This window comes from Trachinotus anak, unplaced genomic scaffold, assembly GCF_046630095.1.
Source record: "Trachinotus anak isolate AG129_WGS33_773 ecotype Australia unplaced genomic scaffold, CSIRO_AGI_Tana_v1 ptg000033l, whole genome shotgun sequence".
In the NCBI taxonomy this organism is placed as follows: domain Eukaryota; kingdom Metazoa; phylum Chordata; class Actinopteri; order Carangiformes; family Carangidae; genus Trachinotus; species Trachinotus anak.
Window position 1 is genome coordinate 1,140,597 of NW_027273884.1, and position 103,739 is coordinate 1,244,335.

General features: G+C 41.1%; 2 protein-coding genes across 12 annotated transcripts; both read right to left on the reverse strand.

Moving 5' to 3' along the window:
- Positions 1-4,760: 4,760 nt before the first annotated feature.
- kiaa1109 (KIAA1109 ortholog) lies at positions 4,761-76,385 on the reverse strand. 11 transcript variants are annotated; one of them, XM_071471203.1, is made up of 90 exons: positions 76,200-76,385; positions 73,250-73,385; positions 71,909-72,025; positions 70,353-70,431; positions 69,800-69,864; positions 68,979-69,153; positions 68,355-68,436; positions 67,979-68,172; positions 66,912-66,991; positions 66,618-66,768; positions 66,020-66,176; positions 65,511-65,589; positions 64,114-64,205; positions 63,875-63,992; positions 63,561-63,716; positions 62,319-62,416; positions 61,907-62,091; positions 61,027-61,133; positions 60,643-60,872; positions 60,184-60,402; positions 59,603-59,740; positions 58,784-58,960; positions 58,171-58,299; positions 57,441-57,560; positions 57,013-57,344; positions 55,770-56,020; positions 55,242-55,482; positions 54,556-55,047; positions 52,953-53,226; positions 52,418-52,555; positions 52,190-52,260; positions 51,857-52,030; positions 51,140-51,260; positions 50,832-50,981; positions 50,223-50,350; positions 49,703-49,905; positions 49,211-49,411; positions 48,852-49,063; positions 47,958-48,109; positions 47,260-47,410; positions 46,946-47,098; positions 46,443-46,683; positions 46,051-46,193; positions 44,720-44,951; positions 43,906-44,067; positions 41,314-41,498; positions 40,653-40,828; positions 39,909-40,503; positions 37,923-38,121; positions 36,739-37,002; positions 36,263-36,356; positions 34,121-34,327; positions 33,285-33,520; positions 32,839-33,083; positions 32,640-32,745; positions 31,938-32,035; positions 31,531-31,719; positions 31,238-31,406; positions 30,520-30,731; positions 29,339-29,422; positions 28,245-28,443; positions 27,870-27,929; positions 27,476-27,702; positions 26,342-26,518; positions 25,629-25,759; positions 25,394-25,517; positions 25,126-25,238; positions 24,603-24,693; positions 24,117-24,176; positions 21,284-21,552; positions 20,915-21,130; positions 20,431-20,611; positions 20,149-20,338; positions 19,665-19,826; positions 19,402-19,541; positions 18,272-18,467; positions 17,720-17,920; positions 17,258-17,434; positions 16,705-16,842; positions 15,863-16,108; positions 14,907-15,060; positions 13,233-13,390; positions 12,151-12,340; positions 11,320-11,537; positions 10,694-10,945; positions 10,334-10,537; positions 9,410-9,604; positions 7,865-7,999; positions 6,939-7,110; positions 4,761-5,728 (listed from the first exon to the last, which is right to left on the reverse strand). In XM_071471203.1, exons 2-90 carry the CDS (start codon positions 73,353-73,355, stop codon positions 5,512-5,514), a joined length of 15,528 nt encoding a protein of 5,175 aa, XP_071327304.1. In that variant the 5' UTR covers positions 73,356-73,385; positions 76,200-76,385; the 3' UTR covers positions 4,761-5,511. The 11 variants fall into 11 exon arrangements, with proteins under 11 accessions (XP_071327304.1, XP_071327309.1, XP_071327305.1 ...); XM_071471208.1 differs by having other exon boundaries at positions 20,242-20,338; positions 46,051-46,199; XM_071471204.1 differs by having other exon boundaries at positions 17,258-17,428; positions 46,051-46,199.
- Positions 76,386-79,906: 3,521 nt separating this feature from the next.
- On the reverse strand, positions 79,907-96,615 carry c9orf72 (C9orf72-SMCR8 complex subunit). The gene is made up of 10 exons (XM_071471221.1): positions 96,428-96,615; positions 94,926-95,419; positions 93,540-93,635; positions 92,905-92,969; positions 91,866-91,938; positions 90,958-91,074; positions 88,219-88,454; positions 88,030-88,087; positions 87,040-87,149; positions 79,907-81,201 (listed from the first exon to the last, which is right to left on the reverse strand). Exons 2-10 carry the CDS (start codon positions 95,370-95,372, stop codon positions 81,015-81,017), a joined length of 1,389 nt encoding a protein of 462 aa, XP_071327322.1. The 5' UTR covers positions 95,373-95,419; positions 96,428-96,615; the 3' UTR covers positions 79,907-81,014.
- Between the last annotated feature and the right edge of the window lie 7,124 nt (positions 96,616-103,739).

The following is a 103,739-nucleotide window of genomic DNA, read 5'->3' on the forward strand; positions in this document are numbered from 1 at the left end:
CTCCATAGAGCCGATGCAGAGTTGGCTGATAATTCTCTGTGGATTAAGTGGCACCTACACATGCATTAACTAATGTTGTGGCCACTAGGGGGGGCAGCGCAACGACCTGTAAACACAGCACTGACATATTTATCACTGTGTAAAGCTGTGGCAAAGAAAAAAAAAAAACATTCACCTATTTGAAGATTCAGCGAGCACACACAAACATTAGCATTCATTGTGAGTCACGTTTGCGGCAGCCTGATGAATGGAAGTCCAATATTCATTCTTCTTTTAGCTTTGATTGGATCTTCAATGTCTCTTGAGGGAATTATCTGCATCTTTAGCTGCTAAATGCTCCGATATGTTGGTAACTTTGTTTGTCTGTTAGTGCTGGAAGAGCACAGTGGGTTCATCATTGTTTTTCTGAAAACAGCTCCCTGCTGCTGATGAGAGGTCAGACTGAACCGAAACGGTAATTCCGAGATGACTCCATTGTTCATCCAAAATTATTAATTGGTACAGCTTTAAACCTGCATTTACCGACTCTCTTGGCCACTTGGAGCAGCGTGATAACAACAACACAACATTTATTATCACCTCATGCAGTTTGATATGATGAAGGTGGCAAAACACCTGAATACACATCTTGGTGTCACGCAGCAACATTAGCATTCACAGTCCTGTTTGTGTTATTGTCTGTGTTTGCTGCAGCAGGCGCTTGTTAAGAGGAGAGTGAATATTGGCGTTACGCTTGCCGGGTCACCAAAAAACATGACTCCAGATGATTGCTATCTGCGACATATCTGATGAAATCCACTCTTTGCAAACATGTTCACAATAGCAACGGAAAGGGTGATAATATGTCAGTGTTTACAGCTTGTTTCCATGTGCACAGCCTCCAAATGGCTAAAAATGTGTAAAGCTGATGCAACTTTAATTTGCAGGCCGTAAACAGTAAACAGTCAACTGAAAGACATTAAATGGCTTCATAGAGCTAAATGGAAATGCAGAGTTGGGCCATCAGTTTGTTACTACAAGCAGCACCAGCTTTTTCTCATTCAGTCTTTGCATCCATTGTTAATATAAGAATGCTGATAAGTGCTAAACTCTCACAAAGGTGAATAAAACTACTGCTCTCATTGAGAAAAGACTGACGATCTGCGTCTCCACAAGATGTGGCAGCCTTTACACTGCTGGCTACTTGGCCCACACAGAGATTGAACTTGCTACCTTGGCATCAGTACAGAAGCACCATATCCAGGCAAGCATACATAAAAGCGTCGCAGCAGCCATGGCAGATGTTCACAGCGCGGAGGTTCAGACAACATGGTGGTCAGGGAGGTCACCACCGAGTGAGCAAAGACGTAATCTATTCTGTGTGGCAGCGTTTCACAGCCCAACCAGAGAATTACTAACTGAGGCTTGAGAAACACAAACTACAAGCTTCTCCTTTCATCACTTCAACCATACTGATACACTGATTTATTAAACTGAGGTAACGCTGATGAAGAGGAACAAGCAGTTAGAAACTCAATCAAAAAGTAGCTCAAATCTCAGTTTGTTCATTTGTACTAAGACAGGTTAGTTGCTGCACATCATCACAGCGCTCCACGGTATTCAACTGAAGGAAGTTCAGTCTTTATTGTCCCACATGGGCACATTTGTTCTGTGGGGCAAGGCATGGAAGACAGCTCTGGAGAGATTTTAAGCACTCATAAAGATGTCTTTGTTCTTATCCATCATTAGGCTAATGAGGACTTTCATAACAGGGTGATAAGATGTGAAAAATATTGTTCCCTAAAAAGTAATTTCCTGGAACAACAGTAAAAAACAAAACCCTGAAATCATTAGGTTTGTTAAGATAACAGTTTTGGGAAAATCATAATCAATGTTTCATGCGTGGGTGTATTTTAATCTGGACAGTATGGTGGAAGGGATGAGTCAATTTCTTTCTTTTTTTAATGAATGGATTAAAGAGATAATGTAAATGTATTTTTTTATGCTTATCACTTCTGTATTAGGCTTGTATTCTCCATCCAACTTCAACTTAGAAGTTGACTTTCAAAATACAAAACACAATCTACTAAAATAGAATTAAAGGATATAGTACCACAATTAAGGCAAGATTTATAAGAGTTTTTAAATTGTAAGTTTATTAATGTTAATAAACCACTTATGAAGGTTTTATAAATTGGGTGCAAGCCATTAATATGTGCAGTTTTGGGTTATCAGATTGTGACGTATCCCTTTGGCTGGTGTTTATCCCTGTGGTTAGAAATGCTGGTAAAACATTAAATACTAATGGGTTTCTCAATCAAGCAATTAAGTCTGCAGTGAAATATTAGGCATTTTGGGAAATATGCTTCTTTGCTTTCTTGCAGAGAATGAAATGGTTAAATGAGAAGATTGAAACCACTTTAATATCTGTCCAAGCCAGTTAGCTGAGCTTAGCATAAAGCCTGGAAACAGAGGGAGACACCTAGCTTAGCTCTGTTTAAAGGTAACACAATCAATCAGTCAGCACCTGTGAAGCTCACCAATTAACATGTTATATTTTGTTGCTTAATGAATTTCTAGCAACAACAGGTTGGTGAGCCAATCAGAAGAGATGGTCAGAACCTCTCTGACCATCTCTTCTGATTGGCTCAGTTTTCTTAATAATCGAGAAAAAGTTTAGCAGATTTCAGGTAAACACTCAGTGACACCAAATCCTTCAAGGCTGGATAGTGCATCCGGGTGAGCCGGGCTTGGGGCATGGCTGAGGGCAGTGACTGTTTCATTGTGACATCACAAAGTTATGGAAGTCCTGACGTCATGACAGTTTCTGAATATGGGCTGTGTGCTTATCTCGGTGGACTTCCACAGTATTTATATAGCACCTAGACCTGAAAAGAACATGGACATGGAAATCTCACTTTATAAAATATGGGAGCTTTAAAAGGCCTTTTGGACCAGGTTGAAAACATTGTTAATGACATCCTGTCAGTTCAGTTTCTATTCACTATCGCCTGTCTGCTAATGAAGACATTTTCCTAAAACTGCATAAAAAAGCTCAACTAGTATCTGGTTCACTTCAAAGCTTAAAACCCCTTGAAATTTCTGAATTTTGCAGATCCTGTCCTTCTCGACTGTTTAAACACTACCTCTCCCACATTATTATTACACTTTCATGATGTTTTATTATCTGTACCCACAACTAATGGAGACTGTCTTTATCTATCACCGGTCACTTAATGCTATGTGTTGGTTTTCCTCGACTGGACTGCGCAGAGCTCAGCAGAGACTGTCCGAGCACAGTTTGATCCCAGGCCAGGAAGGACAGAGGGAGGCAACTTAAGATGTTCAACATCTCTGGCCACTTCATGACTTTTTAATGTTTTCTATTCTGCTTCTATTTTATAATTCAGTAGCAAGACAGTATACTGTAGGAAGCTGATTCATCATTAAAAAGGAATTCAGCATGTGGGACGACTGGCTTTTGACTCCATCTACTGGTCACTCACTTGGCTTTCATGTTAATGTGTTTACTGTAGCTCTATGAAGCGAAAGCAAGAAAAGAAATACTGCGTAGAGATATGTAAAGTAGAGATCACTTCAAAGGAATTCGTGTGCAGCAGGCAGAATAAAAATCAAAAATAATGTCCGGCCCAGGCAAGCGAGAGCAAAGACTTGAGTGTGCACTCACGCTGAGCTGTCTGGGTTTCCTCAGGTGACACTGCTGTAATCTCACAGCTAGACATCACAGAGGAAACCCGCAGTTCTCTTGCTCTCCACAGTGCCACCGTGCCCGCCAACGCACCATCAAAAATGCAAAACCGTGGCATGGAACCAAAAATGAAACATGGCTTGTGGTGAGGGGGGATATCACAGTGGAAGGGATTAGCACTGGTGGGGGGAGTCTTACAGTCAGAGTACTGTATTAACAAAACCCTGCGGTGAGCACAGCAGGCTTTTCATGGATCGGAAGGCAAGGTTTTCTGACAAACACTGGAGGAAACTAGTTGAAGTTAAAAATTACTGAGTGAATCTCGTAGACTTACACATGCTCTCATTAATTGACCTAAAAACCCAGAACAAAAGCAAATTACGGCATGAAGAAAGAAAATGAATTACTGCTGATGCCATTAAAGCTTTGATTCAAACAACATAAACCTTTTAAAAAAAACATAACCCATTCCCAGTTAATTGAAGTTTCATTTGAAGTCCTGAACACCTAGCACACAAAGTAATGCATTTCACGCACTGGAAGATGAGCAGGACAAGTCATGATGGGTTTTGGATAACAAAAGGTGCGCACCAGCTAAAGATACTAAACATCATTAAAGGGGTACTGTAGCTATTTAGAATTACACTTCCATACAGTTGAACGTATCATAAGAGATAGATCTAAAGAAGAATGGCTAAAATCAATGCTGCGGAGACTGAGATATCAGGATTTTTAGTCAGTGGTACGAGTCAAACTCCTAAAACATGGGATCCTACATTTCCCATCATGCAACCAAGAGCATTGTTTTGCTTGACCCTTCCTGTCTTATAAATGCCCACATCCTACAAACTCCATGGGTGGGTTTATAAGACATGGGTTAGTAACACCGACTCTGTCCAAGCCAAAGCCAGGATGACCCTGTTGACATCACTATGACATCATCAGGGTTATTTTCTTCACAAGATAAGTAAAAATCCTCATGATGAATAAACTGGCCTTTATCCGCAACTAGACCTGGTAAAAGTATTAAATATACCCAAGTGAACATCTAAAATAATAGACCTGAGCTTCATTTAAAATTGAATGGCAATATTTTTATTAAGTTAGGAAATCAACACATTTAAGAAATTTAATTATATACACTGGTTCTACTGTATGGATTAAAAAAAAAAGACAAAAATAAGCTTGACACACCAAGCTAATACATGTTATAGACTTTGCATTTCACTTACCCATAAATAATGATCTTGATTCAAATTATAATTACAAGTTTATGTCATCCTCATGACTGAATGGATGATGTGCCGAAAGCTCCCAGTATTTATTTGTTCACCTCAGAAAGAAAAAATAATAATCAAAAACACTGTCACTGAACTGTTCTTCTGGTCTTAAATATCGTAAAACTATTCTATAAAATACATTAAGCATATCTACCATGTGTTCCATGGGAAACAAAGAAAAGGCAATGGTATAAGAAATCATTTCTCATGAAATATCGGTAAGCCTTAAAATAAACTTTCAAGCGATTTCAGTAAGGTCATTTACAACAGGTAAAAGAGGCAGGGTTTTACCATTAAAGCAGTCAAATAATACTAACATTTGCTACTTTGTTCAAAATATACAGAAAATAATCGGTGCAAAACGCTTTAGTCAGAGCTGCTAGTGGCATGCACCACAGTAAACAACTATACTGAAATTCACAGGGGAACATGGGCATGTCTGAGTGTGTTGTTACAGCAGTAGCCACTGTAACACAGTAATCCAGTGTTTGTGACCTGTAGAGAATGAATGCACAGCTTTGATTACAGTGGCATGAGTCCTCCTCAGTGCTCCTCTTTGTCGCGGCCTTTCTTTATCTTCTCGTCCTGCAGGGCGGTGCCCAGCTTCTTGATCAGCACTGACAGTACCTTGTCCAGCGGGTCCATCACCCCCCTCTGCAGCCACTTGGGAATTGTAGTCCTGGCGTGGTGGAAGCCAAGTTTCTGCAGGATGTAGTCCACACCCACTGGGTCGATCTTGCGTCCTGTCCAGGAGATGAGCCTGGAGACAGAGGAAGCATTTCATTTGGTCAGTATTTAATGGATTTCAGGAAGCAGAAGATAATTATTTAAGGATTATTTCAACTAAGCTTGAGAAGGGTTTTAAAACTACAACACCTTTTCAACTTTTTCAAATTATTTCAGTCAAATTGTTCTCACTAACAGTAACTAAGCACATAGGGATTTATATTTTACGTGAGTATTTCCATTTTCTGTTACTTTATACCTTCACTCAACTACATCTTAGAGGAAACTACTGAAATTTTTATTTTGCAGCTGTAGTTATTAAATACAAAACCACTAATGTGCTTATAAAATACAGGACAGGACTCTCAGTTAATTTAACTAATGAGTATAAAACATTCAAATTTCCTCCGTATCAACCAGTTGTAATATAAAATGCAGGTCACACATTCATGCATTGCTGAAAATAATAATTCCATTATGCTATAACATGATACTGGCAGGAGCTGTTTTTCTGCATAACAAGTACTTTACTTTACTTTTGATACTTAAAGTATTAGTTTTACTGCTACTTAAGAAACATTTTGAATTCAGTTTTTACTTGTAATTTTTCAGATGTGGTATTTCTATTTTCACTTAAAAAAAAGGAAATATATCTTGCAGGAATACACACACAGCAGTATGTCGAAGCCTTAGTGAACCTCCACTAAAGTTTTGAAAGAAACATGAAAAAAAATCCACAAACACAACAAATATAATAAAAATAGTTTCAGATGGTATTTCACTGTGTCCTTTACATTCTACAGTTTCATTCTGTTTCTACAATGAATAGTATATTTAGGGATATGGGATAGCACTCTTTAAATGAAAAAGTTTTGTGATTGCTAAAATTTCTTAAAAAAAAAAAAAAAAAAATTTAAAACGTAAAAGTCGTACATAATAATGCATGACAGACGTGTATTTCTGGATTTGTATGTTTGGTCTGTGCATCATTGTACAATGTGGTGTGGCCATCAGGTCATGAAGAATGACGCTTTTCCAGTGTCACAAATGCTCTTTTCTATTTTCTCCTCTGTCGGTTTTGAATGAGAATTATTCATGAATGAGCACCATGACTCAATTTGACTCCGTCATATATAAGGGTGTGCGTCTGTTAACACAAAAAAAACCAAAACAAAACCCACACACACACGTACGCACACACGCACACACTCCACATGTCTGTGGTGTGGTGGAGCGGAGCTGACCTGAGAGTCGGCTCCAAGTGCCAGGTGTTGCACATGAACTCCCTCCAGTCCACCGTGGTGTAGTTGATCCCGTCGTCCTTGTCCTTGTCCTTGTCTGTGGAGCTTTCATCGTGCAGAGCTGTGGGGCTCTTCTGGCCTGGCCGAGCCGCGAACATCCGCGGGGCAAAAAGGGCTGAGGACACATGGGGAGGAAGAGAAGCAATAAGGCTGTCGCTTGGAACGCTCTGCTGCCCTCATGTTTTCTTTTTAACAAGACAAACACATTCTTCAACAACAACAACATCCTGAAGCAGAGCACAATAAACATTCATTAATATCCCTGAAAGCACCGTCGGCACCTTCACAGTATAGATCTAGCCTCTATTCACATTCAAATGCCCATCTGTCCTACTTCACTTAATCAGGATTAATCAAACACTGATGAAAATCTACACCGCTCGCCTCTTTCCTCTTTCTACTCAGCGGCAGAATCAACAGAACAAAGTCATGGCACTATTTTAATTGTCATGAAAAATGCGTGGTTGCTGGCATGAAGAGTGGTAATTTGTTCCCTTGTGACAATAGGAAACCCATTAAAATGCTGCCTGCACTGGGCTCCCTGACCTCCCCACTGTGTGTGAAAATAACACTCAGCTGCCTGCGTTTCATGCTGCTCACCAAAATGTGTCCAACAGCATACAAACAGCTTTACAGGTACAGAGGCAGGCAGATGTGGTCCATCTTGTTATTTTCCTTTGAATAGTTGGATGAGTCATTCTCTTGACGTGCAGCACAATACCTTGTGTGGGACTTTGAAGGCTATTTTCACTCTTGAATAATAGAGTTTTCGTTGCTACACCTGTTGTAGATGACTCACGAGCTTGAAATGACTAAACATTGTTTGCTTTCTCTCCGACTGAGTATGTGATTGAGTGAAAGACACAAACCTTTCTCCTTTTCCTTCAGGTAGGCCGACACCAGGTCATGGAGGAACATGATGAGCTCAGCGTCCATGGTGACACAGATGTGGTCGGTGAATTCTGTCACAACGCTGCACTCCACCTTGGGTTTGCTGTTGGAGTCTGGATCAAATAAAAAAACTAGAGTTACCGCCTCGCTGTTGACCAGTCTCCGCCAACCAGTCGGGTTGCACGAAATATGGTCACAGTCTCCCCTTCCTGAGTTACAGGGTTGAATAATGGCAGCAACAACAAAAAGTGTTTTTACAGAACATTATGATGTCACAGTGACCTTGACCATTGCCCTTTGCCCACCAAATTATAATCAGAAACCAAAACCAAAAAAACTTCATGAGAATGGGACTGATGATGTGAAAACATAATGCCTCTGGCCCTTTTAATCAGCAATTACATTTGAAAGGTTTGATTTTTTTTCTTATTTCACTGATTAACAACTATTTGTTTTGTATCTGTTAGAACATGTAATAAAACTTGAAATGTAAAAAAAAAAAAAGAAAAAAAAAAAGGAAAATCTTATATATGCATTTTGTCAAATTTCAGCAGTCAATATTTCAAAGTCATCCAGCTTCTGTTTGGCCATGCTGCAGGCTGTCATTTGCGACTGACATTATTTGAATATCAGCTCTTTAATGATAATTTGCAGTATTTCTTTTGAGGTATATTATGTAACTTAGTAAAACTGCATTAAAACGCCTATGAAGGACTAGACAGTTTTCAAAGCTAGAGAAATCTGTATTTTTAAACAGGGTAACAGTAAATTTCATTTGGTCACCTATAAATGGCATCACATCCACTGTGCACATGTCAGCATTGTGGTTCTCTGACAGCAGCAGGAAAATTGACTTTCTATCTAGTTTTAAGCCACATTTGTTACATTTTTGGGTCTTTTTTAACTATATATTTTATCAAGGTGAAGGATTTTAGTCATCAGATGTCTGGATCATAAGTTATCCGAGAAACAAGCTGAGCAGAAGTTAGCAGCTGCTCGTCTCACAGCCCCTCCAGGACGATTTTTAAGGTGAAAATGCTTTAATCAGTTTTTGCAGATTATAATCGCCTGGTGCGTTTGTTTTGGAGAGGAGGAGACGTCTGCGGATAATTCAGCTCCTGAGACAAACTCAGTGACACTGAAGAAATCCTAACAGGGAGAAGCTGACTGCAGAGATGGTAGTGACGACAACTCCCACACTACTTCCCTTTGCTAGTGTTTTGATTGAGAGAGCCCTAGTGGCAGAAAATTACAAGTTGTGTGTTTAACACCAGGAGGTGTGTGTTTTGAAAATGGTGGATACCTGACTTTCAACATTTCAACAAACTTTCTGTACAATATTACTGTGCAGTAAATTCAATATGACAATGCTGAGGTCGTGTTGGTGAAGGGCAACAATTTAAACCACATACACTGACTAAATACGATAAAAAGATTTAGTCTGACCTTAAAAACAGTGCATGAAAAGACTTGAGCAGGTGAGTCAATGGCTTGATGCACCATTACATTCCTGTGTGGAGTACCTGTTAGAGAAGGTTCATCTGGATCTTGTACGTGGATAGACTTGAAGTCCAGCTGCATTCTGGGAAGAGCAAAGATAGTCTCTGTTTCGTGGTTGTAGCTGGAGGAGCTGCGGAAGCTGCTCAGCAGACTGGAGCTTTTAGCAGCCACTCCACTCTCTTGGTTGTTGGCTTCCACGTTCCTGAGCAAGTTCAGCTCTGAAGCGGGAGATAAGACGTGTCAAAACTCTTTTGAGTTTAAGGTCATGTTCACACTTCTCTGCTTCGTTAAATACTATCTGCACCTATTTTACATTTAAGATAACAGGCAGCGGCAGCGGGGCAGACACAAAGTAGCTCTCTCGGAAAAAATGCTGTCTGTAGTCTTTTAGTCAGAGCTGTCTGAAGATGAGAAAAGTGTGAAGTTTGAAGGCAGACATTTACACTCAGGTGGCAGTTTATTAGGAACACCTGGCTAAAACTAATGCAGTCTAATACAGCACCCCTGCAATAAATCCAATAAAGTTCTTGTAGAGAACTGAACTTGTACTGTTGGAATGTGTTATGTTTTATTAAGAGGTGTTTCCAACACATCTTCCAGCACATTTATATGAATTAGGGTGGTGTATATACTCAACCATGTACAGGTTCAGTGTTTGCTCTTATATTCATGGTGCATGGAATCAGCCATGTGAGACTAATGCACGTCAGAAAAAATAGGTTCACAGTTTTTGGAGTCAGAGTGCTAACGCCTCATATTATCTAAACTTTTGAATGCATTTTATTTTGTCTTCCATTTTTTAATTTGTGTTAGTAAGGTTTCTCTGTTTATAGCACCATGGCAAAACCCCAACCTGAACCTGATCCCAGTGGGGTATTGGTACTGTATAACTCTGAGGGCAATGATATTAGGATACAATATAAATGATTTATAAAATAGTTGGTTACCTTCGTTCCTCATGGCAGTAACGTAGTTGAACCACTCTTTGACAGTAGCAACACCATGTGGAGGGTTTTCGTGCCGCCGGCGGGTTATTTTGGTTATGGTGGCCATTGGGCTTTCAAGTGCACCACATGGTTTTGTTACCATAGTGTTATGACCGAGGTGGAAATCCAGTGTCTGAACAATGTAGGTAGAATCATCTTTGGAGCCTGGATATAACAAAAACAAATGTCTGTTATTAAAAAGAGATTATATTGTAAACCACACTATCAGTTTATTTGGTGGCTATTTTTCCAGTTGTATATGTCATTTAAATAATACCCATAAAACAATGCAAGTGGCCGAAATAAACATTTTGTTCTCACCGTCCTCCCAGATCTTCTGAGCCTCTGTCCAGAAGGCGATGTTGGGCTCTTCCAGGTGGAACAAAGCCCATGATTTGGAGCGGAAGTTGGGCCCGTGGAAGCAGGCCAGGGTCATGTGATTGCCATGCAGGCTCATTGAACCGCCCAGCTGCACAGCATCCTCAGGCAGAGGCATCTGGAAGAGGGAGATGTGGCAGCCGGCGATTACCTTCAGCACCCCGGGCCAGTGACGGTGATGGGCCGCATCCATGTCTGCGTGACAGAGACAGTTCAGAGACACAAAATGAGAAGCGGGGAGGGTGTCAGCAAATAAATCGACTCTGACTGGAATGTGAGGCGTGTTGTTGGTACTACATTGTTTTTATCCTTATATAGCCTCCCATCTTTTTAAATCTCTGCCGCTTGAGCTTTTTGTTCTTTTTAATCATCTCATAAGCGCGTCTGATTGCATTCAGTTGTTGAACAACCTTGTCAACAGTTTGAAAAAGTGGCATACAAATTAAACTTATTAGAATTACAAATCATTTCACATCGTACAACCAGCGGGGCTGCCAAAGACACTCGCTGTGCATACCTCATTATTCATTAAATATTTCAGCCAGCAGTATAGAAAGAGGTGTGCTTACAAAGCTCAGCAGCTCCTTTCTCAGCGTTGATGACGGGGGTTTTGGGGGGCAGGTAGGGCCCGGGGCCCCAGGTGGATAGGGCGCGCTTGCTGGTGTCGAACTGCTGAGTGAAAAACTCCTGCAGCTTCATGCCGATCTTGATGAGGTCTGGTGTGGTGGAGCGTGAAATGATCACCTGGAAAATGTCCCACTGCAAGTCCCCGTGGACAAAGATCTCACTGGAAGGAGAAGGGAAGGGAGGGGAGGGGAGGGGAGTGGGAGGTGGAGGACAGGGAACCAGATGATTGAGTAGATGTAAAAATCATAGGAAAGCAAGGAGGGCAAATGAAGCAGGGAGACATTATGTGGATTAAATCAAACTGCATCTCAAATGGCCATAAACACTTCATCTAATCTGGTGTAATTCCACCAGTCTGGTGTTCACCAGGCATAAACACATGCACTCCAGTCAAGACATCATCTTGTTACACTGGCTGCCATGCATTCTGAATTACATTTGTCTTCTTCTCCTCATAAACTTTTTTTGTTTTTGTGTGTTTTGTTTGGTTTTTATTTCCACCCTAAAAAATCTGTGATGTAATTCTAATGGAGAGGACATACACCAGCACTTTCTAGTCCAATGCAGACATTTGGAGATATCTTGTTTCCAATGGCAATGGTTTTAGCAGAATAAAGGAGTAAATACACAGTTTAAACAGATGGGACTAAATATGGCTACTGTGAAATCACCATTCATGACAATCCACATAATAACTTACTTATATATTTGCTAATATAGTAAAGCACAGGGGTTGTGTTGTATGATGACCTTCTGCTGATGTCATTTCGTACCTTTTCTCTGATAGGCTGGTGTCAACAGTGCACAGGTTGACCTTCCATTCGTCCTGCAGCTGCAGGTCCGCGTTACTGAACACCCCCATCAGGATGCTGGAGCCCATGTAGTCCACCCGTGCCTCCGTGGAGCCCATGGTGATCTTGATCTTATGGCTCGGTTGTTGGTTTGGATGTTCAGAGATGTGGGCTGGAAAACAGATGGTAGGTGGTCAACACTGAAGCACTGAGTGACTGCTTGAACAGAAAAATCTCATCTGACTGGATGAAAGTGAAACTGACTTAGAGAATATATTATTCCAAATGAACGAGATTAAAGATTTTCTGTCAAAAATAGAGATAATCACATTTAATCACATTTTAATGAAACAAACATTCTCCAAAATGTTGTAAAGATATTAAAATGAAATAAACAAAACATTGTAAAATGTTTCTACTTTTTGTATTTGAAAAATACTATGTATTGTAGACTGAGTGGAGGTTTCGTGGTAAAATCAGTGTGAAAAAAGATAAACATATTCACACTCATGTCTTTTGTCATACAAATATGAGTCAATTTAAAATTAAGTGGTTATTTTATTTTTTCATTTTTAAAAATTTAATAAACCTAATTTTAAAGCTTTAGCTGACTTCTGTATCAAGGACTGTCTTATCCAGGGCAAAAATTCTAATATATATCGTAATACATAATATCAAGTAGTGGCTGTTAACAGAGTGGAGTCTGCTACATAAAGTAAAACACTATCAAAGAACAACATTATAAAAAATGGTAAGATGAACTCATACACACATGTATATGTCAAAAGAAATACTGACTTTTAAATATATTCTATTTACCAATGTATGCAACATATAAATATGCCCTGTATTAACTTATTTAAATACCAAATGTAAAATAAAAGTGTACAAAGTGAGAGTAAGTGTTTTTATGTCTCTGCTTTATCACTGTACGGCTCCCAGTGTTGTGCACTGAACTCTGGCTTGGTTCCATATCAACAGTTTTTACTCAGCTAGAACAAGAGCTGCTAACGAGTTGCAGGAAAACACCAGATGTCTGAGAAGTTGATGCTTTGTTTACTTACAGACCATCTCCAGGGTGTTTACGTCTATATTGCCACCCACCACCCCGCCCTTGGAGTCGAGCTTGGAGCGGCCGAGTCCGACAGACATGCTGATCTCTCGGTCCCGGTTGCTGCCGACAGACAGTCGGCCCTGACTCTTCAGCCCACTGGTTGTCCAGCTGCAGGGGCAAACACAACTGTGAGTGCTCCTGAAACGCTGCTGAATAATGTACAAGTGCTCTCTATGAAACATACATGACTCATTGCAGAGACTTGCCCGGAAATAAACACAAGTAACTGGAAAAGAAAAGAGCAGCCAACCTCAAGCACTGAGTGTCAATATGTCAATATGTGACTGTGTATTTCAGGCACTATGTCATTATCTATGTGTTATTGTTAGACCTTTTGCTAATGTCTAAGTACAGCTCTGTGGTTGACCTTTTCTCTTTCTTGTTTTTAGACAAAGACTCCACCAGCATAGATGTTTTTTTTGTCGGAAGAATATTCTGAAGTCATAAATAATGTAATTGGAGCTGAAAAGGCAGGAGATGTGTGTGTTGCTCAGAGAGCCACACATTTCCAGAGTGACACAGAGCTCATAAAAACAGTACAGCCTTAGTTACGAGGACGTTAAGAGTGTCACTGATTCAGCAGGATTTTCCACACCTCTGCCTTAACTGTAGAGATGAAAGTTGTAACGACTGCATATTGTGGTAACCAGTTCAATACAACAGTGTATAGGAGAGGAATTCAGCTCATAAGAGTGGGTGATAAATGGCCATAAGGGCTGAAATATCAGGCGGTGAATGGATGTTCAGCAGGAGATAAAAGCCAAAATTGCAGCTTGGAGAGGCTCCAGAGACATGTTTGTTCAGCCCTGTAGAAATGTAAATGTCAATGAAAGATGCTCATTATGTTGATGGTCACTACACGCTCTGATTTTCACCTGTACCTTCTCCACAGACTGCCATACACACCAGAGCACTGTTTTCTAGCCAGTCTTATAGCTACTGATTGAACAAACTGGAGTGATCTGTTGTCGGTGCGGGGGCATACTCTCTCCAAGACTCACTGACCAGTCTACAAGCCCTGAGGGTGGAAATGATGCAGATAGCTCTCTATGTATAAATATTTATCAACTATGGCATCATCTGTTCAGTGTTTGCAGAGAAGGTACTGAATATTTGTTTTCATTAGGGATAAACTGTGAGAGGCTAAATTTGTATCTTGAAGTAACAGTTTATCTTCCATAAATATAAAAAGTAATATTTTTGTAAATACTTATTCAAAAATAGTAAAAATTTAAAGAAATGTCTCTGGGCATATGAACAATACCTCTGGAAAAAATGCAAACTTATTATTATTATATTATTATTATTCACCTACTTTGAACAACTTATTTAACTCTTGGCAAAGCAGTAATTTAATCTGCCCAACTATAACTATCAGAATGAGAATTTCCTATTAATCATGTGATACATAAAGGGACAGTTTGACATTTTGGGAAAAACCTAAGCGAAGCGTCTCCTAGCCACAGCTGCACATTTATTATAGAGACATGAGCATGGTATCCACCTTCTTATCCAACGGCCAAATACCAAACTGTATGTTTAAAATCATTGCTGTTACATTTCTGACATTGGGGGGGGGGGGTGAAGAGTATCTACATGAAAAAGTGCTGAAACTGTTACTTACGTATTGTTTCCCATCACGTTGCTCATGTTCATTTGGACGGTGAGCTGTTTCAAGTTGATGGCAAACACCACCAACGTCTCCCACGGCGCCCCCTGCTGACCTGCTGCTTTACCATTTTTACTGAAGGAAGGCGTGGACGTTTTTGTCACCGAATCTGGACAAAAAAGAAGAGACAGTTGAGAGCATTTCGTAATTTTTTCACTATCCTCTATTTGTTTTGCTGATTATGAAGCAGGACTGGGTGCTGTATAAATACTGTGAAAATCTCAAAACGGTCAATTCATGTAGAAATGCGCACAGCCTATTTTCAGAGACTGCGCCTTAAAACAAGCTGTTAGGATGTTTGTTATTTTGTGACATAGCAACAAGACAGTCACCACCCCTGGCAACAAAACACCAAGCAGTCATTACATCACTGAGCTAGTAAGATACTAGACAGTAAAAAGTTGAGGAAACGCTGCACAATCATTAGATGTCAGGACACCAATATATCACTGCACAGTTTTCCCAAGAAGAGAAAAATTAGACCAGTGGCTGAAGCATCTGCTTGCCATCGCCATTTGCATTGACCGGTGAATTTTACCAAGTTAAAGTAAATGGCAAACCTGAGATTGGCCTGACCATGTGCTACTCAGAAAACAGTAAGCCAATCAGAGGAGAGATTCAGAGACAAATGCCCTGTTCTTGCTAAAGAGCAGAGGAAATCATAAGTGAGGGGATGTTAAATTATACTGAGATGGTTTCTGGTGCCTAAAACCACAAACGCATCTATTTGTGGTTATAAGGTCCTGATGTCTTATGGATATCGTAAAAAAAAGCACCAGTAAAGCAAGAAATATGGGACCTTTAACATCAGATTTGTGCTTCTGTATCAGGACTCACTCTGATTTTACAGCACAAGGCATTTTTACCACACAGTGCGTACACTGGTAAATATAAAGAGTGTTGGTAATCACCTCTCCTAGGAGCCGAAGAATCTGACACACTCCTGGTGCGACCAGGTGCAGGAGACTTGAGGTGGCCCAGACCCCCCGGGGACATGTTGCTTCCAGTGGAGTGCTCTGAAAAGACGTTGGGGGACTGGGGCATGTGCTGTGTCCCGGTGCTGCCATCCCATGTCCTCCAGTAAGCTTTCCTGCTGGACTCAGGGGACAGATGTTGGGTGACGTTTTCGGCTGAGTCGGGGGTGGCGGGGCCAGAGGCTGAAACAAGGTAAAGGTTGTAAGTAAGTAAAGGACAGCCCTGGAAATGTCAACATGGAGCAGGGGAAGGAAATGTTGGCCGAAGGAAGGTCAGCATGATGGGATATTAAAAATGAACAATATAAAGTGGCAGAGGTTTGTAAGCAGACAGAGGCTGGCATGTTTAAAAAATCATGAATTTACTTGCAGTAAAAACTTTTCCCTTTATCATGTTGTCAATATTTTACTCAATGCAATGTTGGCATCATTCAGTTTTTTACAAAGCTGTAGCAATACTTTGATACAAAAGTCAACAATGGACAGAAAACAGTCACTTTGGGGATATAAACAGCTATGATCAATTTAAGACAAAGGGTGCTCGGTCAGAAGCAGAAAAAAGATCCATTTTCATTGTGCCAGACGCCACATAAAAGCTGAAATTTACAGCTGAAGAGCTGGTCATGCAACTGCTGTTTTTATTTTGACACCAACTCAGAAAAGGTGGTTATTTTCTTAAAAAAAAAAAAAAAAAAAAAGGAAGAAAAAAACAAAACACAACAAAACACTTATGCAACACTCAACCAACCAACAGAGAACAGAGACCGCTGAGCAGTCACCTGGCAGGTTGATTGTCTGGTCTCCAAGGAAGAGGCGCCTGGCGATACTCCGCCGGTACCAGGCTCTGGGGAAGGCCAGGATCTCGCTCAGTCGTCTCATGTCGTACTTGAAGGAAGCTGAGCCAATGTCACACACAGCTAGGGGAGGAGAAGATTGCATCAGTTCATGTATGAAACAGCTGATGCAACTGAGCATCAGCTGACACACCTGCTGTTTATTTGCTGTTGTTTCCTGCTCCTGAAGATGATTTTAAAGTGAAACTGAAAACTTGATGTAACTCTACTCTTACACAAACCTAATAAAATAATTGAAATTTATGCTGTAATTCACACTGCAAGACACTCATTTGTGAATTTGCCCAGTATTAACGTCTTTTGCTGTGGTTTTATTAAATTCCCTCTCTACCCTTATGTGAAATAAACCTTTATAAACTCAATTCATATTATACAGAATGTCCTAACCCAGCAAGAACATGACACTTCCATAGATTGAACAGGAGTGGTAAAATAATCTAATGCATGAGGTCGTCTTCTCCCAGGGCTGACGATGTACCTGAGATGTTGATGAGGGTGGTGTCCATTTTTCCTCCTTTGGTTGGAATGAAGCTTTCAATGAATGTGGGGCCTCCACTTCGCCTCATCCTGGACAAGCTGACTTTCACAAACTCCAGGTTGATGCTCAGAGAGTCTTTTCTTCCTGTTACGGAGGACGCCTCCTCGTCTACTGTACCTTCCGAAAAAAGAATGATAATCATCATCATTAAACTTTAATCTAATTTCAATCTTGGCGTCCTTTCACACATTAATAACCAGTGGAATGAGGATATCAGAGGAGGATTAAATGGATATTTTATAGTAGGCTGTTATGGTTATTCCCATCTACACTAGACCTAGCATCTGTTTGTACATGTTTACTTTAAACAACTTGTATCCACAGAGTAAGAAGGCAGTAAGTCTTCATTGCTGTATCATTAGCACATAAGAAAATTACAGCAAGTTTTCCCTCTTCCCATACCTAATGGCCCTGGGCCTGGAGGCAACCCTGTGACAGCAGATTTCTGCTTTCCTGCGCCGTAGGGGTGGAAGACGTAGAGGGAGAAGTCAGACATGCAGGCAGTGAAGCTGAGGCCCGAGGAGTTACTTGGGGGGCCGGTGAGGTCGGACTGGCTGCTGCTGTGGCGGCTCCTGCCCAGAGGGCTCCCCAGCAACGGAGATGCTGGAAGGAGGCAGAGGAGAGAGGGAAAAAAATAAGGATGAGGTAAGATGGAGCAGTCGCATACAGTCGGAATAAATTAACTAAAGATGAAAATGACTGTCAACAACGGGAACAAGTCAGTAGCCTGTTTTTGACACAAATGATGAAGTCTGCAGCAAACTTAATGTATCACATACATATTAATGATATACTGTAATATTAATACACAGCCATTTCTCTTTTGTCTTTAGAGCAAACTGTAAATTTACTATACACGTGACTGGTCTAAATAAAAAATAAGACCTGAGACGCACTGAGGAAAAAAAACACACAGCACAAGTTGCATATTATAATATATTATAAGTTGCAGACCTTTGCTGGGAGGTGGTTTGGGGATGTGTTGCCCAGGCGGGGTGGAGGAGGGCGGGTGTGATCCATCAGTGGGGTGGCCTCCTGTTGGGGTCTCCAGTTCTCCACGGTTAGAGGAAAAGACCAGGTCTAAAGAGGGTAGTTTGAGCATACACTCCACCCTGGACATGGGCAGGCAGCTGAAGCGGATCTGAGAGGGCTGGAGACACATATCACAACACTGATGTTTTAGCCAGAAACAAACAGGGACTGAAGATATCAAATAAATATGATGAAAAATAACAACTTGAAATATAACATCCAGTTATTTGTAAATAGATTCAGATGTTAATAACCTGAAACTGTTTCACTCAAGGTCAAAAGGAGGCAATTACATAGCACATCACAGATGCTGGAGAGAGCTTGACTCATCTGATTTAACAGATTTTATGGAAATCCTTACTTATAAGGTCCCTACTTACTGTATGGACTCTGTAATTTCTCTGAAGAAGGTGTAATGGGAAGCAGCAAACATTTGAATAAACTACTATTAAAAGCATGTAAAAGAGCTATTTGGTTTGGCGGTAGCACCACCCTCACAGGACACATGTTGAAATTGATTGTGACACACATCTTGAAACACAAGAAGCATAAGCAGAAGAAAAATAAGAAAAATGTACATTATACAAGACGCAAATGAGTGACATTGAAAAATCCATCAATAAGACTACTACACATGTGTCACAAATATGTGACTCAATTTCCCAAATGTTTTTTTTCTTTGGTTACTGTTATTATTTTATTTCTTTAACCTCATATCATACAGTTACACACATTCACACCTGGAAGCTGCCCTGTACAGCCACAGTTTGACCTGCTGGCCACCAAGCTGGGGTTAATGGCCTTGCTCAAGGGCACCACAGTGGTGTTGATGAGGGTTTGGATAAGTGCTGTTTTTAGTTTTTTCCAGCCCAGATTTAGTCATGTCAGTTCAGGCATCGACCAGTGACTTTCAAGTCACAAGCTTGCTCCTCTAACCCTAAGGCCACCACTCCCCGTTAAATGCTGCAAATGTGCCAATTACGGTGTAAGTCGGGAAAAAAAGGTGCTCTGGAGAAAGTGAGCTGTAAGAATTACACTCAGGTTGTCAGTACCTGGACTCTGACATAGACGACCACGTCCACAGGGAAGGAGGAGTAGGCTGACGTGGAAGAGGAAACCAGGGAGGTGGTGGATTCCTCCAGCTGCTCCACTGTATCAAACTGACCCATGTCCTCCTCCTGGGAAGCTACAGCTGATTGGTGAACACAAATACACGGGTGAGGACATCCACACACAGTTTTCAATAAATGTCAGACAGGTAATTATGTGTTGTAAGAGCAGTATCCTTAAAGGTCAGTAGGTGCAGCAAACCAACCTGCGTAGTTCCTCTCCACAGGAGTGATAGGAATGGTCTCCAGTGCTTTTTCCAGGAAGTCCAGCAGACAGGGGCTGATGACCATCTCCTCTGGCAGAGTCTGGAGGGCCACCCAGGCATACAGCTTGGCCGTCTTTACCCCTCCACTGCCCTTACCTTTGGCTGCAGAGACACATGGGAGTTAAAAGTCATCTGTAGTTCATTTCGTAAACTTTAAATTAACTAGAATCATATCAACAGTAGTTTCTTAAAACTGTCTTTGGTGCCTTCTCCTCTGTGGTTACACATCAATATGCATGAGCCCATTTGATCAAAGTTGCCCTCTTGATTCATGCCTTAAAATAAAGGATGAAATCACATGCATTTGATTCGGTGATTCCACGTGTGGATGTAAATCATCAGATCGCAGAGACGTGGCACTCTAGTTTCGGTGATTACAGGTGGTGCTAGGGCATGCAATTAAAAACGAGGGAATGCTCAGTACCTGATGGAATAGGTGGGGGCGGGGGAGGTAGGAGCGAGTTAGTCTTGCTTTGGACTGCATTGGGAGGGTTGGGAGGGCCGCTATCTTTCATACCATACAGCTTCGACTCTTTGGAGAGAGTGCGGGGGAGAGAGGATCCACGTGAGGTGTTGGGCGACTCCGTCTTCAGGGTTTTGGAGTTGTAGTGAAGCTGGGGGAGAGAATTCATAATTTTAAGCATGAAAAATAAATAATATAGAGTAGAAACTTGGGGACAACATGGATGCTGAGGGAGAAGCTGACCTTAACGTCTACTCCTGGAATGTAGAAGACTGTGGTCTCCATGTCATTAGACTTGGTCTGCAGAGAGGAGGGACATTTCTTCCCAGCTAAGAGATGGGTGGTGGAGGTGTAGGTGGGCTGCAGCTTCTTCTTCTTGGGGGGAGACTCCTGGTCCAGGCTCCTGAGGCTGCGATCACAGCTCCTACAAAACCCACAGGGAGAAGAGTGTTGTCACACGAAGAAAGAATGTGTGCTTATGCCTTATTCTGTTTGGTTAGCTGAATATATAAAGTTGCACTTCTTGTATCCACTAAGAACAAGCTGTTACTCCTGTTCCAGGTCCCGCATAAAAATTTATCTTGCAAATCATTTGAGCAGATTCCATTTTCATTTAACTTTTTTATGAGTCATTATTTCAAAAATGACTCAGAGCAGGAAACGTGAAGCAGACGTTAAATTATATTGTGTAGTTTTCAGAATGGACAGCATGCATTTGCATTCGTACCTCCTCAAGGAGATTTCCTCGTGCTCAGGTTGTGGAGTGGTGGGGTGAAGGACACATTTCCCACTGTCGATCTCCACACGGATGTCCAGCTCAAAGTCAATGTTTCTTTCAGTCGCTGGGCCGCTGAAGCTGCGGTTGGCTGGCGTGCTCGGCCAGCGCTCGCTGAACAGCTGACTCACAGCAGAAAAGCCCGAGGACTTCCTGTGAGATGCTTGGCTGAGGAAAAAACAGTTAACAGGATTGTTTATTGATTTCTGAAGACATAAATCATAAACAAAAAGCTTTCAAGTAGTTGTTATGTGAGATTAATATTGCTTCCTTTCATCTAACATAATCACAATCATTCCTGAGTGGATAAAAACAACTCACAATGGCCGTCGATAGCTCTGCGGTCTCTCACGTTCGAACTCGTCCTCCTTTTCGGAGTCTTCGGAGGAGGAAGAGGACAGGTCGTCGCGCCTCATGTCGTCATGCTGGAAGGGAATTGTGGGTGAGAAGACAGCAGGGGTGCCGGGGGCACTGAAAGCTGAGTGCTGGCCCTCAGCGACAGATGGAGAATGAAGATGAAGGTGATGATGAGGATGGGATGGCTCGTCAATGGTGACAGACAACAGGTCCACCTCTGTCTCCTCAGGAAACTTCAGAGAAGGGCAGAAAGTCAAACTCACACAGGGGGACAGCTTTTATGTCTACATAAAGCTCTTCCTGCTTAGAGACATCAATCCAACAATATTGCTAATGTAGCTGATGTCTTAAGTAGGAAGGGAGCCAAGGAATCATAACTCTGAAGGAGATAGTGTTCTGTCGACTGGACCATCTTTTTCTTTTCTTTATTTATTGCCATTTAGTATTTACTTCAGTTTTATGAGCACAGGTCCAGGGGCAGAACCCTACCAGCCTGCAACTGTTCTCAGAGGAGCTGAGAGGTCATGCACTTTCTGTGAAAAGGAATGACAGAGAGACAGTGTGTGACAAAGAGGAAGACGAGGAAGACGAGGAAGACATGACATCCCGACAGGAAAAAAGGTGAAACACACTTCCAAGTGGGTGACCATGAAGAACAGCCAAAGAGAATCCACTAGCAGACAAGTCCACTGTCTTCAAAGCCCAGCCATCAATAGTACCAACAGATCCCAGAGACAGGTATTGACAGGAGCTGAAAGCTGCTTAACATTGATAAAAGTGAACGGTTGAAAATGTTTGTAAAAAGCAAACAGCTCAGCAACATTATGTGTCTTGATTTGTTGGGTTATTTCTGTGCTTTTTAGTGTTGAAAACCACTGGCACTTCATCAATCTAATCACAAGTTTGTTAATAAGCCAGTGGCCAAAGGAGGTAAGTGGGTGGTTAAGGCCAAATGACCACAGAGGGATTGACCAGTGAAGCAAACTCAGCAGGAAAATATTACTGCACAGAGAATCATTATTCAGTCTGGGCACAGGGCAAATAAAACCACTAGCAATTACATACTATGTTTACTATGTATACATTTGTGATATTGTTCAATTCTAATGAACAACTTAAATTGACTTGATGAGGGGAGTGGAATGGGGATTTTCTTGGTCTTGCTGTTTTGTTTTTTTTGGTTTATGTTTTTTTTTATTATTTTTTCTTGATCCTCTCATTATAATCATTATTATTATCATTATTTAGTAACTTTGTTTTGTAAATTTTTCTCATTTCTACTTCCTTATTTATACAATAAATAGTTAATCACGAAAAACTATAAATTTTGAATTACTTAATAAAAAGGTGGATTTTCACTAAAACTTAAATTTAAAATATGTTTTGTGTCGAGTCGGTCCAAAGGTCTGAAGTGCAGTCACATATAAGTTTGCAATATTTTAAACAAACAGTTTGAGTCTCCTGGAGCCTCTGCTTTGATTCTGGGTCTGTCCCAGTTCCCACACTTGCAGTGTTAGTGAGTAGTGCAGTGACTTGTGTGATGTATTTCCAGTAATTGGTATAGAGCCTAAGTGTCTGTTAAGACTGTAAGTGTATGGAGGTTTATCAGAACACACTGGGACATACTTGATTAATAAGGAAATCCCATCACTCTCTTCTTCTTCTCTCACCATGTGTATTTATATCACACTACTGCTTGTCATTAACTTTGTGTCCTCTAATTGCTGCTGTTATTGTTAATAACAACATGGTTATTGTCTGATCAAACTTAAAACAAATATCAAACCTATTTCTCAAAGTCTTTGATAAAACAATATGTCTTATGTTTTTGCGGACAGTGTCAGATATGCATTATTATCAGTCTCAGAAGAATAGCCTGGTACAGGTGGGATATCAGGTGGAATAAATGAGTTGCTTAACAACACAAAAAAGTAAAGGTGATACTGATTAAGTCTTCAGACTTTTAGGGATGAAAAGACTTCCAATTCTGCTTATTTTAATTATATGAAATATTCCTAATGATGATATTATGGTGATATTACTGATATTACACATGGCCCCTTTAAAGCAAAATTATGCCACCAGTAATAGTCATTGTATCAGCATAAAGTTTTTGGTGTTGTCAGGTATAAGAGAGGACCTATAGATGTGACAAACAACAGCTGACAGACTGTGGTTCAGAGGTTACCCATGCATAGTTGTTAGAAATCAGTCCATTTATTAAGGTTGAAGAAAAGTTGATTGGGATTTTTATGCAGTTTCAAGACAGGATGAGAATTTGCCACAGTTTGCATAATTCATTACACAGCTATCCAACCACAGAAGAGTCCTTTGGTTATAAGAGCAAAGTGATTTCTGAAAACATGCTGGTGTTGAGCTTCCCCACTTAAAATCACGGACCAACTGCTATGTCACGTGCTTCTGTGGCAGATCACTGGCATTTTATCGACAGAGAAAAAATAAAGACTGTAGAACTTTAATTTAATTTGGTGCCACACTTAGATACAAATCCAGATGATCTATGTGCACCAGGAATAAATCATAATGCAACTGGTGACACAAAGTGTGGGATAACAGTAAGTGATTATGCAAATTAGCACAATGCTATTCAATATAACAGTGTTGTATATCTACAAAGCAGAAGCTAGTATTTCATCATCCTGTTTTGAATTTGCATATTCAAAATCCTATCAGCACCGTCAAGGTAATCACAGAGGAGAAGAGGAAACAGAAATAGTATTTTTTGGTGTTGGTTAAGTATTTTAATTTGTTAAATTGAATTTTTTGAGCCATATACCTTGAATACCTCTCCTGGACTGACTGGTGAATATGCAGAGTCCAAGGCCTGATTATTAATCTTCAATTGAACAAAAGAGTCATTAAAAAAAGGAGCTCAGCCAAAATGGAAAACAAAAATCCTCAGAGCACAACATTCCCTCCCTTTGAGCTGCAGTTAAATTGTGAAACCTGTGATCATATCACATCATATATGTTACAGTGACAATTAAATCTCATGTAGTATGGAGATCTAGTACAGTGACAAACACATGTAGAAATGGAGGATGAAATGATGATATTCAAACTGTTGACATAAAATGGCACAAAACTAAAAAAATTGCATGTATATATTATCTTCGTCTTAAATATTGATTTGGTTAGAACAAATGTGTTGGCAGCACAATCTGGAGTGCAGTTACATCTTTAAAATAATGATTACGTGTTACAGATTTCTCTGTTCTGGGAGCATGTGAGATAGGGAAGATGTCTGTAAAAATAATTTTACCGTGTCCTGGATGTTGAAGGTGACCCGGGGTCCAGGGGACGAGGCATCCACACGGATATCTGGTAAATCATCCACATCCCCTATTCTGGAACTACGGACACCAGATGCACATAGTTAGTTTGATGATATACGTCTTCTGTGTTATTCACCAGATTTATTTCCAGTTGTTTTTACTTATTCATTTTACGCCAGAGTTAATAGGTTTCCATTGCTAAAGGTCTCGCAGTGTGTGAAGTGTTATAATATCATTACTACATTCATTTTGTGATATCTGCATAATTACTATAAACAAACAACATTAACACTTCCTCTCCTCTCATTCTAATCTGTGAGTCACCACATCCTTTTTGTGATTAGGTTAATGGTAAATGTGTTTTAAAAAACACAACGCTGACAGAAGTGGTCTGAGACAGAGGTTATTTGGTCTTGTTTGTTTACAGTAAATACTACATGAATCATCCTTAATGGTTTCTACGATAATATGGTACCAGGCAAAGTGGCCTCTCCTGCCATCATCTGTTACCTTTGTCTGTCCATCCTTTTCAGAGGTGGTCTGCCTGCTGCTGCTGAGATGCTTTTGGAGCGGTTGTAGCTTGGTTTGTAGCCAAGACCCCACTTATCCTTTAGAGAGGCCGCCTGGAGAGGAACAAACACAAAGTCAAATACAGGTCCCATAAAAATATACGAGACCCACATTCTGTCAGTGTTTTGTATTATTTTAAGCTGACTGTGCTCAAACTGCTGAGGCACATCCATTGCTAATTGGGGATGGGAAATAGTTGAGCATTTACCCTCATGCTGGAGCGACGCAGTTTCTTTCTGACGTCTCTCCTGATGTCGTTGACGGCCACAGACTCCAGCTGTTGATAGCGCTGGATCTCCTGGTTGATGGTGCCTTCACTCGCTCCCAGCTTCCTGTAGTTATGAAGAGAGGAAATAGATAGTTTTAACATGATTTTTCTCTACAGAGGAAGCTTTTTAGAATCAATAACATCAGATGAACAAGTGAGTAAAAACAAATCTTACTTGAGGTCGTCGATGACCTTGGCCTGTTCGTTCAGCTCTCTGATGTCCACCACCCTCTTGGTGAACTTCCTCCCTCTGGCATCAATCACCTGGTTCCCCAGCACCATCTGCCTTCTGGGGTCAATGGTCTCCTGTTGGGTCAGAGCAACAATACACACCCAAACACATTTATCTGATAAAACTGATGACAACAAACAACAAACCTGCTGATTGAACCCCAAAACCATTTTGTCTGAAAGACAGGCAGCTGCTGTAAATGAGAATGTAACCTTCCCAAATCTGTGATTCAAGGTGAGTTGTTTTTATTGTTATCATTCAATCAGAAATAGGTTATATGTAGTTCAGTCCAAACACCACACACACACACACAAAACACAAAACGTCACAAAATAGCAGACACCACCACCACGGCCATCACCACTCCATTCAGAGAAAGAGGAAAAAAATTCAGCTCTATTGCCACAAGAATTGTGTAACACAAATTTATTTCTTTTCACCCGTCATTGAAGCTTAATGAGGACGCCAGTGAGAGCAAATGCTAAGCAACACTATTCTCTATTAACATGCTTTTTAGCTAAAGCTTAAAACAGCATTGCTCAGCATTTTGGAATCCACAACCTTCATCTGTTAACGGCAGGTGACAGATTTAACGCCACCTTGCGAGTGATTTTGCCAGCCCAGAGAAGAGTTTAACACTACGTGTTGCTACATACACAGGCCCAGGAGAAAGGTCTTTGGGCCCTGGCACTGCCTGCTTGGAGGCGAGGCGATGCACAGTTTAAGTAGTCGGCTGGGACAGACGCACTCTGAGGCCTGGGGCTGAGGCCCAGGATGTGGTTTACCAGACGCTTCCTTAAGGTCAGCCGAGGGCTGAACCGGGTCTCTGGACTCTGTAAACAACGGCAGGGACAGATGGATGGACAGGTGGAAGAGTGGATGACTTTACCCTGTGCAGGTTTGAGGTAAGCCTGATAGGATTTCTTCAAATGTACTGATGAAATATTAAAAAGGTATCGTTCAAAATTTCAGGATATACGTTTACTTGCTTTCTTGCTGAGATTTTGATGAGAAGATCAATATAATTTTCATGTGTATACAATCAATATTAAGCTACCATGAGCGGTTGGTTAGCTTAGCACAAAGACTAAAAACAGTGGGAAACTCCTAGCCTGGCTCTGACCAAAGGATACAAAAGCTGCCTACCAGCACCTCTAAAGTGTCTTGTTTGTTTTATCCATGCAAACACCGAAGAGACCACAAGGAGGGTTATGTGTGGGAATATTTCTCAGGTGGGCAGTGACTTTCTAGAGTCTTGTTTTCACTGTGAGGTTGCCAAGCAACCAGCTGTGCATGGCAGTCCAGCACATAACCTAGAACCACAACCTGTCACTTGAGAGGTGCTAGTAGGTGGATTTTGTTACATTCAGATCTAAGATAACTGGTTTCTGGCTGGATTTAACAGATATATTCAACAGTGGTATCAATAATCCCATCAAATCTTTGGCAAGAAAGCAAACAGACGTATTTCCCTGAATGTCAGACTATCACTGGAACTCAGTAGTAAGCTCAACTGCTAAAGTTCACTTATGTCAATTGTTTTTCTTTTATACTTGGAGGTCTAAATCTTCTCTTTTGAGAAATTCCTAATTATAATCACAAAACAGACACGCTGATCTAACTGCTGACACTGGCACCATTTCTCTTGCATAACATTACATTAAAACTGATATATAACAACAGGACTAGCTACATTTCCCTGTGGTGGAAACAGCATATCAATAATACTTGAGCACTCTTCCTACCACAAAATAAATGCAAGGATGTATGTGCACCCTTTATTAACTGACCATGTGGATGGTGGGTGACATGGTGTCAGCCTCGTCCTCATCTGAAAGGTCCGCCATGTTGACAGAGTTCAGGTCGGCGATGTCGTCGACATCCTCCTCCCCTGTCAGTGAAGTCAATGTGTTGCCTAGAGCATTGAGGCGCTTGCCGATGTTGGGATCCATGTGAACGTCAATACCGCACATTTTCCAAAGCACATTGAGAGTCCATGCACCAGCACTGCTGCTCTCTGTTTTGTGGAGGAAGAAGCCAGGAGGGAGCGGAAAGTAAGAACAGCAGTGGATGCGGATGAAATTAATGCAAAATAAAATTTTCAGACAGTCGGTTTATGATTATTGTGCAGCTCTAGGGTGTGATCTATATTTTATGGACTGCAGCTTAGTTAAAAGAACTTGCCTGCAGAAGGCTGCCCTGTGGTCCTGGAGCACACTTCATATGTACCATCAGGGACTACACCTGTATTGAGAAAACATACAGAACCCAACCAGTCAATATTTCAGTTGCTGCATGAATGTAAAGACTAGTGTTTCTACCTACTGAAGCCAGGTTATCAGTCACATGATAACAAACCCATACAGAACACAGTCAAAATCTCTTTCTCTGTATACACTCATTTAACACACTGTTAACTCTGAAAAAAGACTCAGCTCATCTTTTATTAAGCATGGGCGTTTCAAAATGCTACCTGCAGCAGTTACATAAAACAGAAACTAAATTAATCATCTATGTGACAAGTTTCAAGATTAAAAATAAAAACAATACGTCACTCACAAGCATTCATGACCAGATCTCCTCGGGCTTCAGGCTTCCAGTCATCCCAGGAAGTCTCAAAGCCCTCAGCGAAGCGGATGCAGAAATTCTTGAAGTGGCCTTTGCTCACCAGGGACTCGGAGGAGCAGGCGGTGATCAGCGTGCTCTCGATGGTCAGGACCAGAGCTGAGCCGGCGTCAAAATCTATGCTATGGTTTGCCTGGTGGAGGGGCCAGAGAGAGGGATTACATGGGCCTCAAATGAGGGTGAAGTACATGGAAAAAGAACCCACTTCCATGTGTTTAGAAAAGGCAGTTTTAGTTGGTAACATTTCATTCTGCTGATCTGTAAAACAACTTTATCAGTTTAATAAAACTATGAAAAAAATGTAATCATTTTCATGTGCATTTGAAGAAATAATACTTTGGTAGCTTATTTCTAATCAAAATACATATTTAATTTGCTAAAAATAATCATGCTCTCTACAAAATAAGGCATAGCCCTTGAAATATAGCTACAAGTGAAATGTTACCAAGTTTTCCATTTTGTTAGACTGTGTTTAATTGCAGGATTCAAAATGATTTGTCCATATTACCTGAATTTCCAGATTAACTCTGCATGGGTCCTAAAATAGCAGCCTGATCATGATCTCAGTCATAACTGGAGGCAGGTAATTGCATGCCTGCCTCCTGACTCTCTAATTATTTATTATGATGACTTGGTTCAAAATCAGACCACAGTTTTGGATCAGTTACTGCAGGAATCCAGGTAATTTTCAAATGTCCAGGAGTAGAAACTACAGAGGCTGCCACTGCACTGTTATTCTCCAACCGGTGTTACGTTTTAATAACAGATAAGCATCACTCCGGACACCAACTGGCATAACCTCTTTAGTATTTAACACACCCCAAAACACCTCAGACACCAGCTCAAGCTTCATTAGTTGTTATGCCAGCTTTGTGAAGGAAATCTGATTTTTACAAAGTTGTGTGACCCATTTTTAAACAGAAGAGCACTTGTGATGCAGTGTGTCTGTGGCATGGAAGAGTATTGATCACAGTAAGTCATTGTCCCACAACAAGCCATCACAAGAGATGTAAGAAATTGTAGGTTACTTTTCGTGCACTTTTATGGCGACCAACTGATGTGCTGGCCCCAGCTTCAGAGTTGATGCCCTCCGTAACTGGTACTTGTCCTCTCTATGGAAATAAGTGTGACATAACAGCTGGTATTGCTCGTCTCTATGGACATACTGATAGTATAACAAGACAACTGATAAGGACTTCTCATTAATATCCAGTGTTTCCCCTAAAAATGTTCTCCAAGTGTGCGGGATTAAGATTTATTAATAAACAAGTGACAGCACCTTCTACACTGAAAGTCTGGCAGATACTAAAGCGGCAGACAGTACATGCATGAATTTAACATGAATCACAGACACATTATCTAAGCTACAGTAAATCTAACGTCTAATCTAATGTTGGACATATCTATGGTTTGCTTGGCATCAAAATATTTCATTGTTGAGGTCAATGAGAGCAACACTGTGCAGTGGAGCAGATTAGAGGGAAGGTTCTCATGTTTAGTGGTCGTCCTGCCGACCAACAGCTGCGGCAGGGGAAACACTGATATCAAAGCTGATAACAGAAGAATTTGCTCGTTTTAGGGAAAGGAAGAACTAGCTGGAAACTGTGCTTCTCAAGGCTACTGAGAAAAGACAAAATGAACATCTTTAACACTTGTAAGAGCAAATGCTACCAAGTGCCAGTGGAGATGAAAAGAACATCAATTCATACTTTGACTTTTGACTTTTAGCTAGAATGAGATTGTGAGTACACAAAGAGTGAAAAAGAAACTATTTAAAACACTTGAATACAACCTGCAAAGCAAACCATGGCTTCTTATTTGGAAATAGTGAAAACACTGCTAAGAATTCAATGAGGTTAAAATGCTGATCAAATATGATTTCACATTATTTGCATTCAACATCAAAATATTGCATATTAAATATTAAAATTTTTGCTAAATGAATTTGAAGCAAACTGATTATGTAATTTAAGCTCTTGACTTTACCCCGTGAAGTGCCTTGACATAATGTATATTATTATTTGGCTCTATACAAATACAATTTAATTGTATTTTAACTGACTGTAAACATATTGATGTTTACATATTGAGCAAAACAACAACAAAACAACATATGAATTTGCAGATCTACACCCAGCAGTTAAAATTGAAACATGCTATATTTCAACAGTATTGACCCAGAAAGATCAAAACTGGCATAGACGTGTACCTGGGATGTGTTGGTGATGGGCAGGCAGATGCCCAGGTCGTTCACAGTCAGCTGCAGGAAGAGAGTGCTGAAGGCCTGAGCTGAGGTCTGCTGGATGCCTGGCAGCTTGTCCACCACCTCTTTTGTGGCCATGTGGATGTCCTTGTTGAGAGCCATGCGTTGCTCGTTCCAGTTGTCATACGCTGCCTTGTAATTCAGCCAGAAGAGCACAGCTGCAGGAGGGCGCACAGGAGGGGAAAGAAAGAACGTAGACATCAGGTTCAGATTTGGCAGCGGCTGATTTTTGTTGTGTGTGAAAATCAGATGCAATTCTATCAACATGCCATCCTTTTTTTGTGGTTTTTTTTTTCCCCCACAAACAGCGTTGAATTGGTAGAATACCTGATAGGAACTATATTCAGTGTCAAAATACAAAACTTCCACATTCCTGCTGTGTTGCTGATGTCTTCAGTGTCAAGAAACAAGTTTAGTGGAGAATAGTCACAACTTTTTTCCCACACAACAAAAACTGTTTTAAAGTTTTATGTCACATCTGAGTAGATTTTTCTTTTTTAATTTGGGAATAAATCATTTTTCAAGAACATAAAAGTAGCATCAATTGGAAAATTTACTTCAATATAGTTATATACCACTGTTACTGATTGTTTAATACAGTATTTTTAAGGACCGGTTTTAACGTTTGATATTAGGTGTGATGTAGACAAAAAGTTAACTGAACCTCTGTCAAATGCCACTGGCTGGGCAAAAACAATTGGCCTGTTGAGCGTGATGAGGACGGCCTCCTTGTCGGAGGATCCACTGATCTCCTCCTGCAGAGCGTTCCTGAGACCGATCCGAGTTCGGAAGTATGCCACCTGGTGGAAGTCTGAGCCAGCTTCCTCATACACCTGTGAAGAGAATCAGAATCAGAATCAGAATCAGAGTCAGAATCAGAAAACCTTCAGGCATGAAGGATGGCAGCATCCTGCCTGAAAACACTTATTTGACCAGTGTAAGACAGCTGATTTCTACCTGGTGCTTGACTATCTGTCCGAGGGCCAGGTTGAGATCGACTTGACATTTGCCAAACAGTTTGAGGTAGCTGCTGCTGCCGCCGGGCTGAGCCTTGCACTGGATCCTGTTGGATAGCTCCAGCTCGATCAGGCCTGTCTCAAAGCGCACAGCTCGCATGGAAGGAGTGGTCGCTGTCATCTGGATTCCCTGTGAACAAGAAAACGGCTCTCAGGAAAATCCTCAAAGCGGAACTGACACTCAAAATACAACAAAAATCTCTGGAGAGAGAAAAAATAAAAAACGTTACTGGTTTTATTACTTAAAGTAACATAAGGGCTGGACCAAAATCTTCACCTGGTTGCCTCTCCCACTGTGACTGATGGGCTATTTTGCAGTTTCACACTGAAAGGAAGAACATGAAATACCTTGAACATGAGGCTGAGTGAATAAAGCAGGATTTTCGGCTTGTCTGCGTCAGTCGAGGTGTCATGCTCGTTCCACAACGGGATGGGTTGTTCTCCTCCTGCATGCATAGAAAGTATATAAGTCAAACTCACAAGCTCTCATAGACAGTTCTGAAATGCTAGATAATGTGATACGGTGGGATTACACTGTCTGAGTCTGTGGTCTGAATATGTGAGAGGTCTAATATCTTGCTGAAGTGTCCCACTGCAACTACATTTGCCACATGCTCAGCTGAAGGCTACACCATTATTCTTTACCCTAAAATGCCATAAAACTCACAGTTCTCTCTCTGTTGAGCAATTACATCGATCAAGCTTAGTGAGTTAAACTAATTACTATCAATACGGTTGTGGAAATGAACATGGCTGGATTTGTGCCAGCACCTTGGGCATTGTTCTGAGTGGGAAAACGATTTTTTTCAGTGACTTAAGCAGCAGCTGTTGGCTACACAATACTGTGGGGAACAGTCAGATGTTTAAGATCAGATTAACTTTATTGATCCGAGAGGAAAACAGGGCCATTACAACAGGAAAGAAAAGTATATGGTTCTGTACAGGTTCAGCAGATATGTGCAGGTTTTGTCTTAGACTTTGTAAATGACGTAAGTTTGCAGGAAGTGTAACGAATCCCTGTAAAAGCTGTGTTGGTCGAAGCTGCAGTACCTGACACCTTCTGAATGACCTCGTTGACCTCCTTCATGAAAACCTTCTGCAGGAAGACCAGGTGGTTGAGCAGGTCTGTGGTCAGGTTGTGCTCAAATGAACCAATCTGTGCACGACAGAAGACGAGTATAATGATCCTTCTCAGCTTTCACTTACTGTCCTGGAACAAACGTGAAATATCCCAGCAGGGCAATCTTACCTCAGCCACACAGCGCAGGTAGTTGCCTTGCAGGTAGTTTCCTTGTTTTGCCGGGAAGTCGTCCGGTGCCCAGCCCTGGTCTGAGTGGCTCTCGTGGTCCTCCATGATGTACTCTCCTGACATGGTGACTGGAGGCAGCGTGAGGCTGGCTGATGGCGGCATGGTGGACATGTCCACTGGGGAAACTTTTGACTGAAAACACAGCTTGTGGTTTGGCAACTCAAAAGTGAAACTGGTCTGTGCCCCTAAATGGAAGAGAAGTACGGGAAGAGAAAGTTATAACTTGTTCTTTTGCAGGGACACAGTATGTCTCAACAGTGATATTACATTTAGTTTTTCCAATAAAACATTTTATGAATAAGAAAGAACAAATAAGAGGGGAAAACAAACTCCCTTGTGATTTTTTTAAAAATGGAAATCAATACCAGGAGTTTCCTCGCACACACCTGTCATGCCATGGCTCTTCATGCAACCCATTTTGTACTCTGCTTTAAGTGAGGGCAGAAGGGCAGCCCCGATGGTGATGCCATCCATCATGGCGCTGAACTTCAGCACTATGGGCTTCTTCTCCAGGCCTTCGGGGAGCTGGGGGAATTCGTTGGCCTCTACGGGCGTCTGATTGATGCTGGATGCTTTGTCGGAGAGTTGTGGGGTGGGGGTGTCCTCCCTGTTCGGAGGCTGACTGTGAGGAGAGGAAAAGAAAAATTCACTCAGTCAGGATCACCTCATTAAGTACTTAAGCATTGATTCGGAATATGTGAAGCAACTGCACTATCAAAACATTTTAATATCTGAAATTTTCCATCATATCAATCCCAGACTTGTGGGGCAAACTGTTGTCAAACTATAAAAACTGTATCCTACTCCTTTGATTTAGGTAAGAGTGTGTTATTATGCAGCGCTTCGCAGATACTGGTTTCTATTACAGTGAATATCAAATTATCCAAAGTTGTTTAATATCCTAAGCACACCTACAACTCTATAAATATATTAACATAATTCAGAATTACCATGGAAACAGACCACAGGCAGGCTTTCAAAGCAGGCAACAGTGTGGATACGCTGTAGTAACCTGTCACTTATGTAGATGAAAGCCTTCTTCTGAGGATTTTATTAAGTATAGATTCCAGTCTACTGGCATTAGGTGCTGAATGACAGATATGAATTAGCTGCTATATTTCAAATTTATGATTTTAAGTATACAAGTGGATAACGTTTTATTTATTTTCAAAGCCACAAATGAGTCTTTGTTAAAAAACAGACATAAAGTAGGCAAACATACACGTTGGACGGTTGGCGAATGAGGTCAGAGATCTGCTTGGAGAGCTGATGGGAGCTGCGGACCATCATGCTGTGCAGAGTAGCCGGGTGCTGGGGGATGTTGATCATGATGGCACCCACTTTGAAGACAGCTGCATTGTTGGTCTTCAATCCTCGCTGGGCGCTGTACAAGGCCTGGGACTTGGCGATGTTGCATTTGACCACGGTTCTGAAACAGAGTGAACTGGGATGAGCTGTAGCACTAAATAAGAAATGTCGTTGATGTGGACGGATGAATGAACGTGCAACAGAGGTGGGAATACTGAGACAGTGAAACACCATCATGCAGATTCAGGAGAGCATTCAGTTTTCTGGGCATAAGTAGAATGAGAAATCACGACACTGACGCATGTTGCACTCTGAATGAATAAGGGAATGAATTGTCCACTATGAAAATGTCTGGTCTCCTATGCCAAATTCTTATCCTGGCTTTTGTAGCTAATACAACAGTTCAACCACTGATGGCTTATGAATGTGTTAATCAACTGAAACTGAAATAGAGAGCTGAAATATCAGACAGACTGTGAGATATTTCAGTATCTTTTTAAACTGAAGAACATCAGGGAAGGAGCACTACATGAATGAATTGACATGAAATTCACAACCGACATCAAAAAACAGAAACATGGCCAACTTTCTGCTTCCATAAAAATCACTGGGAATGGATTCTGTTAGGTCTATGCAACCAGTGAAAGTGGCTTCATTCACACACTCTCAACAAGGAACGTCTTCACTGAAAGTACATGTGGTAGACAGGCGACTCAGACAGATGGAGGATGTACAGTTAGGGCAGTTGTGTTTTTGATGTACTGATGCATGTGGGCTCTAAATGGTAGTAATAACATACAGAAACTCTTGTTTAGCTGTGCTGGTGGGAGATGTTGGGAAATCCTCCAGTCTATGCAAGTAGTTGAAAGAGAAAGCCAAGGAAAAGTTAGAGAGCAGAAAAAAGTGTGAAACAGTTTTCTACAAGCAATAACAGGAGGAGGTACTTAGTGAAAATGTGGTCAGCTCCGAGGCTAGTGCTGTTTTTGTTTTAGATGCTCAAGCTCCATTTACAATAACAAGGCTCTGGATTTATCAGGTATTTAAAATGCTAGGGTAAGCTTAGCCATCACACAGGACCAGAGTTATATTAATGCTATAATTAATGGAAGACAATATCTCAAAACAACTGCTGACAATCTGCTAATATGGTAAGCACCACACTTTAGTTTTGACCCACCAACCCTGCACTAGGGTCTGTAATACATTATGGCTCAAATAATGGCCCACTGCACACTGGATTCATTTGAATCAAAGAGACAAGGAGGGAAATATGTGAGCGGCACTGCAATCATTCCTACTTACATCTAAATGTTGGGCAATTCTACGCATCAGCAACGAACACAAAGTGCCAAGATGTCAGGCACACACAAATTTAAACACATGGGCACGGTTTGGCGCGTAGTGTACTACATAGGACAAAGTTTCAGTTTTATTTTCACTGTGGGAGCATCTGTTAAATAGAATGAGATGAGAAAACACTTAACTGAGGCGGCAGCGGACAATCTAAACTGAATCAAAGCAGCGTGGAGATACATCAGCCTGTCTGAATGCACAACTACAAGGCTTGTAACCTGATTAGGGTGGTTATGTTTTGAGGAAATTGCTTTCAGTAAAAAACAAACAAAAAAAACACTGTTAAAAATTACCTGGCTGCAAAGGAGTCACTGAACACTCACGCTTAAAAATACTGCACTCAATATTAGTTGAAACTCAGGGACTTTCAAAGGTATTTGTACACTCAGCATTTAAGCATCCATCTGCAAGTTGAAGCCATGTGTTCTTGCTTGACTTCACTCACTACTTAGATTTCACTGAGTATCTTTCAGAAAGTACAATCAAACACTCTTTGATCAGAAAAAAAAGACTGAATTAAATGAAAGTATCAAAAATGATTAATTAGCTATCATTAAAGAGCAAACTCCACTACAAATTTCAAACTAATTTGAGGAGCATTACTGCGTGCCCACAACAAAACCTCGGTCAACAAACCATCATGCAGGGAAAATGTTAGCTTTGCTTTGTCAACTGGCTCTAGTAAAGAGGACTGTGTACGTACTGGATGTCAGGGGTTATGCCCTCAAGGAGGACAATATGTACCCCTCCAATATGAGCCGACGCACACGTCTCAGTCATTTTCTGGTGCAGGATATCTGTGGACACATGACCATGGAAAGAAAGATTAGATCAAACAGAACTCATTTCTAACCATCGAGCATTGCCGTCTACCTGAGTTGTTGCAGAAATGTATCAATGTAACTCTTTTCAATTATGTTTTGTGTGTGAATCAATCGTTAAATCAATACACGAGAGTTTTATTTTGTATCGTTAAATTTAAACAGAAGAAGAGCGGAGATTTCAGGACTGCAGAAGTTATAATTAAAAATATATTTACCAACCACAGACTGGCTTTAATGCTTGAATCATTGTACGACTACAACTCTGGGAATGTTTTTTCCATAATGAAGTAGAGAAAGTAAACAGAAAAGTAAAAAGTGAGTGCAACACACTGACCCACACAGATCTCTGCCTCACCTTTCATCTTCTCCTTCAGAGTGAAACTTCCGTGGATCTTCTTGAGCTCAGCCTCCATGGTCAGCCCGCCGATGTCGGCCTCCAGGTGGGTCCGGTTCACCATGCCAATGCCAAACACTATAAGCGTGACGTGCTGGGGCTCGGAGCTCACCAGGCTACGGCGCCTCCCGCCTGCACCCGGGGGCTTGTTGGGCGTGGTGGGGTCCTGCTGCTCGTTCTCAAAGATCACTTTGCAGAGGGGCTCCGAGGGCCGACGCCCACCCTCTGCAAAGAATACAAATGTAGAAGAGCTGATGTCATGTGATGCACATTACACAATCAAAACGTCATTACCTATTTCTTAGAAAGATTTCTATAAAGACTAGACATTATTTGTGGAGTATAATTTCAGTGCACTGTTTCTTTGTTGAACTTCAGGTTTAAAGAAAGGCATATGTGAATGACCTAAATTTGGCTTGTGAGGACAACTACACCAAATTTAAAATGAACTAAGCAAAGTTTTAGTCCCTGAGGAACCAATTCCTTCACTGAAACAAGGTGTGTTCTGTTGAAACACTAAAAGCTTCTCTCTGATACTTAATGACCTCCTCAAGGGAGCTTGGGGTAAAAACAACAGAAAGAGGTAACATAGGGATAAATTGACTGTAAATAAATAAATAAATAATCCATCAAATTGGGAAGTAGTGAATATGACACAACAGAAAAGTACAGCATTATGATGTAATGACTAGGATTACATAATTAAAGATGAATAAAATATATCAACTATAGCAGATTTTAACTGTGTGCAAAAGTATTTTTGTAGGGGTTGCACACATGAGAAAATGTGCAATGTATGCCTTATAACCAGTTAAACACTTAAGACAAAAAGATGTGTACTTCAGGTCAGGAAGGAAAGAACATAGGAAGGAAAAAAAGCCAAGAAAAAAAAGTGATGAAGTGTCAAGAAACAGTGCAGGATGTAAGAGGAAGGCTTGTAAGAAGCAGAGGGTGCAGATGTAAATAAGGGCTGTGCAGAGGAAGGAAAAAACATGGAAATTGTCAAGACAGGAAGAAAAAAGAAAGCACAGCAAATAGAAAGCGTATGGAAGGTAAAAGTGGAAAGTGAAGCAGGAAGCAAGTGAAGAGGTTTGAAAAGAGGACTAAAATAAAGAAGTGAGTGACTGCTCGAAGCGGATTCCCACCTGAAAGGCAGTTCTCTGGGGAGCTTTTCTCCAGGATGCCGGTGGGATCAGAGATGAGGGAATAGAAGTTGAGCAGCTTGTACATGTTCTGCCAACATTCTGCTGATGGCTCGCTCTGCTCTGACACCGTGATGGAGTCTGAGTCGTCCATCTGGATTGCCATGTGGTCTGCCACGTCACGGGAGCCCTTCCTCGACACCTGAAGAATGTAATACAATAACCCACATTAACAGAGTTGTCACTGAATGCATCACAGGGCTGAAGCCTGTCTGACTTGTTTATTTCTTTTTACCACCACACTGTTTGCTGTGACAGTGTAGTTGTGCGGCTATAAACTGTTGCAAAAGAATGAACTTCAGTATGAAGAAATGTAACTCAGCTATGTCAGCACACACAGGTTCCTAAGAGACCTGGTTTACATAATACCTGTGAAAGGTGCTTTAAGTCTGTCACGAGCACCTCTGATGCATTTCTCACTTTAATAAAAACCTCTTTTCTTCAGAAAGTCCTTAGCTTCTCACAGTCTACAGCTGATGTTCCCTCCACCAAGGCAAAGTAACTTTTCTTGTAATAACTAACCAGCTAGAAACGTTTCCAGAGAAGATCCCACCACCTCCGGCAGCTGTGGACTGAGCTGACACTGTGTCAGTGAATGGTGCCTGTTCTGAGAGGCTTTGGTGATCTACTGGCTCCCTCTAGGGTTTATATGGAGAAAATGAAGGATTTTTGTCATTTTAATATTTCTACCATATTTAAAGGCCTGGGTGAGTATTTCTCTACGGAATATTAGAGACATTTTAACATTATTTGAGCTACATCATAAACTGAAGTTGCAGGCAACACCCAGCTGTAGCTAACCTCCTGGTGATGCACACAGTCTGCACTGAGGATGTGAAAGGAGGAGCAGAAAACTGAGGTCCTAATCTTCAGTCATGCAGACTCCTGTGCAACAACGATCACTACTCCTCCATTCCACCTAATTAAAATCCGAAGGTGATCAAGCTTTTTCCTTTGTTGGCCCTAAATTGTGGAATAGTTTGCGTCTCACTATTAGATCTCCCTCCTCCACTGATATCTTTAAAACCCATCTAAAGACCCATCTCTTTTCTTCAGCCTTGTAATGGTCTTCATGAAGACATGACTGACCACTCTGACTTCTGTTTGTATTTTATTCGTTCTCTCTGCAAGTCTGTTATGTTTAGGGTTTTCCTGATAGTCTGTGCTTTTATTAATTTACTTACATCCTCTTATCTGTGTCTGTGTTTTCATTTGATCCTTCCTGTGTTTTCATTTGATTTTAAATCTGCTCTATAAATAAACAGATTTGACTTGAAGTAAACTGAAGTCCTCAGGCGGGTTCCAGTTGTTTCAAGTTGTAGATGAAAAAAAACAGGCCGTTCTAAAGGCAACATCTGGACATCTGAGAAATCTCCAGACCTTCTCAAATGTAAAAACATAAACATGCTGAATGGCTTCTAAGTTTATTTCCTGTTGCAGCGTTTGCCAATGTCAATATCTGTCAGTAAGACAAACTTCAACTCATTTAGTTAGTTTATGGTTTTGAGCTAGAAAAGGTCTATATATTTAACAGAGTGTGAGCATGAGCTGATGCAAAGCAATCTCACTCCAATCAAGAGTTTAATAGTCTTTTAAATGATTTTTTTTTTTTTACCTACATACAGAATAAATGACCAACTGAATGTCCTTCTATTAATGTGTCTGTCCATTTAATGATTCTTCTTTCTTATCTTGGTGTTATTGCTCGTGCTTTTTCGTGTGAGTCTTGACATTCTAACCTGAACTGGAGCTTTGTGTCAGCGTTTTCGGAAGCGCTACCTCAGCAACAGCTCACAACAACATTTAGAACAATTCATTCGAATGTGTCTGTAGGGGATACACCCTGCTGCCCATCTCTAATGAGACGTCGCTACAAAGAGAACTTGTGTTGTGCATTTCAACATAATTTAAAGTGGCTGTTATTGTTACCTTGGAGGTGCGTCGCTCTGAACGTCCAAGAGAGCTGCGACCTCGCGGCTCTCTTCTCCCCAGTGTGTCCATGCCTGATGGAGGTCCGTTCGCTGGTAGAGCCCCAGTAACCCCTGCTCCTCCTCCACTTGCTCCTCCCCCTCCGCCGCCCCCTCTCTTGCTCTTCAGGGTTTGGGTTCCGCTGCGGCCCGCCCCATTCAGGCTGCCCCGGGAGCTGCGGCTGAAGTCTGACGACCTGAAGTGGCGGTAGGGCCGCGCCTTGAAGGTGGGCGTCGGTGAAGCAGAGCCGGCAGTGTAGCGGCTCAGCTTGATGTCGGTCTGCGTGGCCTTGATGTCGTCGATCATGGTGCTGAACTGGTGGATGAGACGCACCAGGGCCATGTCGACGCGCTGGCTGATAGCCTGGCAGGCGGTAGTGAAGTCGCAGTGGAATGTGTTGTAGTGGCGGCGGTTGAGGTCGTGGAAGGAGAGCGGGGCTGCGGTGGGGCCCTGTGGAGCACTGGTGGACTTCTCCATCACCACTGCATTCACGCTGAATGTCTCGATCAGCAGCGCTGGCTTGAACTCCAGTGGAGGGAGGTTGACCATGCCTTGTCTATGGACAGAGAGAGGCACAATCAAATGGTTATGTATGTAGTTAGCAGTATATACAACACAAAACACATCAACAAGTAAGAAGATAAACAGAAAGTCATTTCCTATCATGTTGTAATATTGGTAGGTTGTGGTTAAGAATTATTTCACCTCTTGGATTTTTTGTTCTTGCGCTCTTTGGAGGTGTCAGAGTCGACGATGTCTGCTCGGAGACACTCGAGGTTGCCAGAAAAAGACAGGTGCTCTCCAAAATACATCTTGTAACTAAGAGGAGTGGTGTCTTGAGCCTGGATGCCTGTGTAGCTCAGCAAAGGCTTGAAAACAACCTGAGGGGGGAAGAAAAAAACATCAAAACAAAAAATGAAAACAAGGTTTTAGAACTAAACTGAGCTTCCTACATCAACATGTAGAGATAAAAATGGTAAGAAGCCGAATTTGAGACACAGGAATGTAATGAATGCAACCACCGGGCTAAATACTCTCATACAGTTTAAACTACTATTCAGCCTGGCGCATTACTACAGCATCTCTGAGATTTACCAGCACAGGATGATGACTCAACAATAAAGCAGACATTTGGATAAGCCTCTTCCTCAATTAACAGATTTGTCTACTTTCACTCTGTCAACACAAATAAAAACCTCACTTAAAAACCAGTCTCTAAACCAATTCTATAACCACAACTTTACACATTTAAAGACTAATCAGTGAACTGCAGCCATTGTGTTTAGTCTTTGCCTAATGAAAGTTTAGATAGAAGGTACAATAAGTCAACAAACAACAAAGAACATCTGTCACGTAATAACAGTACCTGAGCATCTGCCAGCTGCACAGCAGCTGGACACTGGTTGCCCTCCTCAATGTCGGCCATGTCGTCCTGGCTGGTGCTATGCTGGGAATGCTGGGAGTGGGTCCCGTCCAGTGTGTTCTGGTCACTGGACAGCACCGTGTTGAAGTCTGATGCTGAGGGAATTGTGGGGAGGTTACACGTCCCACCTGAGAGGGGAGGGAAAAAAGGGTTGAGATACTTGTGTTGTAACATCTGGTGGGTCCTGGTGCTAGAACATGCGAGCAGTGGCAGTGTGAGTGCGGCCATGAACATATAAACAGCAGCAAGTGCTGTCGATGAAACACTTTACCACTCCAGCTCCTCATAGCAAAGATGTTAGAGGGAAGTAAATGGAAGGCAACAGCCACATTACTGGGAGGGCTGAGAGGAACTTTATGGCTATTTTATGCACAATTGGAAAATCTAGACAGCCTCATCACATTCACTTAATTTGTTTGTGAGGAGCTGCCTTGCTAATTTGCTGTGCTGTCTTTGACTGGCACCTGGGTAGGTAGATAACGACAAAGCTTATCGTCCCAGGCAGAAATGCAGCCATTAAACACACACCTAATTGTTCCCACACAATCAAAAGTGCTCTGCTAAATTCCAGAAGTGAGAGATATCTTTCCACGTGGCTGATTCTAAACGACAAGCGTCTTTTGAGTGAGGCTGTTTGTGACTCAGTGGATGAGTGGGAGTTCAGAGGAACATAGGGTGGGAAAGGGCAGCAGGATGAACAAAATATCAGGACTCTAAACTCTGCTAACAACCTCTGCTTCTCACAGTGAGTTTGGCAGGAGGGCAACAGCAGGGGAAACAACATGACTTTGTCTACCCATCACAACAGTACAGATGCAGTTACACTAATGACATCAAACAACATTTTATATCATCCAGCCCATTTTTACTGGCCAGTGAGCGGCTGCTGTACCACTAACAACCCATGGGGTGTAAAGATCAGTCCTGGTATTGGATCAGTTCTCTTTGTCAGTTACGGCCCAAAGCTATGGAGCACATTCCCTTTAGATATACTTAGTGAGCTCTCTCCTTAGCCTTTAACTAGCTCTGAAATTGTGCACTTTGCTTCACACTTCTTACTGATTTTGTTTTCTATGTAATCAACTTTTAACAGATTTTATTTATTTATTTATTTCATGTATTTTTTTCGATGTTAATTACATTAATGCTTTGCATTCTACATTGTTTTTAACATGTTTTTATTTTCCTTTTATGTATTTTCATGTGATGCATTTGATGCATATAATTTCTTTGTTGTAAAGCACTTTGTGCAGCATTTCTTGCGTGAAACGTGCTACACAAATAAGGTTGTTTATTATTATTATTATTATTATTATTATTATTATTATTATTACTATTACTAGACAATACTGTATAGTAATCCAACATGCAGGTATCCTGGTGGTGGGAATTTAAAAAAAAAATGGTATTCAGTGTTAACATAAGCTGAGGTCAGCACTGCTGTGACCTCTTATATGAAAAGACATGTATTGTTCAGAATAATAAAACCCACCTATAGAGCATTCCATGAAGACAATGTTGAGATCAACTTGCAAATGAGAACTACTTTGGTTCTTTAACTTCTTATTCTTTAAAGGCGCTATGTGTAGGATATGAAAATTCAGACAATGGTAGTTACCCAAAACAGAAACTGCTGCAGGCAGTAGTACACACTAAACTGAACATCAAAAAAAGTGCTCTCAGAATAACTTTAAATATACCATAATCACAGAAAAATCTATATGTAATGGTTTTAACCTTATACAGAATTTATTGTCACAGATCTGTCCATGTCTTTGCTGCTGTAACAAACAAACATTCCTCCTAAATTAATGAGGGTAAGAGTCCAACATCTGTACAGGTGTCTATTAGGCTACGTCCACACTACTATGTTTTAGTTTTAAAACGCATCACTTTTGCAATGTTTATGTCCAATACACAGTTTTCAAGCCCCTAAAACGGAGACGTTGAAAAGTGCCTTGAGATAACTTCTGTTGTGATTTGATGCTATATAAATAAAAGTGACTACTACTTTTCTTTCCTAGCAGCTGTTGTGGAGTTAAATTCTGCCTTTACTGCTACTAATTCATGGTATTTTCGGCAACTAACCAACTGCAGATTAGGGACTCAGTCGTCTGGACGGAGAGCGTTTTCATTTTAAAATGCCGTCTTTAAATGAAAACGTAGTAGTGTGGACGTAACCTCAAAATAACACAGGAAACAAACTAATTTACTCGGCTAATTAGTTCACCAGCACCATCAGCACAACACTGAGCAACCCTGACCTCCTTCTGGGCTGTTAACTGTTGCCAGTGGTTGATACTGGTAGTGGTTGACAGGAGAATCCTCAGCTGTTACAGCTACTGGAGTGGAAGTGCGAAGGTGTTAGTGATTATTATCTATTCTAGCAGCATTATAATAAAAGATTTAATGGCAAAGAAGAAAACACATAATTTTGCTCTTACGGTAAAAAAAAAAAAAAAAAAAGAAAGAAAATTCCCCAATTTTTGAGTCTCAGCATGAAAATGACATTTGAAAATGACAATGACGCCTCACCTGTCTGAAGGCTGTTGTGCTGGGAGCGGTTCACTGGGGAGTCCTGGTTTCCAGCTCCAGTCCTGTTGCCCACAGCGTTGGACATCCAGTTGTAGAAACTGACGGAGGAGGGCTCCGACAGCAGTGGGTGCTCTGTCAGCATATCTGTCCCTATGCTGTTCCCTGAGGCCAAGACGGAAGAGATTGAGAGCAGATTACATCATGGTACTGACTACAAAAAACTGGACATCACATAATTACTGACTGCTGAACCATGATCATTTTCATCCTGCATCACAGAGGCACATGTGGCGAATAGATTCAATATGGGGAGTACAAAAGTTATGACAAGGACAGGGTTGGTAGAGTCTTCAAGCTCTTACATTACATCCACACACACTCATGTAAACAGTCATTGTGTTACACTTCAATACAGATTTAAAACATGTAGGCGTTTTTCTTTTCACACCTTTTGTTTTCCCTGTTTTACATCCCACTCCTGTGTGTGTTGCTGGACAATCAGTGTTGCATAAAAAGATTAAATGTAGTATTTTTATTTTAACATCAGCAAGGGCCACTGAATGTAACACAGTAAATAACTTACGGCACACTGACTCTGCATATTTGTTCGCAGTGTGCAGGTACCCGAGGAGAGACCAAGCTGTCAGTTCATTATTACTCACATTACTGAACTGTAGAGGTCAGCATTGCAGCAAAAATCATACGTCGACTGTTACATGTTATAATGAAAACCTAGTTCACATCTGTTATCACTGGCTGCCAGAAACTTCCACACACTCTACCAACAACACAGCAGTGGTTCAGGGATGAGCACCTGTGCGGGTGAGGGAGCTGCTCTTTGCTGCGGCGGCAGCAGACGGCTCGTTCCTCTGAGGCGTGCCCTCCAGCAGGTTGTGCAGACTTCGAAAGCTGCCCGTCAGATTGCTCAGGAGGCTCTCCTTCCTCGGGCTGTCCTTGGCTGGCAGGCCTGCGCGGCTCACATGGGCGGGTGAGTCAGCGGCGGTGTCACCGCTGGTGTAGCTCAGCGACTGGTATGGATGGGAGCCCTGGGTTTGACAAATGTACAGCTGACTGAGAGGAGGTCATGTTCAAACTGTATCACTTTTCATAAGCTGCCAGTGGCTTTTTTATTTTAATGACCAGTGGGATACACTGTGTCTGACACCATTATGGGAACAGTTCAAAATTGAGGTTATATTTTTCTGACAAAAGAGCTTCAAAGCCTCAACAGCAGAGATGCCAATGTGTGGAAATTTTCCCACCAGGTAATAAACTCATGACAACACTGGTGTCACCAATGACACCAAAAAGACATGTGGCTCAATATCTGTAGATTAGAAGTGTTACCTCCAGATGCTGCCACCTTCATCAGACAAACTTTGTAAACTGCCTCATTATGTTTTCAAGTTCCCTTTTTTCCACCAGGTTTATAGCTGAAATATTTCCAAATAGGCACTTTTGCATTTCACTTTGACACCAAATCCTCCGTTATTATGTAGTTGGTCAACTCTCCTCTCATCATGTGATAGAACTCTGCTCTGCTGCACAGAGCACACACTTTCAGTTTATAATTGTAGTGTCTAGCTAAGTATTGATAAACCAATGTTTTACAAGTAAGAGGTTTTTTCATTTGATAAACATAAGTGCTACCACTGCTAGGCAAAATGGACCAAATCAGTTTTATTCATTTAAAAAAAAAAAAAACAACGAAGGGACGGGGGGGCAAGTTATTTAATCAGTGTGTGCTTGAACACCGTGTCACACTTGTAACACTGGTTACCATGGCAACCCTACTCAACAGATCCTAAGGTGGTGTAAAAATGTCACAATTTAATTTGGCAGAAAGGAAAACTTCATTTCTGCACTCAGCTCTGATTCCTCCTGGCTTTCCAACATTGGCATCATCTTCACATCGTAGTCATTTCCTTAATGAAATTGTGAAAAAAAGCCTTTTACAGAATTCCAGAGCCTGACATAACAGCTACTACTCATTTCATCTGACCAACAGTGCAAATGACAAAGGAGTGAAAAAATTACTCTTTTAATAACATTTAATGGAAATGTATATCTCCATGTATAAATTATGTTTATAGGGTAAGTGAACAAAACTGGGACACACAGTTACACTAATTCTCAAAGTGGTACCTTTATCCTGAGTGCAGACTCGCTGTGTGTGTGGGACTTGGACAGTTTCCTCATGATCTCCACTCCGCTGACAGGACCAGAGTTTGCTTCTTTCGGTGGGGGACGACTGCATGCTCCCTCCAGCAACATGGTGTGTTCACTCACTGTGGCTTCACAATAATTATATAAAATAAAACTCCAGAAAGACCCATGTGACTGCTACAAAATTAAATCTGAAGATTCATCGCCACATCTCCTTTCTGCTAACAGGTGATAACAGTCTGTTTATTTCTGTGCAAACACTGAGGAAGTCAAGGTTAAGAGTTTACCAGTCCATCTGTGGTAACAGATGGACTGTTAAACATAATATCATAAGATAATATAACATAATATACAAAGCTGTAAGTTCCCACCTGCGTCAAATTCAAATTCAGCTCCATCAGCACTGGTGTCACTCTGCAGGGCGGCTCCGTTGTCCAGGCCCAGTATGGTCTCACCCAGGCTCTGCTGAGGCTCCTTGGGTTTGGTAAGCTGATTGGGCCTCATTAGACCAATAGCCTTGAAGCCCTGAGTCACCACAATGAATTTCATCCATTGCCTGGCCAGAGCTACCAGTCCTTTCTTTAGAGTCACAAGGGCTGGGACCCCATCATTCTGCGGTGGGAGGGAGAGGAGGAAAGAAGTGGATTACTGCCACTGTTTCAGACCGATAACGGATTAATTAAATTTCTGAAGGGAAGCCAAGAGCACTTAAGACCACTTAAATAAACTGCAGTTGTTTTTTGTAAACTTGGGTCCACAGGAGACCGTATCACTTAATTTTACGAGTCATTTAACTCTTTGTGGTTAGGTTGAAGAGCTTTGTAAAACTGAAGAAATACAAAACAAGTATGAGATTCAGAAGCCTCTCACTGACCATGGTGGCCTCCTCTATGACTGAGTAGTCAGCCTGTTGCAGATAGCGGTGCAGGATATTACAAAGCATACAGGAGGGATTCTCATGCAGGTAGCGAGCTCGTTTAGTCACACGGTTGTACTTGCTCCGGATCGGGATGTGGATGCTCTTTTTCTGTTGTCAAAATGTAGAGAAGATAAGTTAAAACTGCAGTTTTTAACTCATTTACACCGACCAGCAGACAAAAATCGGGTTAGCTTAAAATGTTGCTTCATTAATTCAACTAGAGTATGCTGCCCAGTGTATTTATCTGTGTCTACAGACGTACTGCTGACCTCAAGAGCTTCTGTCATGATGCAGCCCATAACAGCACACACGCGCAGTGTGCCCTCCATGTCCAGTTTGCGTAGAGAAGATTTGAGCTGGTCAATGGGAACCAACCAGGCTCCGATGGCAGGCGTAGCTGTGCTGAGCAGATTCAACTGCCTGCAAACACAACAGAGGAGCTTTAATTGCCTTATATTAACTGTTCATTGACTTATATTCATAGACAGTTTTTCCTGATTTTCATCATGGTTGAGACACAATGCTAAAAGCTGCAACACATATATATGATGTTTTCTCTCACAGTGGTTAAGAATTGATGTTTTTCCCCTTTATTTTCAGCTGCAGACACCAGGTACATGGTGCACTACCTGCCGGTGGACCCTTTCAGTTTGATGGCCTGTGAAGCTGACAGGTCTGACAACTGCTGACAACCGTTGCCAGGGGCAAACAAGAGGAGGTTTTTCATAAAAACCTCCTTCAGCAGATTATAGTGTACTTGTGATACTATCCTGCTGCCTTACCACTGACACTAAAAGCAAACGACTAGTGCTCTAGTGCCTCTGCTTCAGCCATATGATGCTTTTATTCTGAACTCAACTATTCATCTATACACCCACTTGAGTGTTTTAAGCACAAGCCATTTTCTTCTTGTAGCAATGTGAAGGCATTTATGTGAGAAGGTCAATACACGCCAGTGCAGTCTTACCTGGAGATGGCTTGTGAAGGTGAACGCACATTAGTGGGAGCAGCAAAACTGAACCAGATCTCTCTGATGGTCAGCTTCATGCTGCTGGAGTCAGGTGGCGGGGGCATGAGGGGGAGGTCTTTCTTCAGGTCGTCTGACTCGACCCCTTCATCCTACAGAGCAGGGAAAGCAGGGTTTCGCAGGTGGGTGAGACTATTTGCTACAGTGACTTTTTTTTTTAAAGAATGAAGCGGATTTAGTTTGATTAATGTCTTTCTTCTCATTCAGATCAAACTCAAACTGCACAAGTCAATTTTTTTTATACATATCTGAACCAGTCTTAGTGTACTCATTATATGTGAAGACTAAATTCAGCCCAATCTAAATCAGAGACTGGCAACAGGCAGTGACGTGTGTGTTTGGAGAAAATGGAGAAAAGCTGATGAATATTCCAGGATTTTAAGCTGACACTGACCGGACATTAACCTTTTCTTTCAAATTTGATTTTCTGTGCACATCCACCTGCACTTGATGTGACATTTAGGAGCTTGTTAGCATGGCCTAGATGCATTTTATCACAATGAGCTAATGAGTGAAAATACTGGTTCTATTTTGTTCTCACATGAGGGAAATTTTAATCAACCAATCTGACATCAGTGTCACAAGTGCTGAAAAGATAAACACAGGTTGACTTTATGAAACACTGGCAAAAGAGGATGTGGAGCTTAACTCTGCATAGTGTTATAGCACTGAAATACTGTGGTAAAATATGGATATAAATTGGTTTTGGACCTCATGAAGACAAGCCTAGTTTAAATTTTTGGTGGGATTAATGCAACTCTGAGCAAAAAATCTGAGGGAGGGATGACCTTTTTTTTAGCCTCTTCACCGTATGAGCAGTTTCCAGTTTCTTACTTGGTCGTCTGAGTCCGAGTGTTCGTTGGCATCAGAAGCAGGGCTCATGGCATCATGTGCCAGGTTGTCATCAGAGACGTCAGTGCTGTAACCACTTCCTGTCTGGGAGCCTGTCGATCCATTGGACTTCGATATTCCTGTCTTACCGCCAGCGTCTGAGCGTCCCATCACACCAAATGCATTGTAAAGAATGGCTCCTGACTGGCGGCCTCCTGCAGCACAGAGCGTGATACATCCAAAAATATGAGCACAGACTCACTCAGTCCTTCTTGATAAGACTCATCTTTAAATTGTGCATATCCCTAGATATAAGTGAAGTGGGGGCTGCTGCACAAAGAGAGGAGTCTGAGATGGTTTACCTTTGACTGTGAGGTTCTCTATGCCACATTCAAACATGATCCAGCCCCATTTCTCAAGAGATGTTGTGGAACGGCCCAGATCACCTGAGGTGGCCTGGGCATCTGTCTCATCTACGAGTGAAAATTCCTCCATTTCCTCCAGGCCAAACAGCACTTTGGACTTCTCAAAGGGGATGGCTGTGATGGCACATGTGCCGATGTCTGCACAACAAGAAGGAACTGTTAGAAATTCCATGTCTTTATACACTTGCCTGCAATTTTCTAAAGATTTCCACAGAAAGGTGCTTGGGGAGAGGAAAAAAAATATCAGTAAAACGCACAGTGATGCACAAAATGTACAAAAAGTCCAAAGGTCTAATCACTTTTGCCTGGTACTGTAGGACAGCTCGTACAGAATTTTAACTAATAGGCTGAAGGTCGTGTAAAAGTCTAGAATACAACTTCAAAAAAGGGGCACAAGGGATCAAACGGGGCTCTCATCTTTGAACCGACCTGTGGAGTCGAGGCCTCTGAGCTGACTGTGGATACGGTGGACGTTGAGCCTAGCAGCAATCTCTTTGCCTTTCTCGATGCCGGCGTTGGAGCGCAGAGAGCCTGATGACTGAGGCTGCATCTTGGTGGCTGAGGCGTATTTCTCCAACATGACAGAGGGTCGGCCATGTTCTGTGGTGTTGGGAGTCTCCTCTACGATACCCCTGAAAGAGGCAGAGAGCAAATGAGTTGTCAGATATCAGGGAGAAAGAAAATATTGATTTTTTTTTTTTTTGCTCTGATTACTTGCTCAGAAAAAAAAGATCACCTCTACTGGGTCGAAAATGAAAAGATTATGTGGAGCAAAATTGAGAACCACACAGCCATAACTGAAAGTGCCAGCAGGCAGTTTAAAGCATGTAAAGCATAATTTAGTTCAGGTGGATTGGCCCTGTGGACACGCTCCAAAGAGCTTGGTCAGTCTACACACAGACACAGACACACACACACACACTGACATGAGGAGCAGTCGAGGTATTACCTGTTCATCCTGAACTGTGTGGCAATCCTGTCGAAGCACAGCGCCACGAGAGACACATGCGTGACACACTTACTGGAGCAAGAAGGTGACCCCTCCTCTACAGAAGCCTGCAGGAGGCAAAGGTTCACCTGCACAGAAAAAACAGCAAAACAAAAAGACAACTGAACCAACCAGAACTAAACCCCACTGAGCTGTGAAATATTGATCTTGAAAAAATAACTTGTACATAAATACATAAATGAGTGGCCATAATGTTCTGTTCATTCACTATATGAAGATTCACAGGAGGCAAAAGCAAAAGCAAAATCAATACTGAAATAGCCGCAAGTTAAAGTAATTTATGTGACCAGTCAGATGTTCAGTAAAAGTAGATTTTATTTCCCACTCAGTGGAGCAGAAAAATCTGAGGAGTTCGGATTTTATTACTGACATAATTGATAACAAACCGTATTTTCAGAAAGGTAACTGGTATGTTTTTAAATCTACTTTAAAAAAATGAGTGAACCGCTCACTCCAGTAAGCATAGAGCAACGCTCATGATTCTGTGCTTGCTCTGGAACCTCTCACGGTGAGAGCTGGCCTCTCATTATTCAGGGTCATGGGTCTCACCTTGGGGATGGAGACGTTGGCTTGGAGGCCCTTGATTTTCACATTATCTGGTTTGACGGACAGGTCCGTCTGGCCGTGGGAGATGTTGATGGAGCCAGGGGTTGTGCCCTCTGTCTTGGACAGCTTGTGCTCCTGCTTGCCTGTTTGGCTCTGTCGGGATCCAGATCCAAAAACAGTGGGACATCAGTCATTGGACACAAAAGTGGGCTTCAATGCAATAAATGTTTGTCAAATCTCAGAACAGTGAGAACAGAAACACTTGTTTTACTCCGTTTTCTTTCTGGTTTGGATCAACTCCTTTTACTCACAGACTCAGTAACTGTGGACTTGCTGATCTGATAGGCCTCATTCAGGACTTTCCCATGCAGGTCGTCCAGAATCGCTGCAGGGTGTCGAATACTGGCAAAGTGCACCATGGACTCAATATACCTGGAACAGAGCAAACACACTCACAGTTTGATAGTGTTAGATAATAAAATGGTTTGTTTTATTAAGCTGATGTTTGAATACATTAGTAAAAACACAAAATACTTGAAAAACATAATCAAATTAACCTATGTCACTAAGTCTGCAACCTTCTAACTACAGTTTATCCATCTCCACACTATACTAGCCCACAGACACATGCATGTAAGAACACTGTTAGCCCAACTCTGTTAGCCTTCGGCAAACTTAAGATTTACACTGGTAGACAACCAAGAACGAGACCAGACTCTGAGGGACTGTTAGCAGAATTTCAGAGCCAAGATGCAGTGTGCATGGGGAATAAATTGAGTTAAGGTCAAATTGTAGCCTGAGGCTAAAAATAACCATTAACTAATAATGTGCTGGATGAGAAAGACTTTGAATGATCAAACATCAAGGTTATCTCTTTTTTTTTTTTTAATCAAACTGACATTAAAAACCTAGTTTTAAAGAAGAGAAACAGAAAGGTTACAGAATGAAGACAAACAATATTTTAAAGACATCAAGAGATAATGACAGCTGAAAGAACACACACAAACACACTAAAGACCGGTTGCTACCTGTCCAGGGATTCAGCCACAAGGGGTGTGAGCACCATATTGATGGCCCCCTTCACCTCCACGATGGCAGTGGTCCTGGTCTGAGCTAAAGGCTGCTCCAGAGTCCAGTCATCTGTTGTTGTGTCTTCATCTGTGTTCTCCATGGCTCTCTTGTCCAGTGGGGTATATGGTGTACTGTGGACAAACAAAGACACAACCTCTGATTATGCAGCACAGGTTGCTACATGAAAGGACAATGTGAAGCAATTTGCGTGAGTATATAAATTCAAAAAACACATTTAACTGAGTGGACATGGTTTTAATGAAAATTTAAAAAGGTGAGATGGAGAAAACCTGTTATTCTCTCCCATCAGCTGAACTCCTCTGTCCAGGAGAGAACTGGCTGACAGGCCCTGCTTTATCACCTGAAATGTAAAATGAAATGTTATGTCCTAAATCTCAAGTACTTGGTGCAGTGGTGGTATAGAGATACCACCTTTCAGCAGCCAATACCAACAAAATCTTAAGTTTCTGATAAATGTTACATAAAATGTTTAAGACTTCTAGCCATTAGTCACAGACCTTAAAGCTGGGCACAGAGAGCTGATCGAAGGAGGCAGAGCTCTCCTCACTGGTGGGCGTGTCCAGATCTAAGGGGCGGTGCAGAGAGGACTTGGAGGTCCTCTTATTGGTGGGCTGCTTCACAGACCAATTTGAGACCTGGCAGTGGTGGGACAAAAAAAGTCAACACTCAGACAATAAACCAGTTATGTGCTCATTAGATGTGTCACCACAATATGTACTTTATAATCACTTAGAAACTCAAACGAGAGGGAGGGGGGAAATGGGACAGTGACAAATAACCATAGCAACTTGAACACGCTGCTGTGCATCTTGTAAGTCAAACACAGCAAAATAAAACTGATGAGATATGGGAAGCTGTAATTAAGCATTTCTGCCTGTGCAGAATAATGGTGCCAAGTTCAAAATGGTGATGGATTCTTAGACTGAAGCAAATAAATGTTCATTCAGGAGTAACATATTCAGCATCTTTCATGTGCTGCTGACAATGGACCCAAAATTTGTGTAGATATGAACCAAAAGTGAGATGTTTGACCTGGTAGTGGGCCAGGTAGTTCTGGTAGCACGCCATGACGTGGGGCTGCCGGGTGACCGGTCCGGGTTCCGCCGTCTTCTCCGCCTCCACCGAGCTCTCTTCCTCCATGGCCAGGGCTGAGACAAAGGAGGCCTGGGAGGTGTGGCTGGGCAGGGGCTGGGGTGGGAGTGGGGGCAGTGTTGGGGGCATCGGCAGGGGCCGGGGCTCAGTGATTAACTCCCCATTGAGAACATACGTGAGGGGACCCTCAACGCTGTGGTAGATGGAGCTCCGGCTGGGGGAGGTCAAAATATTTAAACATGGGCGTCAAATGAATACGTTACGGTATATTGGTAGAAAATGAGGTTATGTTGCACTTGAATGGGACAAGCTGTACGATCTATCAGCAGTGATTACACAATGTTGAAATCAACCATGCTTGAAAAACACCATTTTTTTATCCACATTTCTGCCAAAATCTATGACACCTCTGCTCTGCATCTGCTTTCCTCTTCTCAAATTCAGCCTTATGTTTGTGCGGACTTGTGCCAGTAGAAACTTATCATGGGGCTGAATGGATTCCATGTGTTTGTGTGGAGGCTATATCAATCAAAAAGCGTGCTGAAATCGATGTGAGAACATTTTGGGTAATATAAAAATGACAAGGCAGTTTCATAACAAGGCTGAAATCCAATTTGCAAAAACACACCAGCAGTAAGTGGCTGCCCATGGATCAAACATCTCATTTGCTACAACCCGTCTACATCACATTCATCCATGCATGATCGAATCAAAGTAATAAATGAAAACTGCAACGTGTTTTGCCTTGGGGCAAGTTGCTTTACATGATCAAATTCAAAGCTGGTTGGGTATTAAACATAAAAATGTCATGACACCGTTTATGTATTCCTGTATAATGTGCCATCGAGACATTTTTCACAATCATTGCAAAGCTGTCAGTGTGAATCATCAGAAATTATTTGACCCAAGTGTTTACTGCCTGTTTTTTATTCCAGTCTGCAGTGGTCCCTCACTGTTACAGTAACTCCAATACATTAGTTTTTGTTTTCAAAAGGCTGAAACAGCTATTTGAAAACAGAAAAACAGTTTCTATAGGATTTCCTTTTAACAGCTATAAAAAAAACTTAATAAAAAGCTAAAACAAAATTTTATTGCTCTGAAATTTGGACTCATAAAATCCTGAAAACCATCGAAATGTAACAGCAACATCTCTAAATATGAACTGACTCAGTGGGGGGGTGAGGATCAAATGCGTGAGCTCATCACAATCTTAAAATGTAAATCACAAAGGGAAAACCCCCCCGAGAATGGCCCTTTAACATAATTCATAAGGGGTAATTCTTAAGGCAATCTGGCAGGGTCAGAACTTGCTCGACAGGTCATTAATTCATTTGCCCTCCCGATGAGAAATAAGAGACTCTTTGATGTTACTGTGAGCTGTCTCAAATCTATCATCACCTTAATCCCATACTTAACCTTGTGCTTGATCTGCCCATCCAAACAGTCTCCTCTCAAATTTTTGAAACTCTTTAACTTTGAGAACTTTTGGTAGGAGAATATTCCTCTCCCCCATTTTCTACATCATGTCATCGCCTCAGCTGACCTGTAGTTCTCCATGTGATACGGGGGCTGCTGTGGCTGCTGCATCTGCTGCCTCCTCTTCTTCTTGCGGCCCGGGTACGTCCCTGGACCCTCATCGGCGCTGCTAATTGGCTCAAAGTCCTCTGCGGCAGAGAAGTAGGCCTCGCTGTCGGCCACGGACATGCTCGAGTCTGCAGAACGGTACTGGTGGAAGGTGTTGGAGTCGGCTGAGGGCGTGAAGGGAAAGGAGCCGTAGCTTCTGCGCTGGCGCGGTGAATCCAGGACGTTCTCGTCGCTGCGGGAAACCTCGCTGCTGAACTGAACCCCTCCGGACAGCACTGGGGGAGGCTTGTCAGTGAAGACGGCGGCTGAGAGGCTCTTGGTGCTGCCCAGCCGACCTGAGTGTACTGAGGACTGGCGCTTGAGAGGAGAGCAGAGGGGTGAGCGCACAGAGGAGCGGTCCTGGGAGCTGTTGGGTGAGACTGGCGAGACCTCTGGGACCTCCCCTAGGGTGCTGCAAAGTAACCAGAAAAAATTTTACATTTAGAAGGAACAACTGACATAAAAATAATTTATTATAATTAAATATTAACTACACCCAGGGAGGCAGTTTCTATCTGCTCAGAATTCAACATATTTTTCGTGTTAAATCACATTTTACAGTAAATCTGGTGTAGACTATCATAAAACATCTGTCATGTTACTCACTCAGCAGGGCTTTTGCCGTTCATGGGGAACATGCGCTCCTCTGTGCTTGGCGAGGGGGTGTCCCTCTCTCCGGCGAGCAGGGGCAACGCAGCGCTGGACGAACTGTTTTCTTCAGACGAGGAGGCGGAGCTGTGGGAGCGTAGGGGGACCTGGAGACTAAGGTGCTGTTGACCCCGCCTCTCAGGCAGCTCAGGAGGCAGGCACGGTGAGTGTGTGTCTGTTTTCAGTCCGACAACTCTCCCTGAGAAAAACATGGCGAGAACACCCTCTATATAAATCTCATGGCATCACCTTGGTGTTTTACTTATGTTATTATGTCTTGCATTAACCACATTTAACTTTCATCTAGACAATGAGAAAAAACTCAATATCTCATAATACTTTCTCAAACTCTCAGAAATCTTATTCTTGTTTTAGTAATGAATTAATTAAAACATTGTGGATCTAACTATTCTTTTTCCTTGGAGCAACTCTTCGAGGGGAACCACTCTCCTAGAGGATATCAGGAAATGTAAATTAAATCCATACCATCTACTTTGGGTGTTTCCTTTGTAATGATCCACTCCCCAGGCTGTAGCAAGGACTGGCCGTAACACATGTCTGACTCAGAGCCGGAGGAAGAGAATGCCGATGAGGACGACGGCGTCAGCTCTTCAAGCTTGAAGAAGTCCAGGCCCATGTTGGTGCCACCAAAGAACCTGCAGCCTCCGAGGCAGCCGCAGCGATTCCTGTTGCGCTTGCTCCGAACACCAGCCTCCTCTGGCCACAGGAACCAGAGTCTGAGGAGATGAGGGGAAGAAAAGTAAGAAAGAACAGTACAGAATGATGAAGAAAGCAGGAAATTAAAACAGATAGGATTTGGGGTAGTGGCGCCGCTGTCACTCATTCATTACCTCCTTCTTTGTTCTGTTAAATTTCCCTTTCTCATAACCCACATGCAGTACATTTAGCTACAGTAATAAGGCATGTCATGTCCAACTAAAAGCTAGAAAAGAACATCTGTACTGATAATGGTTCCCTGCAGACCTATTATGAGACTCTAAATCGTGTTAAATGTATTATCACAGAGGGTGGCCAATGTCCTGGCTAATTATCACATATTATGAGCTGGGTCACTATATGACAGGAAAAAAAATCCACATTGTTTCTGTTCAAATATATCTCCTTTACTTTATGAGCTGAAGATCACCATGACTAATGTTGACTCATTCTACAGAGGTGTGATACAGAAGATTACTTTGAGTTACTTTCAGTTGTGATGAATGGTATTTTTATCAACACCGGAGTCCCTTGATGAAATGACAAATTAAATGGTGTTGCTTCTGAGCAAATTCAAAAATGAAATAAGGGTGAAGAATTGTGGCTGATGATCTAGACAAAGACTGCCACAACGTAGAAAAGATGCTCCAGACTGAGAAGTGCTTGGAAAATTGAGTGCAATATTTCAGTACTTTTATTCTCTGTTGACAATTTTTAACTGTGCGATTTCATAATACAGTATATTGTTACAGTTATATTTATATTATATATTAGTATATTATAGTATAAGGACATAATTTTATATTTTGTTTGCATTTATATTTTATCTTTTTATCTTACCTCTATTATCTTATGTTATTCTCTATTCTTTGCCGTTACATTTCCATTCTTGAGAAAGCAGCTGTTATGTAACATATATTCTTCCTGTGAAGTCTGATTCTGATTTTGATTCCAATTCTGAGATACACAGAATAACAGGACAGAATAACAGACGACGCTGTGTGCTTTCTACCTTTTGGTCTGAGCATCGTGTAGTTCCAGAAAGTGCCTCTGGACTTCACATTTGGCTGGGTGGTCTGCAGCCAGGGCAATGTCTGCTGTGATGAGGTTCAGGTTGAGTGAACCCGCCTCCAGCCAGACAGAGCGTCGCAGCAAAGGGGGCTGACCGGGACCCAACGGCTGACCCGGACCTTGACCCTGTCCAGCCGGCTGCAGCCTGGTCGCCTCGCTGTGCTGCTGCTGTTCAATGTACTGACGGATGTTTAAGTCCTGCACCACGGCGCTGATGCCCTCTCCCACTGCCTGGTTGTGCAGGTTGCAGTTGGCTATGCGAATAATACCCGTCTATGGAGGAAGAGAGAGAGGAAAATTTAATTCAAGAGCTGACAAGGCGTTAAACTATCTTGACTTTGCAATACAAAAAGTCTTGGTGCTAATTACCTTGATACTGGCAGCACAGCCATGCTCCACAATGAAGAGGTCAACTCCATCCATGGCCAGTCGGGTCATGGTGTACTTCAGCTCCTCTGATGTGCGGCAGTGACCTGGCAGGCAGCTCAGCTGAGAGACAACAAACATTTAGTACAAAGTTACAAGGAAGCCATCTCCAATTTAGTCTGACTGAGCTTTACACACTGCTACAGCCTGTAGCCTGAGACACAGTTGTCAGAAACTAATGAGGGCTCTCAGGCAGAATTTTTAAAAATACCCTTGTTTGCATTTGCATAGAAAACAAGAGGGAGACTTGTTTTCTCTCAGCTTCATTCCATACATCATGGTGTTGTGTACATTTTCTATGTATGGCTGCTGTGAGGAGAACAATAGCTTTGTGTTAGAGGCTGTTGTTCCATTTCTCCATCTGTGAAAAAGTGTCCTTTCTGACTCACGCATCATTAGAGAAAGGTTCACAGTACTCTCCCTTTATTATCATATGTCATTTGCATATTTCCTTTCACCCTGGACAGCTCTGACCAACATGTAAATCTGATTAAAAAAGGAAAGCTTTCAGCTATAATGAGCTCATTTAATAGCTTGGGTTAGGGTGCAGGCACACACAGCTGCTCACTAGTTCAAAGCAAAGCTGGACAGTTACAGCAGAGGAAATGAAAAAGTGTCAGGAAATGAGGCTCCCACCTTGTGGAGCGTTTCATAGCACACTGTCTGTCTGTACCTTGGCATCACAGATGCGACGGTCGACACCATGCTGGCAGATGACGGAGGGCTTGGGTTGTTCTAGCTGGAACTCTCGGGACACCACATGGAAAAGGAAGGTTTCACCCCACTCTATCATACTGGCCAGCTAATAATCACAAACACACACACGCACATTAGCACCTCAATAAATACACTCACCGCAAGGGCAAATGCACAGAACAGAAAACAAGAGTAAAGCAAACACAGTCATTGTGGGGGTGTAAAAAGCATAAGGAAAACATAACACAATTATCAGCTGTAACACACATAAATTCTGCTCACACAGTTTTAATAAACACTATAAATTCACAACAGTAGTATTTGTGGCAGGGCTACTCATGAATAGTAGTAGTATATTAGTATATAGTGCAGGGGCTTCATACAAGCAAGAGAAGTACCTGACTAGTCTCTCTTTCTCTCTCTCTCATACTCACACACACACACACACAGCTGACCCATAACGTAATCATAACATAAGGGTGCACATGTAAAATACATGACCCTTTAAACCTCCAACATTCCCATCAAACACACAGACACACACACACACACACACACACACACACACACACACACACACACACACACACCTGTGGAACAGTGACCCTGCCAGTGAGCCCCCCAGCCTGCATGTCGATGAGCCAGGCGTACTCCAGCGTGTCACTGCCCAGAGGAAGGCCCTGAGCAGAGAACATGGCGTGGGCCCTCATCTGCAGGCCAGACAGACTCAAGTGGCCATCCCTCAAGACCCCGTCTGATGTGGGACGCTGCGGGGAGAAGAACAAATTCACGTATTTTCACCTTGAATCGTTGCCTTAAGGCGTTGGTCAAATGACAAAGTGAAAAAAAACCTTGAAGTAATTTGCTGGTGCTAAAAGCAATCTTTAGCTGAAGTGAAATATGTGATTTTTTTCCCCATAATAACCCGACACGTGCTGTCAGAAGAGCCTGTTATCCCACCAGGGGAGAGAGATGAGGGCCACAGGGGATTAGGGAAAGTTATTCACTCTGAGCAGGAAATAGGATCCAACTCATGGCTAAAGCTTAGAAATTCTCTGAGATTATACAATATGCAGCTGCTTATGCAAACATGCGGCTGGTGCAAGCATGTTTCACATTATGCAACACTTATTGCAGCTTTATTCAGGGCGTTTTCTGAGGACTGAGTCACTCTTTCAACTACCCGACTGAAGGGTAGCTGTTTGTGTGATGATTGTTTACTCTACTCACATAAAGCAACATAGCTGTATGCTTTTAACAGAAAAATGTAGACAGCCATGTCATTTTGTGTGTCCCCATACTGCTGTCATTTATCTTGAACTATATGGTTTCATTCAGGTAAAACAATGTCTACGCTGTATGGAGCCAAAACAAACAGTATCAGGCAGCTGTGTAGTTGTGTGTCGTACCTGGTAGTTGTCACTGATGAAGATGTGAATGGGAGACAGGAGCAGCTGAAGCATCGTCTCCTTGTAACCCTTTTTCATCTCAAAACACAGTCGCTCCAAGAAGCCGGATGGACCTTCGGGACCCTCGCTGCTGCAGTGCTGGAGGCACCCGAGAAAGTGAGCAAACAGATGGAGTGGTGCATCAAGTTGTTTTCATAAACATAAACACACTTCAACTTGAAAAGCATGACTTGCAGGTTTAGATAAAAAAAAGGAGACACATGGAGTTAATAAAGTGGGCTTAAATGTAGATCTGCAGACTTTATTTTCTCTTATGTTCTTTTTTTCTTGATGTCTTTCATCTATTTATATACTTCAAGTTTATATTATATACATTTCTGTCTCTACAGCTTGTCTGGCATGCATACCATGCACATTTTCATTAGTTTTTATTTCACACTGCAGTGGTGGAATCATTTCATTATCTTTTATAGAACCCCACTTGCTGTACTACACTGATCTCGCTATCTTGCTCTTTTTTCTTCACTCTTTTTTTTTTTTTTTTCACACCAAACTGGACTATTGGGAGTCATTAGTCTTACCATGGGCAGTCGGCCGTGGACTTTGTAAAGGTTGATGAGCACAGTGATGTCCCACGGGCGTAGGTCCAGGGGATGGAGGTCTGAGGTTTCCTTCTGCTCGCTGTCCTCCATGCCCAGAGGAGACCAGCCAAGGCCCGAGGACGTCGAAGTGGACAACACGGGGCTAGACACCGCCTCCTCAAAGTCTGTGTACATGTCATCCTCCCCAAAATAGTTTTCCTGTGGGGACAGGAACAGGATGGAGCAAGGTGTGTGGTGGATTGGAAACTTATACTTTCTCATACCAACACTTTTCTGGTGCCTGAGTGTCTTTGTTATTAAATTGGACCACTGATTACACTGAATTCAAATCATCAAAATAATAACAACCAAACCAAAATAATAACAAAAACCAAAAAAAAAAAAAAAAAAAATCAAGATATATAAGATTATTACTAAATAAGTCAAAGATGTCTTTACCTTGATGGAAATCAGTGCTCGGAGCAAAGGCCCGTAGAGGATGATTTGAGAATCTGGAGACATTTCCATCTCCACATGAAGTCTGTCAGGGGGCAGCTCGGAGGGGTCAGTGGGCACCCGGCTGTGAGCAGCTGAAGAAGACGTGGCGAAGCGTGGCGGGGCGCTGTGAGGTACAGATGTGTGTTCTGGGGGACGAAGAGCTGACAGCATGGATTCCTCCATCTCAGACACTGAGTAACGAAGCAAGAAAGTTGGGTAAGATTATGTGAAACATTGTAAAGGTGAACAAGAGAAGACTTTAAAGAAATTCATTGTCACAGACCACAGCCTTGTAGTTTAGAAAGAACAACTGAAGAAGAATTGATCCTACAGCAGCGAGCTTACATGACTGTTTGAGTTGCTCATCAGCCTTCTGAGGATAAATGGGATGCCAGGTGTAGTCAATAATGAGCAAGAAGTTGGGTACACTCCAGCAATCCACCCAGCCAGCTCTGATATGAGGAAGAAAAATAAAGAAGGTCATAATCCTGAATTTATCGTCATTTCAAGAGGATTTTCCACTTCATCATTTGCTTTACGAACCATTCAACTCGAGGACATACAGTAAAGGCAAAAGACGGTAAATGTGCTGTGCTTGATTTCTCTGCGGCACAGAGTGCACTGGTCCAGACAGAATTCGATCGTAACCTCCCAGTGGGGGGTGGTAAGTGGGTCTCTTGCGGGGTTACATCAGTATAGTCTGGCTCTGGGCTATACATAATAAATGATCTCGATGTTGAGTTATCATGTGCAGACTGCACAATGCCTACTTCTTCAGCATCTCTTTGAACATTCCCTCACCTTTATATGGTGGTGACTGCAATGTGAAATAGACCCAGACTTCTCTAATCAGGGATGCATACTATAGATAGCATTATACATAATTAAGGGTGCAAATGGAAAAGGACTGACTTGATACTGGTGCAAGTTTATACCTCAAATGAGAGATATCTAAGTGTCATTACATAATACATACATAATTTACATAGAAAAATGTCCAAACAGCTCTATTAAACATCTATTACCGGCAGACAGCAACTACTGAAGCATGAAGAGGTTAGTAGTACATTTACTTGAAATTAGCAGCTCCCACCTTGGCAACCTTTCCTTTCTACCTAAGCACTGATGTGAGTCAGTGTTACGATGGTGAGTCACCCTGCTCTTTTGCTAACATGCTCGCTTTTAGCCCACAATGAGAGAGAAATAATTTGCAGGTTTAACTCACTCTGCGTGGGTGATGTTCCTCCAGCAAGACTTGCTGGGTTTGGGAGGGGGGGCGCCTTGATTCTCCCCTGGCATGAACATGTCTGGGGGCAGCTTGACGTTCTGGTAGTCTTTGGCCAGGGTGAGGAGGGGGTAGCGGCTCGGGTGGCACTCTGGCAGGGACAGTCGCATGTCTGTATCCTCCGCCTGAGGCAGACAAAGCACATACATGTTTATGCACCCACACATATTCATAGTTGATGTCACAGCAGTCACAGAGTCTTTAAAAAAAAAAATGAAAATGAAAATACAATGTTTGTGCAGTCATCTGTAGATATATTTTCCAAACAGGAACAAATGTTGCAAATTAAACTCAAATAAAATATGGACATTTATTTTTGGAACAAATCATATTCACTTAAGGCATGACTCACCTTCAGGCTGAAGCGCGTATGGCAGGTGGTTGGAACAAACTCATTGAAAGGCAAAGTGAAGTCTATATTGAGCGTCTCACCGCACGCTGCCAGGTACACTAGAGAAGATCAATAATGCAACTGATTAGCCTGCCCTGCTCCTAGATTAAGTGAAGTATACACTGTGCTATACATCAAGACAGATATAGAGTAACAGAGTCAAAGTGTCCTGTCATGGGCGGGAGCCTCCAGGGTTAAAGAGGCATTATGATGCCTTCATGGCTGGATTTGGATTTCTTTCATTTTTGCAGTAGTGCTAATGCTAAACATTAACCACATACATAAGGGTAGGTCTACACTGTAAAACTACTCAATTATACTATCATAAAGTATTTCTATACCAGTAAAATGAAGGTGAAATCTTTTATGTAACTTCACCATTAACAGCAGATATTACATCTTTTAGCTGGGACAGAACAGTACACATCCTTTACTTCAGAATAGGTATTTAAAAATCATTCATTTCTAAGTGGGGGGGGGGCTTGTTCCATAAAATGGCTGTAAATCGGAGACATGGAATTTCTAATAGTTAAAGTGGCGCTGGCAGCCGTAATCCTGTACACGCTGTGCGTAGGTTTTATGATAGTGTTTGTTTATTTAGGTAAATGAGGGACTGCTTGCCTGTTTAATGCCAATTTTTACTGCACAGATCTCTGGGATATTCAATGGAGTATATAACAGTATATTGCAGGCTATTATTCAGCTGGCTGTTGTTGTTTTTCAGGCATGTTTGTGTGGTCTTTGAAATGCATGTGGTGGGCTAATCTAGTTTAATGGTGGTGTTGTATCATAACTTCAGCACTAAAAACATGAATCAATCACTCTCTCTCTCACTCGCTTGCTCACTCACTTAATGGGCAGACATTTGTATGTGTGTGGGAAACCTAAAGGTAGGCTACAAGCACACAGGCAGTTCTCGTGCATCCTATGAAATACAATCCCACTGGTGCCACTGAGTACTTAAATATTCTTTCAGGACACCTCGGTCTTACTTGCTGCCCATTTAACCTTCTAAACTGTACAAAATAGTTAACCAAACGTTGAAGATATTAGTTATTAACACTTTCATTCACCATGTGCATTTTGGTAAAAACATCTAGTCATAAGAAACATTGCTCTTGAGTGAAAAATATGAATCTCTAAAGGTTTTATTTTTCAGTATACTGTAGAAACTGTCTGCATCTAGAAGAGCATCTTTCTCACCATTCTCCTGCTGTTTGGTGGAACAGTCAATCCAGTTGTGCTGATTTGCCGCCCAGATCATCTCAAACTGGTGGAAAAGGATCTTGAATTTCCAGGAATAGGGCACAAAGGAGTAGATGTCTGGGGCGCTGTCACTCGCCCAGTCCTGGATCAGATCTGAAAAGACAGAAGGCACAATGATGAAATGAAAAGTTTCATACATTTTACTGTTAAAATGCTAAGAGCTAAATGGTAATAATCTGATTCTAACACCTCAGAATATGTGGATTATCTATGTACAGTGATTTGTTCCATGTGTTTGCAGGAGGACTCACCAGTGAAGAAGTTTTTCTGGGCGTAGATGAAGTGGTAGGTGGCCTTGTACACCTCAATCTCACACTGCCATGACTGAGGCATGTTCCACACCCGAGGGTAACTGGCTATCACATGGAACTGAAACAAAGGCAGAGGCAGGATACGACTTCACTCCTGGCAGAGCGATTGCTACGTGTATACAAGTTTGACATTGCATTTGCTGAATTCTCCCTGAATTGTATAATCGCCTGCCACTTACAGCTAACATCTCAGCCTCCAGAAGTGTCCTGTACTGCATGCTGCTGGTGGTGTCCACGTGAAGCAGCTGACCTTTGATGGTGGGAGAGTAGCCTGAGGGCAGATGCAGAAAAGCAGGGCCATCAATTCTCAAAACCCAAAGCTAGAGCTGAGTTCCTGCAAATGTCACTTACCAGCAACATTTCAAAAGCTGCTTATGTTAACTACATTTCTGGGGACAGAGGAGAGCAGTGACTGATGACTGACAAAATATTATCTGCTCTGTCTGATAAATTATTAAAAATATGTCACAGTGGTATGACTGTGAATGCTCCCTGAGTTCAGTTGTATTATTCTGGATGTTGCTTTAAACTGAATGATGGTTATTGATGGTTTGACTTGATCTTTGTTGTATACTGTGGGGAGAACTTCAGTATTGAATTTAAGCTCAGTTAACCCACATCCAGAATGGAACTGCAAAGACAGACATTTCCTGTGGTCGACAATCCGCAGTGGTAATACGTCAGCTCTGTGATGCCACTTTTGATTTGGGCTTTTCCTCTGTCTCCACCAACACTGGCTGTTTTCAATGTCATTCACAAACTATTTCAAATGCATCCTATATAAATGAATTTTTATATTTACATGTCATAACATGAAAATGTTCCACCCCCGCTGGAATTACATGACACACAATAATACAACATAGCAGCCTCCAGTGATTGATAAATCATAGCTGCATAACACATACTGTATGTAGTTTTTGAATCCTAGTCGCACATGTATTTTTTCCATTTTGATTTATTACTAACAAACTCCTTAATCCTGATCGCCCCTGGAAAATACTGGTACTTTTTAAAGTACATTCTTAATTAGTGTTGATGAAAGAAACCTTAATGGCAGGGGTCGGTAATGTGGCTGAAACTGTATATTACTGTAATTTTAGAATTTTGTTTTGGAGACATTCATTTCACAGAGCATTCATCAAACTGAAGCGAAGCTACTACTGAAACTGAAAGCAAAGTAAAGTTGTTTAGATTAATAGATAATAATTATCTAGATTCACAGTGGATTCATGTTGGTAACAAAAACACATTTAAATAAAGTGCAAGGTCTAAATTAAATCTAAATTTAATGGCGAATTCATGGTAGTTCACACTACGGCTGGTGATCACTGTGGTCTGAGGACATCCTGGATAGAAGCCGAAATAATGTGAATTGGAAAAGAAGAAAGTTCCTATTCACTTGAATAAGAAAAGTCAAATAAATAAATAAATCCAATTTGCCATGATTCATCTTTAATTAATTAATTCAATTCAAAATCTAAACAACATTTTTCCTTGAGACATTGGAACATCAACAGATCCCAGTACTGACCTTTTGGTTTACTGGTCTTATTTCTAAGAAACACAAACTTACCGTTCTCTCCCACAGTCATGGGGATGTTGACTTCCAAGTAAGAGCCTGCACCTACATTCACATGGATGGCATTGGTTTCCTAGTAACAGAGGTGAAGACAAGAGCAGGAAGGGGTGGGTCATACATGCTGTCAGATTATTACAGAAGGTGCCTTACTGCCTTAAAAATCAAAGAAAGGAAACTAATGTGAACAAAAATGGGTTCAAAAGAGGTAATAAAATGACTCTTCTTCCCTGACTCAAGCCATTTTATGTTTTTATTCAACATGTATTCATGTTGTTATTTAGTATTCACTCCACATACTTGGCTCTGTGGAAATCCCTGCACTGCTCCAGGATGGAAATTTGAAAAGTATAAAACATGAACCAATATCAATATCTTAAACATGGTGATGCATAAAGACAAGGACAAGGCGAGCGGCAGAGAGAGGAGGAAAGATCAATGGGGCTGGAAAGAGAGAGAGAAAAAAGCAGAGAGAAGAAAGCACACAAGAGAGAAATAAGAGTCACCCTGTTTTTGGTGAAAAGCAGATCAATGGTGGCATCAGCAATGATGTTCATGCGCAGCTCGAAGGCTTGGATCTGTCTGGGTTTTCCAGGCTGGGCGACCTCAGTGACTTTCATGGCCTGGTAGTCGGCCGGGATGAAGAACTTCCACAGGCAGTCCCTGAGAAACATTCACAGTGAGTTTGCTCATGTAAACGCAAGACCATGTTTATGAAGCCTAAAATCTAAAGCCTGAAAAGTCTGAGCTGTTAGCTTTCAACAACAAAGTCTAAAACATCCCTCATCTTTCACCTTTTACATTTATATTGTATTAGTATGCTGCGCAAATACACACTAAAGATTGTGTTATGTTTTCAGACATATGTCGTTTATAAAATTTGCAATTGCAGCTAAATTGGCTGGTGTCTATCTGCCAAGGTCAGTCCTTCAAAAGCTCAGAGAACACGCTCTGACTAATCAAACTATAGAAGCAATGGTGCTGTTTTTGTGACTTTTAAGTTTTATATTTGTTAACAACATTTACACCCATGCTTTTATGTCAGCAAATGCTATTTAAATTGCTGTGACTGACTAAAAAATGCATCATTTCACTGTCACACACCTCTGCCGATCTGCCCAAGGCCCGTAATTGAAGTCCGTTCCTTTTCCGCAGACGATATCCAGACCCCAACATGGAGGCAAATCCTGGAGCTTATCACCCTCGCTGCATGTCTCTGCCTCCTCCCCACCCTCCTGCTCCACAGGGACCAGACCTGCAAACACACACAAACAGAAACACACACACACACACATCTGTCACACTCATGTTTTCTTCTGATAGTAATGAAGAGAAGACATTTGTTTGTTTCACTGGTTCACAGTTTTAAATTGTGTGTGTGAGTGTGTTTTTAAATACCGGGTTCATCCTGGTAGTAATAGATGTCAACGTCATTGGACTGCATCACCACAAAACCTTCACCCATCAGTCTGGGAGGTCTAGAAATGGTCCCAAAACATTATACAATTAAATATTCAGTCTGTCTTAGAGCTTTATTCTGGCATGAATACACCTAATATGAATTTTATAAATGCACTGGCTTTACTCTTACTTATCTTTACTTCATCTCACTGTCATTCCAATAAGACATCAAGGACGGCTGGAGGTTCTTCTATGCCAAGTTTTTGCTCTTTAACTTTAAAGCAAGTCTACTGTCAAAGTTGTTTCATTCAGTTTAAGTGGGGATAATGGTTTATGGCTTTCAAGCTTATTAAGCAGTACAGTTAAAGCTGCCAGGTGAAAAGTTATGACAACATTTTTTGAAGTAAAATTGTTCAATCCAGGTAAATAAATCCTGATCTTTCTTCTATATCCAACAGCTTTAACCTTTAAAAAGGCTGCAGCTCCTGCTCTCAGCAGAATAAAAGCAGTCGTACAGGAAATGCAGCAATTTAAAAATACTCAAAGCATCGTTATTTATTCTGAATTAACTCATAAATGTGGCACAAAAAAGTTTATTTTCTGTTTTTATAGAGTGAGCCTTGTGCCTGGCTGCGTGTTACAATCATACCATACATTATACAGTATATTGCAGTGTAACTAGAGAGAATAGAGAAACACCAAGAGCGGTGACAGACTTATCCATTTAAAACTGTATAATGATCTAATTTTCTACAGTTATTGTGGCATGCTTAAAAAAAAGACTAGCAGAGGATAGTACGAGTACGTTAATATTCTTCAGGAAAGAACTTTATCTCTAAAAATGTTTGAGAAAATAGTTTGAGTACTGACAACACAAGTTGAAAAATGATGATGGTTACACATTGCTTTGAATAAATATATGCTTCATTTCAGTTTCATTCCTTGTATGTGAATTTCCCCCTTGAATTTAAACAGCATAAACCTCTTCAACTACAAGTCTGTGACAACAGTTGATTTTACAGAGACACTAATAAATGAAAAAAGCGTATATGTCTTTGACTTACTCATCATTCTGCATGCCCAAGTAGCGTGGACTGGGAACCAGCATGACGCGCACATTTTCCAGTGAGCCTTTGACGATGTGCATGTACTGGTCCAGGTGGCTGGAGGGAGGCTTCGTGGCGTACGTCAGGAAGGCGTCCTCAAAGTTCACACACAGAGTCTGTGGCAGGTAGTGGTTCCCAAATGCCAAGCGACCCTACAGGAGAGCGAACACACATGCAGTAGGAGAATGAGGCCTGAACGCTTCTCCATTCATAATCACTTCTTTTTACAAACATTGCTCTCAAGCTATTTCTACAACTGGCGAACAACTGGCTTTTTTTTTAAGACCCTAAACCAAATTCCATTCAATTTTTGCTGAATTCCACAGATACTCACAGTGCTGATGTTAACTTTGATGACAGGAATGAGGGAGCGCCAAGAAGATGTGGGGTCTGGACTCTCTGCTTTGATGTTCACACTACACGAGGACCAGAAGACATTCAGTCTGACTACAGGTCAGTGGTGCTATATTTCCAGGTAGTAAAATTAATTTGGCTATCAGAAGGAAATGATAATAGTTCCCTTCTATGCCATCACTCCCAATGCATTTAGTGATAACACAGAGGAAAGGGAGCTTCAAGTTACTCAGACTGCTGGTTATCAAATCTCTGGAGTCTCTGTAGCTTTATTTGATTCCCAACCACATCTCTTAACAAAATCTTTCACACAAATTACTGTACTGGTAAAATCAAGTCACTGCTCATAGAATAAAGTGTCATATCTATACTAATGTCAGTAATTTTTTTTCCATTTTAATGTGACAAACAAATACCCATTAGACAATTTTCCCTGAGACATTTTTAGATCACACTAAGGAAAGGCACCTACACAGGCAAAATACTGTTAGTCATTTGCAATCATTAAAATATTATTTTTAATGCATCAGATCAACATACGATTTTCCCTAAACAAGCCTAACATTTAATAACACAAATCTGCTTGAGGAGGCCTTCGTTGTACCTTTCCAGGGTCTTGTTTCTGTCCTCTCGTCCCCTCTCTTCATCTTTTTTGGGTGTTATGAGCGTGGGTTCCAGTCCAAAGGTCTCCTGCAGGCGGGCGTAGAGGTCGGTTCGGTTGTAGACGTGAAATTCAAAGCCATTAACTGTCACGTAAAGCCTGGTCTCTGCCTTGGGGTCTGATGACAAAAGACAAGAGAGACATTTCGAAGGTCACCATCTACTGTATGTTCATGTTTCCTTCCACAATGATATATATATAAAACTAAAATATTAACAGAACCAAATCAAACTTATTCAAATTTACACTGGGGCTTCAAATAAGGATTATTGTCATAATCTGACACTGTCTCATTTAGATTTTTTCATTGTTTGATCTGTATGTCACAAAATAGTGAGAAATGCATCACAAAATCTCAAAACCCATGTTGTCATGTTCTTATTTTGTCCAAACAACAGTTCAAAACCCAAATATATTCCTGTTACTATCTTGGAAGCAAATATTCATATGTGACAAACTGAAAAGAGATTTGTTTGGCATTTTTACAGATAAGGAACTAAAACCTTTAACTAATGATCAAAGTTGTTGCAGACACCATTTTCTGCAGGTGAAATGAAATAATTTGCTGAATGATCCACAAAATAAAAACACTTTATCCAAGCAGAGATCATTAACATTTATCCTGCAGGCTAATTACAAACTCCTCAGTGAACAATTTAACAATTCATTAGCATGGATCTAAAAGCAACAGACAGTTTTCTTAATTTTTTTTGTTTGTTTGTTTTTTTTTTTAATTGTCCAGAGGACAGTCACATTTGACTCACCGTGCTGTTTCTGTTTTGGGTTATACATTTTCCACCAGCGAAATATGAGGAAGCCATCCTGTATTCTGTTACGCAGACAAAAAAAAAATCAGTCAGTAAGCTGCAAGCTCTGAGGTTATAAAGCTGAAAACACACTGCCGCCACAGCATGTCAGAGCAATGGCTCACCAGGCAACATCTTTTCTACCATTGTGTTTGTAATAATATGATTGTGGGTTGTATAGCTCTTTATATTTGTCAACCTAAACAAGTAGTCTATGCTCCTCCATTGTACACACACACACAAGACAACAACAGGGGGAGCAAGACGTGAGGAGAGGGAAGCCAGGAAACACAAAACAGGCTTTTCTCTGGAAAAACAATGCGTTTTTTCAGGAGTGCTGAGGCTGGAAACCTAACAGTGGCGTCGAGTTGCTGGGCAGCGTGTTGATGGGCACACAAGTGCTGCCAGTGAGGGGTTGTACATAGAAAATCACAGGGGCGGCTGTTTGGATGCGCACTGTTCAGCGGTGGTGTGTTCTGGCCGTAAGAAAGAGGAACAGAGGAGAGGTCACCTGATGGACATGTCTTGGTTGATGTAATAGACGTCTCTGAACATGACTTTCCCCGACAGCACGGAGAAGGAGAAGGAGCCTGTGGAGAGGGGGTCAGACACACGGTGTCAATATTTTCATTAACAGTAGTGTTCATCATACTGACTGAAATAATTTAATACTGTCACAGTTTAGGTCCAAACCTGTTTGATCACAGTGGTTTGAAGTTAAGTTAATAAAGGAGCTAATTAAAATGTTAAACAAAAAATTTAATTAGATGGTTCTGTAAAAATAAAAACTGCCAGTGTGTTGCTGAGATATTTAATCACCTTGTCGTTCTTTTATCATTGACAAAAAATAATCTTAATTAGCATCTAATTGTACAAGTAACAGTCACAGGCAGTCACTGAGCAAGAAAGAGTACATGATTTTCTGTCATTAATCCTTTTTGGCTCGTAACGTCTGCATCTGTTTTAATTATTCGATGCCAAAGAAATGTCAGCAACTGAGCGGTTCATCTATAATCATCCCAGCTGACACTTCCTCCTGTTTATGGTGTTTTTGACTTTTCTGCTGTCTGAATGAAGACAGGATATGACACTTGCCCAAGACCATGTCATTAGGAAGCTGGTCCTGGTCTGTGCTTCCTATGTAAATAGACATGCATTTATATAGCACTTTCCTAGTCTTGCTGAACACTAAAAGCACTTTACAAAACTTACTACATTCACCAATTCACTCACAAATTCATACATCACACTCATACACTGATGGGTCAGCCATCAGGGGCAATGTGGGATTCAGTATCTTGCCCAAGGACACTTCGACACACGGCCTGGACGCCACTAATTAGTGGACGACTTGCTCTACCTCCTGAGCCACAGCCACCCAGATCTATGCAGAAAAAAAGTTACCTAACCCAGGCTTGGCCAAGAAAAGACACACCTTAAAGCTCGTTCAAACCTGCTAAGCAGGAACACATCTTGTCTGTGATGTGTCAGAACTGTGCTGTTTGGTATTTAGGTTTGTTTATTTCTAGTCCCTTACAATGCAAAGATTAACTAAGCCGTGCACTCCTCATAAATGTTAATGCTGTGTTGGTAATCATTCTTGTACTTCCTATTTACTCACAGCCAGTGAGCTGCAGATTCCTGTCCACATACACTGCTGTGATGCTAAGTGAATACATGAATTTGCCAGTTTACTTGGCATGACTCTTTTTTGGTTAATTACAGGACTGTAATTAGGGCTGTATTTCAGAGCAGATGCACCTGACAACATTTAAGCTTTAGTAAAGAGTCTGATGTTTTTGGAGGAACCTGATCACTTGCTTAAATAAAAACTGAGTCTTGAGTTACACTTGAATTTATGAATTTATAAATGAATTCTTGTGTTGGTTGCAGTTTGCTCTTCATGCTCCATGGAGATAATCACTGAGTGAACCTGGCTCATCATGAAATATTCAGCAGCCTGAGTTAACGCCTTGAACTGAAAGCTTTGGCAGCAGCAGCAGCACCCCCCCCCCCCACCCCCCACGCCTATTCATCACAGTGTGACGGAGCTCCCAATGAACACACCGATGTGAATGTAGCCATCCTTGTAGAGTCTGTTGATGATGAGGGTGAGGATGAGGCCAATGTTGCGGGAGTTGTAATAAGTTAAATAGATGATCCATCCACAGGACAGAATGGTGGCTGACAGGAGGGGAAAAAAAGCACAAAATGGTCTCAGTCAGTAAAAGATGATGAATTCAAGTGAACTGAGGCACAGTTTTAATCTGAATTCCTGATATCACTCTCAAATTGATACAGTAGGTTTATTAACACAAGAAATAACATCTCAGAATAAAGTTTTCTGATGCTTGGAAATGTTTGTTTACATCAGTAATGTTTGTGAATATAACAGTAAAATAGGCCTATAGTTTCTAATATAATCACTGCTGCTGATTTTGCCTTTGTTAAGTCAAGCGCTTTAATTATACATGTGAGTGACCTTGTTACTTTTAAGGCCAACAAACCGTGATTGGACCTTAGAATGCAATGTGCCAGATGCTACTTCTTCAGACACGACAAAGACTCATTCACACAGAGAAATTCCACCTAAAACATTATTATTTAAGGAATATAGCAGTGCAGATGGCAGTAATGTAGAAACTCTTTATTCTTTCATAACTGGGTTGACAGCTGGTTTTGACTGCTGCACTCAAGTTTTTTTTCCCCCTTTTTCCTGAAAGAGTTTTTTTTCTCCCCAGGTTGAAGAAGTTGCAGTGAAACAAAGAAAACGGCTTCTGTGAGTCGTGTAATATCACTGGCCTACTGAGAGCTGCACCTGAACTGAGCAGTGATTGAAAATTATCTTTTTTTCATATTTTAACTGAATTAAATCACAATGAAGTGAAGATGCAGCCAAGACGACTACATGATTAAAAGCAAATACTAATTAAAATCTTTCACAAGATGAGATCTAAACACATTAGGGAATATAACAGAGTTTTATCATACTTTATACCATGCAACTCAGTGCAATAAACGTCAGTTTATTTTACATGATTTCACACATTTCAAAAGACCTTATTATGAAATGATACTAAAATAATCTGTGCTTACCACATTATTAAGTAACCCCTTACAGAGTGTAAGGGACTGACATAAAATTACCACTCCTCCAAATAGTCATTATTTGTGCCCAACAGGACAATTACATGTTACCAAACCTCTGTTCCATAAACGAGGTACAAATAAAAGTAGCCAAAACCCTATCGCTTTCCACAATAGTTTAGACCAAAGCAAGCAACAGCACATCTTCAATGAAACTGTTAGGCCACTAACATGAATCTTGACAGTGCTGACAGGTTTTCACTTCACACGTGACAGATTACTTGAGGTCTCAGATACACGGTGCAGGCACAGAGCACTTACCAACGAGGAGCCAGATGAAGTTCGAGTTGTGCTTAGTAAGAAAATCATCTAGATCCACGAAGCTGGGGAAGGTGCTTTCATTGTTTTTGGCAACATGTCCATCCATGGCTACAGGCTCTCAGTCTGATGTCTAAAACTAAAAAACAGTCAGATGTCAGATTGCTGCCACGGCACAGGAGCAAAACTGAGCAGAAAACACACAAGCACAAAAGAACACGTGAAACACAGCAAAGAATGACAAAGTGAGAGAGTGAAAATGTATTGGGAATTTTTTGATGAACCAGTGGGAACTGCAAAGGACCTCCAGGAAAAAACAGCTAACTAAAACTAAAGTCTTGAAAATGGTGTCAGGTGGAATTGCAGCATATAGCCTACAAATCCAGGGTTTCTTTAGGGTTCCCCAAATTAACAAACTAAACTTTTTAACACCCTTTTTAATCCCACATATAATGCATATTTTATGGGACAAAGTATGATAGATAACACTGAAAACTAGAAATGAACAATTAATATAAACATTATTGAACTCGCAATATGGCCAAGTGCAACATCCAAATAGCAGGAGCTACAATTTTTTGATAAAGGTAAAATGTGTCACGACAACATAACATAAACGATGAATTGTGCTACAGAGATCCCCACACGTAAGGGAACATGCTGGTTTGGTACATGCCCCAGAAAAAAAAAAGTTTATATTTTTTCAGTGAAAATGAACCATTCCAACTGAAATTGTGACTCATATCTCTGCCAAAATTATTGCAATATGATTTATTATCGCATATCATTCAACCCTACTGATAACCAGTAGATACAATAAGGACTAGAATTATTTAATAAATGCATGAATTTGTAGACATTTATAATCAAAATTTTCAGTATTTCCTTCTGAACATAACCTGGATAAGCAGCAAGTGGATGAATGCACTGAACCTCTTTAAAAAAATAGTATTGTACAGTTTTCAAATAATTGTTAAAGACTTTGGTTCATTTATATAGTACACAACCTTCATATGAGCTGAGCAGTGGGAACAATGACAAAGCCAGCTGTGCACAACACATGATCATAACTGCACCTGCTTTGCATGTCATAAGGACACTGGCTGTATTCATTGACGTGAACTTTGCTTCTACAGGAGGGATTATTTTATTCTGTTGTTGTGTGTGGCAGAGGGCTGGTGGAATGGTGTTGCTTGTGTGTGTGTGTGGCTGCAAGTGTATGCTGTGCGTAAGCCCATGCTTAGGAGTCAAAAGCTTGAATTAAAGACACAAACAGACTCACACACACAAACATAATTCCTCATTTAATCCACCTTAAATGACGTTGGCAGTAAAACCAATGAAATGTAACCAAAACCAACTCTCTCTTTTACAGACAATGCTGTCTCCAATTGTCTCTTTTGGACAAATACTTTATTTTACAATACATCTGTTAACATTCTGTAATTTGAGAGACGAGCTGGATCTCACAAGGGATTTAACACCAGCTACCTGCCAGATACTAATCCAATTCTGTTTACACACCAACCAACTCTGATGTAGTCCACCTGAATGGATCACAGCACTGATATTCCTGGAAGGCAAGTTCAGATTTTAAGTAACACCCTACATGAGTTATGGCATGTGAGCACAAATTATGCTGCCATCCCAAAAAGGTCATTGCTTATCAGTGACTCTACACAATTACTGGAGAGTTTTCACTTTTGGTTTAGACCATTGAGGACAACTCTGTCAGCCTCAGCCTCTAGTTAACTACCACAGCTGGACCCAGACTGTTTCATGCTAGCATCCCAACAGATAGTGCATACATCAGACCAGACATCACTCCAACCAACAAGCCGAAATAAGGATAATTTGGGAACGTAACACCTTAAATTATAGTTACAGACATGACATGGAAAATCTCTTAACAACCATTACTGGACCAACACTACTTAATACTGAATCAAAAAATAAACTGTTTTCCTTGAGAGTTGGGCAACAACTGCACAAGCAACCCTGATCACAAACCATTTCACAGGTACACAAGCTAACAATCTACTACTGTTATGCTTTTGCAATGTCCATCAAATCAACAGCAGTCTGTAGCAAAAATGTTTGACAGATTCAACTCTGCTCACAGCGTTTAACTGTCATGAAAATCTGCCGATTTACTTACACCTGAACTTGCCCACAGATTTTTAAACCGTTTACAAATCTGTGGGCACGGATTACAAATCCTGGAGGTTCCCGCACTTATCAGAATAGACACAAACACACCCTCGAAAATGACCTCAGACCTTTTCAGGTTTGCTGAAGACACGTACTAAGCTCAGAGGTGATTCACCGAGCATCAGTTTGAACATTTCAACCAAATAACTTTCAGCTTTCGGTGCTGTTTAGGTGTTGTATGTCCCTTGACGTTAGACAAAGCAATGAGGATGACGAAAGAACAGACAGCAGTAACTTATCGGGGCTACTCGACTTTCTCTGGCTTTGTTTACATATTGAACTAGTAAAGCTACCATCGACAGTTCTCTATCTTGACATGGAGCTATACGTTAAGTGCAAGATACATTATCAGTCGTACATGGATTGCTAATTCAATAAATCACTCGACTTCAGATAAGATCTCAAGCCATACCTGTTACTAACCACACACCTAGCTAATCCTAGGTGTTGAGTTTTTGCCTGAGCATTAACCTCAGCACTAATAACAACGACGAACTGTTGCCTAATGTGTTTTTTTCGTGTTAGTATCGTTACAACAAGAGGCTGCTGGCCTGTCCAGTACAGCTGGCCAGCTTCCCTGTTAATGACGTTTAGCTTGTGGATAATGCAGTTATTAAGCTAACCGCTAAATATTATAACGTTAGCACTGTGTTCAGCTAGCAAGCTAGTGACAGCAGGCCGCACCCTATAACTTCTCCAAATTCAAACTGTGAAAACAAGTCTCTTAAGGATCGTAAAATACCTTAATGTCCTCGATAAGGCATGTGGTTTCATCTTTGCTCCGGTTATTCAGGAGTTGCTGTCCTTTTGTCGTGTCAGACATGGGCACAGCTAGCATCCCCTGTTGAATATTTACCTGGCACACAGCCAGTTAGCATCTCTTCCTGTTCTGTCGGGAACGGTCATAGAAACTGACCAATGGGGGAAATGGAGCTTCAGACACTGACCAATCAGAAGAAAGCGTGAGCGAGGCCACGCACACAGCTGACAGACAGTTTCCGCCACCTATCAACATGAATGTTTTCATCGCCAGCCATGTCCCCCCAGCGTTGTTTTGGTGCTGTGACTCTGCCATAAAGCAACGGAAGACAACCTCCCCTGTAGATTGTAGACTCAGCGCGTTTCTGCATACGCCAAGAGGGAATTCATTCCCAATGTGGACAATATTTTTTCATAACACGTTTAGTATGATGTAACATGCTGAAATGTTTCCCTTATTCAGTGAATATAATGCAGACGGGTTGCAGATTTTCCATTTCAGTCCATTTCAGTTAAACAAGACCTTTAATCATGTTGCTCTGATTTTCATTAGGCCAATCCTGTTTCCTTTGAAGAGTGAAGTGTTTTATTGAAACAATTACATTTAATATTTATGTATGTTAGTTTTGTATATAGTCCCAACATTCCTCCATAATGTTCTTCTCTGGTTTTATGCCTGCAAAGAATATCATATATACAAAATGATACTATTTGCTATTCATAAAGACACATTTAATATACCACCAAGCCCAAGTGTTGACTCTTCAGTGCAGGAGCTTTCCCAGAGGACCAAGGACCTTCTGGGTAACTCATGAACTAAACCGCTTCATTCACAAAGCAAAGACACACTGTAGTGTTGATATTTGTGGTGGAGATTTCTCGTTGTTAATTAATGCTAACATAGTTAGCCTTTGCAGCTTCCCAACTCATTTAAAAAGACTGAATTGACAGTGTTTCGTAGATATAATGTTTCATGTTCACCATCTTATTTTAACATAGCGGCATGTTAAAATTGGCTAATTAGCACAAACATAAAGTACAGTATGGGCTGATAGAAATGTCATTAGTTTGCTAAGTATTTGGTTATAAACCACGACAAGGTATTGGACACATTTACATTTTGACCTGATGATGGCACTAAATGAAAGTGAAGTGAACACCAATGTGATTACAATCCATCCTGAGAGGAGCAAGAATGTCTGTACCAAATAGCATGGCAGTCAATCCAGTAGTCGTTGAGGCGTTTCACTCAAAACCACCATGAAAAGTCCACAGTTATTAAGATTCACCCCCTGGGCAGCATGAATGTTCTAGATTTTGTGCCAAGGTTGAGATAGTTCACATAATAAATAAAAACGGACCTGCTGGTGACACTAGAAGGAAAGATAGGGGTTCACCAAAGACATTAGGAGTTATTAGCAATCCATCCAGTAAATAAAAGTGTCAATCTTGTGGCAACGCTGGAAGCAATTATTCCTCTGAAGACAATGACTGTGCAAAATGTCATGGCATCAAACAGTCGATGAGATGTTTCCGTCTGGGCCAAAGCAGCTGTGCCTGCTGCAATAGCATGGCTAGAAATGCCATCATGCGAGTCAGAGCTCTGCTTTCTCTATCCATTTGAATCATTTTGACCAACAAATTCACCCCTGCCATTGTGCTTCTGTGAATTCTTAGCAGCCTTTATAAGTGGTCCTCCTAAATTACTCAAGTTAACACAAATTAGATAATAATGCGGTTTTAATTGCAGCTGAAAGCTGTTAGCAAGACATAAGGGATCATTTGATTTTCTGCTCGGTTCTACTGTCAAAGCATCAAAAACAGTTAAAACAGGGTAAAGCACTAACTTTTGTTATCTCTAAGAAACGAAACAAACTCCAGGGTACTGTTTAATATAAGAAGTTGTTGTCATGCCTTCCTCCAGTCACAACAAAGGCTCCCCAAAGAACATGTAGGAGTTGCTTTACTGAAAAGGTGCCAAACATCAGACTCAGAGCTTTTCCTTGCCAATCAAGCCTTCCCCCTCAAGACCAACCTATTTTGGTTGTGGCTTTAAAAGAAACCGTCTCTCACATGAATTCTTTTTCATGTCTCTTGAATGTTATTTCTACCACGTTCCTGAAGGAGGTCCTCGGTGCAGTCGCTACAGATATTCTATTAGTAATTAACACCTCCTTCACTTTTGGTTCATTCCCCCCCATGTTTTAAATATGCAGCAGTTCAAGGCCCTCCAGAGGACACCTAATTATAATTTTATTGCTCAAGGCAATTATAAGCAGACTACAATCTTTAGACTGCCTTTTTTCATGCAGCAGTTTAGAGAAAGCAGTTTCCTCACAGAGACATGTCAGAGAAACAGCAGTCCTGTTTTGAGGGACTTCCCAGCACACGAGCTGCCTCAGTTAAGTTTCTAATTATCTCTGCATCACTGATACATTCACCGTTTTACTTCACATAATGTTATTCAGCTTGATCTTGAAAAGGCGGCAGAGTCACAGATACAGCTCCCAAAATGGACCTAATGATGTGTATCTGTTTGATTGATCCGATACATGGTGCACTCTCAAGGTTGATTTAGGCCCAATGCTGCTGTCAGTGCTTACTGCACTTGGTCTCAACAGGATGTCTATTTCCACCGTGACACACACACACTTTGCCAGACAATATGACATAATGTTTCAACTCCTTTCTGTCAAGACACCAAGTACCGAAGGTCTAAAAACTTTCTGCAGTAAAATTTAAAAAATGCGTTTGGCACACCCGGTTGCATTAACCTTGTCAAGTACCGTCTTGGGTCAGCCAAAACTGAGCTTGCCAGTAGAAATCAGAGAAAGATGTTTGAGTAAAATTTACATTTTCATCTGCAATGCTGTGAAAGTGGTGGTGTCAGCGGGTCCAGCAGGAGAGGGGCCTAGCTATGTTCTTGTCCCTCAAGGCAAAGTACTGTGTAACAAGGGTCTATAGCCATGCTAGCAGCTGTCCAAAGCACAGCAGTATTTTGAGCTAAATGCTCCGGACGGTGCTAACGTGCTGATGTCTAGCAGGCATCACGACCCTAAATGAATGAATACAGACCATTAAAATACCTACCAGATTTTTTTTTTTTTTTACCATAATGCCAGTTATCAACACCAAATACTGCAGAGTGAGTTTCTGTGATATGAATGAGCAGAAAGAGAGAGAGATTGTGAGCAAGAGTCTGTAAGAAAAAAATACTGTCACTGGGAAAAGTTCTGTTGTGACATCAGAAATTGCTGGAATCAAATATAAAATGACCTGCGATAAACATTCTTGTGAAAAGATTCATGATGAGTAATATTTCTTAATAATGACACAACTTTATGGTTTTGTTTGCATTTATTCCATTGTTTTTCCTTTCACACCTTATTTATCTACCTAAAAGGGCAATTAGTGGAGTGCATACCTTGCCCAAGAGGGAATATTAATGAAAATGTAATCACAATATTAAGTGATAAAAAAAGATTCCTGGATCTGGCCCTTTAACCAGATTAATACCTTGATACCTGAAGGGGATCTGAAGGTCCCTTCAGCTGCTACAGCTGCTGCTTGAGGACGTTGGGTAGGAAAATCAAACTTGACATTTCTTCCCCCAAATTCTGTCCTTATTTCATTATCATCCAGGTTACTTTAATCCATGTGTGTCAGTTTTCTGAGGAACTGAAACCAATGTAAAAGTTGTGAGGATACTGCAGTGTTTATTGTTCATTGCTCTGTCTGAACAACTAGACAAAGTTCACTGTTAAAACAAATCAAATCAGTCAATAAAGTAAAAAGAAAGGGAGCAAAAAGGAAATGATAAAACATCTCCAAGTGGAAAAAATGCCATTTGTAAATGTAGTAAAAATGTATGGCACAACAGTATCAACTCAACACATTACAATGTCAAAACAATTAGCATTTTTGGAAGCAATGCTTAAAGCAAATAAACAAAATAGACTGCCTTTAAGATTTCGCAATAACCCCAACAGCAAATAGCTGTGTTGTCGCTGTTGGAGAAAGAAATTGTGCAAATTCTTTTAATGCACAACTGAATAAAGGTTTTTACTTATGACAATCACAGTCTGCTATATGAAGAAAATGATTGTGATATGATTTCATTTACAGTGCTTTTGTAGTTTCTTTAACAAAATCCTCATGCTTTATGATTACTCACAACCTTTCTGTAATGTCACCTGTAATGTCACCCGATCTGCACCATTCACATTCAGCACACACGGTTATTAATTGAATTTTCACAAAAGGCAACTCATGAGTTCAGAAGGTTAAAAGACCAACTGACGTTGATGTATAACACAGGGAGTGAAGACTAATAACTCATGTTTTCATAAATATAATTTAAATTAAATTGCAAACTTCCTGGTGAGCACCTCAGCCAATTTTAACACCATAAATTAATACAGGCTCTCTATTAACAGAAGGCATAGAATACATGAATAATTCATCCCCTAGAGAATAATTTCAGTCTTCTAAAAACATTAAACTCACATTATGCTTACAGTTTATCAAGGCAATATATCAATACTTTAACTCTAATGGCTCATAACAGCAGTAATGATCAGTCTTTGAAACCATGCCTTGTACAGGTCAAGACACAAAGGGAAGGCAGTATGTTCTTTTCATTTCAGCAAAGCAGAAACAAATATTCAGACTAATGGTTGCCTCATGAATACACAATTGCATGCTTTCATGTAACAATAAAACAAATCAAAAACAACACCACCAAACCATCTGTTTTCATGAACCGTCTCATAAATAAAGTGCAGGTGAAAAATAAGAGTCAAAAGCTCATGAGTACGTCTCTCTCCTGCATGCTGGTGTAGAATGGCTTCCCGAACACAAACGAGTGTAGTCCCGCCCTCAGCTTTTCAGCGAAGGCCATTACAATGTTCAGGTCTCCTTCCACCATCAGATCCAGATCGGTTTTTAAATTGCGCAGGGATCGAAACGGCTTCTGCCCTTTTTGCCTGTGAAGGAAGGAGGGGAAGACATCGTATTGCAGTTTAAAATGTTAACAATCTACAATATTCAGGGTCAGAGGATCTGCATTAGCATCTAGTTGGGTTGCAGCTGTGCACAGGAATGCCATGCCATGATGAATTATGTATGCTGCTACAGGATGGCAACTGAGCATAAACAATCTTGTCAAGGCACCTGTAAAATAACACGCCCTTAGACCTCAGGCTGTTAGCAATACCATAAACAAGACCGCTTTTATGCTTTCACACGAGTGCACAAATAATGGTTTTGCTTGTGTAGTTAGTGTTGTCTCTAGTGTAAGATATATTCAAGCTTTTACGATGTATGGGGGGAAATACCATTCAAAACATCTCTGCTGGAACCATTTGAAGTATTTTAGACATGAAATTAAAGGAATGTTTTCTGGTATCATAGTAACATTTCTAATAATATTTATTCCGAAAAAAAAATCAGTTATCTTCATTATCATTTATATTAATTAATAAATTACAGAGTATTGCAACTTTAAGGAATCCCCAATAGATTAAAAAGGATTATGTTTTTCCTTTTTGTGAGCGATTCGGATCACTTGTGCATGATATCTGTCATTTTCTTGACTCATGTTTGATGTGTTGGTTCTAACGTAAAACATCTGTGTTGTACTGTTTCCCTAGTTCCCCTTTCCTCCTGAATTTTAACTTCAGAGAAACCTCCTCTTTGTGAACATAAAACTGTACTTCTACTCTTGGGGCTCAACCACCACTTGGGTAAATCTTTCCGAAAAAATATGAGCTTTACAACCACCGTTTATTGAAATTTCAAGGGTTTAAATGTAACAGAGAATTTTAGAGATGGCGCGATTCCATGCAAGGCCAATGGAAAGATGCAATTAGGCATGATTTTGCCTGGGGATGCACGTATTGAAAACGTTTAAACTTGAGCAAAAGGTTTGAGTGCTGTGGGGTTTTATCAATCTGAGTAATACATGTGCCGAGATGAGAGGAAATAGGAGAGAGATGGGAGAGAAATAACAGAAAGAACCAGAGTCTCTGGTGCGGTGTGAGTTCAAACACAAAACAGTAGTTGCATTAGTGTGAATGACAAAAAGAGAAAATTCACTTCACTTTCTGCCTAACCATACCTCAATGTGTGATGCAGTTTTTGTAGTAGACTTCCTAAATCTGCATTAAGTGAGTTTTGGCCACTTGGAGGCAGCAAAACAAGTTATAAACACACCACTGACATATTAAAATCTCATAATAATATTTGATATAGGTAACATGTTAGCAAACAGATGCTAATTTACACATCCAGGCAATACAAAGTAACACTTGCATTTGTCATTTGGAGTTGTGTTTGTGTGTGGCTGCTAAATGCTCCACTACGCTCACTAGCTTGTAGCTAACTCTCTAAGTCTCTTGTTCTGGTGGTGGGCGGGTAGTGTGCAGTGGGTTTATCTGAGCTGAAAACAGCTGCCTGTTCCAGCTGATGATGAATGGTGCTGATGAGAGCTGTGAGAGCCAGTTAAAAACAGTGAAGTTCTGGGTTGCGAAACCAAAACATTGAGCTGAAAGAGGCTAAAACGCTCTGTAGAGCTCAGGGTAATCGCAAAGTCTTCCTTTGATTTGTCACTGTAAGTAACATTTCTCTATTAACTATACATAGTCATTTCATCAAAAAAAGAAACACAAAATTAAAGACCAATATACAAAAAACAGAATTTAGTGTGTGTAAAAGCATTTTACGTGCACACATGATTGTTTGCCTTTTGTGACGCAACAATTCAAGCACTTTTGCCAAGCCCAGTGTATCATTAATTACTATGTAACTAACTGGTACTACACAGTGTTCAAAGTCACTGAGTGCAATTGATTGCAAAAGGTCTTTACAGTTTTAGAAAGGAGAATCTTTGGTTTGCTTTCGTAGAACTGGGGTATTAACACACTGACTGAAATGAATACTAACATTTATAGAATTTCATATTTGTCTAGAGTTAAAAGTAGAACAAGACTGAAATTTATCAACGTTATATCCACTCATAAGTAATTTAAGCCTGGGCCCAGGGTTGCTAATATTCTTGAGTGTTTAATTACTCATGCGCAATAACGACGCACTTGCTGAAGTCTTCAAATGTCTTTTGCCAATCAGAGTAAAACAAGATTGTGCAGAACTAGAAGACTGTACTTCTGCTGTCCTAAAATGAGTGGGAAGTCCACTGATGGGGATCATGGAAGGAGATGAGTCAAGCCCAGATGGAGCGATGACCAGGTCACCACAGGGAGAGCGGCATGAACAAATTTGGGGGAAGCTAAAGACATGGTAGACTGCAGTTTCTCTGATGAATTGTCGGGGCTTAAGAGGGTGCTTCTGGAGCTGAGCCAGAAGGTGGTTACTGTAATCCTGATGGGACTAGAGCGTGACTCGACATACAATTATTCCTAGCTTTTCCAATCCTAAGAGAGAAGTGGAATTCAATGGGTTTATTAGGGTGTAAAGCTACAGTACTGGTTTCTAACTTGTTTTATAGTTGAGTGAATGTTCTGGTAACTGCCTAAATTAAAAGGCGCATTAATGCGAAACGTGGTGTGAGGCCATCAAGAGCCACCAGGTCACCTTGCAGCCTGGCACACAGTTTCATTTCTGTGCCTGAGGAGGGGAGGGCTGAGGAATGAGAATTTCTTGTCAGTGATCAAATGACAAATCATAAAAACATCATTTAGAGTTTTGATGATGATGCTGATGATGATGGGGGGAAATGTCATTGCTGGCCCCACTCCTGAGTGCTTTACATCATTTTCTTACACAACACATTATTCACTCCATTCATGCTATGTTGATGGGGAAGCTGCCAGCCACTTTCGGGTGATGCTGAGAATTCATCACCCCGTGTAGCTAGACATCCAGCCACGTCTTCCACACATGAATCATTCATTTTTTTCTACATACAAACTAGCGCTGGAATCATTTTCCTCATTTATGAGTCAGCTAATTTTTAATTAACTGTTTTGTCTATGAAATCGCAGGAAAAAAAAGTGCTAGTCATTCATTACCACAGCCCAAGGTAACGTCTTCCAGTTGCTTGTTTTGTCTGACAGTCCAGTCCCACATCTATTTGACTTAGGACTGGGGTGAGCTGATTGGTTAGGGCGCATACCACATGGGCTAATATGCCCTCAGCAGCGAGTCCCCAGTTCAGCTCTCGGCCAGCCAGACCATTTGCTGCATGTCATTCCCCTAGTCTGTCCCTGAATTTCCCATCTGTCTCTACTGGTTCTATCAAATGAAGGAGTGAAATGGCTAAAAAAGGAAATTAAACTGAGAAAAGCTACTCATCACAATATTTCAAATGCCAGAAAATACAAGCATTTAGCACTTTTGCTTGATAACTGATGGTAATGATTGATCAATTACCAAAACAGGTGTTGATGAATTTTCTTTCAATCATTCTACAAGCTGTATTCTGTTCTGCAAATCTTCAGTGGTTGGACAAAAACATACTGATTACAACCAGTCAAGACAAGTGTACAGTTTTTTTTTTTGTTTTTTTTTTATCTTTTGCCATTTTTTGCACCTAGCACCTTCCTGTCTTGTAGTGGTGTTTTGGAAAGCCTTACTATTCATGTTTTCAGTCGTACGAAGGGTACCACATGTCGATAGTCCTTCACCCCTGAATGCATTACTCATAGTGTATTCACTTGTTTGGAATCTAGACACTAAAGCCCTGCTCAACTCAAGGTTTGGAACAGTGCAAATGTCCTCAAATTTAAGTCTTTTTTTTCTGTATGACTATCAAAATTGTAAATCCAATTTCCTGCTGCTAAACTCAAAGACAGACTCTTTGTGCTCTTCACCACATGCACACACAATCAGAGGACTGTCCCTTTTGAAGGACAAAATTGTAACTAGAGCAATGCTGAATTTATTCAAACACCCACAGTTCTTTAAGCAGACGGGAAACTCCACCTCTGATTGTGTGTGATGTTAGCCTTTCTTGATAAAGCATGTCTTAATTTTTGTCAAGTGAGAACATGTCTGCTATTCTGGTATTACGCAGAAGCATAAAGATCATGACAATAGACTGCTGGTTGCAGTTAGGTATGTATTTTCTACGTCAGATGTTCACAAATCTGACACTGATGGACAAAAAAAGAAGAAAACAAAACAAAATAGCTTCCTTCTGTTTAGGGGGAAAACCATGGTCCAAGTTTTAGAACTACAGTACCAGTAATTTGGGAGCTTTACCGACTGTAAACAGGATGATCACAGTTTGTCAAGTGGTTACTGTTTGCGATGTACCCATGGATGTACTGACAAATACCACTGAATTACTTTGTTACTGATGAAAACTTAAAAACGTGATGATTCTCAGGAAAGTTCTTGAGTTAAAAGAAGTGTTTTTTTCCCTGTGAATTTTAGGAGCATTTATGGAAGTTTATTCAAAATGGACACCAGATATAACAATGTCCTTGGGAAGTGCAAGTCACACTGAATCTAAAAATATGTGTGTCACATCTGTGTATTCAGATTTGACTGTCTTCAAATGTCAAATCAAATTAACATGTTGACGATCCTAATGTATTCCCTGTGTATATAAATGTGACAGTACAGTCAGAACAGGGTGAGGGAGGAGCTGTATCTACTGCTGAAAGGTGTCTGCGTTCTTTGCACTACTTCCCTTGCAAATAGTATCCTGACCATATGTTTCACTTTCTGTGTTTGACATTCTGCTTTACATCTTCGTCTGTCCACACAATTCAATGGAGTGTACGGATATTGCAAGTAAAAGGATGCACCTCTCTGCACAGGAGCTCTGAGAGTGCGCTGTCCCCTTGCACAAGTGTGTTCCCGCCACCACCCTCACTGTCCAGCTACCTAGTGCCGTTTCAAATTTGTTTCAGCTGTGTCCTCACCCAGGACTAACAAATGTTTCTCAACTGGAGTTAATGTTGTCAGCTCCCTATCAATCTGTGTTTGGTAATTTGTCCCTCAGAGGTTGCCATATCCTCACCCATGTACAGCAAAACTCTGGGGATAATATTAGCAGATGCAGAAAATCACTGATATGACTGCTTTGACTCCAAACTTCAGAAAGTGTGTTACATCAGGCTACAGGGCTTTAGGCTATTTTCAGCTGTGTGTCCTATGGGGGTCCAGTGGTGATTAGTGGTGATGTCACTGTCCAAGCAAGGGCAGACCAAAGCAAACACAACAGCAAATCAGTTCAGGTATTTGGATTTCTGGCTGGACCACTGCAGCATTGTCAGCCCTATAATCTGTCTGACTGACTGATCATAATTCAATCATTGATCAGCCAGTTGGAGTTTCTCCATTGGTCGCTCCTCTTTCAAAATGAACTGGCGCAAACAGTTTCTGGGGAGCAGGTTTACAGCAGTGCTGTCAATTTAGTGCATTTGTCATAAACATAATGCACACCAAGTGGGAGAGCGGGAGGGTAAGAGAGAGAGAGCATTTTAGAAATGCAGAGTTAACATGTAGTTTAATGAGCCACGTTTCAGTCACTGTTTCTTACTTGTTCCGTTGTCAGAAACAGAAAAAAAACATGCAAATGAGAGCATCTTTACTTGGCTGTATTACAATACTGTGCATGTGAGCACAGAGAGAGAGAGAGAGAAGCAAACGTATAATGGCTGAAAGCAGCTGACAGTAGGCAGAATGCAAATACAGCACTGTGATGTCAAATGCATCCTCAAATTCGCTACATTATGACCTAGTCTTGTTTTGTTTCTCTCTGTGGTGCAGTATGTGTGCATGCGTGTAATGGTTTACTGCAACACATTAATCCCTTTTGTTATTTGGATTAAAGTCTTATTAGTGACAGCTCTTACGTTTCGTCCTCGATGTACTTGAGCAGTGTGAGGGCCTTCCTGTGGAGCAGCAGCAGGAACTGGGCCAGGTAGGTGCTCCGCAGGGACAGGCCCGGCTTCAGCATGAACACCTGGGTACGACACGGGATGTCAATTAGTAGTCAAGGCTACAACTCGACTAGAAAAGCTTGGAATAACACATCCCCTCCTCCTTAGTACTAACCTTGAGAAAAAACCTATTGCTGTTGTCATGAGGAAAACTTGAAACAGCACTCTCTTTGGATCGGATGATGGGTTGTGACCCCTGGGAATAAATCCTAATGTTTTGTATCTATGGGCTCTAGAGATTACATGAGTGATATGGAAGGACAAGTATGTGACGCACATCAGGGTCTGTGTGAGGCTAGCTCAAACAAAATGTGACCTCACAATGCTGTAAAAACTAATTCCTTTCCACTTCACATTAAAAGCCCTTAACAAGCAGCAGCTGGTTGAATCCTCACTTGAGAGCTGACAAACTGTACATCATTTAAATGCTCGTGATTCACTGAGTTAATCATTTAAATGCCTAATATAAGTGTGACAACAGTTTAGAAAAGAAATGCATATAAAACAAAGCAGTTTATAAATACCATGTTTTTCCCTCCGTGTCACTTTGACTAATTCTCACTTTTTAAGCGTAAACCCCAAAGAATTTCCTTTCAGTAGAGACCATATTCATGACTGTAACCAAAAGGGATTAAACACAGTAACCACAGTTTTATTTTGGGTGAGTTTCATGACTGTGTTGTTAATACTGAGAATTTGACACATCTAATGTCCCTCAGCTTGGTGTAGAAGAACATTTCTATGATGACTGAAATCTAATTAAAAGTGAACTAAATTCTATTCCTTGAGTTTTATGGTTATGGTTATGGTTATGGTTTTTAATGTAAGAAGGTTTTATATAGTGAAGTGTGTGATTCTTTCTCCTTTTATGGATATAGACATATAGTGTTGCTATATTCTTACCTCATCTATAAATGACTTCACCAACGTGTCTTTATGCATGACGTCCTGAAATATATTCCTATGGAGAAAAAAAGTGACAGTGGTTATGATTTTTAATTTGAGAGGGGAAAAATGTAAACATAGGGCAAAAAAAGTGAAAACAAAATTGTGTATTAAAATTGTAGAACTATAACTTTCATGTGTGCTTACAAGTCAGGCGTGAAGGTATCATCAGTGTGAATGACTGTGTCTGGGGGTATGTCTTCCTCGCTGTCTGTCTTCCACAGCGTGCTTAGCTCAGACCGCATATAGCGCCGCTGGTTGTATGTGTGCTCGTGGCACGGCGGCATCTGCTTCACTGTGTTGATGTCGACGTCGATGTGAGTGGTTGGGTAAGGTGAGTAGAGCACCTGGCGGAATGGTAGGACGAAGCTACCTGTGGAGTCCTGGGAATTTAAAAAAAAACACACAAGGGGGGAACATACTGACAAGCTGCCAACTCTAGGCAAATATTACCACCTGGTAGGATTATTTTTTTATGTGATGTGTGATAGCATGTTCACATTATTCATGTCATATCCCAAGAGCAGGCAGCACTGAACACACTATGTTTGAATATGAAGAAACAACAGCAATAGGAAGAAAAGCACAAAGCAAGCAGATGCATATACAGAAATACAATAAGCAAAGGGTGAACATCAAAGCAGCTTTACAGAAACATCCTATATACAGTCGTGAAGAAAGTACACCCTCTTTGAAGTCTATGGTTTTATGTATCAAGATATAATAAAAACATCATCTGGTTCTTACCAGGTTCTAAAGTTATTTAAATCTAACCTCAGGTGTAAAACATCACACAGCAGATTCCACTGTGTCATTATTTATTTAACAAAAATGAAGCCAAAACGGAGAAACCATGTGTGAAAAACTAAGTACACCCCATGATTCAATAGCTTGTAGAACCCCCTTTAGCAGTAATAACTTGAAGTAATCATTTTCTGTATGACTTTATCTCTCACATCGTTGCTTCAGTTCATTGAGGTTTGCGGGCATTCCTTTATGCACATCTCTCTTAAGGTCCTGCCACAGCATTTCAGTCAGGTTGAGGTCTGGACTTTGACTGGGTCATTGCAGCACCTTGACGCTTCATGTTTGGGATCTTTGTCCTGCTGCATGACTCAAGTTCGGCCAAGCTTTAGCTTTCGGACAGATGGCCTCACATTTGACTCGAGAATACTTTGGTGTACAGAGGAGTTCATGGTCAACTCAATGACTGCGAGGTGCCCAGGTCCTGTGGCTGCAAAACAACACCAAATCATCAGCCCTCCACCACTGTGCTTGACAGTTGGTATGAGGTGTTTGTGCCGATACGCTGTGTTTGGCACTGTGCATTATGGCCAAACATCTCCACTTTGGTCTCGTCTGTCCAAAGGACATTGTTCCCAAAGTCTTTTGGTCTTTTGGTTTGTTCAGATGCAACTTTGCAAACCTAGGCCATGCTGCAATGTTCTTTTTAGAGAGAAGAGGCTTACTCCTGGCAACCCTTCCAAACAAGCCATTCTTTTTCAGTCTTTTTCTAATTGTACTGTCATGAATTTTAACATTTAACATGCTAACTGAGGCCTGTAGAGTCTTAGATGTAGCTCTTGCGTTTCTTGCAATTTTTCTGAGCATTGCACGGTTTGACCTTGGGGTGAATTTGCTGGGATGTCCACTCCTGGGAAGATTGGCAACTGTCTTGAATGTTTTCCACTTGTGAATAATCTTTCTTACTGTAGAATGATTCAAATTGTTTGGAAATGACCTTATAACCCTTCCCAGATTGATGGGCAGCAACAGTTGCTTCTCTAAGATCATTGCTGATGTCTTTCCGTCTTGTCATTGTGTGAACACACACCTGAATGCTCCAGACCAGCAAACTGCCAAAACTTCTGCTTTTATAGATGCTGATGATCAATTAATCAAAAGCATCTGATTAGCAGCACCTGGCTGCTACTTACCCTCTTAATTCCTATGGAAGTAGTAAGGGTGTACTTCATTTTTCACACACTGCTTCTGCATTTTGGCCTAGTTTTTGTTAAATAAATAATGACATGCTGTAATAAGTCATGTGTTGTTGTTCATCTGAGGTTCTATTTACCTAATTTTAAGACCTGCGAAGGACCAGATGATTTTTTATTGTGTCCTCATACATAACCATAGAATTCAAAGAGGGTGTACTTTCTTTTTCACATGACTGTATGTCATATGTGTGCAAAGAAGTTTTAATAAATCATTTCACATGTTGCAAGAAATATCTTTTCTGTTGTTTTCTGCCTGGGCCAGTTTTTCTTGTTTCATACTGCATTTTACCGGGAAATCTAAATTAAGATGATGCAGGATCTCCACAACACAGTCAGTGTGTACCATACTAACTCTCTGTGAATGAACTAACAAGCTCTACCAAGCTGTCTGTTGCTTCTTTTGCTGTTCTCATTCAGCTCTTGTTGACTTGTTGCCCATGCAGCATTACACCCTCCCTGCCTCACAGAGGGGCGGTGAATACTGTGACAACTTCTCTAAAAACTTAAACTTTGCTGACAGTCAATTCTCTGTTCTGCTCTTCACCCCAAGTAACGATAGCAGACTTTGCTGCCTGTTTAAGCTAAACAGAAAAGAGCAAGAAAACAAAACTAGAAATGCCAATATCTTAATTTGCACACTGCAGTTGTCTGAATAAAAATAAAATCTTTATGCAAGCTCCATATATCAAAATATTCCTGAATTGTCTGCAGTGTTGTAATTTAAAAAATCTTACTGCAACCAATTCAGGTTTAAAAATAAAATCAGTTCAGAACAACAGACTGGGCATGATCAAACAGGCAGACAAAACAAAGAACAAAGACCAAGCTCTTAATGAAATCACATTAATCACACTGGACTGTACAGCGAGAGGGAACTGGTGGCTACCTTGAGCAGACCCTGAACAAACAGGCCGGTGTCATATTTGAAGGAAGAGTCCGCCTTGCAGAGGCGGGAGCATTTCCTCTCGGCCGAGGTGAGGAAGAGGCAGAGAGTCCGCACAATCTGCAAGAAAACAGACTTGTGAAACAAGCACAGTGACCGTTTTGGTTATGAACACAAATTACACATACTGATAGATTTCAGGTGAAGGAAAAACAGGTTTGGGAATATTTTGGAGCAAAACAGAGCAACTTGCAACTATTTCAAACAACAGGGGGACATCTAAAACAGCTATTTCAAAAAAAAACAGGGGCAGCAAATTAAATGGCCTTTATTTTTAATCTTGATTTTGCTTTTTGTTAAGATTTTTAAAAAGTGGATTGCTCCATAATCGGCACAAATTTTACTAAAGAAGCCACAACTTCATTATAGACTTTAATCTAAGCTTCAGGCTTGAGGCTAGTTGTTAGATACAGATAAAAGTGTGATTTAATTGGTACTAAATTCAGGCCTCGAGCCAATAAAAATACAAATTAAAACTGTGCAGGCTTTTGATATTCACTGGGCAAACTGTTTGCAACGACCTGCTACTGTAACATGCTGTAAACAGCATATGATGTGCAATATCAGTTTTCTTTCTTGTTTACTGTGCCCTAACAGTTTCTTCTTTTAATTCAGAAATCTGCTAATTTTAAGTAATTTAAATGCTTTTCCATATAACTTCTACTTTTCGGAAACAGCTGCAACAGTAACTGTGCTGCCAAGCCCAGAGTGACATTCAAAACACTGACACAGGAAGAAAAAGTGCACGAGAGCCTCATTAAACTCAGAACAACAGCACTCACCAAAACATTTTATGTTATGTAGATGACACAAATGTTGTCTGTGTGCAGCCATTAATCTGGTTAATTTACCTTATTGACTTTCTCTGGGTTGCTTCCAACTACTATTGAACAGCCGCAAGTCTGCAGATGAGAGCTGATGGCCCTGAACCAAAGAGACAAAGAGATGCAAATTAAAGCCAATTAGCTTCATTAGCATTACTCCTATTATTATTGACAGCTTTTAGGAATAGTGATTGAGGCAGAGGAACTGATGAGTCTGATAAACATTTATGAGGCTAAAGGAGGAATAAAGTTGTTAACTCGCTCTGGGAAAGTTACATTAGCCTAATTATTCATTAGCGAAACCGCTTATCCTTTTAGGGTTGCTGGGGGGCTGACATTTGGGGGTGGTGGGCTACACTCTGGACAGGTCGCCAGTCTACCACAGGGCTGACATATATAGACAAACAACCATTCACACCTACAGGCCATCTAGAGTGGCCAGTTAACCTGAGCTGCATGTTTTTGGATTGTGGGGGGAAGCCAGAGTACCTGGAGGAAACCTGTGGACGCATGAGGAGAATATGCAAACTCTCCACATAAAGGCCTGGCAGGTTTGAACCCAGGACCTTCTTGCTTTAAGGCAACAGTGCTAAACACTGCACCTTAAATTTACCTCATGAAGTTTGGCCTTTTTTTTTACCATATTTTCAAGAATTTCAATATATGACTGGTCACAAAAAAGAACTACTTTGCTTGATAACTGATAACTGATTAATTACCTCAAATACTAACAGTACAGCACAGCTGTTATTTTATTCCTATTAAGAATCTTCAGACATCAGCCGTAAATGTGCTTTAGAGCTGAGTAAATAAGTTCCAGTTTACAGACACTTTGTCATCTCCACAGGATGCTGAACTAATCCTGTTCAGCAATGAGCAACTGGGAGCTCGGTTGCTGGAATGGACTTTCTGGACTCTCAACACTAAACAGCAATCTAGCTTTCATCCTTTCTCTGGAGGAAACTGCGGCTAAGTGGAGAGCCATTACTCATCGTTGGAAGGTTGATGGGTGTTAAATGTGCATTGTTCATCATCTGTCTCCATTTGCCTGTACAGGAGTGCTTACTTGTGGAGGAAATCCTCGTGGCAGCTGTCCCCGATGTCATCATCATTTAGCACGGTGTCTTTTATCTGCTCGGCAGGAGCGAAACAAATGAGTCATTTTTAACATTGGTCTCAACAAAAACAAAAGTGCTGATGGGTGCATTTGCAGACATTCCTAAGAAAATAAGATGTTAAGACACAATTGTGTAGGAAACAGCAAGACAGGTTCTGGGGAGCTGCTTTGTGCTACTATTTTTTGCTACATTTGCATATCAGAAAGGAACAGATCTGTCAAATCACACTGGGTGGTAATCCAGGCAGAGAACCTGGATAATTCAAGTGAAAGTGAAAGAATGAAACAAGAGAAATTTACCAAGGTTAGAGGGGAAGGTTTTGTTCAGAACGAGTTTGTTTCAAAATGCAGCCCAGCTCCTTTCATGTTCCTGCCACCATGATGTCTACATAACACACTATTAACCCTCCCTTCACTGCAAAAAAGTTAGCTGGCAAAATATATGAAGGCCCCTGGATTAAATAGTGAACGCTAACAATACCAGCCACCATAATTTGTTCTAGAAAATTAATTAAAAAGTTATGTTTTTCATTGTGTCTCTGTTGCTGTTTGTTTGTGTGTGTGTGTGTGTGTGTGCTGCTCACATCTATATCTTCTGGCACACTGTGCGTCTTCATAGAGGCCAGCAGCTCCATGATGGGGGCAATCTCCAAGCTCAACACTGAGATGATGTTGTAGCCCTGAAGTTGAAGGAAAGAATAAAAAATAAACTGAACAGCACGAATACTAAAGCCAGAGAGGACCACTGATGATCCTCTACATCATTAATGGATTTCATAAGCTATGTGTGTCATTGTGCTTGAAAGATTGAGGCCTCATTCTCAAAATAAGAAAAAAACATGTAACAAATAAACAGGGGTAATGTTAGTACAAAATTTTGCATGATGATATAAATGGGGCTGCTCAGTTTATTTTCCCACTGAAAAATTTCGTATCAGGTGCATTTATTAGTCATGATTTTTTTTTCAAAAAATGTCATGTTAAAATGCTTGTTTATGCTTGCTTGTTAGGTATTGTATGTATAATAGAAACACTTTTTGCTTAGACTCAAAAAGAAAACGTGTAAAATAACTTAAGCTCTTAAGAAAATGTTCAGTTTTTATTAACAATTACAAACACTTCTAAAAATGTTTGTTATATTATGTTAAAGGACAGTCAGGGTTTGACATTGTTTAAAAACACCAGTATCCCATTCTGGTGCTGATACCTTTAACTGATACCTTTAACCGATTACCGCTATCAATACCAGAACAATCCTTTCACTGATAGATTCTATTCAGAAATATTGACATATTTTTCTATAATATCCATGTTTATTTAACAGCATAAATCCACTTTCTCAAAGCAGCTGTACAAGAACTGATGTTTGGTGAGTGGCAAAATCATACTGAGGATGGTAACCCAGCTCAATAAGCAGTATGTGTTAGCTGCAAAAGCCCTGGTGACCAGGACTGTGAGCACTAGACAGGCCAAGCAGCAGGTGTGTGTGTGTGTGTGTGTGTGTGTGTGTGTGTGTATAAAACCAAAAAAATCTCCTAAAATATTTATGTAAGGGTATTTCAGTCTGACAAGAAGAGCACAGTAAAACTACGTTATAAACCCATACAGAACTTAAATAAGCCTATCCAGCAATGTGTGCAATGATGGATTTCGAAACGTTGTGTGTCACATTATTTTGTCTACCCCTATTATTACCTGCTCACTAGCCTTCTCTGTAGGAGCTCTCAGACCTAATTAGCTAACTTACTCCTCTGCGTTGAGAGACTGCAACTTTATTATTCTGACAACGTTGTTCCAATCCCAGCAGGACGAGACAGAGGTGATACTTACTACCCCTTTGAAATCAAGAACTTAGGCTAAATGAGGTTTTAAAATACCTTTTATGAGTGTTAAGGTATGATAATTTGTCTATTATTATGTGAATAATAAGATTATGTCCAGGAGTGAGAAGTCAAAGGATCTGCAGGTACCTTCTGCATCCAAATGCGCCCCTTGCGGATGACGTGTTTTAGCCTCTCCACACAGATGGTGTGCAGAGGCAGGTAGAAGGCCAGCTCTGTCTGAGGTAGGATGATGGACAAGGCACACGTGTTCTTGTCTCCCTTCAGCTCGCCATCAAAGATGAGAGACACAATGATGACGCCCTTTTCTGCCAGGACGAAGAACTTCACATCCACGGCACCACACTCAGCGCTACGCAGAATCTCCCCATTAAGTGTATGATTGGCCAAAAAGGTGACCTCTCCATCGCTGAGGAACATCGATTGGTCACCCTTTGGTGCCCAGATGTGGCGCACCCGTGGACCCAGGATGTTGTCCCAGTAGGCGAAGGTTGCAGCCAGCAATGGGCATTCTCCCTCTACTGCTACTTCAGACTTTGCCACAGCAGGTGACTGGGGTGGACAGCCAGAAGACATTGGAGTGATTTGGAAATGTCACTGTCTTCTGTAAGGTGATATTCAATCTACATCAACACAGAAAGACAACAGTTGGGTTTAAGGTACCAGTAACTTACATGATTGTCAAAGTACAGATTGGTAAACACTTTTGCTATGACTTTCAAAGGTCTCTAAAGCTACCAATCTCACAAGTCATATCTTGGAAGAGCATAATAATCAGAACAGTTTTCAGCTAAAATAAGACTAGGAAATGAAGTAAATCTAATAATATTTTTCTGTGGAAATGAAAGTGATTTGTTTTGATCTATGAGTCAGCTGATACTTCTAAGACCCACCTTAAAGCAACTTCCTTCTCTGAAAATGTCAAATTTGACAAATGTGAAAACTTGATCATGAATTGATGCATGTCTGCTGCAAAATTTCACCAAACTCCATTCAATGTAATAGTTTATTCATTTTCTACAAAACAGACATGTAGTAGATTCTTACCCAAAAGCATATGGTAACACATGCAGTCTTCCGTTGCATTCGGGATATATGACTAATATACTAGAATTCTATTACTGTTCAACATTTCTTTTATATTTTTTACTTTTCTGACCGCACTCTCCCTCCCTAGATTAGATAGTTGGGCGGTGTATTTGAAGGCTTGAGAGATCAGGCGTAGCAGACACAATTAAATGACGATAAATACGGCTGTTTGATTGTCCACATGTATGCCGAATTTATCAGGATGGCCTAGCACTTGAGAATTTATAATTGTCTTGTTACCAGGTATGGAGGTGTATCAGCAGTGAGCAATGTAACTTTAATTTGACAGCTTATGAATATGGAGTTACATATTTTCACAAACAAGACAGCACGTAAACACACCCTAAATTAATGTATTGTACAGCAAAACAAGAATTACGGCGTGGCTAGAGCTTAATGTCAGGATCTGTAAGGAGTAGGGAACAAAGTTACATTCATTTTAGTGTCAATATTTTGTCGTAACTCGTAACCAGGTTAGGTTGCTAACTAGGGTTAGCCAAACTAGTGACAGGAAGAACAGGAACGACATCGCCTTGACTTACTTGTTCGGTCTTTTTGGTGCTAAATCGCCACACCACAACGTTTCTAGAGGAGGAGTTTCAAATGCTGCTGGACAGTCATCATTACAGCTTTTCTGTTTTCTGTTACTGCCACAGCATGTGACACTTAGACGGTGGTTAGCTAACTCCAGTTTTGTTGTCTTGAAGACACTTCCTACAACGTCAGTCCTACGTCACCGACTCCCGGGGTGCACAGCGCCCTCTAGCGAGCGAGGCACGCAATTGGACAGTTGGTCAGTGATGTCATTTTTATTCCAGGCGGCCACCTGCAGAAAATTAGCTATTTAAATTCATCTACATGGAGCCTGGCCATACAAATGGTTGTATCTGCAGGCAAAACTCGGTGTTTGCGTTTCAATTTCATAGATTTGAGGGTACCGTGAGACCTAATTAATGGCACCCCAATGCATTCCTGGAGACCTAATACTGTTCTTTCTCTCTTTTTCCCTCTTAAATCATACCACTACATCAAGACATCTCCCAAGAGTATCTGACTGCAGACCTCCACCAGGGGAACCTCACGGGAGGTGTTAATGTGATTGAGATATTTTCCTTGAGGATATATCTGACATTGAGATATACACTTCCCAGCCATTTTATTAAGTACACCTTGCTAGTACCGGGTTGGACCCCCCCCCCCCCTTTGCCATCAGGACCGCCTTATTTCTTTCAGGCATAGTTTCAACACGGTACTGGAAACATTCCTCAGAGATGCTGGTCCATATTGACATGATAGCATCACACAGTTGCTGCAGATTTGTCAGCTGCACATCCATGGTGTGAATCTCCTGTTCCACCGCATCCCAAAGGTGCTCTGTTGGATTGAGATCTGGTGACTGTGGGAGCCATTTGAGTGCAGTGAACTCATTGTCATGCTCACGAAATCAGTTTGAGATGATCTGAGCTTTGTGACATAGTGCGTGATCCTGCTGGAAGCAGCCATCAGAAGAGCCTCAGTTTCTTGAGATGCTCCTCTGCATACCTTGTGTTACAGCTGTTGGGCCATGTATAGGTGTGGTTGTGTGTTTCCCTCCTGTCATCCAAGGTGTCTGCCTTCTTTTTCCCTTCCCCCCGTTCTCATGGTAAGTGAAAACAACAGTGTTCACTCTAGTAATCGAGTGGTTTGGAATTAAAAGCTGGAGGAGGAACCAAGTTAGTGCCAGTGGGCCATCCGGCAGCCTTTAGTGCTGTTTGTGTGCTGTGAGCAGCTATTGTGTACTGGGTTCAGTAGTTTGTGACTCCAGCTTAACCTTGACCTTAGCTCTAAATTAACATTTTGTTTTATCTCTTTTGCAGGTAGATCGGCTTCTTCCTTCCAAAGAAGTCCGTTTTCCGTTGGTGTTTCTTTTGTGTTTATGATTGTAAATAAATTATCTATTTCTTTTTGTACACCTCTGTTTTTCTCCTCTCTTTTTCCCCTGGGTTTGAATGGTTGTGTTACTCTAGAGATGGTTGTGTGGGAAAATCCCAGACCAGCCCATCTGGCACCAACAACCATGTCACGTTCAAAGTCACTTAAATCACCTTCCTTGTCCATTCTGTTGCTCAGTTTGAACTTCAGCAGGTCATCTTGACCATGTCTACATGCCTAAATGCATTGAGTTGCTGCCATGTGATTGGCTGATTAGATATTTGCATTAATGAACAGTTGTACAGGTGTGCTTAATAAAGTGGCCGGTGAGTGTATTTTTAACAGTTATCCAGTTATTCCCCACCCCACCACCTCCCACACACTCCTCACAGAAACTTTGTTGCACTACATATTTATCTACACACTTTATACACACTTCAGCTTCCACCTAATTCACAATATTATACCCAATGGTCTCAGCAAGACACTAATGAGATGGCTGATGCTTTCGGCTCTAATGGCTCATCAGCAATTCAGAGACTGAACTGCCCCTGCAAACAGTCAGCCTTAATTATGTAACACAATTACACCTTGCTTGTGAAAATGGTAAACTCAGCTCTGCCACCACGATGTCTTGTCTCAGTCCTAAATAGTTAATATACTTAAGCCTGCAGCTGGTGTCCATTTTCCTCAGTCAGTCTTTGGCTGCACTTTCCCTCTGAGGCCTCTTGTGGCCTATTGTCAAGTGGCAACCTCTTGGGCTAAAAAATGAAGCCAACACAGATGTGCCAAAAACGGCAGTTGCTTGATGGCCACTTGAGGCTGGCTCCAAGAGTGAGTCAATCCCTACAGCTAATTTCAGCTGTATGGGGAGGTGAATTTTTATATAACTCACCTGTTTAAATTTCATTATAGCTTAAAGTTATGCATAATTGAGGGTGTGGCTGCTTTGAGTGACAGGCAGGTGTTGTCACAGGTGACTAGCCGCTGGCTGTCTGCTAGGCATCACCTCAGCTAGTTCAAGTCATTGAACCTCACCAAGCGGCTACCACCGTCTTAGTTAGTCTTTGTCTAACCTTTTCTGTGCCCTGTCAATGTTGTTGCTGCATTGCCAGCCCTTCTCTCAATGACTGAATGTCCATGAGCCACATGAACAGAAGCCACTGAAAGTCCTTTTGTTTTTCTACAGAGCTCAGCAACAGCAAACTCGGACAATGTGTGGACGGTCAGCAAGCTAGTAAGCTGAAAAAAAGTTGGCTCCTGCTGAAGTTTTCAAGGTCACAGACTGTCTGTCAGCCACTCCAAATTGTGTGCCTCCTGGCCGGCCCACTGATGTGACTGCACTCTGTGAACAGCATTGCAGCCTTGCTACTGCAGCAGGGGTGAGAGGCTGATTTCAGTCAAGTCGTCCAACGTCTCTACATTTATCAGAGACAAAAGGGAGAAAATTTTCATCAATTACCAAAGGCATATTTGTAGAGCAATTTTTAATATTAATGTGACATGTTATTTAGCAGTTTTTTGTTTTGTTTTGTTCCGTTTTTTTCATCCTTTTTTTTTTTTGGTAATTTGTTCTTGGTGGCTTGTCTACACATCAAACCAGCTCTTATTAAAATATCTCTAATTACCTCTGCCCTGATGAAGACCCTGCGAAGTAGAAATTGGTCTTCATACTCAGCCATAATCATGCTGGATTCAAAGGATTTTAATGTACCTCATCACCTTGCTTTACATAAAAGTGCCTCAAGATTTTTTTCGCTTCCTCTCATGATTCTTTTCATCTTTAAAAGCACCTTAAGGTTCCTAGATCATTTGGAGAACAATTACCTCCATTATCTGGGTCAAGAACAAGATTAGACTGAATTTTTTAGTTTTTCAGTTTATTTGAGATTTAATGCTACATTATTAGCAATTGCCTGCCACCTCCTGTATGTTGGTAACATGATGATACGGTGGCAAAATACATTATATAGATTAGATTTACCTTTTCAGGCACTTTGTGGCTGGAGACCACCACAAAAATGCAATCAGACTCTCTAACTACCCACAGTCAGAACAGGCTCAACCAATAACCTGTTTACTGGCAGTGTTAGCACAGTGTAATGGCATTACTTGTTGCTTGCAGGTTTTCTTTGCACCAGGACAATGGTTTGTACAATCTTGTATGTCACCCACAATATCCTTGTGTTTCTAAGTACAACTTTTTTTTAGAGGTCTGTTACTTTCCAGAGGCTTGAGTATAGGTCCTAACTGCAGTATTAAAGTCATATATTTGGATTCTTGTCAGTATGTTAAATAGATGTAAACCGGGAATTCTCTAACTGTACAACAGTGCTAAATAATGCATGGGCCATGCTATTTTCTTAAAGGAATAGATGGTTTCTCTCTAAATGGGAAACCTCAGTCATTAGGATTAAAAGGAACAGTAGTACCGCAGATAACCCCCTTAAAACCACAACTTGTCATTTTTACACTTCAGTTTTTGTACAGATTAAACAAATGAGATAATATATGTCAAATCTGTGTTTTAGAGATGTAGGCAGATTTTCCTCTTTTTTTTACCTTTTGACAAAGCCAGGTTAGTTGCTTTCCCAGTTTCTCGTATTTATGCTAAGCTAAGCTAACCTTCGTCTCCTGGCAGTAGCTACATATTTACCGTACATAGAAGTGAGAGGCATCGATACTCTAGTCTAACTCTCAGCAGGAAAACAAAGCAAGTGTATTTCCCAAAATGTCAAATTCTTCCCTTAACAAATCTGCATTTTGAAAGGTGATGCTAATAATATTTATTCAGTCTTTGATTTGTCTGTTTACGTCATAAACAAAGTTTAAACATGGTTTAGAGAAACCTCTCATATACAATAAGAGGCAAATATTTGTGTAATGCATGTATTGGCAAAATTATATCAGTCTAACTCTGCCTCCAAAACTGTGTCCACAACTATAGTTTATGTTCTGTTATTGGCCTCTCTTTGCACTCTCAACACCCTCCCACACTCTGTCGTGACTTACTTTACTATTGTCGTCTACTTTTCAGCCTGTCTGATTTTGTTAGACATGTGCCTTTGTGAATATAGACTTTGCCCTTTTTGACTACAGAAGTCTTCTTTGTATCCGTTGTCATTTGAACCACATGTGCCCTAATGAGTGGGGAAGCTAACATGTCTGCGCTGCCTTTTTGCCATTCGCAGCCCAGTTTGATGAGTGTGAAAAATTACCGGTCATTTTTCTAACCATCAGTAGCTCTGGCCCCACATTATGCCACTTTTTTGTCATGATAATGACTCACTGCATGAAACCTTCTATTTCACAGCTTTACACATCATTAGTTGCAAATGCGCTGACCTGCGTGATATTGACTGTGAGAAGTTGTTGTACTTATGACCCAGCACTGACTATATACTCCTGCAGTTGACATACATTAATGAAAAGGGTGTGGCATATTCATTTATATAAGATGAACTTTTGCATCAGTCACCATAAACATATGCAGCAAATGAGTGTCCACCTGATTGCCTTTTTGCTCCACTAGCAGCATGGCTCAATGGAGATGCAACACTGGTCTGTCGGTTTGTCAGTCAAGACTGCAACATCTGAACTACAAGCTTTTTTTTGTACCGACCTTCATGTTTTCCAGAGGATTAAGCCGAATGACTTTGGTGATCCCCTGACTTTTCCTCTAGCACCACCTTGAGGTTCCCATTTTTGTTTTTGAGTGAAATGTCAAACAATAAATATTGGACAGATTGCTATGAAATTCCATCAATTGATTGATTCAACAAGTGTAACTCGTGTTTAGTCCTAATTGAAAATTTGATGTTGACATGCTAAACTAAGATGCGTAACATGGTAAAATGTTATACGTAGAAACAGAAGCATGCTATCATTGTCTTTGCAAGCATGTTAGCGTGGTGATTTTAGCATTTGCTCAAACTAGAGCTGTGCCTCACAGAGCTGTTGGCATGGCTGCAGACCTTTAGACTTGTTAAATTGTTAAAACTGAATTTCTTAGCTAAATCAGAAAAGGCACTAGTGGTCATTATGTGACAGCCCTTTAACTGGCAGGCAGCATTTGACTAAGTTTCAAAGGCCACAATAAAACAAGGACATTTCAAATTAATTTTCATGAATCACTTCAAATTTAAATGAATGACATTACTGTTAACTGAGTTTTAAGGTAAGAATGTTCATTTCCTTGCCTTGATGACAGTCTAGTCACTTAATAGCATCTCAGTAAGTCATTTCAAATGAATCTGTAATGTGTTTGGCACAGTAAATACCTCATGAATTGCTAATACAATTAATTGGGGATTTTAAGTACAAAGAGCTCAATTGGATGACTGAGCAGTGATCTGTGCTAAAAGCTCTGAGGTTATGGAGTCTGTGACTGTGTCTCTGTATCTGTGGTTCACTTCATTAGCGTCACTGTTTTTGCTTGGGGAGACGTAATTGAGAGTAGTGACAGCACAGCATCTCTTTTCATCTGACATTAGACAGACAGACGGGCTCCTGTTTCCGGCCCTGACCGGCAGCCTGATGCCCACCGCCAACATCCATTAGGATCGGTTTAACATCAGTCCATTCCCCACTAACCTACATGGCCACGAGAAATGGGGCAAAACTGCCCTCAGAGCAGCCTCCGGGGGCCTCCATGAATCCTACCTTCCCTCATTCTGCCACCCGACACCAATCTCTTTTGTAAAATAACCTCCTGTTTTCCTGGGTTACATCTGAAAATATCACACACGTTGGTGGTAAAGCTGGACATGCTGAATGCAGGCTGTGCTGGGATGACATGTTAGATTAGACAACATAAAACACTGACATGAACATGAATACAGGTGGCAAATGGAGTGGGAGGAAGAAAAAAAAAAAAGATCCAGATGAATCATATGAGTATGATCACGAAGATCCAAAGCCTGTCACGCTCGTGATCATGCTCAGTAAAGGTTGATTCTGCCATCTCCAATTACTCCTACATTTTTAAAAAGTAAGCAAAGAATGGACAGGCTACTGGGCCATAATAAGCCCGGTCCCTCTGTGTGGTTTCAAAGCATTCTCCAGGTTTGAAACAAGGCAGAACAACAACGATCTGTGTTGCCATTCAAAAGGGGGAACTTCAAAGAACCTCATTTTCTCTTGCCCAGCTGCACTGTGGCTTGCTGCCACAGGCCAATCATTATAATGAGAGAAAAAAAAGTACTTTGGAATAGACAGCTGAACAGACTCACACTGTAAGCTGCTGCACAGAGCGCCTCAAATGCCCTTTCAAAGACTGATCATGAGATGTTATGATGATCAATGAGAAGAGCTTCAATAGTTTGCTTTCTGAGTAGCAATAGTGGTAGCTTTCAAGAGGTGCATATTGGTCCAGAGATTATAATACAAACTGAAATTGAAATACAGCGCACAGCATTAGGAGCTTGAGTTAATTATTAAAAAGAATCCCAGGCTGTTAAAAGTTAGCTAACAGAGACATGATAAATATATCTAACGTTATCTGACTGTTAAATGTTACATCAGATTTTTTTACGTTATTTTTTCGGCTTTTTCCCTTTTTAATGGTCACAGTGAGAGAGAGACAGGACAGTTGGGGAGAGAGAGGGAATGACATGCAGCAAGACCAATGTTGCAAGACTTAAGCCTAGTCTGCTGCAGTAAGGACTAAGCCTGAATGGTATGTGCTCAACCTGGTGAGCCATGTTACATTAGATGAACAGTAAAAATTGGTGTTACTCCTATGAATGTGCTTTTCCAAATGTTTGGACTGTATCAAAAACAATTTTAGTATCAATGGCCGCTCAATAGCCACAGACCATCCCAGGCAGGGTTTGAGAAAGCCTTTATTCTGTACTGATAACCTGAATAATTAAAACTTAGTGACACATTTCACCTTGAACAAGGTTTTATCAGGGCGTTGAGCTATGATGACAGTGTAGGTCG

Bases quoted from the DNA above. Each gene is read 5' to 3' on its own strand.
- kiaa1109 (XM_071471201.1), bottom strand. From the start codon at position 73,355: ATGGATGGACATGTTGCCAAAAACAATGAAAGCACCTTCCCCAGCTTC. The intron at 60,873-61,026 runs GTAAGCTCGCTG...TTCGTTACTCAG, and splicing joins TGAGCAACTCAAACAGTCAT to TGTCTGAGATGGAGGAATCC. The intron at 10,538-10,693 runs GTGAGAACAAAA...TGTTATATCCAG, and splicing joins TCAGAAGATCTGGGAGGACG to GCTCCAAAGATGATTCTACC.
- c9orf72 (XM_071471221.1), bottom strand. From the start codon at position 95,372: ATGTCTTCTGGCTGTCCACCCCAGTCACCTGCTGTGGCAAAGTCTGAA. The intron at 88,088-88,218 runs GTAAGCACACAT...TTTTCTCCATAG, and splicing joins GATACCTTCACGCCTGACTT to GAATATATTTCAGGACGTCA. The intron at 87,150-88,029 runs GTAAGAATATAG...TGTCGTACCCAG, and splicing joins TGAAGTCATTTATAGATGAG to GTGTTCATGCTGAAGCCGGG.